The 144,179-nt window shown below is 33.8% G+C and overlaps 9 protein-coding genes and 1 long non-coding RNA gene across 10 annotated transcripts; 2 read left to right on the top strand and 8 right to left on the bottom strand.

Moving 5' to 3' along the window:
- Positions 1 to 25,923: 25,923 nt before the first annotated feature.
- On the top strand, positions 25,924 to 36,980 carry LOC130893005 (uncharacterized). The gene is made up of 3 exons (XR_009059138.1): positions 25,924 to 25,981; positions 33,769 to 34,036; positions 36,784 to 36,980. It is a non-coding gene; the product is annotated as an uncharacterized LOC130893005 (long non-coding RNA).
- A 2,234-nt stretch (positions 36,981 to 39,214) lies between these two features.
- LOC130901639 (uncharacterized) lies at positions 39,215 to 40,636 on the top strand. The gene has a single exon (XM_057813148.1). It carries the CDS (start codon positions 39,215 to 39,217, stop codon positions 40,634 to 40,636), a length of 1,422 nt encoding a protein of 473 aa, XP_057669131.1.
- A 5,835-nt stretch (positions 40,637 to 46,471) lies between these two features.
- Positions 46,472 to 54,993, bottom strand: LOC130901631 (uncharacterized). Its single transcript, XM_057813134.1, has 2 exons — positions 54,694 to 54,993; positions 46,472 to 47,073 (listed from the first exon to the last, which is right to left on the bottom strand). The coding sequence occupies exons 1-2, from the start codon at positions 54,991 to 54,993 to the stop codon at positions 46,747 to 46,749; spliced, it is 627 nt and encodes a 208-aa protein (XP_057669117.1). The 3' UTR covers positions 46,472 to 46,746.
- Positions 54,994 to 69,949: 14,956 nt separating this feature from the next.
- Positions 69,950 to 70,301, bottom strand: LOC130893470 (histone H4-like). Its single transcript, XM_057799686.1, is given in 2 exon segments — positions 69,950 to 70,107; positions 70,110 to 70,301. Coding segments are annotated over 2 exon segments (309 nt in total). The 5' UTR covers positions 70,261 to 70,301.
- A 5,447-nt stretch (positions 70,302 to 75,748) lies between these two features.
- Positions 75,749 to 81,888, bottom strand: LOC130901580 (uncharacterized). Its single transcript, XM_057813060.1, has 2 exons — positions 81,589 to 81,888; positions 75,749 to 76,096 (listed from the first exon to the last, which is right to left on the bottom strand). The coding sequence occupies exons 1-2, from the start codon at positions 81,886 to 81,888 to the stop codon at positions 75,770 to 75,772; spliced, it is 627 nt and encodes a 208-aa protein (XP_057669043.1). The 3' UTR covers positions 75,749 to 75,769.
- Positions 81,889 to 87,377: 5,489 nt separating this feature from the next.
- Positions 87,378 to 93,494, bottom strand: LOC130901571 (uncharacterized). Its single transcript, XM_057813048.1, has 2 exons — positions 93,195 to 93,494; positions 87,378 to 87,704 (listed from the first exon to the last, which is right to left on the bottom strand). Exons 1-2 carry the CDS (start codon positions 93,492 to 93,494, stop codon positions 87,378 to 87,380), a joined length of 627 nt encoding a protein of 208 aa, XP_057669031.1.
- Positions 93,495 to 99,004: 5,510 nt separating this feature from the next.
- LOC130901561 (uncharacterized) lies at positions 99,005 to 105,126 on the bottom strand. Its single transcript, XM_057813037.1, has 2 exons — positions 104,827 to 105,126; positions 99,005 to 99,331 (listed from the first exon to the last, which is right to left on the bottom strand). Exons 1-2 carry the CDS (start codon positions 105,124 to 105,126, stop codon positions 99,005 to 99,007), a joined length of 627 nt encoding a protein of 208 aa, XP_057669020.1.
- A 5,488-nt stretch (positions 105,127 to 110,614) lies between these two features.
- Positions 110,615 to 116,725, bottom strand: LOC130901536 (uncharacterized). Its single transcript, XM_057812991.1, has 2 exons — positions 116,426 to 116,725; positions 110,615 to 110,941 (listed from the first exon to the last, which is right to left on the bottom strand). The coding sequence occupies exons 1-2, from the start codon at positions 116,723 to 116,725 to the stop codon at positions 110,615 to 110,617; spliced, it is 627 nt and encodes a 208-aa protein (XP_057668974.1).
- Positions 116,726 to 122,223: 5,498 nt separating this feature from the next.
- On the bottom strand, positions 122,224 to 128,339 carry LOC130901527 (uncharacterized). The gene is made up of 2 exons (XM_057812978.1): positions 128,040 to 128,339; positions 122,224 to 122,550 (listed from the first exon to the last, which is right to left on the bottom strand). Exons 1-2 carry the CDS (start codon positions 128,337 to 128,339, stop codon positions 122,224 to 122,226), a joined length of 627 nt encoding a protein of 208 aa, XP_057668961.1.
- Positions 128,340 to 136,465: 8,126 nt separating this feature from the next.
- Positions 136,466 to 142,598, bottom strand: LOC130898140 (uncharacterized). The gene is made up of 2 exons (XM_057807211.1): positions 142,243 to 142,598; positions 136,466 to 136,792 (listed from the first exon to the last, which is right to left on the bottom strand). Exons 1-2 carry the CDS (start codon positions 142,540 to 142,542, stop codon positions 136,466 to 136,468), a joined length of 627 nt encoding a protein of 208 aa, XP_057663194.1. The 5' UTR covers positions 142,543 to 142,598.
- Between the last annotated feature and the right edge of the window lie 1,581 nt (positions 142,599 to 144,179).

The following is a 144,179-nucleotide window of genomic DNA, read 5'->3' as shown; positions in this document are numbered from 1 at the left end:
GCAGAATACGAAACACCCAAAATGGAAAAAATCAATTTAGAAGACATTCAAGAAATAAGCAGGATGACGAATCAACTTATACCACTAAAAATCCCAATATCCAACCACTATCCCAAAATTTCTGGTAGCTTATCTTTACTAGCCATAATTTTATTTATACTGGGATGGATTTTTAAGAAGAAAATCAAGAAAACCCTGCAAAAATGCTGCAAAAACCAGAAAAAGAAAGAAAATTCAATAGAAGAGTACCCAGAAGAGTCCAAAATCGAACACCACTCCGTATTGTTCTCATCTTAGAGGGGAGGAGTTACATATGAAGTAACAGCTGATAACATATAATAAATGTGATGACTTCGCGGAAACGTGGAAGATAATAAAAACTGCATTTCTGTTAATAATTCATTCTCTGTTCTAACTTTACTTAATAAACATATATTGTAATTGTGATTTTTGTTTTTAAAAATCCAAATTCGAAGTTTTAACATATAATTTACTAGAATCTAGATTTTTTGATTAGAAGAATAGAGGAGAAATGATTTAAAAATTGACGAATGGTACGAATTAATAAAAATGTACCAATAATAACATGTAATCCAGGGAAACCTGTTGCTATAAAAAAAGAAGATCCGTAAACAGAATTTTCAATTGAGAAAGGGGCTTCAATGTATTCATACCCCTGTAGAATTGTAAAATAAATTCCTAAAATAACTGTAAAAATTAATTCCTGGAATCCTTGTGTAAAATTATTCTCTATTAACCTATGATGAGCTCATGTTACTGTTAATCCTGATGTTAGTAAAATTAAAGTATTTAGAAGGGGAATTTCAATTTGATTAAATGGAAATAACGAAATACTTCTGATGTAATAAATAAAATTATTCCTCAACGATGACCTTTTGTAACGAAGAAAGTATGTAATCCTCGATAGGTTTCTTCTCGAACGATGTCTCGTCATCATTGATATATAATAATTATTATAATTAATAAACCAATTATGAGTAGGTTATTGTTATATAAATGAAATCATTTAATTAATCCTATTATTGTTGTTATAGCTCCTAATGCTCCTGATAAAGGTCATGGACTAATATCAACTTAATGAAATGGGTGATTTTTATGTATCGAGATTAATTTACTTCTCTAAGATATAAAGTTCTTCAAATAGCAAAAACATGAGATTGAATAATTGCAACAATAATTAATCTTCTTCTTTTAATGCATATCCATTAATGGATGTTCGCGACCACATTTTTCATGGCTTCTCTATCTCTAGCGGTGTGGATCAATGTCTGAATATCTTATATACCCGTCCACTGCCTCACGTTCCGCAACCATGACATCCTCTTCCATCCCAATCCTCTCTTTCCTTCAATCTTGCCCTCAACTATCAGCTAAAGGAATTGATTTTTATGGCCTCGCTTTATATGGCCAAGGTATGCAATCTTTCGTTTCTTCACGATGTTAAAGAGTTCACGGTCTTTATTGATACGCCTGAGAATATCCTCAATCCTCACTTTTGCAGTCCATGGTATCTTCAGGATTCTACGATATACCCACATTTCGAATGTCTCTAATTTGCTGATGTTTTTTACCTTAAGGGTCCAACCCTCCATCCCGTAAAAAAGCACTAACCAAACGTAGCACCGCACAAGTCTCAGTCTAAGATCAAGATCAAAGTCGGTACATGTAAATACATTTTTAAATTTTATGAATGTACTTCGAGCTTGTTCAAGTCGGCATTTTATTTCACCGTCCGACGACCATTCTTCATAGAGCCATGTTTCTAGATATTTAAATTTTTCTACCCGTTCTATAAGTTTTCCATTATATGTTACTCTAGATTTTCTAAACGTATTCGCTTCTGTAATGATAATCATGAATTTAGTTTTTTTGATGTTGATATTTAATCCCATGTTTTGGCTATGTCCGCCTACTATATTAATTAGTTGTTGTAGGTCATCTGTATTATCAACACTGTGTCATCGGCGTAACGTATGTTGTTGACCCAGACTCCATTGACTTTGATCCCAATGTCTCTATCTTCAAGTGACTCTCGAAAGATGGTTTCAGAGTATATATTAAACAGGAGCGGCAACAATATACAACCTTGACGTACTCCTCTGCGAATCCGAACTTGCTCAGTTAGACCAAGATTTACTTTGACTTGAGCTTTTTGGTGCCAATACAGATTTTCGATACAACGAATGTCTTTTTCGTCTATGCTATGAAGCATAGACAAACAATTTTTTTTATTGGTCATAGCAGTTCTGTACAAGGACCTGTGATGCGACTATTGCCTCTCTTGTACCTAACCCCTGTCTAAATCCAAATTGCGAGTCGCTTATATTATTATCATATTTTCTACATAATCTCTGATGTATTATTCTTAGGAATATTTTTAGGGAGTGGCTCATAAGGCTAATTAGCCTATGATCTTCACATTTTCTTGCTTTCGATTTTTTTGGGATAGGAATAAAAACTGAAGATAGCCACTCTTCAGGTTAATGACCAGTATCATATATGTATCTTGTTGAACCGCTTGTGAAGCACTCTAGTGCCCCTTTCGTCCAGTAGTTTCAGTATTTCTGATGGTATTTCATCTGGACCAGCTGCTTTATTGTTTTTAGCGACTAGTACAGCCTTTTCTACCTCTTCTTTGGTAATAGAAGGTCCAGTTAGACATTCTTCTGCATCGAGTTCTCTGGTCTGGTCTGGTGTATTGACGTAAAAAATTTTTCTACATAGTCTTCCCATATCCTGTATTTCTCATGATCTTCCATAACTATCTGGTTGTCCTGGTTGGTTATTATACCTAGACTTCGTTTTTTAAATATACCAGCGACTTCCTTTAATCTTTTATGGAGGTTGAAATCATCGTGTCTTCGTTGCAGTTGTTCTATTTCGTTGCACTCGTTTTTAAGCCATTCATTTTTGTAACTCTAATTTTTGTTCTTATGAGTCTCTGTAAGTTCTGTACTTATTTATGTCCTTTAATAGTTTTCTACGCTCATCCATTAAGAGCAAAATTTCATCGGTCATCCATTTTTTGTTTTTTATTTCTAGATTTGAATCCTAGAACACTTTGTGAGGTATTTCTTAAAACACTTGCTATTTCTACCCATGATTTTGACGGGTCGCCCTCATCTGTATCTAAGAGTTTAATCGGTTGGTTAATACGGATTTAATGGTTGGACTAAACAGTTTACATAGTGCTATTGTACGTCTTGGTGCTTCCTTTTTAGCCTTTGAAAGGGATATTTTTATGACGGTCGATAGTAGTACATGGTCTGTGGGTATATCAGCTCCAGGATATGTGCATGTCGTTTTTACTGAAGAAGCAAATATGGAGTTTATAAGGATGTAATCTATCTGGTTACGGGTAACGTTCCTTGGTTGATTTTCAGGTATATAGGCGGCGAGGGTGATGTTGGAACCATGTGTTGGTTACTATCATATGTTCTTCTTGACAGAACTGCAAGAGACGATCCCCTCTTTCATTTCTTATTCCCAGACCAAAGGGCCCAACGATGTTTTCGTATTTGCCATTTCCTAGCTTGGCATTTAGGTCGCCCATGACTATATTAACTTCATGTTTTTTAGTTAATTTTAGAAGACCCTTCACATCATTGTAAAATTCTTCTATGTCTTGGTCATTTGAGTCGGCTGTTGGTGCATACAGCTGAATTATATTTAGGTCGACAGGTTTAGCTCTAAGTTTTATTAAAACAGTACGATCGGAGTAAGGGACGAAGTCTAAGACAGATTTTATCAGGTTTTTTGATATTATCATTCCTACCCCTTTTCTATGATTTCTGTCCTGGTTTCCTGAATAATAAAAGACACCATTTTCAACAGGACATATTCCAGAGTCGGGCCATCAAGTTTCTGCAACTCCTAGAATATCTATCTTGGGCCTGCTCATTTCCTGCACGAGATTTGCCAATTTCCAAGCTTCGAAAAGGCTTTGGGTGTTCCAAGTTTCAATTTTTAGAGTTATACGTAAGTTAAGTCTTTCTTCTGAAACATTCAAGTCAGTCCCCCCCGGAGATCCGATCGGGGGACTATTTAAAACTCCGGAAAATTTTGATTCGAATGTATCCATGTGGTTCTGTTGGGTTGTTTGCAGCCTCCCACTCTGGGTCAGACGCTGCGTGAGAATCTTCTTAGCTTAGCTTCACCTTCATCACTTCGAGACCTTACTGGCATGGGTGGCCCCACCGGTAGCTACGCTACCGCCGGCATCGCTCCCTGGATGTAAGGTTGCTGAGCCCTCTCACCAACGACAAGGTTTTGATTCCCCTAGAGAGAGAATAATTAATAAATTCACTAAAGTAATTGTTCTAATTGGTCCAGTATTTCCTAATAAGGTTATTAATAGATGACCAGCAATTATAATTGCTAATGTTCCGGGACGGATTATTTCTAATAATTTCAATATTATAAATCTTAGTCATAATTTATATATATATATATATATATATATATATATATATATATATATATATATATATATATAAATGGCAGACTATGGTCAATTGAAAGAAAAGGTAACACCAAAGAAGAATTCATTGATGAATTACCTCTTGAGCTACATCCAGATCAATCGCTTAGACACGCAAGAAAACGATATAACATATTCCAAAAGCCAACGCTACTAATAAAATTTTAGAAAGCTGAACAATTCCAAGGACGCAAAAGTAGATGCTTGGAAATATTATGAAAGGCAAACCTAAAATGGTACAAGAAAAAATGTATAATTCGATCACCTAAAAAAGGTGAGTTTCTACCGCTTTTGCAACCACTTCTTGCAGATTTCAACACCATACAAAGGATATGGTATGAAATTACCCGACACGGTAACTCTGCATTTCATAAGCAAATGTAGAGTTATACATCGGGGACAGCTATAGAGAAGGCGAAGGACCACTCGGATTAGATCTTTTCCTACCGGTAGGAGGTAGGAAGAGGTTTACCCGAGGCAGCGAAACACACACACACACACACACATGAAGACGTCTAGACCAAGAAGCCAAGAGTGTATAGCCAACAGGCTAATCTCTTAACAAAAAGATAAGACATCCCAGAATCTCCCATAGACCTCAGGGGAGAGGAAGGAGTCTACGCGCGAAACTGCGACGCGAAAGAGGATGAGGACCTGTCGAAATGACAGGGGGTGGTGGAATGTTCTTCTTCGCACTCACTCGTGGATTTATCCGGGGGTGGATGCCTAGAGTGACGGGCTCGTCTCACGGGAAAGTGTGTGTGTGTGTGTGTGTGTGTATAATATTGATTTTTGTTGAACGTAACTAAATCCCCCACAGAGTTTGGGAACACGTGAGAGACATTTGAGTGTTTCAATTCTTTAGGTAGGTAATCGACAATTGATTCTGAGGTTTTTGGAATATGTATATCGTCCAAATCCAACTTTTGTATTGTAGGTGCTAACGTTGATTTTCCTGTAGTCGTCACCGCCGCCGTAGTAATCAAAGTAGGTAATTTTTATTATTTTCTCTGCTTCCCATACAAAGCTATCATAGCGTTTTCATCGTTTTTATCCAGTATCTACTTGATAACAAGGATGCATGAGGGTTGTTTTGACACTGCTATGTCCCAAGCCGAGAGCATGTCCAATTTCATGAATTAAAACCATTAAAAAACAATAAAATATCAAAAGCATGTACCGTTTAGTGTAGGCTACTACGTAAAATATTCATATGATGATAATATATCGTACTTTAATAGCTATAGAAAAGATGGATTGGTGTGCTGATGAAATGGCTAAAATTTCTAAATTCATTCATTCTCAAATTAAAACGTATGTACCAATGGCTCAAAAGTCTTCTTCTTCTTCTTCTACTTGTGACAAAACAAAATGTCATATTTGTGAAAAAGACTTTTCAGCCACAAATGCATTTGTTAGAGATCATGATCATTTTACCGGTCATTTTAAAGGTTTTGCGCACCAAGCGTGCAATTTAAATTCCAATTCAAAATCTAAGTGGATACGACAGTCATTTTATGTTTGTTAATTTACTTCCCATTAATAAGGAAAAATAAATATATTTGACAGCGTTTCAATACTGGTGGATATATATCGAGAGTCAGTTTTATTCGAAACTAACGAACTATGAAATCATGTAGGCACTCTCTTCATACAGTAAATTACAAATTCATAGGTTCAGACGATAACGAATCTGATATTCTCATAATTTTAGGCTTGTACTACAATGTATGCATGAATTGAAAATTCTTTTCTTTCTTTAAATATTATAGAGATCCATTTTTTGCCTTAAGTTTTAATATCAAAAATATTGACGTAAATTTGCATATTCGCTTTAGCCAGTGTATTATCTGATACATTGAATTATCAATTGTAAAAAAATTTACAATTTAAATAAAAATGTTTAAATATTTCGGACCTCTTTTCTTTTCCATGTATTGTGCAAAAAGAAAACACATGAAAAATATTAATTTTTTTTAAATTTTTTTCCCAAATCATTACAACTCATGTTTTATAAAAGTAAATGATTCCCTTAAGAGCCGCATGTAAAAAATCATTCTGCACTATAGAACAAAAAGATTACAATATTTGCAATTGACTTTGACAATCATTAGTATTATTTATAAAAAAACCCTATAACACCATAATAATATTCACAATAATTTAAATTTCCTAAAGAGAAATTCGTTGAGATATTAAATCATTGTTCAATTTCAAAATTTGATAAACTTCTTTTCTTCAACCATATAATAGTTTTCATCGTGTTTGTTTATAAAAATAACTTTACTGCCTTGGAGAACATCTTGTTTAATGGTACAGTATTCATCGCGTGGAAACGATATGGGATAGGTAGGTAGATCTTAGTAAAAAAAAATCATCCTTCTTTTGTGTGAGTGTGGTAATAAGGATGGACCACTCATAGACATCGAATGATATTTTACCAGGTCTTAAGTGCTCCCTCAAAATCACTACGGGTAAAAATGATCTGGCTGGACTGATTCCACAACTAATGTTATAACTGCAAACTCTGTTCCTTTTTTTCGAATAAATAGTATAGTTAATTTTTCGCAGCCTTTTCATATAAGTTAACAGTACTGTCTATATTTAAATTGTACTCTTCAAGATGTAGATTGTGGATATTAGCATAAAGACCTGGCATGTCTAATCGGTAGGTCAAAAATTCATCCTTTTCACTGGAATCGATACTGCTATACCCGCTATCTGACGACATGTTGATAACAAATAAGAAGGAACTTGAACTGACTGAGAACATCGAATCGAAAAAACTTCAATTTATAAGACCTTTCGAAGAGAAATAACATTCTTATCGGTTTTTTGCGGTTTTTTTTCCAATAACATATTTGGAGCTACTTTTCAATAACAAAAACGCCTAGTTACACTACATCCACGTATTTTATCCCACTACTATGCTTTTTGTCTAACCCAAGTCATTTGACCCTTCCTTCTGAGTTCTTTTTCAACCAAGTAAATATCGGGGTTTGATGTTTTATGCAGCTCTTCTTTATACAAACCACCGCTGTTTTGTGAGCCTTGCATATCCTCTATTCGCCAAAGATCATCTAAACCTTCAATAATTGCCCGACGCCGTGTATAATTCTTATCTACAGGTATGTGGAGTTCGTTTATGAGCTGTTTCTTCTTCTTCTTCTCTTTGGAAGACATAATGATAGTTGTGTGTATCACACTGCACCACCGCTATTTATCTTCATGTCCAATTGATTAAGACGGTATATTCAAAGCTGCAATATTACCAACAATTCCTCTAACGTTTTTTTACAAATCAGCCATTTCATTAATTTTACAATTTCTTTTTTCAATTCGATTATATATTCGTAGAATCGGTAATTAGGCTTGAATTTTTATTCAACGCGTCATTCAATTTTGACAATCTTAATAGGTAATATGTATGAACATCATTCATATCTTCGTCTAATTGTAAAAACTGTAAAAAATTGTAAAATTGTAAAAATTGTAAAAAACCTGGAAATTATTTACAGAGTTGTAGGTCCACCGCCAGAGGGCGTAATTAAATACCAAAAATTATAAAATAAATAATTTACAAATATTGCCTAATTAAGATGCATTTAAACAATGATTATCGAATTGATCACGAAATCCAGCGTCTATTTGATTATACAAGTTTTAGTCTATCTCTTCAAATAAGAGGTGAGGGGAAGCGGGAACATTTTACTATGAAAAAAGGCTTGTAAGTCCAGTTCTACTTAACCTATCTATGCAAACTTAGTCTTTTTGAAGAGAGCTCCTTTCTACCAATGTAAGAGTTATAATTACGAAACAACCTAATGAGTAACGTATACGGTAGAGGGCGCTATATATTTATTTTTTTAAATCTAGCTATCCTTGAAAAATGTTAAATGGAAACATGCAGTTTTAATTAAGAATTATAAAAATATATAAAAGAAATTGATTAATATTAACAAATTCCTCATGCAAATCACTTACATCAAAATTAAATGGCATTCAAACCCAATTATATTTGAAAACACCGTCTGCAGGGAAATATCGATCAAAGTCTGCTATTAGTTTTTCTAAATGATTAATAATAATTTTCTGTATTTCAGAATCTTTGATATCAATATTATTGTTTTCAACAAGTAAATTAAGAGTCGGGAATGAAGCAAGTTTCTTTACTTCAAACTTATTTCTCCATAATTTGAGTTTATTTTTAAAACATGTAATTTTTTCAGTTCATTCAATAATAGTATGATTACGTCCTTGCATAGACGTATTTAGATTATTTATTTCAAATAAAATATCTGACAAATAAGCAGCTTGAGTAATCCACTTCAACTCGGAGAATTTAGATGCTAATGGGTGTTTCTTTTCTCTCAAAAAAAATTCGATTTCTGTCCGCAATGATTATACTCTTTGAACAACTTTGCCCCGGGACATCCATCTAACTTCAGAATAATATAATAAATGTTCGTATTCTGCACCAAATTCGAAACATAGTTCGCGGAAAATTCTACAGTTAAGAGCTCTTGATTTGATAAAATTGACTACCGCAACAGTTTCATCCCAAAACGATACATAATTCGGATGAAAATCGATGTAATTTGTAGATTCATTTGTTTTGCTCTTGTCGAAAATCCCTTTTGAGATACTGTCATGGCAGCTGTACCGTCGGCGCAAATACTGAAACACTAATTCCAATTTAATCCTTCTTCTTTAAAAAACGAATCGACCATAAGAAAAATATCTTCACCTCTAGTTGTTGTTGACATTGGTTTGCAAAATAAAATGTCCTCCTGTATATCTGTTAAACCTGGATACCGCGATAAACCATAAGTTGAGCATCTTTACTTACATCTGTCGTTTCATCCAGTTGAATACTAAATAAACCAGCAATTTTTATAGCAGTTGAATAAGTTGATTCTTACTATCAAATGAAATATCATTAATTCATAAACGAATTGTATCATTTGATAATGATATTTTTTGTAATTTCTTTGATCTCCGCACATGATACGTGCCATGTCAATGGCAACAGGTTTTTCAGCAATATTATTCTTTTCTTTCTTTTCTTCTTCTTCTTCTTTCTTTTGTCTTTCTGGGGTTTCCTTTGTCTTGCAATATGCCAAGCCACATAAAAAGAAGCAAGTATAGCTTGTTTGGCAGAATTTATAAAACCATTACTTCTTGGTGCATCCAAACGCTGTCTTTTTAAATGGGCTTCTTTTATTTCGAAAAAAGTACGATCTTTTCCCTCAAAGGAGAAATTTTTATGTTTTGCATCAAAATGTCTTTAAGTTTGTTCGGTTTCATCGATTCATTACTTAATATTTCACTGCACAACACGCATTGCAGCTTGTTCACTCCTCGATCATAAATGCAAGTAAAATCTAATTCTAAAAATGCTTGCTTGCGACCCAATTTTAAAGCTCGCGTCACCAACACCATCTTCACAACTATACCCCATATAATGTTGAAGCCCGCACGATACCAACGCCATCTTTCCGACTCCACCCTGTATCCCAGTCACCCGGGCTATCTTTCAGAATGTATAATGTCTACGGCCGCGGTGACGTCACACGATAAGGATACTACGACGATAAGCTCGTCCACGCCCGCCTATTGCAGCGCCACCAGTGGCAAAAACTGGAAGAAGTGTTCCAGGAGTGACATAGTATATCTGCGAAGATATCCCCGATGGCGCGCCTTTGCAAATTTCTAGCCATAAGTCACAGCAATAGAGTGAGCTTTATATTACTTCCGGATGGCGGCTACACAAAAAACCCTAGAGAAACGCTGAAATTCCAAAAGCGTATAGACCCATCATCCTTACCAGTTCACTACTGAAAACAATGGAGAAATTGTTGGATCGGTATTTGAAGGAAAATACCACCAGTGGCAAAAATTGGAATTAATGTGACATAGCACATCTACTCTCCAGCTCGGTCTCTTGGAATCCCTGAGAATTTTTTGTACTGTCTGAGCGTCGTTGAACGCCTACAAGTTACCTTGGAGTTCCAAACCCTCGGCGGGACGCAAGAGCCTGGATGATATTTTCCGTTGTTTCTCTGTAGAATGATCCCACCAAGAGTTCCGAGTATATTCAGGTTTCCGTATGATTGGACAGTTACCTCCGAATACCTCTGTGGTCACAAGTTGTGGTTTTGCAACGTCATCTCAATATGGACAGCGAGATCAAGTCTCGCTAACATATCCATAAGGTGGCCGATGAGCTCCTCTCGAAAAAAATTTGTCGGTGATCCCACATCGAGAACTCCATCGACACCCTCCACGAGCTGAACAGGCTCAATTTATTCATTGGGCATATGATGAGGTCAATCACAGACTTACCTCGATTGCAAAAGTATGTGGAGACACTCCCTCGATTGAGGACTTTCAAGCTTTAGGAACATAGGACGTCACTGAGAAAGCACCCCTTGGAGTTCTCATCCACAACCCATGAGAAAGGAAAGCCCCATCCTTTCATATTACCTTGCGACTGCAATTACGCCCTTAAGTGTGGATACAGTTTCCGTGGAAATTTACGCTAAGCAGACTATCAGGTTTTCCTACGCACTCTTCTCTCCTTGACCACTGCTAGGTCACTGATACAGACACCTGGAAATAAGAAGCACGATACGTTCCTGCTTATGATACAAGCGCGTGGATTATGTTACACAATGATGTAGCGTACCCCCAGCTAGAACCAGTCCACTTATCATGCTTCTGAAAATCCAGAGTTCTTAGATTAGACCTACGTTTGTGTTGAGTTCACTGAACCTGTTGCACATAACGGCAGCTGAAGCTTTTTCTTGCTGCAGATTCGTCTGTAAAAATTTTATAGGCACTGCAATATAAAGAGACTAGGACTTTCCGTGAGATGTCAGCGCCTGAGGTTTTTTGTTAGGGAGGGTTTAGTGCTTGGCTAACCTAACCTAGCCTCTTCAGACGGTCTAATACCTCCCTTGGGGTCCTACCTCCCTCTTTCTTCCCAATCATAGAGAAGGGGGCATTGGTAATGCCATAATAAAGCGAGCCTCCAGCCTCTTTCATAGCTTGGGCTGACTTGCTATCGACGTCCAGCTCTAGTGTGAGGCACTTGGCGTTATCGGACTGGTTTATTCTGCTGTCCGAGTGACTCTCTTCCGGGGCGAAATCTGGAACCCTCTATGTAGTCACTCAAACTGTTTTCGACTGTAATTGATGCGATTCATACCCAGCTGGAGAGGCAGAAACCGGATGGGGACCACATGATGGTTCCAGTCACCGCGTCAATGAAATCTAGGTGTTCTTTGCTTTTTGACGTGTTTTGTTTGAGCCTCCGGTCTGGAAGCCCTTGTTGGGGGGTTGGGGAGGTTATTGTAGAGGTTAGGGGATCACCTTGGAACCCTGAATCGTTAGGCCTGAGTGCCTCATAAGTCCTAGCGATCCTTCTCATTCTCTTCTTCGCACCAATAAGGTTGTGGGGGTGAGTCCTTTTTGCTGTTTTTATTATTATTGTCCATGATGTTCCCACGAGTGGCTAGAGAAAATCAACTGCAACAGAACTCCGCATGTCACAATAAGGCTAATGTACTGCCAAATTTCACCAGGTTGACACACAGACACTATGGAATACATGCCATTGTCTAGGCCTAGAAATTTTAAATGCTAACAAGATCGTTCAACTTAGTAGCATTAATCGTTGAAAAACTTATTAGATTATCACTGAAGATAAATAGTAGATTTGCGGCTTTGATCCAGGAACAAAACAATAGGTATGAAAGTCGGAGTAATATAAAAACAAGATTTTATTCAATTTCTAAAATATTCTATACCTCGAACATGATCCAAGAGATCGTATGATCACCAGAGATTATAGGAACAAATCAGCCGAACTCTCAACACATTACTTTGAAAAATCTTTAGCATTAATGGAATCATAATTTGAGATGTGGTGGAATCTTATTAATGTTCTTATTCATTTGAATAGTTTTGAAAAGGTGAGATGAATTTATACACATGGTTTATTATACTCTTGGAATTTATTTATACACTAACACCAAATACACTAAAATATTCACTATGGACTATACTATTCACAAAAAATAATTACTAAGCATTTATCTAGTTCTTAACACAATAATTTTCACTATTATGATACGATTGCTATGACATCAAATTATTAAATGCCTTTGTCTGCTAATCTATCGTTTAATCATATCCAACAACTTTCTAGAATATTTGTGTCTAAAGTGACGTAAACAAACAAAAGTCCGTCTCAGAAATTGTCTCTATAAAACTAGTCGGAACACGATTTAAATAGCCTATGAAAACTATAGAAAGATATGCTGCTTTTTAACATGCTGCACATTCACCAAACTTCAGTACCATTTAACATTATCGAACAAGACCGGCTTCATGGTCTATGTAGGTGAGCGAGTTCGTACCATTCCCCTTTTCTTAGAAGGGAGTTCCTTCTGGAACTCTTGTAAGGCTAGGACTGGATGTTTAAATCGCCAATGTAATATTTCTGCACTTTCCTGTCTTATGAAAATAACAGGGCGCCTACGGGAAGCATAACTGCAAATCTATGTGTGAACACCTTTATCATGTGAATTGTGTTTTAGTTTCAGTATCTGCCCGGTTTCAACAAATCATCTTCTGGCATCATCATCTTTTTGTTTTTTTTTTCAGTTTTGACTCCATATGTAGTTTTCCCGGTACCTCTGTAAACACCCATTAATTTTTCGAGGGCTGGTTTACTTCAGTTTTCCATTGGGGACCTTGCTCATGATTAAGTATGGACCTACCCAGATTTTTTTAATTTTGGAGAAAATCTTCCCGTCCATTTCGAGTTGAGTGAACATAAAGATACTGGTAAAACTGTTCCATAGGCTTCCCCTCTCTCCAAAATTCTGTTCTTATGACACAGTAGTTCTTTTCTGGTTTCGAGAGAAATTTACTGAAGTATCCCAGCACTCTTTTCTATCTCATTGCTTCAGTTTTCATACTAGTGGAGAGAAGCTGCGTCTCCAGTGAGTCAAGTATGTAATATCTCTATATAATTTCTTCTTGAACCTTCGATAATACATGCAATTTTCAAGAAAAGTCCTAGCTTGATGTTGATCAGTTGGTTGCGGCCATCGCTGAATGGGGGCAATTTTCTCTGGATCCACCGCAACTCATCCATTGCTCACTGTTTGACATATATATGAACTCGGTTTCAGAACAGCTGACACTTCTTCGAATTCAACATGAGCTGGGCGGCGTGAGTTGTTTGAATAGGTCTTCTGAAATCTTCAAATGTCTTCCAATATAACTTTCTCAAGACGTTTTCCGTCCTTCAAATATTCCGAGCGCATTACAGAGACCGAATGGCGTGATTTTGAATTGTCAAAGTGAAAGTAGTAGTCAAAGTGGTAAAAGTAGTCATTTGAACTATCATCAATTTGGGCTAGATTCTTCCTTCTTAACTTTGTTTCAGTTCACTGCTTTATCCTTATTGAATCAGTTATAAATTATAGCAGCTGCATTAAACTCTTAAATGTGATTTGCCCAAGACGTCCCACCGTCAAACGTTGAGGCTTTTAATAGGCTACTGCAAATGTCTTCTAACTTGTGTTTTATATTTATATGTTCGATCCTCTTTACTTTTGCAGAAATGTCTTCTGCTCTGGAATTTCACATCTTTTTTTTTCAATTCGTTGGTTTTTTTGTCCACAATTGTCATTTTACTTTTGATATCCGATTTCAGTGGAGAAATTCTATTTAACACGTCAGCCGTAACGTCAATTTTCAATAATAAAATGTCGGCAGAAGTATCATTCTTCATAGTCGTAATCTTCTCGTCTATATTAGCAGAAATCAATGAAATTAAGATGGAAGCCTTGTCTTTGAGAAGAAATATTTCTTAATTCTTAATTTAATATATATTTTACAAACACAATTTGATTTCTAACAACCTTATCCTTGGTCAGTTCGTAAAAGCATTTCTAACCTTCGGCGTGAATAACCTCCACAAGCCTCCGATTTCACAGTTGGAATCTATTAAATAGTGAGCGCTAAAAGAGGTACAAGCGAAGCGAAGCGAGTATTTCTAGAACGCCTAGATCTCTGCAGAGCTACGCAGCTCCTAGAGTTTCGACACTCGCGACTCAGTTTAGTTTCACCTTTTGTATATATTTTTGTGTATATTGTTTTATTGATATATGTATATAGTAAGTTTGAGAGTTTATCAATCTTTGTTTATTGTGCTACCTCCTTACCATATTCGACCCTAAGACTAGCGCCCATAACTGGTGACCCCAACATGATAAGCAAAAGACGAGAAAACAGTGAACATGGTCAGTGTACATACACAGTGTAATGCGAAGGGTTCAAGGGAAAAGCAGTGATAGTTTCTCTATTCGTTTCTCGTGACAGGAAAATCGCAACAGCACTCTGGTTCGTGATTCCGGACCAAAATCTCGTTGCTTACAAAATATTGGGCGATGAAGAAAAACTCACTCACTCAAGAATGCCACCGATCAAAGCACGTACCTTTAGAAATTTTTGTTTTACCTTCAACAAGCCTCGAGCACGTGAATATTGATATTATCATCATGCCTCTGTCAGTGAGAAAGAAGTACTGCTTGACCTGCGTAGATCGTTTTTGTCGTTGAACAGTAGCTATCTCAATGATCAGGAAGCCAAGACGGATGCCCGCGCCTTCTGGGAGGGTTGGGTTAGCAGTTCTGGGACATCGCTGACGTTAACAACGGATCAGGAAAGGCAACTCGAATCGGATTTATATTGGTTGACGGGCACTACCCAACTGCATACCACAGCATACCGTCCACAAGCCAATGGGATGATCGAATGTTTTCACGGGAGCTTCAAGGCAGCGATACGGTGCCATCAAAACCATCAATGTACAAAGATCGTACCATAGGTTGTTATGGGCATTCGCGCAACGAAATTCGAAGACGTTTTATTGTACGAAATGCTATTCAGACAACCCATGCATTTACCCGGGATAATCTTCGAGCCAGCGAACCCAGAAAGTGAACCAGCGGAGTGCATCGAGGAACTACGCTGGCATTTCGATCTTTTACGATCAATACCTATCAATGGCACACCGACATCGTTTATCTTTAAAGATCTGGTCACTGCAAAGTTTTTCTACACCACGACGGTGGTAAAAACTCATTACGCATGCCTTACGACAGACCTTATGAAGTGATTGAACGACGGGAGAAAACTTCCATTATCAAATTCCGCGGAAAAGAAAATACCATAACGATCGACTAAATGAAACTGGTGTACACGCTGTACGTGACATTACCAGACGACAATGGCGTTACTATCCAGCTATGAAGTCATCAGCTCAAAATCCGGAACAGCAGCCTGACGATAACCAACCACAGCCGATGAACTTCCCTCCAGAGAACGACGCACCAGCTCAACTACAGCATCAGCAAGAACTTTGGCGTTAAAAGCGACGGGTTCGCTTCGTAGAACGTTATAAAGATAGGCTTTCGTGAACACACAAATACTCATTCACAGGTAGACACATATACACAAGGACGCACACGTATACAAACACAATCTCGTGATTTCATCATTGGAAGTGGGGTTATGTGGTGACCATGCCATGTACTCTGAAAATTCCTAGCTTTTATAATCTCCTTATTGTCCAAATAGCATGCAACTAACTTAATATTCTCCGAAATACTTGGTCCACGTTTTACGAAAAACCAACACACTTCACGAACGCTCATATCTTCTTGTAAGTAGTTACCAAACTTTGGTCATTGTTCTTCACAATCCCGGACTAACGCCCATAATGTATTTTCATAGCACTCTAGGATTATTATACTCGTTTTCTCTCTTTAAGGCGTCACTGAATAACTTCGTTGTGTTTATATAAACAATAGGCTCTGTGTATTGTTTGTAAAGTTATACATTTGCTTCTCATACTCGTATATATTTTAGTCATACCACTGCATCCCATTATACTGCTTCCAGAATACGGGAACTTCTTCCTAAAGAAGCGAATTTTCTAGAGGTTTTTTGTCCTACTTCTGCTCTCTCTATGGTATTTGTCCTCTGCCACCGTCTATCGTCCTAAGGTAGTATTTGATATGGCAGTGACATCAGGCTATCAGTTTATGTCATTTCTGGACATTTCAAGAAGTTCGTCAGAGTTCTTTGTTGATGTGCTCATGAATCTTTTGAACTATCTTATGCTTGTAGTGGTTCTCCAGTAGTACTTCATCTATTTCTTCAGCCATCCATTATCATCGTTGTTGATGTGACAACTCATTAAGCCACAATAGGGCACTGGTTCAAAATATAAGTTGTTGCTCTTTTTTGACAAGGCTGTCTCCTTCCTCATTGCCTGGTTTACTCTGATAGCCTGTTAGCCACATTATATTTATTTTGATTCCATCTACTAGTGCTTTTGAAAATTGCTTATACTCCTACGGTAGCTTGAACGTCAAAAAATAGCTTTCACGGTTTTCAAGGCCACTTGGCTATCGAAGAGGATGTAAATGTGCTTTGTAGAGAGGTTTCTATTCAAACACTTCTGATATGTACACTGTTAGCATCTCTACTTGGAAATAGTGAGTAATTTTCTTAGTGGAGTTGAGAGCTTTGCATTTATCGACTATCTAATTTTCAGGTGACTTACCACATTCCTTGTCCTTAATTTTTTGCCTGAATTAATTTGCAGGCGCCACTAATACCTTTTCCCACTGGCGAAGGGTAAACAGCGTCTCAAAGGCTGTAGTGCAGCAAGTCGACATGCTCTTGTTATACCTAAACAAATGAGCCTTTGAGTTTTGTTCAATTTCCAGTATCAAACCAGTAATGCATGTGTGATCATGAGTTCGATAACCATTTGGTTTACCCAGTATATATTCCCCATGCTATGCCTACGACTTTGAGACAAGTCCTTATAGTCGCGGTTTCTTTGAATATTACCTTGTCCCAAGTAAGTTTTTCATCCATTATGACTCCTAGATTTTATTACTTCACTAAAAAGTATCAGTTAAGTTCCATGAAAGGTAGGTGCGTGTATATTTGTCTTTCTTCTTCTTTTAAAGAAGACTAGTGTTGATTTATCATGGTTGATTGAGATTTGCCTTCCGTCAATCCAATTTCAATTAGGCTTAGCACCATTTGTATTCTGACAGATTATGTCTTCATGCTTACCCTTTAGTACTACTATCAAATCATCGGCATGTCTTAGAACTGTGAAACTAGTCCTACTAAGTCCATTACTAGTGACCACACTAAGGGTGATACGAAAGTTCTTCATTGTGATAAACTTGGAAGTGTTGCCGTTAATTTTCTTCTTTTCTCGTCGCGTTTATGACCGTAAGTTTCATGCCTTTGTTAAAAATGTTTTTGGGGTTTGAATATTAAAAAAATACTATCCTCTTGCATTGTTATCGGTGCCCTCCTCCGTCGTCAGGAAAGTAGGCAGAGGCTATCAATATATGCCTGGCACCACCCACCATTGGCACTTCCGTAATAGTAGTAATGAATTCTGGGACAGGTGCAAATTTAAGGTTATTTGGAACAGAGAACTTGTTTGAAACTAATCCATATAGTTTCATGTAGAAGCCTTGAATACGGACACTATTTATCTATTGCTCTTGTCCTTTAATAGTACGCCTGATAACCATCCAGTTTCTAACATTAAGTTCTTTGTTTTGGCCTAATATTAATTTGGAATTTTTTCTATAGATCTTAAGAGAATCTCTTATCCAGGGTTTTGCAGTTTTGCAACCAGCTAGCCTGGTCTATTATGGACAATGATTAATTTGAGCTTTGTTTGTTCTAGAGCAAGCCGTGGTCATAATTTGTCTCATGCTGGCTTCTTTTGAGGCTTGAATCTACTACACTGTTGAAATTTTATCTGGAAAATTAGTGTGTAGTATTCCCACCTTCCCACCTTTTGCTGAAAGTAGGTTTGAGAGCTTTAACTACAGATGGGGCACCGCTACCTGTGTCTATTTCAAAGAAATAAAGAGTAATGCCTCTTTGTAGCTCTTTTTCTCTTTTGAGGTTCAAGGGCCGTTTCTTTCAATCGGAATATTTTGAATCCATTATTGAAAGGTTCTTTCCTGATTTTACATTAGGCAAAGTCTGTTTTCTGGTGTAAACTGGGTCAAAACCTCCTACTGGCCGCTTCGCTCAATTTGGTCTTCTTATCGAATTTCAGTTTTCTTCTCCAATCACATTCAAGAATGAGATTGGGTCGAATCCCCTTCTCCACGCTGTGCCCCTGATATGTTGAGCTCCTCTTAGCCATCACTTCTTATTGGTGATGGTTAGAACTAGAGCGGTTGCTCTAGTTCTCCATCAATGTGAAGATGTGCAGCATCCCGAGAGATTGTTGGACTTGAACACTTTCAATGTCACATTCTTCGGCTAGCGACATAAGAAAGCTATTAAGACTTTACCGTACAATCACTTCTACATGTACCTACATCTGATTACAAAATACCTACGTCACAGTAGGTGAGGGTCATCAGATATCTAGCAGCCAGTTGCAATAATCCAAAATAATATGGATCAAACCTACAAAATGAACAATATCCTTTTACAATTAGCATAACATAACATAGTAAATTTGACATATGAAATTATTCATTAAATCGTAAAGAAACGAATATGAAAAAATTACTGTTTAATAAGTTTACGTGATGTAATCGGATAAGATCATTCGTGAACGGACCAAATCTTAGAAAATCAGCTACGAGAAACCTCTCTGCAAACATTGTTCCGAAACACATTCGAGCAGAGCAAGATAACATAGAATATCTATCGCAGAAGACAGTTTAGAACCGGGACAAAGTGATCTTACACTGCTCGATCGCGGTGACGCACGGGTTTTTACAGTGCGATCCTGAAACGAAGAGACAGACTCAAAATTGGCTATCAACAAATGATCCAAAATTGAAAAAACGGCTAAAAACGTGCAGCTGCAAAGCCTGAAAGAATCTCTAGAGTCGTTGTATCATTAGGTACTAAAGGACATTACTTTGAAAGGGATCAGGTTGTCTACGAATAAAATTGCATAATAAACAATTTATACTATTTTAAAATCTTCCTATTGCCTACTACGTGATCTTATATCTTTGTACCTTAAATAATATGAGCATCGAAAGTAATTTAAATTATTATTAATTGGTAGGGCAAGTCAATTTTAATTAGTTCTTCTATCTCATACGCACCCAGATGTAATGGTCTAGAGTTCCATAATCTCTTACACTCCTAGAGAATGTGGATAGGGCCTCACGAGAGTTACTAATCGTAAATTGTCCACACTTATGTTGATACCTTTTATAGTTCTTTGATCATAGTTTCCAGAAGTATATTTGCTTATCTGAGTCCTTGTAGATTGTTTTATTAACTATTTTTTTCCTATACACTTTTTTGCAGATTTGATGAAACAGTTCAGACCCTACTAAGGGTTACCCATATAGTAATTTACGATGGGCCCAGTATAGGCCCAGACTTGGGCCAAGTATGTACAACTCTGGCCCTAGCTTGGAAGCCGTTATTGGCCCAGACTTGGTGGAAATCTGGGATGATAACAATGTCCCTCGCTTAGATTTGCAAGCCTGGACTAAGCCTGTCTGCCTAGATAAACCCAGGACTGGTCTGCATCCTTGGATCGCTGGTTGCTTGTAAAAATAGATTTTTAATATATTGTTAATAGGATAATATTTTTATCGCAAGTTTCTATTAATGTACATAAAAATATTAGTTGAATAATTAAACATATAAAAAAGTGATACTATTTTTTATTATTCTATTTTTCTGTCTTTTATGCAAAAAAGAAATTTATTCATAAAAAATTATTACTTTTAATGTTAAGATATCTATTATGGTAAGATATTAGAACAAAACTTTATATAGTTATTCAGAGTTCTGCCAAGACTCGCTGACTATAGGATGGCCGAGGTCGGTTTTCCCAAAGTTCAGCCAGGCTTGGATGAATATGGGATGGCCGAGGTAAGGTTACATTTGATTCGTCCAGAAACCTGATAATTGAAAGAATGCGTTGAACATCTAGACTGATTTTCAAATCTTTTTCTTCGGTTGTAGAGTATTTCATCAATCTCTCATGCATAATACCTTCCCTTTCTTGTTCATCAAATGTTTAAATTTTTTTCGCAAGAAGTTGAAAGAATAAATCAACTTCGTCAGGTTCCCTATTTGATTTTTGCGAAATATTTTTTAAGATATGAACTGCTTCATCCATTTGCTTTTTCGTATGTATTATTAACTCTGGTGCAGTTCGCTTTATGGAGGGAATGGTGGTTTTGGGTAGCAGGGTAATTACGTTCAATGTCATTTTCTTCTTCGAGTACCTACATTCTTAAGTACCTACAATTTGGTCAGAGGCTGCTCCAGTCTGAAACAAAATGCTTTTCTGTAATTTTATATTTAATGTTGCTTTTATTATTATTTCAGATGCCTACAACATGTGAAATTACAAGCTCCTATCAACAGCGACTCAGAATTTTTCAACCATAAACAAGACTTTAACATGATTTTGCTAGCATTAGCAGGTAGTGTCTATAATAGCTTACTATATCAAAAAATTAACGGAAATGATGAAGTTTTTCCGGAATCGATTCCAATGCCTGATAGAAATATGCCTTTGTCATATATTTTTGTACTGATGGTGCCTTCGCTTTATCAAAGAGACTAATGAAACCTTATCCTGGTGTACAAGCACAATGTGGCAGAAAACAGAGGTTCTTTTATCAGCAACTATCACGCGCACGAGTAGTACCTAATTGTACCTAATAGTACCTAACCTATGTTGCTACAACCGGAAAGTCCAACAATTATAACTCTTACTTGTGTATTCCTACACAACTCCTTAAAGAGAATTAGAGCCTCAAGGAATTTGTAGGTACATACCTGAAGGAATGATAAACCGCATTGTCTAAGAGCAACACAATGTTCTAGTGCCACTGGAGCAAATATTATGGCGACTAACAGAAAACGCAAGTTATTACGACGCGCACTCACCTTTCGCAGATTAAGCAAGTTAAAACGATTTATAACGCTCCAATATGTGGCCGAATAAACAAAAATTGGGACAAATTCCCTTTGATGTCTCGTCAAAAAACCGACACAAGACGGCCAACTCCCAACGTTCGAGCCAAGGTTGGCGCCAACGGGCACCAACACCATAAATCTCGATCTACACATAGGACGAGCGTAGTTGGCCAAAAGTAAAACATATTACTCCAATTAAAATCAAACAATAGGCTGTCCCTCCCACTCCTACCAATTAGACGTGTTGACGTCACTAGACCACATCCACTCAACGTTCGGACTAAAACTTATACTACCATTTTTTTAGTAGTACCCGTGCTTCCGAATGGAGAAGAAGTGTATAGGATGAGAAATTAAAGTTTGTACAGGAGTGTAATGGTAGTTTGAAATATGTGTTTTATATTTTTATTTTCCATTGATATTTTATTTTTAATGTAAATTGAAGCAGTTTTGCTTAATTTATACAATTACTGGAAAGAGGAAATTATCTTTTCTAACAGTCTCTTAACAAAAGTCAAAACAAATTGAAAACTAATATATTATTGAGTCAATATTTTTTAATGTACCTATTGTAAAATATATTAGGTTTTAATTTTCATTTAATTAGTATTGCAAACACCTATTTCAATATACCTTCACAAATATATCGTCGAGAATAATGTATTTTATTATCAAATATCAACATTTTATGAAAATATTTTTGACGTTATTATCTAATCAAAATCGGACATAGAAAACTTCAATACCTAATTTATTATACGAGTGATTATTTCGTTCATCTTAACACTCGCAGACATTTCAACAAAACCATATTATACGAGGTATTATGAAAAATTCATCGATAATTGGTGTATTTTTATTTTAATAAGAATGTTTTACTTCGACCGATAAAATACATTAGGATTCAAGACTATGTTATCTGCACAATAACCTATTTGTGCTTTTTATTAACTTACTTTAATACTATTGTGTGTTTGATGCTTTTTAGGTATTTTTTTTGTATTTGTTTTGAAGTTGTCCTCCTGGAAGTTTTTTTCTTAAAAATAATAATACTACCAACATTGCTAGTATCGTTGGATATTCTATAACCATTAGTAGGTAATTGAAATATGTCGAGTTTTTGTGATGTATTTTGATTTGTTCGAATGGTTTGTTCTATTTATATTCAGCAATGTTTTTCCAAAGACTTTATCTTTATCAGCTAACTGCTTACCGTCTATGTGAGGGGGACATTATATACTTGACGTAGATAATTGTTCGATTTGTTGTGCTACTTCTGTATACATGTCGAATTGATTTAATTCCAATCAGAACAGATTGTATATCCTGCTTTTGTACTACTTTTTACGCTGGTAGAAACACATTACAAATTTTCTTAGAACATTCCAACCAATTAGGTGTATCATTACTTATTTTCAAATAGCAAATACCTAGTGAAGCACGAAACTTTCTTCAAAGGTAATCAAACACAATCGTGATGATGAATAAAGTAAAGCGTAGCCAAAAGGTAAGAGGTTTCAACTTGACATTTACCTACTCGTTTAGCATAGCAGAGAAAACGCTTAAACTAAAGCCATTCATAGAAACAGTTATTACCATTTTCGGGTTGAAGTTACCCCTTCACACTTTTAATTGAAATGATCCTTCAAAAATCAAGTAAAAACTAAAACACTGCAATTATTCAAAAATAGTATGTGTGTTACAAACTAAAGTGTTTGTTTTATATTTTAATAACTATTTTTCAAACTTGTATAATTTTATTCAATTATTAAAAAATGGTATTATTTTTATTATTTGAATTTTATTCCACCTGCACTCACTAGATATTTATTTAACTATTGCAACTCTATTAATGCGTCCTGTTTTTAAACTAAATTGTCCTGGTTTTTTAAATTTGAGGCTGGCAATCCTATTATAGTATAATAGTAATATCTTCAAATATTAAATAAAGCATATCAAAAACCATTCCGATATTGAAGTTGTAGATGGCTTTGTTTTTGTATCTTCGGCATCTCTTTGTTATATATTATAGTTGGAAAAGATTAGAAATAAGACACAGATTTCAAATAAAAAGTTGTTTACAAATTCCAATTCCAAGTATTGGTCTGCTGTGCAAAAAAGTTCTGTCCCCTCTCATTAACAAGTCTCAAAATTTCTTGTTCATGTACATCATAGGTGCCGAATCCGAACTGTTACGAAATTTTCCGATTCGACTGAGTAGAAGGACACATATTTTAGTAGTGCCAATGTTCTTCATTATTAAAGATGTGTGAGATGTAAAGAGTAATTGTGGTTATATTTTACGTAAGTTTCAACAAATCTTTTTAATATTAATATTTGTTATTACAATAAAATTCTGCTCTGTATTCATAGGAAGAAATAATTGTTGAATATATACTTTTTTTGCTAAACTTCTTTTTTCTAAATGGTATTCAGATGCCAATGAGCCTATGAAAATAAATTAAATAGCAAAGTTGTGTGTTATAAAAAATTCTAAGTTTTTGGTTGTTCATCTATAAAAAAATATTTTTTACGAAATTGGGTTAAAAAGTTAATTCTGATTTCCTAGATATACTGTAATATTATATACATATATATATATATATATATATATATATATATATATATATATATATATATATATATATATATATATATATATATATATATATATATATATATATATATATATATATATACCGAAAAAGTATTTTAATTTTTAATCAAAAATTCCACGTCAAAATATCGGCTTTCTCGAAAAAAAGTCTGAGAGCTTTTTGTTCTTTGAAATCTTGATTTTTTATTATGTGAAGTATTATGCTTTGTTAGTATGGTCTTTAGAGTTTTAACACCCTCATGAACTTCTTGCACTAATTGATTTAATCAAATTTAATGAATTTTGTTTCCGGTTTTATCCAAATTGATGATTAAGATGGGTGGAAGGAGGAGTCGAGGTGGTTGTTCAAATTGTAGAACAACTTCTTTTATTAGCAAATAAGTAAATGTAAATACAAATTAATAATATTGAAAACTTTGGTATCGATCTATCATTTTGAATAATCATGAATTTCGATTAGATATAGATATCCGAGACATTTGATGAAAATACTCATCAATTCTTTGTGTACAGCTAAAGTGTTTCTTAAATAATAAATTTTGCAATATATTGTATATATTGATCTGCCATAACGTGGTATATTATCACGCAAATCTCTACTGAGCATCTTTATATTTTGAGTGTATGCTTTGATTTCTGGATCTACGAAATTATAACGGCAATAAACCGCTAAATGCATCCTTCGTTCTGGTCACAAATTATAGCGCAATCAAACATAATTGTTGCACCAGTATGTACTCGACGCATGATGACCTCTTGAAGAATTTGTGAAGATCTTGATGGAACTGGCTCGATAAATAAATATTTTGTCACCAGATCTATCCCTTCAAACACTCATGATCCGACCCTGATGATATTTTCGTCGACCAAGGGTTACTTCATCAATTTGGACTGTATTATTGGGCCCACCAATGCTTTGATGACGATTATTTACCCAAAATTGACAAATCTTCAATAAAAAATGAAGAAAATTATGATGCTATCATTCGGTAATGGAGACATGTGATGTTGAATTATGTTGTACTTATGTAATATTTTTCATGTTCTGGAACTTCAAAATAGAAAATGAAAAACTATGTGAAGTTCTGCTTTCCGCGCCCTATATATATTTTTGTTCAGCGTAATTTTCTTTATAACATACTGAAATTTTAGCAAAATCTGAGGGGTGTAACTCAATCTAAATACCTAATTACTGTTACTTTTAACAATTATTTTTTAAAAACCCAAGAAAAACCAATTCACTCGAATTATTTAAATAAAAATATTCACATTTTTTTAATTTAATAAAGTCTGATCAAATTATATTCAATTACCTATGTTATAAATTCAAAATAACTAAAATCAATTCTAAATCTTCAATTATCAGTATACAAATCTTATAACACATCTTCAATATATGTCTACAAATATTCAAAGGAAGCGAAGTATTGTAAAAAATTTGTCAATACATATATAAAAGTTATGAAAGCATTTGTTTTTGTATTGTCGGTATCTCTTTGTTACATGCTGTAGTTAAAAAAAATTAAAAGTAAGACGAAGGTTTCAAATAAATGGTTGTTTACAAAATCTTATTCTAGGAATTGGTTTTTATGTAAAAACTTTTCAGTTGGCCTCTCATTTAACATTACATTTTTTATTCAACAGACGAATACGATCAATCACGAATTGTTCCGATTCGCTGTACGAACAAACCTCACAAAATTGCTGGGTTAAAGGATGTACTGACGCAGATATATTAGTAGTGCTGATACTTTTGAACGTTAAACATGTGTGGAGGTGTCTGAAGTAATGATTGTTCGGGATTTATAAATTTAACTGTAAGTTTATGTTTTATTTAACGAATGTCCAACTTTTTAATATAGATGTTGTTTTCAATTTTGCCCGGTATTCATTGAACATATAATTTTTATTTACTTATTTTTTAGTTAAATGTCCATAGGTAAAAATTGTCTTATTTCTTTTTACGAGTACCCAAATAAGTATAATCCATCAAAAAACGTCACTCAAATTATCTATATATTTTTTTTAATTCATTGTGTAATACTTTGTTAGTTATTCATATTTATAGTATATATTTTCAATCAATATTCAAATTTAAAAAAGTATATACTCGTTTTTAAAAACTTTATTTTATACAAAAAACATAGTTTGCAGTTTCATAATTTCTTGAGTGAGTCAACTAACATTCATTGAAAGGTATTTTCAACAATCCTATTTATAATAGAATAAACACTGACACATATTTATGAAATATGATCTTACGTCTTAATTTCTAGAATAATGTAGATTTTTCTTCATATAACTGTCCAGATAAAAGTCGTGAAATATTTTTGTATCGCCGACATTTTTTTGTACTCATTATATACCTACTGTAGTTTGAAAAGAGATGCGAACTTGAAATAAAAAGTTGTTAACAAATTGGTCAGAGTATAAAATTTATAATGTAATGTTCTCATTATTTTGACCAATTTCGAAATGTTTATTAGCCATTTTTAAATTTCATTAATAAGATTCAGTAATGAAACCCTTATTCAGACGTCCTAAATGATTCAAATACTGATTTCAATGAAATGATCAGCGTTTAGAAAGTTAGGATACTAATTACCATTCGAAATGGGAAGAAGTGTAACTTTTGACTGACGTAGCATCCTAATTATGAACGATTTGAAGTCTAATAGGACTTAGATGTTTCAGTCGCATCCTCTAATGCTTAAGGTCTAATGCTAATTTCTAATTTGTCGATGGGAGTAGACACTATCGACGGCAAAATGTGAAGAATTTACGATTAAAATAATAATTTTATATACTTATAATTTTGGAAACAAAAAATATAACAATAACATGGCTAAAAATATCAGAAATAAGAGGTGGATTGAAATATTGAAGAATTGTATCTCAAATTTAGATATGAGTATCCTATAGCGAGAAATCGTAATTTTACGACCAATTTTGTTTTGCAATTGTTTAGTACAATAGAAACTTTATGTAGTGTACTGTGTTAACATTTAAACAATGTAGAATTCTTTCTCACATAATTTTTAAAGTCTGCTGGTTACTAGTAGTACATCGTGTTCTTGTTAACTAACTTTTCACGTGGCTGGATAGGTGTGATGCGAGGAGCGCACACTCAGTCACATTTAGAAAACATTTTGTGCATCTATCGTACACTATTATCATTAAGACAAAACAAAAAATCATCAGCAATAGCTAAGATTTTTCAAAATGAGCAAATGTTGTAATATTATATAAAATATCGAACGAAAGTTGATGAATTCATTTTTGGTATTAGGTTCAAAATCATTATTTGCGTAATTTGAATTGTCCACAAAAAAGCCTCTTAATTTAAGAATGGTTAGTTTAGGAGACTAAGACTATAATCGCATTGATGACGAAAGTATTAACTCTTTGTTTAACTGTTGTCAATTTTTTTTTATTTTTCTTCTTCTATTTACTGTAATAAACTTTTCAAGCTGAATGCAGAGATTGAAGATAGTGACTTTTTACCTGCAAATGTAACCTCGAACCACCACCGTGCACTCGAGGTTCTTGAAAATATCGATATTTTTATTACTTTCGTCTATTGACTGTTGCCATTAAGAAAACGTTCGAGCGAGTTCGGTGCGCGGTCGCTACGTGGTTAGTAACCAGAATAAGGAAAGTGTACCTAATTAGAAGCTCCTTATTAACTTTTATCTGGGCGAATGATGATAACTTGGTTAGGTCGTTTCAACAGTGTATTGGATAATATGGATATCGCCAACGGTTCGAAAAATGTCAACTTAATCATACCTCTCATCGCACGTAATAATTGTTCGTTATTCGAGTGCCTTCATTAAAATTTAACATTTTTTAACGCTGAAACATAAGCAGCAGGTGTTTGAGCGCAGGATTATCTTTTCAAAATGAAAGTAAAACATAATTATTCGACATAGGCATCGTTTTAATGAAAATATTGAAAATAGACAAAAAAATTTGTCAAGAGAAATCACAATATCTAAAATATATTAAACATCGCCCTCTTATCATTAACGATTCAAATTCTATCGTTTAGAATTCATCTACCATAAGATTTTGTGGAAACCGAACATAGGAAACACCACGCTGCAATTTGTACTATAAGTATGTTAAATTTGCATCAGCTATCGAGCAACCCCCGACTTTCGTCCTTTTTTTTATTAACAATTTCAAATTATTACAACAGTAAGTATAATAAATACTAATAGAAAAATCAAGAAAATACATTTTGAACCGGTTCAACGGGAATTAAACTTTATAATAAACATTAGAAATAGATGAAAAAAATATAAAATTTTAAAAAAGTAAAGATTTCATACATAAATTTTAATGTAAGCGGCCCACACGAACCGTCCATTACTCATCCCAGGTATAGTTTATTGCCATACCCAAATGGGCCTGCGGCTAATGCTAAGAATTTATATTATACATTTGTTGTGAACTAGAATTTCCAGATGTTGGTTTTCAGTATTGGTAGATATTTCAAACTTTATTAGTTTATTACAGTGGTGCTAATAAAAATGCCGACAAACGTACCGATTTTCATCTGAAATGTGCATTGCCGAGAAATTCCCATCCCATCTTTGTAGTTTTTACACTATCCACCCTTAGTGTAAGAATTTGATTATTGTAAAACGATTTTTTTAATCAGTGTCAAATCATCTTTGCGACAGCACATTTATAGAAAGTGGAAGTTTTAGTTAGTGAATAAGTGCCACACAAAACTATTGTATACATTAAAACCTTTATTACAAACAATGTAATAATAAGATTAATAAGTACTACTGTTAACGAAATATTCTATGCACGCTACCTACGAAGTCAAAGTGTCGATTAAAAAGTGTTAGTTTCAATTTCGCATATGTATATTTATGTAATAGTTGCATTTTTCTATAATCTTCAATCTAGTAAACTTGAAATGTAAGTATATTTCATTTTCATTATTAATCAAAAATGTCCGTTTTTCTTTCCTAGCAAATCTTTTATTTATAAAAATGAATGGCCACCACAACAATTATTTCAACCAGATGATTACGTGAAAGCTTGGTTAAGGTCTCATCGTTCAGCAGATGACAACAAAACAAGGAAAATTCAACCACAAGATCCTGAATATAATCATCCTATTTGGAATATTTTATAAAAACCATCGATGTTTTCATTAATTGTTAAAAATATTGTTTTAGTATCTACTATGCATATTTTATAATTTGTTAACTAATTTTTATTAAACGTTTCTATTATTGGAATGAATACATATATATATATATATATATATATATATATATATATATATATATATATATATAAATGAGAACGCACAGAGCAGCCGCCTACCCTTTCTATATAATTATGTACACGCGTTCCGGTAAAAAAAATTAGCAGAACATCACTGCAATACGGTGTTTTTCCTATGTTCGATTTTCTCAAAATCTCAGGTATATTGTATTATTGGACAAAATTTCTTTCAAACGATACCAAGTTTATAAAAATAAGCTAAGTAGAACTAGACATTTTTCATAACTCTCCCCTATCTCTTATTTAAAATGATAAAACTTCTGAATTAAAAAATAAACAAAATTCGTTGGAAAACTCTATTATCGTGTTCTATTCCACTTGATTCGGAGAATTTCAAAAACATTTACCTAAATTTTTATGTAATTTTTCCAAATACACCTTCTAATGAGTAATAAATCTGAAATTCTAAAAATAATTTTCAAGTGTTCTTTGAGGATAGTTTTGTTACAATTTTTTCTTTCTTGAGATATGGTTGACGGTTATTTTTAGTTGACCACCCGGTACAATTATTGACTGAATTAACTACCGATCACAACCTCACGAATCCCATAAATATAAAATATAGGCGTTGACATGACAGTGTTACCATGTAACAAAATATATGAGGACGTGTATATTTAAATTTAGTCGCCCCGTATACATTATTATTGTACGTGAAAAAACGCAATTGGAAAGTTAGAACACTTAATGAGAAAAATATAGTATTTGCACTAATAAATTTATTGTAAATTAGAGTGTAAAGAACGAGGATTTTTTTTTTAAATTTCAATCATAAAATAAGTTGGTTTAAGAATTGTAAATTCGTTTTTGTCTAATTGGCGTTTCTTAAAACGCACATCACTTAGTCCCTTAAAAAACCGGCATCAACTCTTTATAAAAACACTTATTATTTCCTTCAGTTGAAAAAGGTTGGAAATTGACGCCAGTTTCAAATAAAAACTTGTTTACATTCTCAAATTCAAGACGTTGGTCGGTTGTGTAAAAAAAGTGCCGGTTCATTTAACATTTCCAACATTTTTTGTTGAACATTAGTGTCGAACTTAGACGAACCAAGTTGGTCCGCTGTACGAAAAAACATCGTACCGACTGGTAGGGACGAATCAAAGCGATCGTAAATTTAATTTAGACATTCAGTAGTGCGGGTGCTCTCATTAGATAAAGATTTGTGTGGTCGGAGCTCTTAACAGATTGAGATACCTGATTATGTGTTTTAATTTTTGAATTTACCATTAGAGTTTTATTTTTAATGCGAGTGAATATTGCCTCAAATAGAAACAATTTTCAACCATTTTCAACAATATTATCATGAATAGAAACTGAGAGTTGGCAATTTTTTTTTGTGTTATTGTGATTTGGAATTCCGGTGGTCAGGTTTAGGTCAGTCAGTCAGTAGTCGAAGGGTCTTGTTTTATTAATAAAGTAATTCTGGGAAATAATAGAAAATGAAAGTTTTCCTATAACATATGGTTATGAATGCAGAATCGTCACATAAAATTTGAATGATTTATCGTATAAATATTTGTTTAATAATTTTAGTTTCATGTGACCTCAACTTTAAAACTATTTAAAATGGAATTTATATCGCCTTGACAGAATTTTTATTTATTAGATTGGGGGTATATCTAAAAACATAGAAATGGCATTCAATTTAGGAAATTCATTAATAAGTGATATTAGCGCATCGTATATACTAATCTAATTCTAATGGCCTAAATTATTTAAAAAAAAAACTTTTTTCTGCACACCAAACAAAAATTGAAATATTGCCATGGTACGTTACTTAATGAATACACGGTATATACAGAAAGTTTAAATTTTGTATTACAATTTTTTTAACGTGACTCTGATTAATATTGATGTTACATCACTAATTAGAAACATCTATTATTTTCATAATAATCATTTGTGCCGTTTTATATATTGAAATGACACAAGGTGTTCTCATTTGATATAACTGAACAGTTGATGTTTTAATTTACTCCACTTTTCTAAACTAAATAGATTAAAACAAATATTTCAAAACAAACAGATTAAGAGGTATATATATGGAACCTTTTCAACCTAGTTGATTCAAATATATAAGTTTTTTTCAATTAAATATGTTACATAATGTAAGTGTAGATTGATATTATGAGTGATGTTTGCAGGTAATTCCAAAATTATCGAAGTCCGTTTGCTGAAAACGGAATTAATACAAATGAATCACCCTCTTTGCACAATCCATCATACAAATGAAATTAATTTTAGTTACACATTAGGGTCGTATAGTTCTTCCAATATCAATTGAAGATTATAAGAGCTCTTGACGACAATTTTGTTTGATCTACTATAGGCGTAGATACCTCATTTTATAAATTTATTATTTTAATAAATACTTTTAGAAATCTGCCTATCTTACGCTAAAAGACAACCGAACCATTATAAATTGGATGGCATTAAACGACGTTATTTTGACAGATGCACTTGATTGTAGCCCTACTTAAAACTTGAGAAAACATTTTATTGTACCTCTTTGATTTGCTACAACTGAATGTTAAATTATAAAACGTAAATTGACGAGAAAATGTATACCTGCCTAGTTTAAACATGGTACCAGACGTGAACTGGGGCCTTTTTGTAACACATTCGTTTTTTTTTTATGGAAAACGAAGTGTCAAAGAAGAAACCAAAAAGGGAAAATGAATTCTTTGCAAATAAAGCAAAATAAAGAAAAACCATTCTAATTCCAAATTATCTTTAAATAATCAGAACATTTGATTGAATTATGAAGGGCTGTAAAGAGGGTGATACCACATACTCTTATCTTCTTTTTTAAGAACATGTTCAACACAGTTTTTCCAAAGCTCTTGGCAGTATTTTGCTTGAAGTTTCTTTACGGAGTTCTACAACCTCTTTACTCAGTTCTGAAAACTGATTACATTTTGGTAATTTTGATTTTACTCGTTTTTCGATTCTGTGAATGATCCACAGCAACCTTTTTCGTAACTACTCGATAAATGATTAATTCTTATTATGATAGCGTTTTCAGATCGCTAGATCTTTTTTTAAACATTCTAATATTTTTAAAATAACTTGCTGTATTTGTATAACTAAATCTTCATTATTAAATTCATACCTGAATTTATTCTCAATACACTGTGTAATTTTATTGTCCTTATTGGCTCATAGTCTAAAGAACGCAATTTTTCTATTTATTTAAAGAAAATTATGAATTAAATAAATCTCACCAAGCGGCGCTACAGGAATATTTCGACAGCTTTGATCAATAGAAATGCATCTATGTTTACGATTCGATGATTTTATTGTTAAAAAGTAGAGATGATGAGTCCACGTGGGCTGACGGTTTGTTAGATGTCAACTGAATTTTATACGGGGAGTTAACTTGATTTTTAATTTCCTATTTATATAATAATGATTGTTCTTCGTATAACTGTCTTCTGCAATTGATATGGGGGAAACTTGATATTTTTGAAACAATTTCCATTGCAAAGCAAAGTTTTGAAGAAACAAAATATATGCCGGTTCTATATATAAACAATAAAAAAATATTTCGATATCTAGATTTTTAGGTCCAACAAATGTAACTAATGATTAGTCTACAATTTCAATTTGAAAGAAACAAAAAAGTTTTATTAGTATACTGGTATGGGATAGAAAGTATGTTTTATTTTCAAATTTCATATATATTTTCGTGAAACTGTTTCCAAAAAGATTTGTTATGTTGTAATTTAATTTATGTGCGTGGAGTTGCCATCACATAAAAAATTCTCCTTATTTCTATCAAATCTAGTTGTGTGTAATGAAAATTGTGGATACCTAGAAAATTCTAAATTTACGATTTACTACAATTTATGATGTGGTGTGGAATTTCTCTAGTTCTCTATTAAAAAGCATACGTTATATATATGATATAAAATTTGATGAATATAAATTAAAACTTGAATCATAAAAATAATAGGTTCGTTCGTTAAAACAGACCTATCATGCGCGATATGAAAATAGTGTTCCAACAGCATCAAGTTCAAGTAATGAACAAAAAATTTCACTTTTTAGCAACACATTGAGCTTGTTCACTTGTTCATTGATTATTTTTGGATTTGCGCATGTCAACACATATTTTACATCGAATATCGTGCTATATTATGCCGTAAAATATGAAGATATAAATAGAAATATAGTATTTAGTCAATAGTAAAGATGAAATTGAATGGTTTAGTGAAACTTCATAACAAAAATTACTATTTTCTTCTTTTTCCCAACTTTTTTAAGTTACTATTCTAACAACAATTGTTAGGTAGGTACGTGTTCATAATAATTCAAGACATGCGTAGTGCATCCAAATTCGAAACATGGTCCAAGCATACTGTTGGAACAAATCTAAACACAATTGAAATCCGTTCATTAAACACCTTTACGGAAATTTAAAAAGGAACAAAATTTACGTATTATGTACATACATGTTTTTATTAGAGGTTTTAGTGCGCGATTCGACTCGAAAATTTCAACTCGTTAACGAGACGAAAAGTTTAAAGTGCGCGATCGATAATGCGGTTTGCCGAAAGGTAGGTGATTGTTGGATAAATAACAAAAATAAAAATATGTCTTATTATTACATAAAACTTTTTCAACCAGATATTTTCACGATTCTGAACCGAACTGCTAGTGTATATATGGGCACATTAATTGTTTTCTGCATTATTAAACCTCCAATAATTATGCCTGAAGAACTGAATTTTGTAAAATTGATTTTTTTCCAAATTTCAACTTTTATAATAAGAAAGCAGCACTGGAATTCGTTATACACACCTAATAAATAAAATTTTTGAGATGAATTTTCAAATGCGGTTTTAATTGAAATGTTTTTATTTTTGTTATGTAATGAGTGTGGTATGAAAATTAATTTTAGGATAATTTTTTTAGTGATTTACATTTATTACAGGATTCCCAGGAATATTTTAATCACATACGGGGGTTACTACTCAAGTTTTGAGTTAGACAAATAAAAACAAATGTTTATCATTGAGTACGACTATTGTTTTTCAAAATCTTCATTAAGATCGAGACACTTTTCCATGCATTTCCGATTAATGTACTTCCAAATCATATGATTTGAACGCTTCAATCGCTTCTTCAGTTGTACGGAAAACCTTGGCTCGCAAATTTAGTTTTGATCCGCGGGAATGGGAAGAAATCATTGGGTGCCAAACAAGAACTGTACGGGGAATGACGCATCAATTGATGGTTTGACTGTTTCAAAACCTTGTTTGAACTGATTTGTGAAGACTCATCCATACTCTTTTCCTTGCCCTTATTTTTAAGAAAACTTCTAACAAACAAATGCTGATGTACCATTCAAAATTGATCATTCTACGTTGCTCAATGAAACGGTGGCTGAAAAAACAGGTGCTTCGTGTACGAACAACAAAACTTCTTTTGAGCAATTGTAGTATTCAACGCGAACAAATGTTCATTTCATATTGGAGTGCTTCATTCTCACGATATGTCATATGTCGATCTTGCAATATCAGTTTACACATAGATTCGATGAAATTCACATCAACTGTATGCTGGTTATTGAGTTTATTATCGAAATCCGTCTTAATATAATTTTTGGTGTTAGTAATATTGTATAATAGGTCTTAAAATTTGATGAAGATCTTTCTGCGTTAAAAATGGACACTCTGCGATTATGTGTTTTATAATCAATTTGCAATTCCAGTTGTTACATTTAGGTTCAGGTTCAGTATGGAATAAGTAGCTATGGGTCAGTCGCGAATGCCCTAGACGGAGACGCGTTAGAAAATTTTCATCTCGACGATTTTTCAGTATCACTGACCATGGTTTCACGTAGTCCTTCACTTCACGAAGCTTGTATGTGGACTTTGATCATTTGTTCTCATTCTTTGAGCACTTCACATTTTAGGATTTATTTAATATCGACTCTAGTTGAAAAGTTCTCGCACTTCCTTAACTGCTATTGGTTTAATCTACATCGAAAATGTTCGCGATTCAATTCCATTTTTTGACCAAGATGAATGTTTCAAGTGTCTGTAAACAACTCAAATAGCATTCGTGTAACAACACGTTCTGAATACTTTCACCATTAAAAATGTCATACTTTATAATGGTTTTCAAATTTAACATATTCACTCTCAGTGTTGCTATATCTGAAAACTTGAGTAACAACCCTCGTACGTACGGAGAAATCGTTTCGAATTCGTTTACATAATTTTTCAAAAAAAAAAATTATTGAAAATATAAAAAAATATGTTTGGAATATCAGAAAAATTAAACGGGGGGACTAAATATAAAATACTATTTTCGAAAATTTCTTCTGAATACCAAGATTATTTTGAATCACTTTGATAAAAAAAACTGGTAGAGTAGATTGAAATATGTAAGCGAAGTCTATAGGGAACTAGCAAAAAAATTACATTAAAAGCATTTTAAAAATCGAGTTTTAATGTTAAATTTGTTAAGATTATTCGAAAATATTTTGAATAGGTTCAAATAAATGAAAAATTAATCTAGATAAATTGAAACTGAACATATATTTATATTTAGGTAGATACAAGGAAGAGTTGGGAGTATTTTGATATGTGGCATTTTCAAATTTGTTAATTTAGTTGTGGGGGTTAAACAAGCTTCAAAATTTGTTAACGATGTTTGAATAACGTTATGATAAAATGTGATCGCATGGTTATCCCCGGGTACAATAAGGACTTATAGTTTTTAGAAAATCTCCTTTCAATTCATAATTTACTCGTTTTAAGCAAACAACACTCGAAACCAGATTACTCAAAATATGTCGCAAATTTGGGGTACTCCATCATATAAGTTAAATTCAAAATCGAACGCGTATTATATATATCTGATCGTTACTATTTTAGACAAAACTGTCGATTGATCCATGATTTCTATCCTTTACTTTTATAAATCTGAATCTAGTAAATATTTGATGAATAATTATCCTAATATTAATTACATTTGACTTGCTTCCAAGGGGTAGCTAAAAATTTGTTAATTGATTGAATACTCTTTGTTATATTTATTATGTAACTTGTAGATGCGATTATCATTCAAATGACTTTCTGAGTAATCTGTTGAGATTTTCTTGAACTATGAGAACGAGGCTGTTGGGTAAAGCTAATTTTTTTCGGAAAATTAGTTCCCTATAAACAACAAGTACTGGCTTGAGGTCGCTCTAATGTAGTGGGCTGACAAGTCTGTACTATGGGGATGATTGTGTGATGTATGTGTTTGGAATTTGATCATAAATGAGGCAGGCAACCGCTGCGATATGAAAAAGTGATTAGTAAATTTCGGTATCGGTGGTTTCGGTGTGTCGCGAATCGATTTTAAAAGTGTTGGACAATATGGAAACTGGTATATGGGTATGGAATATGGATATGGAGATTCTGTTTCGTGGATAATAATAAGTGAGTACATTTTTTTACTTATCAAATTAGGTTAGGTAATTACGTTTTTTAATGAGAGTACGTTGATTATCACACAAGTATAAATTGAGCTTTTTTAAGTCAGTCGTTTGATATATTACTCTGTTGGAAATCTTTTCATTTGTTTATTTCCTAAGTGAATGATTGAATTTATGCAGATAAACAGTATCTTTCATAAAATGCACAGTTTCTTTCAAAATACATCATATGGAGAGTAAGCGCGTATAAAAATTTATTAAGTATTTGAAAATATAAATTACGTTTTTATAAGTGTGATTATAAGAAAAACTATACAGAATCAACCAAATTTGGTTAAAACTAGGCGGCCATTTTCATATAACCACACACTGTATTGCAAACTGGTACACGAATCAGTTGTCAAAAAGCTAAAAGTAACAGCCATTTTTTTTTTCAAGGTACTGTAAATGTAAAAATGTAAAATTTATTGTAAGAATATGTAGTTAATTAAATATTCTACACGTTGATTTACTGTGAAAAAACTTTTATGGAAAATTTATGCCGAATCAGAAGTTTCCCGAATTTTTTTGGTTCGTTACACGAACATACCTCGCGTCCGATAGAAGTGAGGACCATTAAAGCGAATGTTAATTTAGTAGCATAATAGTGGCGTTGCTGCTAAAGTAGCTGCTGCTGCTGCTGCTGCTGCTGGCTAAGTAGGTTTGCTGATCAAGCTAGTGGCTAAGTTTACGTCGAGACTTTATCGAGTAAACATCTGTGACAGTGAAGTGTAGTGAAAGCGAACTCTGATAAGACCCTTATAAAACTTTCTATTTCAGGTTGTGTCATTTAGGTACATCCTTTATTTTATATGTTTTAAGATTTTTAATTCGCATGAAGAGAGTTTGTTAATAAAGCAAGTTTGATTGTGCGGAGAATTCCATTATTTAAAATGGCCGTACACTTAGTTTGGCTCATTGTTTCAATGTTAGTTAAATGATAATTTGAGATCAATAAAAAAAGAGAAAGATCAAGATAAGAGTTAAAGGCATGGAGCCTGACAACTCCATAAGTAGGGAAAAACCCTACTATAGAGGAACGTCTTAAGGATAAAATAACGAAACTTCTTGAAGCCACAATAAAGAGAAGAAGATAACCAAAAAAAGAATGAGGAAATCAAGCTCCTGAGGAGAACAATTGAAACACAAACAGCTAGAATGCAGAACATTATGGATACAATAGACAAAACAAACGCCAAAGCAATAACACTTATCGAACAAAACTAAAAGTACCAAAAAAAAAGAACAAACCAAAATTGAAGACAAAAACTGGGAAAGGAGATGCGTAAACCCGACAATAAACATGGAAGAAACTAATAACGAAGACTGTCCAATGGAAGATGAGGAATTCACGCAAGTGAAAAATAGAAGGAAACGAAAAAAAGCGGAAAAGTAAAACCACAGATGAAAACACAAATGACGGAAATGAAAATGAAATACAAGAATTAAAAAAAAATAAAGAGAAGCGAGGAACAAAAACTGAAAAAAACAGAAAGGAAACCTCCAATTATACTGAAATCTCCACTGATGTAGACAGTTATCAGGAAACAGCTGATATAAAGAAAAATCAACGCGCAGTGCAAAATGGGCAATTTTACAGAAAACATCACCACGCAGTCAGTGGATGACTTCAATAAAATGAAATGATGCTCCTGATCGAGCACAAAAAAATAGAGTGGTATACGTACGCACTCAAAGAAGAAAAAGAAAGAAAGCTAGTGATAATAGGACTAGCTATGAACACCCCCGCATCGGAAGTAGAAATCGAGCTAAGGGAAAACGGACTGAAGCCCAAAAAAGTATGGCAACTCACCGGCTATACTCAGAAGAACGAAGACAATACAAGAAAATTGCTACCTATATACATGGTAGTTATCGAGCCTGCAGAAGAGCAGTCATACAAAAACTTAAAATATCTCTGTCACACGAAAATAAGTGTGGTAGAACAGAAGAAACAGGACGGACCTGTACAATGCTACAGGTGCCAAGGTTTCCATCATGGACAGAGCACGTGCAACATGGACGCGCGCTGTGTAAGATGAGCAGGGGCTCACAGGGCTGCGGATTGCACCCTGAGCAAAACCAAAAACCTAAATGCAGGAACTGCGAAGGAGACCACCCATCTAACTACAGGGGTTGTCTAAAAAATCGTAAAAAAGAAGAAATGGAATAACAAACCGTCAGCTTCAAAGAACACAAAGAACGAGTGAGGTATTGAGTATGCTGCAGAACATGCAGACACTAAAAGCCCAACAAGCATAATAAAATGACAAACAACCTTCCTAGTCAAATAAAGATCGGCTCGTGGAACACAGGAGGACTACGAACAAACCAAAACACTATGGGAGTGATCTTGGAGGAAGATTACGATATCTTCGCTCTACAAGAAACGAAATTGCCAGGTGACACACACAGATTCACCTGGCCAGGCTACAACGTTTATAGAGACGATATAAACGGACGCTCCGGAGGCACAGCGATCTTAGCGAAAAAAGAGTTGTGCCAACACCGAATAAACTCACCGGACGGACTACTTAGCATGGAGGCAACAATAGTAGTCATTATAACATCATACGGCGATATTAGAATGATATCAGCATACGTACGGCCTGAGACTACAATACACGAGGAAGACGTGCTAGCAGTACTCCCAGATGGTAAAAAAGGCATCATCATAGGAGATCTGAATGCCAAGTCCCCTGCGTGGTACAGCTCAAGAAGAAACAGACAAGGAAGAAACTTGGAGAAGATCATAGAAGATCACCCATCCTATCAAGCGATAGGACCAGTAAGACCGACACACTACCCACCAAATGGAGGAAGGCCCGAGGTTATAGACATCGCCGTGTTGAGAGACATGACGATGCCTGTAGAAATCCGGACCATAGACGGCGGCGACGCTCATTCACCAATCGTCGTCACCATCGGTAGCGGCAACAGACAAGCAGGAAGAACCGTGAGAAAAACCAACTGGGAGAAATTCAGAAGGCTAACAGGACAGCTGTTAGGACCAATCACGGAAATAAGAAACAAAGAGAAGCTAGAAGAACAGGTCTGTTTCTCCGAAGAAGCACTATCAGAAGCGATAGAACGAAGTACCACAATGACTATAGCAGACAAATACGGCAGATTCAAAAATATAAGCGACGATCTGAGAAATCTGATTAGGAAGAAAAATCGAATAGCTAGAAGAGCCCAAGAGACACGAACGCCAGAAGAAAGGAAAGGCAGGGAAATGAAACAGGAAATTCAAGAAAAATTACAGGAACACAGAAGCGAGGAATGGAACAGAAGGATAAAAGAATTAGATCCGCAAAAACCCGTATTATGGAACATATCTAAAGTGCTAAGAGAAGAAAGAAAACCAATGCCGCCAATACACGGAAGCAACGGGATGGCGTATACAGACAAAGAGAAAGCAGAAGAGCTGAAAAACACGATGGAACTTCAGTTTACACTGAACGAGCATCCCGACGAAGACATGGACTTCTCAGACATGATAGAAGAAAATATCAACGAATATCTAGAAGACGAGGAGGATCAAGAAACCCTAGGATTCGCAACACCGATGGAAGTGAAGGAATTACTCAAGTTCGCATCAGCAAGGAAGACTCCGGTAATAGACGGAATCTCAAACAGAGCGCTGAAAAACATGCCAAAAAACGTATGGCATACCTTTCGAACATAATAAGTGGCATGCTGAAGACGTAACACTTCCCATCGAGATGGAAACAAGCAGACATTATCATGCTGAGAAAACCCGGTAAAGCTCCCACTTTTCCCCAAAACTACAGACCGATAAGTTTGCTACCTGCCATGAGTAAAATCGCAGAGATAGTGATACTGAGGATTCTGAACGAACAAACAAGGACATTAAACACAATACCAGAGGAACAATTCGGCTTCAGGAAAAACCACAACACCGAACAACAAATCTTGAGACTAGTAGAATATACTACTCAAGGTTTCAACCAGAAAAGCGAACGACACCGTAATAGCAACGAGGTGCGTTAAAGTGAAAAACATCACGAAAAGGCTGCAAAACGCTGCAAAAGAGATTGACGAATGGTGCAAAACATGGAAAATACAACTGTGAGAAAACCAAGCAGTTCTCTTCAAGAAAAAAGAGGGGATCTCTTAACAAAAAGATAGACATCTTAGAATCTCCCATAGAACTCAGGGAAGAGGAAGAAATCTACGCGCGAATGAGGATGAGGACCTGTCGAAATGACAGGGGGGTGGTGGAATGTCCTTCGCACCCACTCGTAGATTTATCTGGGGGTGGATGCTTAGAGGAACGGGCTTTCTTATGCGCGTGTGTGTGTAGCGAGTAAATAGTATTTGTTAAGCGGTGCTCTTGACAAGTGAAAGTGTGTTGAAGGCTTAAAGCAATTGTAGTTTTTGATTTATAAATTTTACTGTATTCAGAATATGACATACGCAATAATGTAAGTTTTTTTCCACTTTTTTTTTCCACTTTTTTTTTCCACTTTTTTTTTCCACTTTTTTTTTCCACTTTTTTTTTCCACTTTTTTTTTCCACTTTTTTTTTCCACTTTTTTTTTCCACTTTTTTTTTCCACTTTTTTTTTCCACTTTTTTTTTCCACTTTTTTTTTCCACTTTTTTTTTCCACTTTTTTTTTCCACTTTTTTTTTCCACTTTTTTTTTCCACTTTTTTTTTCCACTTTTTTTTTCCACTTTTTTTTTCCACTTTTTTTTTCCACTTTTTTTTTCCACTTTTTTTTTCCACTTTTTTTTTCCACTTTTTTTTTCCACTTTTTTTTTCCACTTTTTTTTTCCACTTTTTTTTTCCACTTTTTTTTTCCACTTTTTTTTTCCACTTTTTTTTTCCACTTTTTTTTTCCACTTTTTTTTTCCACTTTTTTTTCCACTTTTTTTTTCCACTTTTTTTTTCCACTTTTTTTTTCCACTTTTTTTTTCCACTTTTTTTTTCCACTTTTTTTTTCCACTTTTTTTTTCCACTTTTTTTTTCCACTTTTTTTTTCCACTTTTTTTTTCCACTTTTTTTTTCCACTTTTTTTTTCCACTTTTTTTTCCACTTTTTTTTTCCACTTTTTTTTTCCACTTTTTTTTTCCACTTTTTTTTTCCACTTTTTTTTTCCACTTATTTTTGGGTTTTTATAGCTAATTTTTGGGTTTTTATAGCTAATTGTGCGTGCTGTAAATTCTAATTTTATCCACTTTTCGATAAATACGGTACGTTATCCAAGTGTTTCTATTATTTTTTTTTTTTAAAGAGAAATAATGCCACCAAAAGCTAGCGGAAAGGCAGCGAAAAAAGCCGGAAAGGCTCAAAAGAATATTTCGAAAGCCGACAAAAAGAAAAAAAGAAGGAGGAAGGAAAGTTATGCTATTTACATTTACAAAGTACTTAAGCAAGTTCATCCTGACACCGGTATATCGAGTAAAGCTATGAGTATAATGAATAGTTTTGTTAATGATATATTCGAACGTATCGCCGCCGAAGCATCCAGATTGGCTCATTATAATAAACGTTCAACAATTACAAGTAGAGAAATTCAAACTGCAGTGAGATTATTGCTTCCCGGAGAATTAGCAAAACACGCAGTCAGTGAAGGAACTAAAGCCGTTACCAAATATACCAGTTCTAAATAATAAATATAACACATCTACTATATTGACCGAAAATTTTTTATTTTATTTACTTAAATAATATCATCGACCAAAAAAAAAAAACGGTTCTTTTCAGAACCACAATACTATTTTTGTTATTTATATATGATAACAACGAACGAACGAACGACTTTAATTCAATTGAATTCTATTAAATATGAATAAAGATGATATTCCACTTAACTGAAAATTATATATATATATATATATATTCTTCGTTTTAATTTCGGATGATGCGGCACTGGCTGTATTGGAGGCGGCGGCGGCGGCGGCGACTCCTCCTTTGGCCGAAGATTTTTTGTCCGTTTTTTTGGCAACTTTAACGCCTTTCTTATCAGTAATCGGTGTTGTTGTTGTCGTCGAAGTTTTTAAGGATGCCGCCGCTGCTGTACCTGTCGTTTTTTTGCCTTTATTAGATTTCTTAATACTTTTCGATTTATCTACTCCTCCTCCAATAATAGCATTTCGTTTTGCTGCTGTTACAATTTTCTTGGATTTAGTTACGCCTGTAGTAGAAGCGGCTGTTTTCTTTTTCTTTTTGTCAATAGCATTCGTTTTAGCCGAAGTACCACCAGTTGAAGTTGCCGAAGCTAACTTGAATGATCCCGAAGCTCCTTTACCTTTAGTTTGTACCAAAGATCCCGATACTACAGATGCTTTCAAATATTTTTTGATGAATGGCGCTACTTTTTCTGCATCAACTTTGTAATTGGCAGCAATGTATTTTTTAATTGCTTGTAAAGATGAGCCTCCGCGTTCCTTTAAACCTTTGATCGCATTGTTTACCATTTCCGAAGTCGGTGGATGAGATGGTTTGGTCCTAGGATTTTTAGCTTTTTTTTCCTTTTTATTTATTGGAGACGACGAAACCTGCGGTGAATTAGACGCAGACGTTGCGGTTACAACCGAAGTTTGATTTTCTATATCCGCCATAACTACTAACAACCTTGTGTGTTATTATATCGTCGATAAACTACACTAAACTGATATAAAGAAAAAAAGAAAAAAAAATATTGGATGTAGTTTTATATTTCGTTATATAAAATTTCACCTCTATATATACACTTAGTAGTATAAAAGACTTTTAATTTTCCGCGTGTAATGAGTTACAAGAGTAGTCATTCAAATGAAGCGGACGGAAGACTGAACGAACGAATAGAACTAAGTTAAAAAACGAACCTCATAAACCAAACCAACCTCAAAAACCTTGGTTTCCTCGAGATTTTCGAATCGAATGTAATGAAAAAAATTGACGAAGAACTAACTAAGGTATACTTCGAACTTTCGCCGAGGTTTTACTATAATTTAATAACGGCTAATAACGTTTGTTATTAAAAAAAAGTACCACTTAAAAATGGTTAAAAATTTATTTCCGACGATGCTTAGCACTTTAGATATAATTTCGAAATTAAATAAAAGTCCTTCTTAAAATACAATGAACGTAAATAGAAACGTGTCTATTCACAATAATGACCAATATTTAAAAATATGAAAACCAATTGAAATAATACCGCAATTATCATTTGAATGGTGACATGTCTACCCTGACTTGCGCTACACGTTTCTACTATATGTTCGTAACTAATATATATTATTATGAGTATTTTTCAATAAAAATCTTCCGACATACTAAATATAAGAAAAAAATATCAAATTTCAATATTGGAATCCGCGTATATTTCATTTTAGATATTGAATGATGGTAGTAGCAAATTATAATTATTACAATAGATTGATTGACTGATTAAATTTTCTTTAAACGAACTTTGCTCTATTCGCAAAATATGTCTGTCTATTACAATATTATTTAATATTTTATCCGACAATTTTTTTTACATTGTATAATATATTATTTTAGGAAATGAACATATTTTATTTAAAATTTCAAACCAATTTAGAAAGAACAAAAAAGAGTGTTTTTACTTTTAACAAAACTTCAAAGAAGCCACAAAAACTACTTTAACCAACGATAACCGACACCAACCGCTTTGTATGCTTTATTTTACCGACGGTCGAGTTTTTTTTTCCTTTAGCCGACAATGAATTAGTATATGAGACTTTTTAAAACAAAAGCGACGTTAGAAAGTTTTTTTATATAATATATATATATATATATATATATATATATATATATATATATATATATATAATTTTCAGTTAAGTGGAATATCATCTTTATTCATATTTAATAGAATTCAATTGAATTAAAGTCGTTCGTTCGTTCGTTGTTATCATATATAAATAACAAAAATAGTATTGTGGTTCTGAAAAGAACCGTTTTTTTTTTTTGGTCGATGATATTATTTAAGTAAATAAAATAAAAAATTTTCGGTCAATATAGTAGATGTGTTATATTTATTATTTAGAACTGGTATATTTGGTAACGGCTTTAGTTCCTTCACTGACTGCGTGTTTTGCTAATTCTCCGGGAAGCAATAATCTCACTGCAGTTTGAATTTCTCTACTTGTAATTGTTGAACGTTTATTATAATGAGCCAATCTGGATGCTTCGGCGGCGATACGTTCGAATATATCATTAACAAAACTATTCATTATACTCATAGCTTTACTCGATATACCGGTGTCAGGATGAACTTGCTTAAGTACTTTGTAAATGTAAATAGCATAACTTTCCTTCCTCCTTCTTTTTTTCTTTTTGTCGGCTTTCGAAATATTCTTTTGAGCCTTTCCGGCTTTTTTCGCTGCCTTTCCGCTAGCTTTTGGTGGCATTATTTCTCTTTAAAAAAAAAAAATAATAGAAACACTTGGATAACGTACCGTATTTATCGAAAAGTGGATAAAATTAGAATTTACAGCACGCACAATTTTCCTCTCTTTTATATCAACGTACGTAATTGTAATAGGCTCCGCCCTTCTACGTTTGCGCGTTTGCTATAATTTCATTGGTAGGGCATGTTAATATAAATAGATAGGTCGAGTTTTAAATTTTTTGTTTAACAGTTAGTTTCGTCGCATCGGTTGCTTCATAGTTATCAATTGACTGAGTTCTATTTTTTTTTTTTTTGGAAAAAGAAAATATAAAAAAAATATGTCTGGACGTGGTAAAGGTGGTAAAGTAAAGGGAAAGGCAAAGTCTCGCTCAAACCGAGCTGGATTACAATTTCCTGTAGGACGTATACATCGTTTGTTGAGAAAAGGCAATTATGCAGAACGAGTCGGTGCCGGAGCTCCAGTATATTTGGCAGCTGTTATGGAATATTTGGCAGCCGAAGTACTCGAATTAGCAGGAAATGCTGCTAGAGATAACAAAAAGACCCGTATAATTCCAAGGCATTTACAATTAGCTATCAGAAACGATGAAGAATTGAATAAATTGTTGTCTGGAGTAACCATCGCACAAGGTGGTGTTCTTCCCAATATTCAAGCTGTACTTTTACCGAAAAAGACAGAAAAGAAAGCTTAATTCTTTATTCATTATATTATTTTTCTTTATTTTATCGAAATACATACATATGCATAAACCGGCCCTTTTAAGGGCCACAATTATTTTTTTTTATATATATATATAGAAAGAGATTATAATATAGATATATCATTTTATATATATATATATATATATATATATATATATATATATATATATATATATATATATATATATATATATAGATTTATTGATTCGTTGATTTCTCTATTTTTTTTTTTGGTTGAGATAGAAGAGATTCTCGTGTAACGTGTACTGTTAGATAAAAAAAAAAGAAGAAAAAAATGCCCTGATATATAAGAAAACTTATCATCTGTAATAATAACTGAAATTGTGGTTATGTGACTATTTTTAACATCGTTAATAGAAACGTTCGTACTAGAAACAAAAATTGTAAATAATGAGATAAAAATAAATAAAAGTTCCTCTACTCGCTTATTTTCTTATCTATTATGTATACATGTATGTAGTATGTATGTGCGTATCAATAAATGCGAGGTTGTTCTTATATATAAGAGAACAAACTAATGTGTAAGTTCTTTTTTTACTTACTTATTTATTTATTTTTTTTTTTAAATTTTCATATTCAAGCAAATTATGTTGTGGTTCTGAAAAGAACCGTTTTTTTTTATATATACATATGCTATGGAAATGCAATAGAGGACATATTCTTCTACTTCACATATGAAAAATGAAAATTAACCACCAAAACCATATAAAGTACGACCTTGACGTTTTAAAGCATAAACAACATCCATAGCCGTTACCGTTTTTCTTTTAGCATGTTCAGTGTATGTTACGGCATCTCTAATAACATTTTCCAAAAACACTTTCAAAACTCCACGAGTTTCTTCGTAAATTAATCCCGATATACGTTTTACTCCTCCACGTCTAGCTAATCTTCTAATAGCAGGTTTGGTAATTCCTTGGATATTATCACGTAAAACTTTTCGGTGTCGTTTTGCACCCCCTTTTCCAAGTCCTTTACCACCTTTTCCACGACCGGTCATTATTTTTCTTTTGTTTTGTTTTTTCTATATACCTACTAAAACAATCCGATGATAACTTCGAAAAGACTTCAAAATACTGACCTAAGAATTTTCCCTAATCTCTTTATAATACCTATCGGCTCCGCCCATTAGAAAAAGTACGCACCAATCCCAGATTAGTACTCCGTAATGTTGGGCAAAGCTATAAAAGAAGGTCATAAATAAATTTATCTCATTCATTAAAAATTAAATTAAATAGCAGTAGACTCCGAGATTTCGACGAGTACACAGGTGTGACAGTGAAGTGAAGTGAAAGCGGACTCAGGTAGTCAGGTGAGACACTGATAAAACTTTCCTTTTTCTTTTCAGCAGGTAGCTGTGCTTTGACACAGCCTTATTTATAATGAATTAAAACACTTCTGCACGAAAGAATTGTGTTTATCAACACAAATTTAATTGTGCGGAATTTCTCCGTTTTAAAAACAGCCGTACTTCTCAGTACGGCTTAACATTTCATTCTTAGATAATCCCAGGTACTCCAGAAAAATTGGAAAACCAAAACAGAAATTAACAGGCATGGAGCCTGAGAACTCCAAGAATAGGGAAAAACCCTACGACAGAGGATCGTCTGCCGAAAAACCGAGACAAAGCAAAGACACCAAAATTAAACGACTAGAAGAAGAGAAAATCATTGAGTGTTCAAAAATGATAACTGAATATCAATTATTGACAAAGACGTTGACACAACAAATTAAATCCCTCGAAGAGAGAATTAAAGACTATGAAGAGAGAGAGTCTAAAAAAAATCAGCTTATTGTGAACTTAAAGGATTATACTTACGAACTGAAAGTCGAGAACGAAACATTTGCAAAAAAAATAGAAGAGATGGAAAGGAACCAAACTACAGGAGGAGTAGATACGGAAACTCAGAAGAAATTAATCGAAGAACCACAAAATGAAGACTGCCCCATGGAAGGAGACTTCATGGAAGTGAAACAAAACAAAAAAAAAAGGAAAAAAGCAGATAAACAATCCTCAGATGAGGAAGAAGAAACATCAACGGACAAACAAGTCCAGGAAGAATTGAAAAAAATAAAACGTGATGAACAAAGAAAACAAGCAAAACCGGAGAGAAGACCACCTCCGATTATTCTAAAATCCCCACTGATGTGGACAGCACTACGCAAACAGCTAGTGCAAAGAAAAATCGATGCCCAGTGTAAAATGGGAATACACACGGGCAAAATAACGACGTCGAATAAAGATGATTTTAACAAGATGAAGATGCTCCTGAGCGAGCACAAGGAAATCGAGTGGTACACCTACCTACTCAATGAAGAAAAGGAGAGGAAGCTAGTCATAAAAGGACTGGCTGTCAACACCCCAGTGTCGGAGGTAGAGGAGGAATTGAAGGAAAATGGACTTAGACCGAAGAAAGTATGGCAGTTAACAAGCCGTACACAGAGAAATCAGAACAACACACGAAAACTACTACCTATATACATGGTAGTAATAGAACCTACAGAAGAACCAACTTATAAAAAGTTGAGATACCTCTGCCACACAAAAATAAGTGTGGTAGAACAAAAAAGGCACGACGGACCTGTACAATGTTACAGGTGCCAAGGATTTCATCACGGACAAAGCACGTGCAACATGGACGTGCGCTGTGTAAGATGCGCAGGAGAACACAGGGCCGCGGACTGCACCCTGAGCAAGACCGAGAAACCGAATTGCAGGAACTGCGGAGGAGAACACCCCGCAAACTACAAGGGGTGCCCGAAACACCCTAAAAAGACGGAAAACAACCAAGCCAAGAATACAGGACGTACTTACGCACAAGTTGCGAAGAAAACAACAAAGACAGAAGAAAAAACACCAGAGCTACTGAGTATGTTGCAAAATATGCAGATACTCATAGCAACACTTATCGCCCAACAAAAGTAAACCACAAGAGGACACCCCCCGACACGGTAATTCTGCATTTCACAAGGAAATGTAGAGTTATACATCGGGGACAGCTATAGAGAAGGCGAAGGACCACTCGGATTAAATCTTTTTCTACGGTAGGAGGTAGGAAGAGGTTTACCCGAGGCCGCGAAACACACACACACACGAAGACGTCCAGAACAAGAAGCCAAGAGTGTATAGCCAGCAGGCTAATCTCTTAATAAAAAGATAAGACATCCCGGAATCTCCCATAGACCTAAGGGGAGAGGAGGGATTCTACACGCGAAACTGCGACGTGAAAGAGGATGAGGACCTGTCGGAATTGACAGGGGGTGGTTGGAATGTTCTTCTTCGCACCCACTCGTGGATTTATCCGGGGGTGGATGCCTAGAGGGACGGGCTCGTCTCAAGGGAAATGTGTGTGTGTGTTTATCTCATTCATTGTGTGTGTATCAAGCTGCTATAGCGGTTTAGTATATTGAAATTTCTTGTATACTTACAAAAAAAAAAAAAAAATAAGATGGCTCGTACTAAACAAACGGCTAGAAAATCGACTGGAGGGAAAGCTCCTCGTAAACAATTAGCGACGAAAGCCGCTCGTAAAAGCGCACCAGCTACTGGAGGAGTAAAAAAACCTCATCGTTATAGGCCAGGTACAGTAGCTCTTCGTGAGATAAGACGTTATCAAAAGAGTACCGAATTACTTATTAGAAAATTGCCATTTCAACGATTAGTTCGTGAAATAGCACAAGATTTTAAAACAGATTTACGTTTTCAAAGTTCAGCGGTTATGGCTCTCCAGGAAGCTAGTGAGGCTTATTTGGTAGGTCTATTCGAAGATACTAATCTGTGTGCCATTCATGCTAAAAGAGTCACCATTATGCCCAAGGATATCCAATTGGCTAGAAGAATTCGCGGAGAACGAGCATAAATACAAAAAAAATTTTTTTTTTTTTTTTATAGAATTACATTTTATCTATTTGATAATAGATTTTTTGTTTTATATATATATATATAGTAAGTAAAAACGGTTCTTTTCAGAACCACAAATAATTTAACATTTATGATAGTAGTATAATATCTTAATATAAACATAGGTGTTCGTTTGAAAACATTGAAATATAAAAGGAAGATGTGATTGTTGATTGGATAAAGAAGACACACGCACGCACGCACGCACGCACGCACACACACACACACACACACACACACACACACACACACACACACACACACACACACACACACACACACACACACACACACGAAATAGAGAAAAATTATTATTTTTAACTAACAAATTTTAGACAATATCGACATATAATAATTGAATGTTTATAAAACACATTATATCTACTATATCCTAGGTAGGTCGAGACAAATCTAGAAGGTAACAACCTACAATTACATCGATCGATGAAAATATTTTATATAATATAACATATCAATTATTGAAACGAAATTCAAAAAATTCTTGTTTCATCAAAACAAACACATTTGTTTTTCATTTTCTTCATAAATAAATGAAAAAATTGTGGCCCTGATAAGGGCCATTTGTTATTATTGTCGATTGTCGTCGTACCCATCATCAGTCCGATAATACTTCTCGATTGTTGTACTATCTTTCTGTCAGAAAAAAAATATTCTTTTTATTTCTTCTTTTTAGGAGCGGCGGCGGCTTTTCTTGCTTTAGGAGAGGAACTGCTAGCAGCTGCTTTCGCAGTTTTCGGTTTTGGTGCTTTCGGCTTTTTCGTGGGACTGCCTTTATTGGATTTTTTTGCTTTAGTAGGATTCTTCGTTTTAATTTCGGATGATGCGGCACTGGCTGTATTGGAGGCGGCGGCGGCGGCGGCGACTCCTCCTTTGGCCGAAGATTTTTTGTCCGTTTTTTTGGCAACTTTAACGCCTTTCTTATCAGTAATCGGTGTTGTTGTTGTCGTCGAAGTTTTTAAGGATGCCGCCGCTGCTGTACCTGTCGTTTTTTTGCCTTTATTAGATTTCTTAATACTTTTCGATTTATCTACTCCTCCTCCAATAATAGCATTTCGTTTTGCTGCTGTTACAATTTTCTTGGATTTAGTTACGCCTGTAGTAGAAGCGGCTGTTTTCTTTTTCTTTTTGTCAATAGCATTCGTTTTAGCCGAAGTACCACCAGTTGAAGTTGCCGAAGCTAACTTGAATGATCCCGAAGCTCCTTTACCTTTAGTTTGTACCAAAGATCCCGATACTACAGATGCTTTCAAATATTTTTTGATGAATGGCGCTACTTTTTCTGCATCAACTTTGTAATTGGCAGCAATGTATTTTTTAATTGCTTGTAAAGATGAGCCTCCGCGTTCCTTTAAACCTTTGATCGCATTGTTTACCATTTCCGAAGTCGGTGGATGAGATGGTTTGGTCCTAGGATTTTTAGCTTTTTTTTCCTTTTTATTTATTGGAGACGACGAAACCTGCGGTGAATTAGACGCAGACGTTGCGGTTACAACCGAAGTTTGATTTTCTATATCCGCCATAACTACTAACAACCTTGTGTGTTATTATATCGTCGATAAACTACACTAAACTGATATAAAGAAAAAAAGAAAAAAAAATATTGGATGTAGTTTTATATTTCGTTATATAAAATTTCACCTCTATATATACACTTAGTAGTATAAAAGACTTTTAATTTTCCGCGTGTAATGAGTTACAAGAGTAGTCATTCAAATGAAGCGGACGGAAGACTGAACGAACGAATAGAACTAAGTTAAAAAACGAACCTCATAAACCAAACCAACCTCAAAAACCTTGGTTTCCTCGAGATTTTCGAATCGAATGTAATGAAAAAAATTGACGAAGAACTAACTAAGGTATACTTCGAACTTTCGCCGAGGTTTTACTATAATTTAATAACGGCTAATAACGTTTGTTATTAAAAAAAAGTACCACTTAAAAATGGTTAAAAATTTATTTCCGACGATGCTTAGCACTTTAGATATAATTTCGAAATTAAATAAAAGTCCTTCTTAAAATACAATGAACGTAAATAGAAACGTGTCTATTCACAATAATGACCAATATTTAAAAATATGAAAACCAATTGAAATAATACCGCAATTATCATTTGAATGGTGACATGTCTACCCTGACTTGCGCTACACGTTTCTACTATATGTTCGTAACTAATATATATTATTATGAGTATTTTTCAATAAAAATCTTCCGACATACTAAATATAAGAAAAAAATATCAAATTTCAATATTGGAATCCGCGTATATTTCATTTTAGATATTGAATGATGGTAGTAGCAAATTATAATTATTACAATAGATTGATTGACTGATTAAATTTTCTTTAAACGAACTTTGCTCTATTCGCAAAATATGTCTGTCTATTACAATATTATTTAATATTTTATCCGACAATTTTTTTTACATTGTATAATATATTATTTTAGGAAATGAACATATTTTATTTAAAATTTCAAACCAATTTAGAAAGAACAAAAAAGAGTGTTTTTACTTTTAACAAAACTTCAAAGAAGCCACAAAAACTACTTTAACCAACGATAACCGACACCAACCGCTTTGTATGCTTTATTTTACCGACGGTCGAGTTTTTTTTTCCTTTAGCCGACAATGAATTAGTATATGAGACTTTTTAAAACAAAAGCGACGTTAGAAAGTTTTTTTATATAATATATATATATATATATATATATATATATATATATATATATATATATAATTTTCAGTTAAGTGGAATATCATCTTTATTCATATTTAATAGAATTCAATTGAATTAAAGTCGTTCGTTCGTTCGTTGTTATCATATATAAATAACAAAAATAGTATTGTGGTTCTGAAAAGAACCGTTTTTTTTTTTTGGTCGATGATATTATTTAAGTAAATAAAATAAAAAATTTTCGGTCAATATAGTAGATGTGTTATATTTATTATTTAGAACTGGTATATTTGGTAACGGCTTTAGTTCCTTCACTGACTGCGTGTTTTGCTAATTCTCCGGGAAGCAATAATCTCACTGCAGTTTGAATTTCTCTACTTGTAATTGTTGAACGTTTATTATAATGAGCCAATCTGGATGCTTCGGCGGCGATACGTTCGAATATATCATTAACAAAACTATTCATTATACTCATAGCTTTACTCGATATACCGGTGTCAGGATGAACTTGCTTAAGTACTTTGTAAATGTAAATAGCATAACTTTCCTTCCTCCTTCTTTTTTTCTTTTTGTCGGCTTTCGAAATATTCTTTTGAGCCTTTCCGGCTTTTTTCGCTGCCTTTCCGCTAGCTTTTGGTGGCATTATTTCTCTTTAAAAAAAAAAAATAATAGAAACACTTGGATAACGTACCGTATTTATCGAAAAGTGGATAAAATTAGAATTTACAGCACGCACAATTTTCCTCTCTTTTATATCAACGTACGTAATTGTAATAGGCTCCGCCCTTCTACGTTTGCGCGTTTGCTATAATTTCATTGGTAGGGCATGTTAATATAAATAGATAGGTCGAGTTTTAAATTTTTTGTTTAACAGTTAGTTTCGTCGCATCGGTTGCTTCATAGTTATCAATTGACTGAGTTCTATTTTTTTTTTTTTTGGAAAAAGAAAATATAAAAAAAATATGTCTGGACGTGGTAAAGGTGGTAAAGTAAAGGGAAAGGCAAAGTCTCGCTCAAACCGAGCTGGATTACAATTTCCTGTAGGACGTATACATCGTTTGTTGAGAAAAGGCAATTATGCAGAACGAGTCGGTGCCGGAGCTCCAGTATATTTGGCAGCTGTTATGGAATATTTGGCAGCCGAAGTACTCGAATTAGCAGGAAATGCTGCTAGAGATAACAAAAAGACCCGTATAATTCCAAGGCATTTACAATTAGCTATCAGAAACGATGAAGAATTGAATAAATTGTTGTCTGGAGTAACCATCGCACAAGGTGGTGTTCTTCCCAATATTCAAGCTGTACTTTTACCGAAAAAGACAGAAAAGAAAGCTTAATTCTTTATTCATTATATTATTTTTCTTTATTTTATCGAAATACATACATATGCATAAACCGGCCCTTTTAAGGGCCACAATTATTTTTTTTTATATATATATATAGAAAGAGATTATAATATAGATATATCATTTATATATATATATATATATATATATATATATATATATATATAGATTTATTGATTCGTTGATTTCTCTATTTTTTTTTTTGGTTGAGATAGAAGAGATTCTCGTGTAACGTGTACTGTTAGATAAAAAAAAAAAGAAGAAAAAAATGCCCTGATATATAAGAAAACTTATCATCTGTAATAATAACTGAAATTGTGGTTATGTGACTATTTTTAACATCGTTAATAGAAACGTTCGTACTAGAAACAAAAATTGTAAATAATGAGATAAAAATAAATAAAAGTTCCTCTACTCGCTTATTTTCTTATCTATTATGTATACATGTATGTAGTATGTATGTGCGTATCAATAAATGCGAGGTTGTTCTTATATATAAGAGAACAAACTAATGTGTAAGTTCTTTTTTTACTTACTTATTTATTTATTTTTTTTTTTAAATTTTCATATTCAAGCAAATTATGTTGTGGTTCTGAAAAGAACCGTTTTTTTTTTATATATACATATGCTATGGAAATGCAATAGAGGACATATTCTTCTACTTCACATATGAAAAATGAAAATTAACCACCAAAACCATATAAAGTACGACCTTGACGTTTTAAAGCATAAACAACATCCATAGCCGTTACCGTTTTTCTTTTAGCATGTTCAGTGTATGTTACGGCATCTCTAATAACATTTTCCAAAAACACTTTCAAAACTCCACGAGTTTCTTCGTAAATTAATCCCGATATACGTTTTACTCCTCCACGTCTAGCTAATCTTCTAATAGCAGGTTTGGTAATTCCTTGGATATTATCACGTAAAACTTTTCGGTGTCGTTTTGCACCCCCTTTTCCAAGTCCTTTACCACCTTTTCCACGACCGGTCATTATTTTTCTTTTGTTTTGTTTTTTCTATATACCTACTAAAACAATCCGATGATAACTTCGAAAAGACTTCAAAATACTGACCTAAGAATTTTCCCTAATCTCTTTATAATACCTATCGGCTCCGCCCATTAGAAAAAGTACGCACCAATCCCAGATTAGTACTCCGTAATGTTGGGCAAAGCTATAAAAGAAGGTCATAAATAAATTTATCTCAGTTGCTTTCTTAGAGCGCTACGAGAAGGTCGCACGTACGGATACAAGGACTTCTGTATAATCGGTCACTGTTTTATTTAGAAAACACACCGGTAAACGCAGGGTCGCCTACTGCGATTCAAACTCTCGCTGACAAAGAAAGTATTTAACGTTACAGCTTCGTCACATATAGCGTGAACAGAAACAGTTGCAAAACTGCCCCTTTCGGGGCTTTGTTGCTTCACCTATCTGCCCTTTTCGGGGCTATTTTTTATAATGAAATAAACCCTTCTCAGGGCAAGTGTTTCAAGAACCAACGTGAGTCCTAGGATCAGGTGAATATTATTTTCATTTTTTTTAAAAAAACACTAACAGGCAATCAAAAGGGTCAGGAATTCTTTAACCGGGGAGGAAACTCCCTCCGGCAGTGAGTCCGCTGTCGGCTTTGATAGCCAACTCTTGTTAGGTACTAACAAAGGATTTCAATTTTCGAAATCCTTATTCCTTTATCTCACTTGATTTGACTCTTTCGATCTTTTAAATTTTACCAATTTCACCTTTGAAAATGCCCCGAGTAGCCCGTTCCCCTATACAAACCAGAAGTAAACCAGTATCCACCGTCGATGAATTCCCACCACTCCCAACCAACCCCAATTCTCCTTCGGAGGAGAAAACCTTCGCAGAAACGATCGCAGAAGTCTCGCGTCGCTATCCAAATGAATTTAGCCAACTTAGCAATGCCCTAGATCATATACAACGTAAATCACTGGAGAATAGCAGGAGCTCATCACCAGCACCATCTGTGGATTCCTATGCATCCAGGGTCTCACAGAAATCAGCCAGCTATAAACCCAAACAGGATGATTACTCCCGACTAGGCGCTATTCCCAAAAAAAATATTCTCCCCCTAATTTCAAAATCAATTCCCTCAACAAAAAGCCAGAAGTCAAAACAACATACCCAAAATTCTATCAAACCCCAAACACCAACTCAAACTCAGATCCCCAGAACCCACCAACAATCCCAAACCAACACCCAACAACAACCTCACACCACAGCTCAATCTCCTCCACTTCAAACCCTCAATCTTAGAAACCTCCCAACCAAATATACCTCACAGAGAGAGCTCTACAATCTCCTCAATACGCAAGAGCTATTGAGGGGACAAATGCGCTTTCTCAAAGCCAACCCCAATGGAACCGCTCTCCTCAAAATTCCTTCCACGTTTAATCACGAAACGTTGGCAAGGAAAATCCGTTACGCCATAGGCGACGAGAAAATCGTCGTTATCCCTATAAACTCTCCCCAACGAGTCCAAAAACCTCTAACCACTAAAACGAAAAAAACCACCTTTTCTCTGGTCTGCAAGAATGTAGACCAATCTTACACCGAAGAAGAGTTCCTTGAGATCCTTTCTATCCTGAAATTTCCTGTCCTTAAAACTTGGAGGATCATAGCTAGATCCACAAATAAACCCACATCCATGTTTCGAATCATTACAGATTCCGAAACTGCCTACCACCACGCCCTAACCAAGGGTATAAACTTCCACGGGCTTTCGCACTACTGCGAAGCCTCAAATTCAAACACTATACCAGCAGTCCCCAAATATTGCAACCGATGTTCATCTACCGGCCACTCCGCAGACACCTGCAACGCCAAACCTATTTGCCCAACCTGTGGTGCTTCTGGTCACAAGCCAGATAAATGCCCAAAAGCTAACTCCCCTACCTGTAAAAATTGCGGTGGACCTCACCCCGCCTTCCATCCCCGCTGCCCGAAAAGGATTGAAACTCCGAAAGCCCCCCAGGATACAGCCCCAGTCACCCTGGAAAAACCTCAAACTCCTTACGACATGTCTACCGACACCAAAATCCTGATTGAAATCCTGGCAACAACAATAATGAATGCCATCCCCACTTCTCGGGCGCTAGTAGCCGAAACGCTACAACGCCTCATTCCCTCTTTTTACGGTTATAATTGTACCGTAACCAGCGGCGTGGGTAACCGCATTCATTTCGCATTCACCCAAAAACCAAACACTTCCCACTAAAAAATGAAGTCCCATGGACTTTACAATAGGGACCGTTAATTGCCAAGGTTTAGCCAGAAAACGACATCTACTGAAGCACTTATTAAGCTCTCACAATATCCAAATCTTATCTATAACCGACACTCTTTCCAAATTACCTCCAAGTTTCACTGGCTATACCACTTTCCACTTGGACAGAAATCCCTACTGTCACGGCAACGGACTTCTCGTCCGTAACGGACTCCCTTCGACACCCCATCCTCTACCCCCATTTCTGTCTCAACAGAACCTGGATTGCATAGCCATCGATATCTCGTGTAATAACGAGACTATCACTTTCATCTCTTATTACAAACACCCACAACAATCACTTTCTCTCGACCTCTTCGAATATGCATCCACTCTTCCTAAAGCCATCATTATGGGTGACCTCAACTCCAGGAATACCCTTTTTGGTGATACCACAACCAACCTAGCTGGCAGAATTCTCGCCGACTCTCTAATTTCTCTTCCCCTTTCTCGGATTAAAAACCGAAACCCAACACTCGTAAGTCACCTGGGCTCTTCCATCGTCGACCACATAATCTGCACGGACAGATTAATCACTCTTATCGAGGACGAATGCTCTATAGGCGACCCAATCACCTCAGACCACGTTCCTTTATTGGTCAACACATCTTTTTTCAACCCAATAAAACCCCCTCCAACTAGCTTCACCTATCGGGACTTCAAAAAAGCCGACTGGATCTCCTTCGCAAACCATATCAATACCAATTTACCCCAACCCACTATTCTTCGAACTACCGAAGAACTAGACAAATACGCGGAGGATTTCCAATCCCTCATTATCGATGCGCAAGACATCGCCGTCCCTCTTACCACCGTTCATACCAACTATATATCAATCTCTCAAAATATCCGATCCAAAATTCGTCAGAAAAGACAGTTATATAGGCTGTACGTTAGAACTAGAGATCCAGCAGTCAAAACGCAATGGAACCGTCTCAACGCCCAAGTCAGGCTGGAAATCAATGCTGAAAAGCGGAGAAAGTGGGAGGCCGCCACTGCCGACTTGGACTATAGACGGGGTCGTGCGTTTTGGCAACAATTCTACAGACTAACTGGCCAACGAAAGCATGTAGAATCACACCTTGAAGTACAAGGACAAAAGTATTTCTCACCCGAAGACAAAGCTACCGTCTTCAAAAACAGCTTACAAACTGTCTTTACTCCAACTGACAACCCCCATTTCTCAAGGGACTTTGCCGATGAAACCCACTTCTTCACCCAAAACATTACCTTGAGCCCCCACTGGATTACCCAACTAAATGAGAACATCCCACTTCTCGCACCATTTACCGTGGATGTTGTTAGATCGGCTTGCCGAGCTGGGAAGAACTCCGCTCCCGGGCGGGACGGAATCTCAAGACAGGCATTAAAAAACCTGCCTGAGACAGCTCTCCCTAAGCTCTGCGGTCTATTTGACGCATGCCTGGCATTTTCTTACTTTCCTCAATGTTGGAAATCCGCCAACACGGTTCTCATTCCCAAACCCGGCAAAGACCCTTCCAACCCTGAATCTTACCGCCCTATTTCGCTCATCAGCGTCTTGGGTAAAGTCTTTGAACGTTTGATTAAAGACAGAATCTGGGACTTCTGTACAGAGCTTAATATTATTCCAAAACTTCAATTCGGATTCAGGCCCAAACACTCCACCCAAAACGCCATCACCAATCTTCAAACCATCTTGACCAAAGCGATGAACCAACACCAGTGTGCCTCCGCCATTTTCATGGATGTTCAAAAAGCTTTCGATCAGGTCTGGCATGCCGGACTGATTAGGAAGCTTCTGACTATCCGCATGCCACCTCCTACTATAAAATTGATATATTCATATCTCACCAACCGCTCCATCAAAGTCAAAGTTGGTCATTGCCTTTCCGAATCTTTCACCCCACTTACTGGCGTTCCACAAGGCTCAATTCTGTCCCCACTACTCTATATTATCTATACGTATGACACCCCAGTCCTACTGGACCCAACAGTGAAAATCCAAATGTACGCGGATGACACCGCACTCATCGCCTACGCTCAAAACATGCGCTCCCTCAATATCAAATCCCAAAATATTCTGAATCAATTTTCGGATTGGTGCAGAAAATGGAGGGTTACTCTCAATTCTCAAAAAACTCAAGCCATCGCCTTCATACATCCCCAATCCGTGCGCAAACATCAACCTCAAAACCTCCACTTGAGACTTTGGGGAGAGGGGCTCGAAATCCGCAGAGAAGCCGTCTATCTGGGTGTGAAATTCACTCACACTCTCAATTGGACGGCCGATCTGAATGACACTCTGAACAGAGTACGGAAACGAGTCAGGCTCATCAAAGCTCTTGGTGGAAATTTCGGACGAACCCACCCCCTGACCCTACTTCATACGTATAAAACATACATCCGCCCCATTATCGAATATAGAGCAAACGTCTTCAGCACCTTACCCGAATATCTGATCAAAAGACTCTTGACCTGCGAGCAGTCCATTCTTAGGTACTGCCAATACAAGTGTAGGTTTAGCCCTAGCAACACCGTTTATGTCAATACTGACATAACCCCCATTCCAAGCCGCCTAAATGACCTCCAAGCCCGATATGTGATTCGAACCATCGAATCAGATAATTCCGCTGCCAAAGAGACCCTCCTCATCCCCTGGACCAACAATATGCGGCCACTAGGCTCAAAACCCAAAAAAAAGCTCCCTTATCCGCCTCTTCGACTGCTTGCAACAGCATACGAGGATCTCCCGGAAATCTACCTTAATTTCCTCGATAGTTCCCCTATATCAGTGAGATAAATTCCGAACCCCAACACCCTTCCCACCGTCATCGATCGTCGGAGTTGCAGGTTTTCTGCGGTTTCCCTGCAACCTGGAGAACCGATTCTCCAGACAAATGTCCGACGATAGGGAATAATACAGCCGCAGCTGTACCCGCCCACCCCCAATTAGATTAAGAAAAAACAAAAAATAAACAAAAAAAATATATAAAAAAAAAAACCAAAAAAAAAAAAAAAAAAATATAAAAAGAAAAAAAAATCTTGAACTAAAAAAATGTAACTACACCGCTAGAAGCAGCCTGCAAACACTTCCCAACCAAATATCCCCACACCCAGCCCTGCAGAGGAAAAAATTCCTATATCAGGGCCTAAACAAATCTTAACCAAATTACCAAAAAAAAAAACCTTCCTTCCTAAATTTTCACAACGAATCTCTCTCTCTCTCTCTAAATTTATCTCATTCATTGTGTGTGTATCAAGCTGCTATAGCGGTTTAGTATATTGAAATTTCTTGTATACTTACAAAAAAAAAAAAAAAAAAATAAGATGGCTCGTACTAAACAAACGGCTAGAAAATCGACTGGAGGGAAAGCTCCTCGTAAACAATTAGCGACGAAAGCCGCTCGTAAAAGCGCACCAGCTACTGGAGGAGTAAAAAAACCTCATCGTTATAGGCCAGGTACAGTAGCTCTTCGTGAGATAAGACGTTATCAAAAGAGTACCGAATTACTTATTAGAAAATTGCCATTTCAACGATTAGTTCGTGAAATAGCACAAGATTTTAAAACAGATTTACGTTTTCAAAGTTCAGCGGTTATGGCTCTCCAGGAAGCTAGTGAGGCTTATTTGGTAGGTCTATTCGAAGATACTAATCTGTGTGCCATTCATGCTAAAAGAGTCACCATTATGCCCAAGGATATCCAATTGGCTAGAAGAATTCGCGGAGAACGAGCATAAATACAAAAAAATTTTTTTTTTTTTTTTATAGAATTACATTTTATCTATTTGATAATAGATTTTTTGTTTTATATATATATATATAGTAAGTAAAAACGGTTCTTTTCAGAACCACAAATAATTTAACATTTATGATAGTAGTATAATATCTTAATATAAACATAGGTGTTCGTTTGAAAACATTGAAATATAAAAGGAAGATGTGATTGTTGATTGGATAAAGAAGACACACGCACGCACGCACGCACGCACGCACGCACACACACACACACACACACACACACACACACACACACACACACACACACACACACACACACACACACACACACACACACACACACGAAATAGAGAAAAATTATTATTTTTAACTAACAAATTTTAGACAATATCGACATATAATAATTGAATGTTTATAAAACACATTATATCTACTATATCCTAGGTAGGTCGAGACAAATCTAGAAGGTAACAACCTACAATTACATCGATCGATGAAAATATTTTATATAATATAACATATCAATTATTGAAACGAAATTCAAAAAATTCTTGTTTCATCAAAACAAACACATTTGTTTTTCATTTTCTTCATAAATAAATGAAAAAATTGTGGCCCTGATAAGGGCCATTTGTTATTATTGTCGATTGTCGTCGTACCCATCATCAGTCCGATAATACTTCTCGATTGTTGTACTATCTTTCTGTCAGAAAAAAAATATTCTTTTTATTTCTTCTTTTTAGGAGCGGCGGCGGCTTTTCTTGCTTTAGGAGAGGAACTGCTAGCAGCTGCTTTCGCAGTTTTCGGTTTTGGTGCTTTCGGCTTTTTAATGTAATTTGTAATGAGTTACAAGAGTAGTCATTCAAATGAAGCGGACGGAAGACTGAACGAACGAATAGAACTAAGTTAAAAAACGAACCTCATAAACCAAACCAACCTCAAAAACCTTGGTTTCCTCGAGATTTTCGAATCGAATGTAATGAAAAAAATTGACGAAGAACTAACTAAGGTATACTTCGAACTTTCGCCGAGGTTTTACTATAATTTAATAACGGCTAATAACGTTTGTTATTAAAAAAAAGTACCACTTAAAAATGGTTAAAAATTTATTTCCGACGATGCTTAGCACTTTAGATATAATTTCGAAATTAAATAAAAGTCCTTCTTAAAATACAATGAACGTAAATAGAAACGTGTCTATTCACAATAATGACCAATATTTAAAAATATGAAAACCAATTGAAATAATACCGCAATTATCATTTGAATGGTGACATGTCTACCCTGACTTGCGCTACACGTTTCTACTATATGTTCGTAACTAATATATATTATTATGATTATTTTTCAATAAAAATCTTCCGACATACTAAATATAAGAAAAAAATATCAAATTTCAATATTGGAATCCGCGTATATTTCATTTTAGATATTGAATGATGGTAGTAGCAAATTATAATTATTACAATAGATTGATTGACTGATTAAATTTTCTTTAAACGAACTTTGCTCTATTCGCAAAATATGTCTGTCTATTACAATATTATTTAATATTTTATCCGACAATTTTTTTTACATTGTATAATATATTATTTTAGGAAATGAACATATTTTATTTAAAATTTCAAACCAATTTAGAAAGAACAAAAAAGAGTGTTTTTACTTTTAACAAAACTTCAAAGAAGCCACAAAAACTACTTTAACCAACGATAACCGACACCAACCGCTTTGTATGCTTTATTTTACCGACGGTCGAGTTTTTTTTTCCTTTAGCCGACAATGAATTAGTATATGAGACTTTTTAAAACAAAAGCGACGTTAGAAAGTTTTTTTATATAATATATATATATATATATATATATATATATATATATATATATATATATAATTTTCAGTTAAGTGGAATATCATCTTTATTCATATTTAATAGAATTCAATTGAATTAAAGTCGTTCGTTCGTTCGTTGTTATCATATATAAATAACAAAAATAGTATTGTGGTTCTGAAAAGAACCGTTTTTTTTTTTTGGTCGATGATATTATTTAAGTAAATAAAATAAAAAATTTTCGGTCAATATAGTAGATGTGTTATATTTATTATTTAGAACTGGTATATTTGGTAACGGCTTTAGTTCCTTCACTGACTGCGTGTTTTGCTAATTCTCCGGGAAGCAATAATCTCACTGCAGTTTGAATTTCTCTACTTGTAATTGTTGAACGTTTATTATAATGAGCCAATCTGGATGCTTCGGCGGCGATACGTTCGAATATATCATTAACAAAACTATTCATTATACTCATAGCTTTACTCGATATACCGGTGTCAGGATGAACTTGCTTAAGTACTTTGTAAATGTAAATAGCATAACTTTCCTTCCTCCTTCTTTTTTTCTTTTTGTCGGCTTTCGAAATATTCTTTTGAGCCTTTCCGGCTTTTTTCGCTGCCTTTCCGCTAGCTTTTGGTGGCATTATTTCTCTTTAAAAAAAAAAAAATAATAGAAACACTTGGATAACGTACCGTATTTATCGAAAAGTGGATAAAATTAGAATTTACAGCACACACACACACACACTTGCGCGTGAGAAATCCCGTCCCTCTAAGCATCCACTCCCGGATAAATCCGCGAGTGGGTGCGAAGAAGAACATTCCAACCACCCCCTGTCAATTCCGACAGGTCCTCATCCTCTTTCGCGTCGCAGTTTCGCGCGTAGAATCCTTCCTCTCCCCTTAGTTCTATGGGAGATTCTGGGATGTCTATCTTTTTTTGTTAAGAGATTAGCCTGTTGGCTATACTCTCTTGGCTTCATAGTCTGGACGTCATAATGTGTGTGTGTGTTTCGCGGCCTCGGGTAAACCTTTTCCGACCTACAACCGGTCGGAAAGATCTAATCCGAGTGGTCCTTCGCCTTCTCTATAGCTGTCCCCGATGTATAACTCTACACTTGCTTATGAAATGCGGAGTTACCGTGTCGGGGGGTGTCCTCTTGTGGGTTGTCTCTGAAAACCTAGGAATTTGGATAGATTTTTTTTTTTTTTTTTTTTTTGTTTTTTGTGTTTTTTTTTTTTTTTTTTTTTTGTTTTTTGTGTTTTTTTTTTTTTTTTTTTTTTTTTGGTTTTTTGTATTTTTTTTTTATACTAACCTAACCTATTGCTACTACTAACCTACCTTAACCTACGTTACCTATCCATCCAATTGTTTTCTGGGCCTCTTGTATTTCTTGTAGTCTTCTTTATTGTATTTTATGATTTCCCTTAATTCTTCGTTGGGGTGTGTTGCCAACTCCTCGAATAGCTTTATTGCCCTTTGGTCCATGATGTCTAATACTTTTTCGGGTCCCGTTTCTCCGTATATTTCCTCGCTACTTGTTGTCCAGTGAACATTTAGTGCTTGTCTCAGCGTTATGTTTTGTTGAGCCTGTAGTTTCTTTCTGTTTGTTTTGCAAGTATGTCCCCAGGCAACAGAGGCGTACGTAATAATCGGTATTATTATACTCCTGATAAATCTGAGTTTTGTTTCCGTCTTTAACTTGCTTTTTCTACCGATTAATCCGCATAGTCTTGCTCTCGCTTGTCTCACTTTGTCGACAGTGTTTTTCACGTGTTCGTTGAAAGTGAGACTTTGGTCTAGCGTTACGCCTAGGTATTTGGCCTTTTTTGTCCACTGGATTTCTTCGTTGTTAATTTTTATTTTCCGGTCGGGTTGGTGGCTTCTTTTTTTCTTGAAGAGAACTGCTTGGCTTTTCTCGCAGTTGACTTGTATTTTCCATGTTTTGCACCATTCGTCAATCTCTTTTGCAGCGTTTTGGAGTCTTTTCGTGATGTTTTTCACCTTGACGCATCTCGTTGCTATTGCAGTGTCGTCCGCATATAGCGCTGTCAAGGTGTTCTCAATTTTCGGGATGTCTGCTGTGTATATGTTGTACAGCATTGGTGATAGTACCGCTCCTTGCGGTACTCCCGCCTGCTGCTCTCCGACCTCCGATTTTTCGTTTGCGACCTTCACCTGAAACTTCCTGTCTTTGAGGTACGTGCTCAGGAGTTTTATGAGCGGTTTTGTGTATCCTGCCTCTTTCATCTTGTAAAGCAAGCCCTCGTGCCATACTCGGTCGAAGGCTTTGCTTACGTCTAGGAAGATTACCCCTGTGGATTCTTTCTGGTTGAAACCTTGAGTAGTATATTCTACTAGTCTCAAGATTTGTTGTTCGGTGCTGTGGTTTTTCCTGAAGCCGAATTGTTCCTCTGGTATTGTATTTAATGTCTTTGTTTGTTCGTTCAGAATCCTCAGTATCACTCTCTCTGCGATTTTACTCATGGCAGGTAGCAAACTTATCGGTCTGTAGTTTTGGGGGAAAGTGGGGTCTTTCCCGGGTTTTCTCAGCATGATAATGTCTGCTTGTTTCCATCTCGATGGAAAGTGTTTTGTCTTCAACATGCCACTTATTATGTTCGAAAGGTATGCCATACCTTTTTTTGGCATGTTTTTCAGCGCTCTGTTCGTGATTCCGTCTATTCCCGGAGCCTTCCTTGCTGATGCGAACCTGAGTAGTTCTTTCACTTCCATCGGTGTTGCGAATCCTAGGGTTTCTTGATCGTCCTCGTCTTCTAGGTATTCGTTGATGTTTTCTTCTATCGTGTCTGAGAGGTCCATATCTTCGTCGGGATGTTCGTTCAGTGTAAACTGAAGTTCCATCGTGTTTTTCAGCTCTTCTGCTTTCTCTTTGTCTGTATACGCCATCCCGTTGCTTCCGTGTATTGGGGGCATTGGTTTTCTTTCTTCTCTTAAGACTTTAGATATGTTCCATAATCCGGGTTTTTGCGGATCTAGTTCGTTTATCCTTCTGTTCCATTCCTCGCTTCTGTGCTCCTGTAGCTGTTCTTGAATTTCCTGTTTCATTTCCCTCACTCTCCTCCTTTCTTCTGGATTTTGCGTTCTTTGGGCTCTTCTAGCTATTCGGTTTTTCTCCCTAATCAGATTTCTCAGATCGTCGCTTATATTTTTGAATCTGCCGTATTTGTCTGGTACGGTCATTGTGGTACTTCGTTCTATCGCTTCTGATAGTGCTTCTTCGAAGAAACAGACCTGTTCTTCTAGCATCTCCTTGCTTTTTATTTCCGTGATTGGTCCTAACAGCTGTCCTGTTAGCCTTCTGAATTTCTCCCAGTTGGTTTTTCTCACGGTTCTTCCTGCTTGTCTGTTGCCGCTACCGATGGTGACGACGATTGGTGAATGAGCGTCGCCGCCGTCTATGGTCCGGATTTCTACAGGCATCGTCATGTCTCTCAACACGGCGATGTCTATAACCTCGGGCCTTCCTCCATTTGGTGGGTAGTGTGTCGGTCTTACTGGTCCTATCGCTTGATAGGATGGGTGATCTTCTATGATCTTCTCCAAGTTTCTTCCTTGTCTGTTTCTTCTTGTGCTGTACCATGCAGGGGACTTGGCATTTAGATCTCCTATGATTATGCCTTTTTTACCATCTGGGAGTACTGCTAGCACGTCTTCCTCGTGTATTGTAGTCTCAGGCCTTACGTATGCTGATATTATTCTAATATCGCCGTATGATGTTTTAATGACTACTATTGTCGCCTCCATGCTAAGTAGTCCGTCCGGTGAATTTATTCGGTGTTGGCACAACTCTTTTTTTACTAAGATCGCTGTGCCTCCGGAGCGTCCGTTTATATCGTCTCTATAAACGTTGTAGCCTGGCCAGGTGAATCTGTGTGTGTCACCTGGCAATTTTGTTTCTTGTAGAGCGAAGATATCGTAATCTTCTTCCTCCAAGATCACTCCCATGGTGTTTTGGTTTGTTCGTAGTCCTCCTGTGTTCCACGAGCCGATCTTTATTTGACTAGGAAGGTTGTTTGTCATTTTATTTGACTTGTTGGGCTATTAATGTCGCTATGAGTGCCTGCATATTTTGCAGCATACTCAATATCTCGCCCGTTCCTTGTTGTTTTTGAGGAATTGAGGCTGTCGGCGTTTTCTTGGCCGTTTGGGCGTAGCTGACTCCTGGGATCGTGGTTTTTATTGTTGGTTTTTTTGTTTCCTCTTTTTTGGGATTTTTCGGACACCCCCTGTAGTTGGCTGGGTGGTCACCTGCGCAGTTTCTGCATTTCGGCTTCTCGGTCTTGCTCAGGGTGCAGTCCGCGGCCCTGTGTTCTCCTGCGCATCGTACACAGCGCACGTCCATGTTGCACGTGCTCTGTCCGTGATGGAATCCTTGGCACCTGTAGCATTGTACAGGTCCGTCGTGTTTTTTCTGTTCTACCACACTTATTTTCGTGTGGCAGAGATATCTAAGATTTTTGTATGCCTGCTCTTCTGCAGGCTCGATAACTACCATGTATATTGGTAGTAATTTCCTGGTGTTATCTTGATTTTTTTGCGTATAGCTAGTCAATTGCCATACTTTTTTCGGTTTTAATCCTATTTCCCTCAGCTCGGTTTCTACTTCCGGTGCTGGGGTGTTGACTGCTAGTCCTTTAATCACTAGCTTTCTTTCTTTTTCCTCTTTGAGTGCGTACGTGTACCACTCTATTTCTTTGTGCTCGCTCAGGAGCATCTTCATTTTATTGAAATCATCCACTGATTGTGTGGTGATCTTTCCGGTGTGGCTGCCCATTTTGCATTGGGCGTTAATGCTTCTCTGTATCAGTTGTTTCCTGATAACAGTCCACATCAGTGGGGATTTCAATATGATTGGAGGTGGCCTCCTCTCCGGTTTTTTTTGTTTTTCCTCTTCGTCTCTCTTTATTTTTTTTAGTTCTTCTTCTATTTCCTTTCCGTTTTCGTTGTTGTCGGTTTTATTTTCTATCGTAAGTTTGCTTTTCGCATTCTTACGTTTTCTTTTATTTTTCACTTGCGTGAAATCCTCTTCTTCCATTGGGCAGTCTTCGCTGCTTGAGTCCTCCATTACTATTGTCTGGCTCTCGCATTTCTTTTCGCATGTTTTGTTTTCCGTTTGGGTTTGTCCTTTATTTTGGTTTTTTTCATTTTGTTCTAGCAGTTTTGTCAGTTTACTGCCTAGATTTTCTACCATTTCGGTCAAGCTATCGATTTTTGTAAGTTGCATTTCAATTGTTTTTCTTAGGAGCTTGTTTTCTTCCACCGTTTTTTTTTGTTCTTCGTTCATTCGTTTCAATTCTTCTTCCAGCTTCTTGTTTGTCGCTTCGAGAAGTTTCGTCTTCCTCTCTCTCGATGATCCCCTATCGTAGGGTTTTTCCCTACACTTAGGGTTTTCAGGCTCCATGCCTGTACTCACGTCTGTATTTCTCCTTTTTTTTTTTTATATATTCTCTAAAATTGCCTGAAATTTAAAAGTTAAATATTTGTCCGTACTAGTGTACGGAAACTTTAAATAGCGGAATTCTCCGCGCAATCAAATGCTTTATTATAAGACTTTCCTCATGCGAAGAAAATCTTAAAGCTTATAAAATAAATGTGCCTGACTGACACAACCTGCAATAAAAGTTTTATTTGGGTCTTACCCGCGTCCGCTTTCGTTTCACTGCACAGTCACAGATGTTCACTCACCGTAAACTCAACAGGACCGTAACCAGCCCTGAATACTACTAATATTTCCTATTTTATTTTAATATTTACAGCACGCACAATTTTCCTCTCTTTTATATCAACGTACGTAATTGTAATAGGCTCCGCCCTTCTACGTTTGCGCGTTTGCTATAATTTCATTGGTAGGGCATGTTAATATAAATAGATAGGTCGAGTTTTAAATTTTTTGTTTAACAGTTAGTTTCGTCGCATCGGTTGCTTCATAGTTATCAATTGACTGAGTTCTATTTTTTTTTTTTTTGGAAAAAGAAAATATAAAAAAAATATGTCTGGACGTGGTAAAGGTGGTAAAGTAAAGGGAAAGGCAAAGTCTCGCTCAAACCGAGCTGGATTACAATTTCCTGTAGGACGTATACATCGTTTGTTGAGAAAAGGCAATTATGCAGAACGAGTCGGTGCCGGAGCTCCAGTATATTTGGCAGCTGTTATGGAATATTTGGCAGCCGAAGTACTCGAATTAGCAGGAAATGCTGCTAGAGATAACAAAAAGACCCGTATAATTCCAAGGCATTTACAATTAGCTATCAGAAACGATGAAGAATTGAATAAATTGTTGTCTGGAGTAACCATCGCACAAGGTGGTGTTCTTCCCAATATTCAAGCTGTACTTTTACCGAAAAAGACAGAAAAGAAAGCTTAATTCTTTATTCATTATATTATTTTTCTTTATTTTATCGAAATACATACATATGCATAAACCGGCCCTTTTAAGGGCCACAATTATTTTTTTTTATATATATATATAGAAAGAGATTATAATATAGATATATCATTTTATATATATATATATATATATATATATATATATATATATATATATATATATATATATATATATATATATATATATATAGATTTATTGATTCGTTGATTTCTCTATTTTTTTTTTTGGTTGAGATAGAAGAGATTCTCGTGTAACGTGTACTGTTAGATAAAAAAAAAAAGAAGAAAAAAATGCCCTGATATATAAGAAAACTTATCATCTGTAATAATAACTGAAATTGTGGTTATGTGACTATTTTTAACATCGTTAATAGAAACGTTCGTACTAGAAACAAAAATTGTAAATAATGAGATAAAAATAAATAAAAGTTCCTCTACTCGCTTATTTTCTTATCTATTATGTATACATGTATGTAGTATGTATGTGCGTATCAATAAATGCGAGGTTGTTCTTATATATAAGAGAACAAACTAATGTGTAAGTTCTTTTTTTACTTACTTATTTATTTATTTTTTTTTTTAAATTTTCATATTCAAGCAAATTATGTTGTGGTTCTGAAAAGAACCGTTTTTTTTTTATATATACATATGCTATGGAAATGCAATAGAGGACATATTCTTCTACTTCACATATGAAAAATGAAAATTAACCACCAAAACCATATAAAGTACGACCTTGACGTTTTAAAGCATAAACAACATCCATAGCCGTTACCGTTTTTCTTTTAGCATGTTCAGTGTATGTTACGGCATCTCTAATAACATTTTCCAAAAACACTTTCAAAACTCCACGAGTTTCTTCTAAATTAATCCCGATATACGTTTTACTCCTCCACGTCTAGCTAATCTTCTAATAGCAGGTTTGGTAATTCCTTGGATATTATCACGTAAAACTTTTCGGTGTCGTTTTGCACCCCCTTTTCCAAGTCCTTTACCACCTTTTCCACGACCGGTCATTATTTTTCTTTTGTTTTGTTTTTTCTATATACCTACTAAAACAATCCGATGATAACTTCGAAAAGACTTCAAAATACTGACCTAAGAATTTTCCCTAATCTCTTTATAATACCTATCGGCTCCGCCCATTAGAAAAAGTACGCACCAATCCCAGATTAGTACTCCGTAATGTTGGGCAAAGCTATAAAAGAAGGTCATAAATAAATTTATCTCATTCATTGTGTGTGTATCAAGCTGCTATAGCGGTTTAGTATATTGAAATTTCTTGTATACTTACAAAAAAAAAAAAAAAAAAATAAGATGGCTCGTACTAAACAAACGGCTAGAAAATCGACTGGAGGGAAAGCTCCTCGTAAACAATTAGCGACGAAAGCCGCTCGTAAAAGCGCACCAGCTACTGGAGGAGTAAAAAAACCTCATCGTTATAGGCCAGGTACAGTAGCTCTTCGTGAGATAAGACGTTATCAAAAGAGTACCGAATTACTTATTAGAAAATTGCCATTTCAACGATTAGTTCGTGAAATAGCACAAGATTTTAAAACAGATTTACGTTTTCAAAGTTCAGCGGTTATGGCTCTCCAGGAAGCTAGTGAGGCTTATTTGGTAGGTCTATTCGAAGATACTAATCTGTGTGCCATTCATGCTAAAAGAGTCACCATTATGCCCAAGGATATCCAATTGGCTAGAAGAATTCGCGGAGAACGAGCATAAATACAAAAAAAATTTTTTTTTTTTTTTTATAGAATTACATTTTATCTATTTGATAATAGATTTTTTGTTTTATATATATATATATAGTAAGTAAAAACGGTTCTTTTCAGAACCACAAATAATTTAACATTTATGATAGTAGTATAATATCTTAATATAAACATAGGTGTTCGTTTGAAAACATTGAAATATAAAAGGAAGATGTGATTGTTGATTGGATAAAGAAGACACACGCACGCACGCACGCACGCACGCACGACACACACACACACACACACACACACACACACACACACACACACACACACACACACACACACACACACACGAAATAGAGAAAAATTATTATTTTTAACTAACAAATTTTAGACAATATCGACATATAATAATTGAATGTTTATAAAACACATTATATCTACTATATCCTAGGTAGGTCGAGACAAATCTAGAAGGTAACAACCTACAATTACATCGATCGATGAAAATATTTTATATAATATAACATATCAATTATTGAAACGAAATTCAAAAAATTCTTGTTTCATCAAAACAAACACATTTGTTTTTCATTTTCTTCATAAATAAATGAAAAAATTGTGGCCCTGATAAGGGCCATTTGTTATTATTGTCGATTGTCGTCGTACCCATCATCAGTCCGATAATACTTCTCGATTGTTGTACTATCTTTCTGTCAGAAAAAAAATATTCTTTTTATTTCTTCTTTTTAGGAGCGGCGGCGGCTTTTCTTGCTTTAGGAGAGGAACTGCTAGCAGCTGCTTTCGCAGTTTTCGGTTTTGGTGCTTTCGGCTTTTTCGTGGGACTGCCTTTATTGGATTTTTTTGCTTTAGTAGGATTCTTCGTTTTAATTTCGGATGATGCGGCACTGGCTGTATTGGAGGCGGCGGCGGCGGCGGCGACTCCTCCTTTGGCCGAAGATTTTTTGTCCGTTTTTTTGGCAACTTTAACGCCTTTCTTATCAGTAATCGGTGTTGTTGTTGTCGTCGAAGTTTTTAAGGATGCCGCCGCTGCTGTACCTGTCGTTTTTTTGCCTTTATTAGATTTCTTAATACTTTTCGATTTATCTACTCCTCCTCCAATAATAGCATTTCGTTTTGCTGCTGTTACAATTTTCTTGGATTTAGTTACGCCTGTAGTAGAAACGGCTGTTTTCTTTTTCTTTTTGTCAATAGCATTCGTTTTAGCCGAAGTACCACCAGTTGAAGTTGCCGAAGCTAACTTGAATGATCCCGAAGCTCCTTTACCTTTAGTTTGTACCAAAGATCCCGATACTACAGATGCTTTCAAATATTTTTTGATGAATGGCGCTACTTTTTCTGCATCAACTTTGTAATTGGCAGCAATGTATTTTTTAATTGCTTGTAAAGATGAGCCTCCGCGTTCCTTTAAACCTTTGATCGCATTGTTTACCATTTCCGAAGTCGGTGGATGAGATGGTTTGGTCCTAGGATTTTTAGCTTTTTTTTCCTTTTTATTTATTGGAGACGACGAAACCTGCGGTGAATTAGACGCAGACGTTGCGGTTACAACCGAAGTTTGATTTTCTATATCCGCCATAACTACTAACAACCTTGTGTGTTATTATATCGTCGATAAACTACACTAAACTGATATAAAGAAAAAAAGAAAAAAAAATATTGGATGTAGTTTTATATTTCGTTATATAAAATTTCACCTCTATATATACACTTAGTAGTATAAAAGACTTTTAATTTTCCGCGTGTAATGAGTTACAAGAGTAGTCATTCAAATGAAGCGGACGGAAGACTGAACGAACGAATAGAACTAAGTTAAAAAACGAACCTCATAAACCAAACCAACCTCAAAAACCTTGGTTTCCTCGAGATTTTCGAATCGAATGTAATGAAAAAAATTGACGAAGAACTAACTAAGGTATACTTCGAACTTTCGCCGAGGTTTTACTATAATTTAATAACGGCTAATAACGTTTGTTATTAAAAAAAAGTACCACTTAAAAATGGTTAAAAATTTATTTCCGACGATGCTTAGCACTTTAGATATAATTTCGAAATTAAATAAAAGTCCTTCTTAAAATACAATGAACGTAAATAGAAACGTGTCTATTCACAATAATGACCAATATTTAAAAATATGAAAACCAATTGAAATAATACCGCAATTATCATTTGAATGGTGACATGTCTACCCTGACTTGCGCTACACGTTTCTACTATATGTTCGTAACTAATATATATTATTATGATTATTTTTCAATAAAAATCTTCCGACATACTAAATATAAGAAAAAAATATCAAATTTCAATATTGGAATCCGCGTATATTTCATTTTAGATATTGAATGATGGTAGTAGCAAATTATAATTATTACAATAGATTGATTGACTGATTAAATTTTCTTTAAACGAACTTTGCTCTATTCGCAAAATATGTCTGTCTATTACAATATTATTTAATATTTTATCCGACAATTTTTTTTACATTGTATAATATATTATTTTAGGAAATGAACATATTTTATTTAAAATTTCAAACCAATTTAGAAAGAACAAAAAAGAGTGTTTTTACTTTTAACAAAACTTCAAAGAAGCCACAAAAACTACTTTAACCAACGATAACCGACACCAACCGCTTTGTATGCTTTATTTTACCGACGGTCGAGTTTTTTTTTCCTTTAGCCGACAATGAATTAGTATATGAGACTTTTTAAAACAAAAGCGACGTTAGAAAGTTTTTTTATATATATATATATATATATATATATATATATATATATATATATATATATATATAATTTTCAGTTAAGTGGAATATCATCTTTATTCATATTTAATAGAATTCAATTGAATTAAAGTCGTTCGTTCGTTCGTTGTTATCATATATAAATAACAAAAATAGTATTGTGGTTCTGAAAAGAACCGTTTTTTTTTTTTGGTCGATGATATTATTTAAGTAAATAAAATAAAAAATTTTCGGTCAATATAGTAGATGTGTTATATTTATTATTTAGAACTGGTATATTTGGTAACGGCTTTAGTTCCTTCACTGACTGCGTGTTTTGCTAATTCTCCGGGAAGCAATAATCTCACTGCAGTTTGAATTTCTCTACTTGTAATTGTTGAACGTTTATTATAATGAGCCAATCTGGATGCTTCGGCGGCGATACGTTCGAATATATCATTAACAAAACTATTCATTATACTCATAGCTTTACTCGATATACCGGTGTCAGGATGAACTTGCTTAAGTACTTTGTAAATGTAAATAGCATAACTTTCCTTCCTCCTTCTTTTTTTCTTTTTGTCGGCTTTCGAAATATTCTTTTGAGCCTTTCCGGCTTTTTTCGCTGCCTTTCCGCTAGCTTTTGGTGGCATTATTTCTCTTTAAAAAAAAAAAAATAATAGAAACACTTGGATAACGTACCGTATTTATCGAAAAGTGGATAAAATTAGAATTTACAGCACGCACAATTTTCCTCTCTTTTATATCAACGTACGTAATTGTAATAGGCTCCGCCCTTCTACGTTTGCGCGTTTGCTATAATTTCATTGGTAGGGCATGTTAATATAAATAGATAGGTCGAGTTTTAAATTTTTTGTTTAACAGTTAGTTTCGTCGCATCGGTTGCTTCATAGTTATCAATTGACTGAGTTCTATTTTTTTTTTTTTTGGAAAAAGAAAATATAAAAAAAATATGTCTGGACGTGGTAAAGGTGGTAAAGTAAAGGGAAAGGCAAAGTCTCGCTCAAACCGAGCTGGATTACAATTTCCTGTAGGACGTATACATCGTTTGTTGAGAAAAGGCAATTATGCAGAACGAGTCGGTGCCGGAGCTCCAGTATATTTGGCAGCTGTTATGGAATATTTGGCAGCCGAAGTACTCGAATTAGCAGGAAATGCTGCTAGAGATAACAAAAAGACCCGTATAATTCCAAGGCATTTACAATTAGCTATCAGAAACGATGAAGAATTGAATAAATTGTTGTCTGGAGTAACCATCGCACAAGGTGGTGTTCTTCCCAATATTCAAGCTGTACTTTTACCGAAAAAGACAGAAAAGAAAGCTTAATTCTTTATTCATTATATTATTTTTCTTTATTTTATCGAAATACATACATATGCATAAACCGGCCCTTTTAAGGGCCACAATTATTTTTTTTTATATATATATATAGAAAGAGATTATAATATAGATATATCATTTTATATATATATATATATATATATATATATATATATATATATATATATATATATATATATATATATATATATATATATATATAGATTTATTGATTCGTTGATTTCTCTATTTTTTTTTTTGGTTGAGATAGAAGAGATTCTCGTGTAACGTGTACTGTTAGATAAAAAAAAAAAGAAGAAAAAAATGCCCTGATATATAAGAAAACTTATCATCTGTAATAATAACTGAAATTGTGGTTATGTGACTATTTTTAACATCGTTAATAGAAACGTTCGTACTAGAAACAAAAATTGTAAATAATGAGATAAAAATAAATAAAAGTTCCTCTACTCGCTTATTTTCTTATCTATTATGTATACATGTATGTAGTATGTATGTGCGTATCAATAAATGCGAGGTTGTTCTTATATATAAGAGAACAAACTAATGTGTAAGTTCTTTTTTTACTTACTTATTTATTTATTTTTTTTTTTAAATTTTCATATTCAAGCAAATTATGTTGTGGTTCTGAAAAGAACCGTTTTTTTTTTATATATACATATGCTATGGAAATGCAATAGAGGACATATTCTCTACTTCACATATGAAAAATGAAAATTAACCACCAAAACCATATAAAGTACGACCTTGACGTTTTAAAGCATAAACAACATCCATAGCCGTTACCGTTTTTCTTTTAGCATGTTCAGTGTATGTTACGGCATCTCTAATAACATTTTCCAAAAACACTTTCAAAACTCCACGAGTTTCTTCGTAAATTAATCCCGATATACGTTTTACTCCTCCACGTCTAGCTAATCTTCTAATAGCAGGTTTGGTAATTCCTTGGATATTATCACGTAAAACTTTTCGGTGTCGTTTTGCACCCCCTTTTCCAAGTCCTTTACCACCTTTTCCACGACCGGTCATTATTTTTCTTTTGTTTTGTTTTTTCTATATACCTACTAAAACAATCCGATGATAACTTCGAAAAGACTTCAAAATACTGACCTAAGAATTTTCCCTAATCTCTTTATAATACCTATCGGCTCCGCCCATTAGAAAAAGTACGCACCAATCCCAGATTAGTACTCCGTAATGTTGGGCAAAGCTATAAAAGAAGGTCATAAATAAATTTATCTCATTCATTGTGTGTGTATCAAGCTGCTATAGCGGTTTAGTATATTGAAATTTCTTGTATACTTACAAAAAAAAAAAAAAAAAAATAAGATGGCTCGTACTAAACAAACGGCTAGAAAATCGACTGGAGGGAAAGCTCCTCGTAAACAATTAGCGACGAAAGCCGCTCGTAAAAGCGCACCAGCTACTGGAGGAGTAAAAAAACCTCATCGTTATAGGCCAGGTACAGTAGCTCTTCGTGAGATAAGACGTTATCAAAAGAGTACCGAATTACTTATTAGAAAATTGCCATTTCAACGATTAGTTCGTGAAATAGCACAAGATTTTAAAACAGATTTACGTTTTCAAAGTTCAGCGGTTATGGCTCTCCAGGAAGCTAGTGAGGCTTATTTGGTAGGTCTATTCGAAGATACTAATCTGTGTGCCATTCATGCTAAAAGAGTCACCATTATGCCCAAGGATATCCAATTGGCTAGAAGAATTCGCGGAGAACGAGCATAAATACAAAAAAAATTTTTTTTTTTTTTTTATAGAATTACATTTTATCTATTTGATAATAGATTTTTTGTTTTATATATATATATATAGTAAGTAAAAACGGTTCTTTTCAGAACCACAAATAATTTAACATTTATGATAGTAGTATAATATCTTAATATAAACATAGGTGTTCGTTTGAAAACATTGAAATATAAAAGGAAGATGTGATTGTTGATTGGATAAAGAAGACACACGCACGCACGCACGCACGCACGCACGCACACACACACACACACACACACACACACACACACACACACACACACACACACACACACACACACGAAATAGAGAAAAATTATTATTTTTAACTAACAAATTTTAGACAATATCGACATATAATAATTGAATGTTTATAAAACACATTATATCTACTATATCCTAGGTAGGTCGAGACAAATCTAGAAGGTAACAACCTACAATTACATCGATCGATGAAAATATTTTATATAATATAACATATCAATTATTGAAACGAAATTCAAAAAATTCTTGTTTCATCAAAACAAACACATTTGTTTTTCATTTTCTTCATAAATAAATGAAAAAATTGTGGCCCTGATAAGGGCCATTTGTTATTATTGTCGATTGTCGTCGTACCCATCATCAGTCCGATAATACTTCTCGATTGTTGTACTATCTTTCTGTCAGAAAAAAAATATTCTTTTTATTTCTTCTTTTTAGGAGCGGCGGCGGCTTTTCTTGCTTTAGGAGAGGAACTGCTAGCAGCTGCTTTCGCAGTTTTCGGTTTTGGTGCTTTCGGCTTTTTCGTGGGACTGCCTTTATTGGATTTTTTTGCTTTAGTAGGATTCTTCGTTTTAATTTCGGATGATGCGGCACTGGCTGTATTGGAGGCGGCGGCGGCGGCGGCGGCGACTCCTCCTTTGGCCGAAGATTTTTTGTCCGTTTTTTTGGCAACTTTAACGCCTTTCTTATCAGTAATCGGTGTTGTTGTTGTCGTCGAAGTTTTTAAGGATGCCGCCGCTGCTGTACCTGTCGTTTTTTTGCCTTTATTAGATTTCTTAATACTTTTCGATTTATCTACTCCTCCTCCAATAATAGCATTTCGTTTTGCTGCTGTTACAATTTTCTTGGATTTAGTTACGCCTGTAGTAGAAACGGCTGTTTTCTTTTTCTTTTCGTCAATAGCATTCGTTTTAGCCGAAGTACCACCAGTTGAAGTTGCCGAAGCTAACTTGAATGATCCCGAAGCTCCTTTACCTTTAGTTTGTACCAAAGATCCCGATACTACAGATGCTTTCAAATATTTTTTGATGAATGGCGCTACTTTTTCTGCATCAACTTTGTAATTGGCAGCAATGTATTTTTTAATTGCTTGTAAAGATGAGCCTCCGCGTTCCTTTAAACCTTTGATCGCATTGTTTACCATTTCCGAAGTCGGTGGATGAGATGGTTTGGTCCTAGGATTTTTAGCTTTTTTTTCCTTTTTATTTATTGGAGACGACGAAACCTGCGGTGAATTAGACGCAGACGTTGCGGTTACAACCGAAGTTTGATTTTCTATATCCGCCATAACTACTAACAACCTTGTGTGTTATTATATCGTCGATAAACTACACTAAACTGATATAAAGAAAAAAAGAAAAAAAAATATTGGATGTAGTTTTATATTTCGTTATATAAAATTTCACCTCTATATATACACTTAGTAGTATAAAAGACTTTTAATTTTCCGCGTGTAATGAGTTACAAGAGTAGTCATTCAAATGAAGCGGACGGAAGACTGAACGAACGAATAGAACTAAGTTAAAAAACGAACCTCATAAACCAAACCAACCTCAAAAACCTTGGTTTCCTCGAGATTTTCGAATCGAATGTAATGAAAAAAATTGACGAAGAACTAACTAAGGTATACTTCGAACTTTCGCCGAGGTTTTACTATAATTTAATAACGGCTAATAACGTTTGTTATTAAAAAAAAGTACCACTTAAAAATGGTTAAAAATTTATTTCCGACGATGCTTAGCACTTTAGATATAATTTCGAAATTAAATAAAAGTCCTTCTTAAAATACAATGAACGTAAATAGAAACGTGTCTATTCACAATAATGACCAATATTTAAAAATATGAAAACCAATTGAAATAATACCGCAATTATCATTTGAATGGTGACATGTCTACCCTGACTTGCGCTACACGTTTCTACTATATGTTCGTAACTAATATATATTATTATGATTATTTTTCAATAAAAATCTTCCGACATACTAAATATAAGAAAAAAATATCAAATTTCAATATTGGAATCCGCGTATATTTCATTTTAGATATTGAATGATGGTAGTAGCAAATTATAATTATTACAATAGATTGATTGACTGATTAAATTTTCTTTAAACGAACTTTGCTCTATTCGCAAAATATGTCTGTCTATTACAATATTATTTAATATTTTATCCGACAATTTTTTTTACATTGTATAATATATTATTTTAGGAAATGAACATATTTTATTTAAAATTTCAAACCAATTTAGAAAGAACAAAAAAGAGTGTTTTTACTTTTAACAAAACTTCAAAGAAGCCACAAAAACTACTTTAACCAACGATAACCGACACCAACCGCTTTGTATGCTTTATTTTACCGACGGTCGAGTTTTTTTTTCCTTTAGCCGACAATGAATTAGTATATGAGACTTTTTAAAACAAAAGCGACGTTAGAAAGTTTTTTTATATAATATATATATATATATATATATATATATATATATATATATATATATATATATAATTTTCAGTTAAGTGGAATATCATCTTTATTCATATTTAATAGAATTCAATTGAATTAAAGTCGTTCGTTCGTTCGTTGTTATCATATATAAATAACAAAAATAGTATTGTGGTTCTGAAAAGAACCGTTTTTTTTTTTTGGTCGATGATATTATTTAAGTAAATAAAATAAAAAATTTTCGGTCAATATAGTAGATGTGTTATATTTATTATTTAGAACTGGTATATTTGGTAACGGCTTTAGTTCCTTCACTGACTGCGTGTTTTGCTAATTCTCCGGGAAGCAATAATCTCACTGCAGTTTGAATTTCTCTACTTGTAATTGTTGAACGTTTATTATAATGAGCCAATCTGGATGCTTCGGCGGCGATACGTTCGAATATATCATTAACAAAACTATTCATTATACTCATAGCTTTACTCGATATACCGGTGTCAGGATGAACTTGCTTAAGTACTTTGTAAATGTAAATAGCATAACTTTCCTTCCTCCTTCTTTTTTTCTTTTTGTCGGCTTTCGAAATATTCTTTTGAGCCTTTCCGGCTTTTTTCGCTGCCTTTCCGCTAGCTTTTGGTGGCATTATTTCTCTTTAAAAAAAAAAAAATAATAGAAACACTTGGATAACGTACCGTATTTATCGAAAAGTGGATAAAATTAGAATTTACAGCACGCACAATTTTCCTCTCTTTTATATCAACGTACGTAATTGTAATAGGCTCCGCCCTTCTACGTTTGCGCGTTTGCTATAATTTCATTGGTAGGGCATGTTAATATAAATAGATAGGTCGAGTTTTAAATTTTTTGTTTAACAGTTAGTTTCGTCGCATCGGTTGCTTCATAGTTATCAATTGACTGAGTTCTATTTTTTTTTTTTTTGGAAAAAGAAAATATAAAAAAAATATGTCTGGACGTGGTAAAGGTGGTAAAGTAAAGGGAAAGGCAAAGTCTCGCTCAAACCGAGCTGGATTACAATTTCCTGTAGGACGTATACATCGTTTGTTGAGAAAAGGCAATTATGCAGAACGAGTCGGTGCCGGAGCTCCAGTATATTTGGCAGCTGTTATGGAATATTTGGCAGCCGAAGTACTCGAATTAGCAGGAAATGCTGCTAGAGATAACAAAAAGACCCGTATAATTCCAAGGCATTTACAATTAGCTATCAGAAACGATGAAGAATTGAATAAATTGTTGTCTGGAGTAACCATCGCACAAGGTGGTGTTCTTCCCAATATTCAAGCTGTACTTTTACCGAAAAAGACAGAAAAGAAAGCTTAATTCTTTATTCATTATATTATTTTTCTTTATTTTATCGAAATACATACATATGCATAAACCGGCCCTTTTAAGGGCCACAATTATTTTTTTTTATATATATATATAGAAAGAGATTATAATATAGATATATCATTTTATATATATATATATATATATATATATATATATATATATATATATATATATATATATATATATATAGATTTATTGATTCGTTGATTTCTCTATTTTTTTTTTTGGTTGAGATAGAAGAGATTCTCGTGTAACGTGTACTGTTAGATAAAAAAAAAAAGAAGAAAAAAATGCCCTGATATATAAGAAAACTTATCATCTGTAATAATAACTGAAATTGTGGTTATGTGACTATTTTTAACATCGTTAATAGAAACGTTCGTACTAGAAACAAAAATTGTAAATAATGAGATAAAAATAAATAAAAGTTCCTCTACTCGCTTATTTTCTTATCTATTATGTATACATGTATGTAGTATGTATGTGCGTATCAATAAATGCGAGGTTGTTCTTATATATAAGAGAACAAACTAATGTGTAAGTTCTTTTTTTACTTACTTATTTATTTATTTTTTTTTTTAAATTTTCATATTCAAGCAAATTATGTTGTGGTTCTGAAAAGAACCGTTTTTTTTTTATATATACATATGCTATGGAAATGCAATAGAGGACATATTCTTCTACTTCACATATGAAAAATGAAAATTAACCACCAAAACCATATAAAGTACGACCTTGACGTTTTAAAGCATAAACAACATCCATAGCCGTTACCGTTTTTCTTTTAGCATGTTCAGTGTATGTTACGGCATCTCTAATAACATTTTCCAAAAACACTTTCAAAACTCCACGAGTTTCTTCGTAAATTAATCCCGATATACGTTTTACTCCTCCACGTCTAGCTAATCTTCTAATAGCAGGTTTGGTAATTCCTTGGATATTATCACGTAAAACTTTTCGGTGTCGTTTTGCACCCCCTTTTCCAAGTCCTTTACCACCTTTTCCACGACCGGTCATTATTTTTCTTTTGTTTTGTTTTTTCTATATACCTACTAAAACAATCCGATGATAACTTCGAAAAGACTTCAAAATACTGACCTAAGAATTTTCCCTAATCTCTTTATAATACCTATCGGCTCCGCCCATTAGAAAAAGTACGCACCAATCCCAGATTAGTACTCCGTAATGTTGGGCAAAGCTATAAAAGAAGGTCATAAATAAATTTATCTCATTCATTGTGTGTGTATCAAGCTGCTATAGCGGTTTAGTATATTGAAATTTCTTGTATACTTACAAAAAAAAAAAAAAAAAAATAAGATGGCTCGTACTAAACAAACGGCTAGAAAATCGACTGGAGGGAAAGCTCCTCGTAAACAATTAGCGACGAAAGCCGCTCGTAAAAGCGCACCAGCTACTGGAGGAGTAAAAAAACCTCATCGTTATAGGCCAGGTACAGTAGCTCTTCGTGAGATAAGACGTTATCAAAAGAGTACCGAATTACTTATTAGAAAATTGCCATTTCAACGATTAGTTCGTGAAATAGCACAAGATTTTAAAACAGATTTACGTTTTCAAAGTTCAGCGGTTATGGCTCTCCAGGAAGCTAGTGAGGCTTATTTGGTAGGTCTATTCGAAGATACTAATCTGTGTGCCATTCATGCTAAAAGAGTCACCATTATGCCCAAGGATATCCAATTGGCTAGAAGAATTCGCGGAGAACGAGCATAAATACAAAAAAAATTTTTTTTTTTTTTTTATAGAATTACATTTTATCTATTTGATAATAGATTTTTTGTTTTATATATATATATATAGTAAGTAAAAACGGTTCTTTTCAGAACCACAAATAATTTAACATTTATGATAGTAGTATAATATCTTAATATAAACATAGGTGTTCGTTTGAAAACATTGAAATATAAAAGGAAGATGTGATTGTTGATTGGATAAAGAAGACACACGCACGCACACACACACACACACACACACACACACACACACACACACACACACACACACACACACACACACACACACACGAAATAGAGAAAAATTATTATTTTTAACTAACAAATTTTAGACAATATCGACATATAATAATTGAATGTTTATAAAACACATTATATCTACTATATCCTAGGTAGGTCGAGACAAATCTAGAAGGTAACAACCTACAATTACATCGATCGATGAAAATATTTTATATAATATAACATATCAATTATTGAAACGAAATTCAAAAAATTCTTGTTTCATCAAAACAAACACATTTGTTTTTCATTTTCTTCATAAATAAATGAAAAAATTGTGGCCCTGATAAGGGCCATTTGTTATTATTGTCGATTGTCGTCGTACCCATCATCAGTCCGATAATACTTCTCGATTGTTGTACTATCTTTCTGTCAGAAAAAAAATATTCTTTTTATTTCTTCTTTTTAGGAGCGGCGGCGGCTTTTCTTGCTTTAGGAGAGGAACTGCTAGCAGCTGCTTTCGCAGTTTTCGGTTTTGGTGCTTTCGGCTTTTTCGTGGGACTGCCTTTATTGGATTTTTTTGCTTTAGTAGGATTCTTCGTTTTAATTTCGGATGATGCGGCACTGGCTGTATTGGAGGCGGCGGCGGCGGCGGCGGCGACTCCTCCTTTGGCCGAAGATTTTTTGTCCGTTTTTTTGGCAACTTTAACGCCTTTCTTATCAGTAATCGGTGTTGTTGTTGTCGTCGAAGTTTTTAAGGATGCCGCCGCTGCTGTACCTGTCGTTTTTTTGCCTTTATTAGATTTCTTAATACTTTTCGATTTATCTACTCCTCCTCCAATAATAGCATTTCGTTTTGCTGCTGTTACAATTTTCTTGGATTTAGTTACGCCTGTAGTAGAAACGGCTGTTTTCTTTTTCTTTTTGTCAATAGCATTCGTTTTAGCCGAAGTACCACCAGTTGAAGTTGCCGAAGCTAACTTGAATGATCCCGAAGCTCCTTTACCTTTAGTTTGTACCAAAGATCCCGATACTACAGATGCTTTCAAATATTTTTTGATGAATGGCGCTACTTTTTCTGCATCAACTTTGTAATTGGCAGCAATGTATTTTTTAATTGCTTGTAAAGATGAGCCTCCGCGTTCCTTTAAACCTTTGATCGCATTGTTTACCATTTCCGAAGTCGGTGGATGAGATGGTTTGGTCCTAGGATTTTTAGCTTTTTTTTCCTTTTTATTTATTGGAGACGACGAAACCTGCGGTGAATTAGACGCAGACGTTGCGGTTACAACCGAAGTTTGATTTTCTATATCCGCCATAACTACTAACAACCTTGTGTGTTATTATATCGTCGATAAACTACACTAAACTGATATAAAGAAAAAAAGAAAAAAAAATATTGGATGTAGTTTTATATTTCGTTATATAAAATTTCACCTCTATATATACACTTAGTAGTATAAAAGACTTTTAATTTTCCGCGTGTAATGAGTTACAAGAGTAGTCATTCAAATGAAGCGGACGGAAGACTGAACGAACGAATAGAACTAAGTTAAAAAACGAACCTCATAAACCAAACCAACCTCAAAAACCTTGGTTTCCTCGAGATTTTCGAATCGAATGTAATGAAAAAAATTGACGAAGAACTAACTAAGGTATACTTCGAACTTTCGCCGAGGTTTTACTATAATTTAATAACGGCTAATAACGTTTGTTATTAAAAAAAAGTACCACTTAAAAATGGTTAAAAATTTATTTCCGACGATGCTTAGCACTTTAGATATAATTTCGAAATTAAATAAAAGTCCTTCTTAAAATACAATGAACGTAAATAGAAACGTGTCTATTCACAATAATGACCAATATTTAAAAATATGAAAACCAATTGAAATAATACCGCAATTATCATTTGAATGGTGACATGTCTACCCTGACTTGCGCTACACGTTTCTACTATATGTTCGTAACTAATATATATTATTATGATTATTTTTCAATAAAAATCTTCCGACATACTAAATATAAGAAAAAAATATCAAATTTCAATATTGGAATCCGCGTATATTTCATTTTAGATATTGAATGATGGTAGTAGCAAATTATAATTATTACAATAGATTGATTGACTGATTAAATTTTCTTTAAACGAACTTTGCTCTATTCGCAAAATATGTCTGTCTATTACAATATTATTTAATATTTTATCCGACAATTTTTTTTACATTGTATAATATATTATTTTAGGAAATGAACATATTTTATTTAAAATTTCAAACCAATTTAGAAAGAACAAAAAAGAGTGTTTTTACTTTTAACAAAACTTCAAAGAAGCCACAAAAACTACTTTAACCAACGATAACCGACACCAACCGCTTTGTATGCTTTATTTTACCGACGGTCGAGTTTTTTTTTCCTTTAGCCGACAATGAATTAGTATATGAGACTTTTTAAAACAAAAGCGACGTTAGAAAGTTTTTTTATATAATATATATATATATATATATATATATATATATATATATATATATATATATATATATATAATTTTCAGTTAAGTGGAATATCATCTTTATTCATATTTAATAGAATTCAATTGAATTAAAGTCGTTCGTTCGTTCGTTGTTATCATATATAAATAACAAAAATAGTATTGTGGTTCTGAAAAGAACCGTTTTTTTTTTTTGGTCGATGATATTATTTAAGTAAATAAAATAAAAAATTTTCGGTCAATATAGTAGATGTGTTATATTTATTATTTAGAACTGGTATATTTGGTAACGGCTTTAGTTCCTTCACTGACTGCGTGTTTTGCTAATTCTCCGGGAAGCAATAATCTCACTGCAGTTTGAATTTCTCTACTTGTAATTGTTGAACGTTTATTATAATGAGCCAATCTGGATGCTTCGGCGGCGATACGTTCGAATATATCATTAACAAAACTATTCATTATACTCATAGCTTTACTCGATATACCGGTGTCAGGATGAACTTGCTTAAGTACTTTGTAAATGTAAATAGCATAACTTTCCTTCCTCCTTCTTTTTTTCTTTTTGTCGGCTTTCGAAATATTCTTTTGAGCCTTTCCGGCTTTTTTCGCTGCCTTTCCGCTAGCTTTTGGTGGCATTATTTCTCTTTAAAAAAAAAAAAATAATAGAAACACTTGGATAACGTACCGTATTTATCGAAAAGTGGATAAAATTAGAATTTACAGCACGCACAATTTTCCTCTCTTTTATATCAACGTACGTAATTGTAATAGGCTCCGCCCTTCTACGTTTGCGCGTTTGCTATAATTTCATTGGTAGGGCATGTTAATATAAATAGATAGGTCGAGTTTTAAATTTTTTGTTTAACAGTTAGTTTCGTCGCATCGGTTGCTTCATAGTTATCAATTGACTGAGTTCTATTTTTTTTTTTTTTGGAAAAAGAAAATATAAAAAAAATATGTCTGGACGTGGTAAAGGTGGTAAAGTAAAGGGAAAGGCAAAGTCTCGCTCAAACCGAGCTGGATTACAATTTCCTGTAGGACGTATACATCGTTTGTTGAGAAAAGGCAATTATGCAGAACGAGTCGGTGCCGGAGCTCCAGTATATTTGGCAGCTGTTATGGAATATTTGGCAGCCGAAGTACTCGAATTAGCAGGAAATGCTGCTAGAGATAACAAAAAGACCCGTATAATTCCAAGGCATTTACAATTAGCTATCAGAAACGATGAAGAATTGAATAAATTGTTGTCTGGAGTAACCATCGCACAAGGTGGTGTTCTTCCCAATATTCAAGCTGTACTTTTACCGAAAAAGACAGAAAAGAAAGCTTAATTCTTTATTCATTATATTATTTTTCTTTATTTTATCGAAATACATACATATGCATAAACCGGCCCTTTTAAGGGCCACAATTATTTTTTTTTATATATATATATAGAAAGAGATTATAATATAGATATATCATTTTATATATATATATATATATATATATATATATATATATATATATATATATATATATATATATATATAGATTTATTGATTCGTTGATTTCTCTATTTTTTTTTTTGGTTGAGATAGAAGAGATTCTCGTGTAACGTGTACTGTTAGATAAAAAAAAAAAGAAGAAAAAAATGCCCTGATATATAAGAAAACTTATCATCTGTAATAATAACTGAAATTGTGGTTATGTGACTATTTTTAACATCGTTAATAGAAACGTTCGTACTAGAAACAAAAATTGTAAATAATGAGATAAAAATAAATAAAAGTTCCTCTACTCGCTTATTTTCTTATCTATTATGTATACATGTATGTAGTATGTATGTGCGTATCAATAAATGCGAGGTTGTTCTTATATATAAGAGAACAAACTAATGTGTAAGTTCTTTTTTTACTTACTTATTTATTTATTTTTTTTTTTAAATTTTCATATTCAAGCAAATTATGTTGTGGTTCTGAAAAGAACCGTTTTTTTTTTATATATACATATGCTATGGAAATGCAATAGAGGACATATTCTTCTACTTCACATATGAAAAATGAAAATTAACCACCAAAACCATATAAAGTACGACCTTGACGTTTTAAAGCATAAACAACATCCATAGCCGTTACCGTTTTTCTTTTAGCATGTTCAGTGTATGTTACGGCATCTCTAATAACATTTTCCAAAAACACTTTCAAAACTCCACGAGTTTCTTCGTAAATTAATCCCGATATACGTTTTACTCCTCCACGTCTAGCTAATCTTCTAATAGCAGGTTTGGTAATTCCTTGGATATTATCACGTAAAACTTTTCGGTGTCGTTTTGCACCCCCTTTTCCAAGTCCTTTACCACCTTTTCCACGACCGGTCATTATTTTTCTTTTGTTTTGTTTTTTCTATATACCTACTAAAACAATCCGATGATAACTTCGAAAAGACTTCAAAATACTGACCTAAGAATTTTCCCTAATCTCTTTATAATACCTATCGGCTCCGCCCATTAGAAAAAGTACGCACCAATCCCAGATTAGTACTCCGTAATGTTGGGCAAAGCTATAAAAGAAGGTCATAAATAAATTTATCTCATTCATTGTGTGTGTATCAAGCTGCTATAGCGGTTTAGTATATTGAAATTTCTTGTATACTTACAAAAAAAAAAAAAAAAAAATAAGATGGCTCGTACTAAACAAACGGCTAGAAAATCGACTGGAGGGAAAGCTCCTCGTAAACAATTAGCGACGAAAGCCGCTCGTAAAAGCGCACCAGCTACTGGAGGAGTAAAAAAACCTCATCGTTATAGGCCAGGTACAGTAGCTCTTCGTGAGATAAGACGTTATCAAAAGAGTACCGAATTACTTATTAGAAAATTGCCATTTCAACGATTAGTTCGTGAAATAGCACAAGATTTTAAAACAGATTTACGTTTTCAAAGTTCAGCGGTTATGGCTCTCCAGGAAGCTAGTGAGGCTTATTTGGTAGGTCTATTCGAAGATACTAATCTGTGTGCCATTCATGCTAAAAGAGTCACCATTATGCCCAAGGATATCCAATTGGCTAGAAGAATTCGCGGAGAACGAGCATAAATACAAAAAAAATTTTTTTTTTTTTTTTATAGAATTACATTTTATCTATTTGATAATAGATTTTTTGTTTTATATATATATATATAGTAAGTAAAAACGGTTCTTTTCAGAACCACAAATAATTTAACATTTATGATAGTAGTATAATATCTTAATATAAACATAGGTGTTCGTTTGAAAACATTGAAATATAAAAGGAAGATGTGATTGTTGATTGGATAAAGAAGACACACGCACGCACGCACGCACGCACGCACGCACGCACACACACACACACACACACACACACACACACACACACACACACACACACACACACACACACACACACACACACACACACACACGAAATAGAGAAAAATTATTATTTTTAACTAACAAATTTTAGACAATATCGACATATAATAATTGAATGTTTATAAAACACATTATATCTACTATATCCTAGGTAGGTCGAGACAAATCTAGAAGGTAACAACCTACAATTACATCGATCGATGAAAATATTTTATATAATATAACATATCAATTATTGAAACGAAATTCAAAAAATTCTTGTTTCATCAAAACAAACACATTTGTTTTTCATTTTCTTCATAAATAAATGAAAAAATTGTGGCCCTGATAAGGGCCATTTGTTATTATTGTCGATTGTCGTCGTACCCATCATCAGTCCGATAATACTTCTCGATTGTTGTACTATCTTTCTGTCAGAAAAAAAATATTCTTTTTATTTCTTCTTTTTAGGAGCGGCGGCGGCTTTTCTTGCTTTAGGAGAGGAACTGCTAGCAGCTGCTTTCGCAGTTTTCGGTTTTGGTGCTTTCGGCTTTTTCGTGGGACTGCCTTTATTGGATTTTTTTGCTTTAGTAGGATTCTTCGTTTTAATTTCGGATGATGCGGCACTGGCTGTATTGGAGGCGGCGGCGGCGGCGGCGGCGACTCCTCCTTTGGCCGAAGATTTTTTGTCCGTTTTTTTGGCAACTTTAACGCCTTTCTTATCAGTAATCGGTGTTGTTGTTGTCGTCGAAGTTTTTAAGGATGCCGCCGCTGCTGTACCTGTCGTTTTTTTGCCTTTATTAGATTTCTTAATACTTTTCGATTTATCTACTCCTCCTCCAATAATAGCATTTCGTTTTGCTGCTGTTACAATTTTCTTGGATTTAGTTACGCCTGTAGTAGAAACGGCTGTTTTCTTTTTCTTTTTGTCAATAGCATTCGTTTTAGCCGAAGTACCACCAGTTGAAGTTGCCGAAGCTAACTTGAATGATCCCGAAGCTCCTTTACCTTTAGTTTGTACCAAAGATCCCGATACTACAGATGCTTTCAAATATTTTTTGATGAATGGCGCTACTTTTTCTGCATCAACTTTGTAATTGGCAGCAATGTATTTTTTAATTGCTTGTAAAGATGAGCCTCCGCGTTCCTTTAAACCTTTGATCGCATTGTTTACCATTTCCGAAGTCGGTGGATGAGATGGTTTGGTCCTAGGATTTTTAGCTTTTTTTTCCTTTTTATTTATTGGAGACGACGAAACCTGCGGTGAATTAGACGCAGACGTTGCGGTTACAACCGAAGTTTGATTTTCTATATCCGCCATAACTACTAACAACCTTGTGTGTTATTATATCGTCGATAAACTACACTAAACTGATATAAAGAAAAAAAGAAAAAAAAATATTGGATGTAGTTTTATATTTCGTTATATAAAATTTCACCTCTATATATACACTTAGTAGTATAAAAGACTTTTAATTTTCCGCGTGTAATGAGTTACAAGAGTAGTCATTCAAATGAAGCGGACGGAAGACTGAACGAACGAATAGAACTAAGTTAAAAAACGAACCTCATAAACCAAACCAACCTCAAAAACCTTGGTTTCCTCGAGATTTTCGAATCGAATGTAATGAAAAAAATTGACGAAGAACTAACTAAGGTATACTTCGAACTTTCGCCGAGGTTTTACTATAATTTAATAACGGCTAATAACGTTTGTTATTAAAAAAAAGTACCACTTAAAAATGGTTAAAAATTTATTTCCGACGATGCTTAGCACTTTAGATATAATTTCGAAATTAAATAAAAGTCCTTCTTAAAATACAATGAACGTAAATAGAAACGTGTCTATTCACAATAATGACCAATATTTAAAAATATGAAAACCAATTGAAATAATACCGCAATTATCATTTGAATGGTGACATGTCTACCCTGACTTGCGCTACACGTTTCTACTATATGTTCGTAACTAATATATATTATTATGATTATTTTTCAATAAAAATCTTCCGACATACTAAATATAAGAAAAAAATATCAAATTTCAATATTGGAATCCGCGTATATTTCATTTTAGATATTGAATGATGGTAGTAGCAAATTATAATTATTACAATAGATTGATTGACTGATTAAATTTTCTTTAAACGAACTTTGCTCTATTCGCAAAATATGTCTGTCTATTACAATATTATTTAATATTTTATCCGACAATTTTTTTTACATTGTATAATATATTATTTTAGGAAATGAACATATTTTATTTAAAATTTCAAACCAATTTAGAAAGAACAAAAAAGAGTGTTTTTACTTTTAACAAAACTTCAAAGAAGCCACAAAAACTACTTTAACCAACGATAACCGACACCAACCGCTTTGTATGCTTTATTTTACCGACGGTCGAGTTTTTTTTTCCTTTAGCCGACAATGAATTAGTATATGAGACTTTTTAAAACAAAAGCGACGTTAGAAAGTTTTTTTATATAATATATATATATATATATATATATATATATATATATATATATATATATATATATATATATATATATATATATATATAATTTTCAGTTAAGTGGAATATCATCTTTATTCATATTTAATAGAATTCAATTGAATTAAAGTCGTTCGTTCGTTCGTTGTTATCATATATAAATAACAAAAATAGTATTGTGGTTCTGAAAAGAACCGTTTTTTTTTTTTGGTCGATGATATTATTTAAGTAAATAAAATAAAAAATTTTCGGTCAATATAGTAGATGTGTTATATTTATTATTTAGAACTGGTACTGACTGCGTGTTTTGCTAATTCTCCGGGAAGCAATAATCTCACTGCAGTTTGAATTTCTCTACTTGTAATTGTTGAACGTTTATTATAATGAGCCAATCTGGATGCTTCGGCGGCGATACGTTCGAATATATCATTAACAAAACTATTCATTATACTCATAGCTTTACTCGATATACCGGTGTCAGGATGAACTTGCTTAAGTACTTTGTAAATGTAAATAGCATAACTTTCCTTCCTCCTTCTTTTTTTCTTTTTGTCGGCTTTCGAAATATTCTTTTGAGCCTTTCCGGCTTTTTTCGCTGCCTTTCCGCTAGCTTTTGGTGGCATTATTTCTCTTTAAAAAAAAAAAATAATAGAAACACTTGGATAACGTACCGTATTTATCGAAAAGTGGATAAAATTAGAATTTACAGCACGCACAATTTTCCTCTCTTTTATATCAACGTACGTAATTGTAATAGGCTCCGCCCTTCTACGTTTGCGCGTTTGCTATAATTTCATTGGTAGGGCATGTTAATATAAATAGATAGGTCGAGTTTTAAATTTTTTGTTTAACAGTTAGTTTCGTCGCATCGGTTGCTTCATAGTTATCAATTGACTGAGTTCTATTTTTTTTTTTTTTGGAAAAAGAAAATATAAAAAAAATATGTCTGGACGTGGTAAAGGTGGTAAAGTAAAGGGAAAGGCAAAGTCTCGCTCAAACCGAGCTGGATTACAATTTCCTGTAGGACGTATACATCGTTTGTTGAGAAAAGGCAATTATGCAGAACGAGTCGGTGCCGGAGCTCCAGTATATTTGGCAGCTGTTATGGAATATTTGGCAGCCGAAGTACTCGAATTAGCAGGAAATGCTGCTAGAGATAACAAAAAGACCCGTATAATTCCAAGGCATTTACAATTAGCTATCAGAAACGATGAAGAATTGAATAAATTGTTGTCTGGAGTAACCATCGCACAAGGTGGTGTTCTTCCCAATATTCAAGCTGTACTTTTACCGAAAAAGACAGAAAAGAAAGCTTAATTCTTTATTCATTATATTATTTTTCTTTATTTTATCGAAATACATACATATGCATAAACCGGCCCTTTTAAGGGCCACAATTATTTTTTTTTATATATATATATAGAAAGAGATTATAATATAGATATATCATTTTATATATATATATATATATATATATATATATATATATATATATAGATTTATTGATTCGTTGATTTCTCTATTTTTTTTTTTGGTTGAGATAGAAGAGATTCTCGTGTAACGTGTACTGTTAGATAAAAAAAAAAGAAGAAAAAAATGCCCTGATATATAAGAAAACTTATCATCTGTAATAATAACTGAAATTGTGGTTATGTGACTATTTTTAACATCGTTAATAGAAACGTTCGTACTAGAAACAAAAATTGTAAATAATGAGATAAAAATAAATAAAAGTTCCTCTACTCGCTTATTTTCTTATCTATTATGTATACATGTATGTAGTATGTATGTGCGTATCAATAAATGCGAGGTTGTTCTTATATATAAGAGAACAAACTAATGTGTAAGTTCTTTTTTTACTTACTTATTTATTTATTTTTTTTTTTAAATTTTCATATTCAAGCAAATTATGTTGTGGTTCTGAAAAGAACCGTTTTTTTTTTATATATACATATGCTATGGAAATGCAATAGAGGACATTATTCTTCTACTTCACATATGAAAAATGAAAATTAACCACCAAAACCATATAAAGTACGACCTTGACGTTTTAAAGCATAAACAACATCCATAGCCGTTACCGTTTTTCTTTTAGCATGTTCAGTGTATGTTACGGCATCTCTAATAACATTTTCCAAAAACACTTTCAAAACTCCACGAGTTTCTTCGTAAATTAATCCCGATATACGTTTTACTCCTCCACGTCTAGCTAATCTTCTAATAGCAGGTTTGGTAATTCCTTGGATATTATCACGTAAAACTTTTCGGTGTCGTTTTGCACCCCCTTTTCCAAGTCCTTTACCACCTTTTCCACGACCGGTCATTATTTTTCTTTTGTTTTGTTTTTTCTATATACCTACTAAAACAATCCGATGATAACTTCGAAAAGACTTCAAAATACTGACCTAAGAATTTTCCCTAATCTCTTTATAATACCTATCGGCTCCGCCCATTAGAAAAAGTACGCACCAATCCCAGATTAGTACTCCGTAATGTTGGGCAAAGCTATAAAAGAAGGTCATAAATAAATTTATCTCATTCATTGTGTGTGTATCAAGCTGCTATAGCGGTTTAGTATATTGAAATTTCTTGTATACTTACAAAAAAAAAAAAAAAAAAATAAGATGGCTCGTACTAAACAAACGGCTAGAAAATCGACTGGAGGGAAAGCTCCTCGTAAACAATTAGCGACGAAAGCCGCTCGTAAAAGCGCACCAGCTACTGGAGGAGTAAAAAAACCTCATCGTTATAGGCCAGGTACAGTAGCTCTTCGTGAGATAAGACGTTATCAAAAGAGTACCGAATTACTTATTAGAAAATTGCCATTTCAACGATTAGTTCGTGAAATAGCACAAGATTTTAAAACAGATTTACGTTTTCAAAGTTCAGCGGTTATGGCTCTCCAGGAAGCTAGTGAGGCTTATTTGGTAGGTCTATTCGAAGATACTAATCTGTGTGCCATTCATGCTAAAAGAGTCACCATTATGCCCAAGGATATCCAATTGGCTAGAAGAATTCGCGGAGAACGAGCATAAATACAAAAAAAATTTTTTTTTTTTTTTTATAGAATTACATTTTATCTATTTGATAATAGATTTTTTGTTTTATATATATATATATAGTAAGTAAAAACGGTTCTTTTCAGAACCACAAATAATTTAACATTTATGATAGTAGTATAATATCTTAATATAAACATAGGTGTTCGTTTGAAAACATTGAAATATAAAAGGAAGATGTGATTGTTGATTGGATAAAGAAGACACACGCACGCACGCACGCACGCACGCACGCACACACACACACACACACACACACACACACACACACACACACACACACACACACACACACACACACACACACACACGAAATAGAGAAAAATTATTATTTTTAACTAACAAATTTTAGACAATATCGACATATAATAATTGAATGTTTATAAAACACATTATATCTACTATATCCTAGGTAGGTCGAGACAAATCTAGAAGGTAACAACCTACAATTACATCGATCGATGAAAATATTTTATATAATATAACATATCAATTATTGAAACGAAATTCAAAAAATTCTTGTTTCATCAAAACAAACACATTTGTTTTTCATTTTCTTCATAAATAAATGAAAAAATTGTGGCCCTGATAAGGGCCATTTGTTATTATTGTCGATTGTCGTCGTACCCATCATCAGTCCGATAATACTTCTCGATTGTTGTACTATCTTTCTGTCAGAAAAAAAATATTCTTTTTATTTCTTCTTTTTAGGAGCGGCGGCGGCTTTTCTTGCTTTAGGAGAGGAACTGCTAGCAGCTGCTTTCGCAGTTTTCGGTTTTGGTGCTTTCGGCTTTTTCGTGGGACTGCCTTTATTGGATTTTTTTGCTTTAGTAGGATTCTTCGTTTTAATTTCGGATGATGCGGCACTGGCTGTATTGGAGGCGGCGGCGGCGGCGGCGGCGACTCCTCCTTTGGCCGAAGATTTTTTGTCCGTTTTTTTGGCAACTTTAACGCCTTTCTTATCAGTAATCGGTGTTGTTGTTGTCGTCGAAGTTTTTAAGGATGCCGCCGCTGCTGTACCTGTCGTTTTTTTGCCTTTATTAGATTTCTTAATACTTTTCGATTTATCTACTCCTCCTCCAATAATAGCATTTCGTTTTGCTGCTGTTACAATTTTCTTGGATTTAGTTACGCCTGTAGTAGAAACGGCTGTTTTCTTTTTCTTTTTGTCAATAGCATTCGTTTTAGCCGAAGTACCACCAGTTGAAGTTGCCGAAGCTAACTTGAATGATCCCGAAGCTCCTTTACCTTTAGTTTGTACCAAAGATCCCGATACTACAGATGCTTTCAAATATTTTTTGATGAATGGCGCTACTTTTTCTGCATCAACTTTGTAATTGGCAGCAATGTATTTTTTAATTGCTTGTAAAGATGAGCCTCCGCGTTCCTTTAAACCTTTGATCGCATTGTTTACCATTTCCGAAGTCGGTGGATGAGATGGTTTGGTCCTAGGATTTTTAGCTTTTTTTTCCTTTTTATTTATTGGAGACGACGAAACCTGCGGTGAATTAGACGCAGACGTTGCGGTTACAACCGAAGTTTGATTTTCTATATCCGCCATAACTACTAACAACCTTGTGTGTTATTATATCGTCGATAAACTACACTAAACTGATATAAAGAAAAAAAGAAAAAAAAATATTGGATGTAGTTTTATATTTCGTTATATAAAATTTCACCTCTATATATACACTTAGTAGTATAAAAGACTTTTAATTTTCCGCGTGTAATGAGTTACAAGAGTAGTCATTCAAATGAAGCGGACGGAAGACTGAACGAACGAATAGAACTAAGTTAAAAAACGAACCTCATAAACCAAACCAACCTCAAAAACCTTGGTTTCCTCGAGATTTTCGAATCGAATGTAATGAAAAAAATTGACGAAGAACTAACTAAGGTATACTTCGAACTTTCGCCGAGGTTTTACTATAATTTAATAACGGCTAATAACGTTTGTTATTAAAAAAAAGTACCACTTAAAAATGGTTAAAAATTTATTTCCGACGATGCTTAGCACTTTAGATATAATTTCGAAATTAAATAAAAGTCCTTCTTAAAATACAATGAACGTAAATAGAAACGTGTCTATTCACAATAATGACCAATATTTAAAAATATGAAAACCAATTGAAATAATACCGCAATTATCATTTGAATGGTGACATGTCTACCCTGACTTGCGCTACACGTTTCTACTATATGTTCGTAACTAATATATATTATTATGATTATTTTTCAATAAAAATCTTCCGACATACTAAATATAAGAAAAAAATATCAAATTTCAATATTGGAATCCGCGTATATTTCATTTTAGATATTGAATGATGGTAGTAGCAAATTATAATTATTACAATAGATTGATTGACTGATTAAATTTTCTTTAAACGAACTTTGCTCTATTCGCAAAATATGTCTGTCTATTACAATATTATTTAATATTTTATCCGACAATTTTTTTTACATTGTATAATATATTATTTTAGGAAATGAACATATTTTATTTAAAATTTCAAACCAATTTAGAAAGAACAAAAAAGAGTGTTTTTACTTTTAACAAAACTTCAAAGAAGCCACAAAAACTACTTTAACCAACGATAACCGACACCAACCGCTTTGTATGCTTTATTTTACCGACGGTCGAGTTTTTTTTTCCTTTAGCCGACAATGAATTAGTATATGAGACTTTTTAAAACAAAAGCGACGTTAGAAAGTTTTTTTATATATATATATATATATATATATATATATATATATATATATATATATATATATAATTTTCAGTTAAGTGGAATATCATCTTTATTCATATTTAATAGAATTCAATTGAATTAAAGTCGTTCGTTCGTTCGTTGTTATCATATATAAATAACAAAAATAGTATTGTGGTTCTGAAAAGAACCGTTTTTTTTTTTTGGTCGATGATATTATTTAAGTAAATAAAATAAAAAATTTTCGGTCAATATAGTAGATGTGTTATATTTATTATTTAGAACTGGTATATTTGGTAACGGCTTTAGTTCCTTCACTGACTGCGTGTTTTGCTAATTCTCCGGGAAGCAATAATCTCACTGCAGTTTGAATTTCTCTACTTGTAATTGTTGAACGTTTATTATAATGAGCCAATCTGGATGCTTCGGCGGCGATACGTTCGAATATATCATTAACAAAACTATTCATTATACTCATAGCTTTACTCGATATACCGGTGTCAGGATGAACTTGCTTAAGTACTTTGTAAATGTAAATAGCATAACTTTCCTTCCTCCTTCTTTTTTTCTTTTTGTCGGCTTTCGAAATATTCTTTTGAGCCTTTCCGGCTTTTTTCGCTGCCTTTCCGCTAGCTTTTGGTGGCATTATTTCTCTTTAAAAAAAAAAAAATAATAGAAACACTTGGATAACGTACCGTATTTATCGAAAAGTGGATAAAATTAGAATTTACAGCACGCACAATTTTCCTCTCTTTTATATCAACGTACGTAATTGTAATAGGCTCCGCCCTTCTACGTTTGCGCGTTTGCTATAATTTCATTGGTAGGGCATGTTAATATAAATAGATAGGTCGAGTTTTAAATTTTTTGTTTAACAGTTAGTTTCGTCGCATCGGTTGCTTCATAGTTATCAATTGACTGAGTTCTATTTTTTTTTTTTTTGGAAAAAGAAAATATAAAAAAAATATGTCTGGACGTGGTAAAGGTGGTAAAGTAAAGGGAAAGGCAAAGTCTCGCTCAAACCGAGCTGGATTACAATTTCCTGTAGGACGTATACATCGTTTGTTGAGAAAAGGCAATTATGCAGAACGAGTCGGTGCCGGAGCTCCAGTATATTTGGCAGCTGTTATGGAATATTTGGCAGCCGAAGTACTCGAATTAGCAGGAAATGCTGCTAGAGATAACAAAAAGACCCGTATAATTCCAAGGCATTTACAATTAGCTATCAGAAACGATGAAGAATTGAATAAATTGTTGTCTGGAGTAACCATCGCACAAGGTGGTGTTCTTCCCAATATTCAAGCTGTACTTTTACCGAAAAAGACAGAAAAGAAAGCTTAATTCTTTATTCATTATATTATTTTTCTTTATTTTATCGAAATACATACATATGCATAAACCGGCCCTTTTAAGGGCCACAATTATTTTTTTTTATATATATATATAGAAAGAGATTATAATATAGATATATCATTTTATATATATATATATATATATATATATATATATATATATATATATATATATATATATATATATATATATATAGATTTATTGATTCGTTGATTTCTCTATTTTTTTTTTTGGTTGAGATAGAAGAGATTCTCGTGTAACGTGTACTGTTAGATAAAAAAAAAAAGAAGAAAAAAATGCCCTGATATATAAGAAAACTTATCATCTGTAATAATAACTGAAATTGTGGTTATGTGACTATTTTTAACATCGTTAATAGAAACGTTCGTACTAGAAACAAAAATTGTAAATAATGAGATAAAAATAAATAAAAGTTCCTCTACTCGCTTATTTTCTTATCTATTATGTATACATGTATGTAGTATGTATGTGCGTATCAATAAATGCGAGGTTGTTCTTATATATAAGAGAACAAACTAATGTGTAAGTTCTTTTTTTACTTACTTATTTATTTATTTTTTTTTTTAAATTTTCATATTCAAGCAAATTATGTTGTGGTTCTGAAAAGAACCGTTTTTTTTTTATATATACATATGCTATGGAAATGCAATAGAGGACATATTCTTCTACTTCACATATGAAAAATGAAAATTAACCACCAAAACCATATAAAGTACGACCTTGACGTTTTAAAGCATAAACAACATCCATAGCCGTTACCGTTTTTCTTTTAGCATGTTCAGTGTATGTTACGGCATCTCTAATAACATTTTCCAAAAACACTTTCAAAACTCCACGAGTTTCTTCGTAAATTAATCCCGATATACGTTTTACTCCTCCACGTCTAGCTAATCTTCTAATAGCAGGTTTGGTAATTCCTTGGATATTATCACGTAAAACTTTTCGGTGTCGTTTTGCACCCCCTTTTCCAAGTCCTTTACCACCTTTTCCACGACCGGTCATTATTTTTCTTTTGTTTTGTTTTTTCTATATACCTACTAAAACAATCCGATGATAACTTCGAAAAGACTTCAAAATACTGACCTAAGAATTTTCCCTAATCTCTTTATAATACCTATCGGCTCCGCCCATTAGAAAAAGTACGCACCAATCCCAGATTAGTACTCCGTAATGTTGGGCAAAGCTATAAAAGAAGGTCATAAATAAATTTATCTCATTCATTGTGTGTGTATCAAGCTGCTATAGCGGTTTAGTATATTGAAATTTCTTGTATACTTACAAAAAAAAAAAAAAAAAAATAAGATGGCTCGTACTAAACAAACGGCTAGAAAATCGACTGGAGGGAAAGCTCCTCGTAAACAATTAGCGACGAAAGCCGCTCGTAAAAGCGCACCAGCTACTGGAGGAGTAAAAAAACCTCATCGTTATAGGCCAGGTACAGTAGCTCTTCGTGAGATAAGACGTTATCAAAAGAGTACCGAATTACTTATTAGAAAATTGCCATTTCAACGATTAGTTCGTGAAATAGCACAAGATTTTAAAACAGATTTACGTTTTCAAAGTTCAGCGGTTATGGCTCTCCAGGAAGCTAGTGAGGCTTATTTGGTAGGTCTATTCGAAGATACTAATCTGTGTGCCATTCATGCTAAAAGAGTCACCATTATGCCCAAGGATATCCAATTGGCTAGAAGAATTCGCGGAGAACGAGCATAAATACAAAAAAAATTTTTTTTTTTTTTTTATAGAATTACATTTTATCTATTTGATAATAGATTTTTTGTTTTATATATATATATATAGTAAGTAAAAACGGTTCTTTTCAGAACCACAAATAATTTAACATTTATGATAGTAGTATAATATCTTAATATAAACATAGGTGTTCGTTTGAAAACATTGAAATATAAAAGGAAGATGTGATTGTTGATTGGATAAAGAAGACACACGCACGCACGCACGCACGCACGCACGCACACACACACACACACACACACACACACACACACACACACACACACACACACACACACACACACACACACACACGAAATAGAGAAAAATTATTATTTTTAACTAACAAATTTTAGACAATATCGACATATAATAATTGAATGTTTATAAAACACATTATATCTACTATATCCTAGGTAGGTCGAGACAAATCTAGAAGGTAACAACCTACAATTACATCGATCGATGAAAATATTTTATATAATATAACATATCAATTATTGAAACGAAATTCAAAAAATTCTTGTTTCATCAAAACAAACACATTTGTTTTTCATTTTCTTCATAAATAAATGAAAAAATTGTGGCCCTGATAAGGGCCATTTGTTATTATTGTCGATTGTCGTCGTACCCATCATCAGTCCGATAATACTTCTCGATTGTTGTACTATCTTTCTGTCAGAAAAAAAATATTCTTTTTATTTCTTCTTTTTAGGAGCGGCGGCGGCTTTTCTTGCTTTAGGAGAGGAACTGCTAGCAGCTGCTTTCGCAGTTTTCGGTTTTGGTGCTTTCGGCTTTTTCGTGGGACTGCCTTTATTGGATTTTTTTGCTTTAGTAGGATTCTTCGTTTTAATTTCGGATGATGCGGCACTGGCTGTATTGGAGGCGGCGGCGGCGGCGGCGGCGACTCCTCCTTTGGCCGAAGATTTTTTGTCCGTTTTTTTGGCAACTTTAACGCCTTTCTTATCAGTAATCGGTGTTGTTGTTGTCGTCGAAGTTTTTAAGGATGCCGCCGCTGCTGTACCTGTCGTTTTTTTGCCTTTATTAGATTTCTTAATACTTTTCGATTTATCTACTCCTCCTCCAATAATAGCATTTCGTTTTGCTGCTGTTACAATTTTCTTGGATTTAGTTAGTTACGCCTGTAGTAGAAATTTCTTTTTCTTTTTGTCAATAGCATTCGTTTTAGCCGAAGTACCACCAGTTGAAGTTGCCGAAGCTAACTTGAATGATCCCGAAGCTCCTTTACCTTTAGTTTGTACCAAAGATCCCGATACTACAGATGCTTTCAAATATTTTTTGATGAATGGCGCTACTTTTTCTGCATCAACTTTGTAATTGGCAGCAATGTATTTTTTAATTGCTTGTAAAGATGAGCCTCCGCGTTCCTTTAAACCTTTGATCGCATTGTTTACCATTTCCGAAGTCGGTGGATGAGATGGTTTGGTCCTAGGATTTTTAGCTTTTTTTTCCTTTTTATTTATTGGAGACGACGAAACCTGCGGTGAATTAGACGCAGACGTTGCGGTTACAACCGAAGTTTGATTTTCTATATCCGCCATAACTACTAACAACCTTGTGTGTTATTATATCGTCGATAAACTACACTAAACTGATATAAAGAAAAAAAGAAAAAAAAATATTGGATGTAGTTTTATATTTCGTTATATAAAATTTCACCTCTATATATACACTTAGTAGTATAAAAGACTTTTAATTTTCCGCGTGTAATGAGTTACAAGAGTAGTCATTCAAATGAAGCGGACGGAAGACTGAACGAACGAATAGAACTAAGTTAAAAAACGAACCTCATAAACCAAACCAACCTCAAAAACCTTGGTTTCCTCGAGATTTTCGAATCGAATGTAATGAAAAAAATTGACGAAGAACTAACTAAGGTATACTTCGAACTTTCGCCGAGGTTTTACTATAATTTAATAACGGCTAATAACGTTTGTTATTAAAAAAAAGTACCACTTAAAAATGGTTAAAAATTTATTTCCGACGATGCTTAGCACTTTAGATATAATTTCGAAATTAAATAAAAGTCCTTCTTAAAATACAATGAACGTAAATAGAAACGTGTCTATTCACAATAATGACCAATATTTAAAAATATGAAAACCAATTGAAATAATACCGCAATTATCATTTGAATGGTGACATGTCTACCCTGACTTGCGCTACACGTTTCTACTATATGTTCGTAACTAATATATATTATTATGATTATTTTTCAATAAAAATCTTCCGACATACTAAATATAAGAAAAAAATATCAAATTTCAATATTGGAATCCGCGTATATTTCATTTTAGATATTGAATGATGGTAGTAGCAAATTATAATTATTACAATAGATTGATTGACTGATTAAATTTTCTTTAAACGAACTTTGCTCTATTCGCAAAATATGTCTGTCTATTACAATATTATTTAATATTTTATCCGACAATTTTTTTTACATTGTATAATATATTATTTTAGGAAATGAACATATTTTATTTAAAATTTCAAACCAATTTAGAAAGAACAAAAAAGAGTGTTTTTACTTTTAACAAAACTTCAAAGAAGCCACAAAAACTACTTTAACCAACGATAACCGACACCAACCGCTTTGTATGCTTTATTTTACCGACGGTCGAGTTTTTTTTTCCTTTAGCCGACAATGAATTAGTATATGAGACTTTTTAAAACAAAAGCGACGTTAGAAAGTTTTTTTATATAATATATATATATATATAGTATATATATATATATATATATATATATATATATAATTTTCAGTTAAGTGGAATATCATCTTTATTCATATTTAATAGAATTCAATTGAATTAAAGTCGTTCGTTCGTTCGTTGTTATCATATATAAATAACAAAAATAGTATTGTGGTTCTGAAAAGAACCGTTTTTTTTTTTTGGTCGATGATATTATTTAAGTAAATAAAATAAAAAATTTTCGGTCAATATAGTAGATGTGTTATATTTATTATTTAGAACTGGTATATTTGGTAACGGCTTTAGTTCCTTCACTGACTGCGTGTTTTGCTAATTCTCCGGGAAGCAATAATCTCACTGCAGTTTGAATTTCTCTACTTGTAATTGTTGAACGTTTATTATAATGAGCCAATCTGGATGCTTCGGCGGCGATACGTTCGAATATATCATTAACAAAACTATTCATTATACTCATAGCTTTACTCGATATACCGGTGTCAGGATGAACTTGCTTAAGTACTTTGTAAATGTAAATAGCATAACTTTCCTTCCTCCTTCTTTTTTTCTTTTTGTCGGCTTTCGAAATATTCTTTTGAGCCTTTCCGGCTTTTTTCGCTGCCTTTCCGCTAGCTTTTGGTGGCATTATTTCTCTTTAAAAAAAAAAAAATAATAGAAACACTTGGATAACGTACCGTATTTATCGAAAAGTGGATAAAATTAGAATTTACAGCACGCACAATTTTCCTCTCTTTTATATCAACGTACGTAATTGTAATAGGCTCCGCCCTTCTACGTTTGCGCGTTTGCTATAATTTCATTGGTAGGGCATGTTAATATAAATAGATAGGTCGAGTTTTAAATTTTTTGTTTAACAGTTAGTTTCGTCGCATCGGTTGCTTCATAGTTATCAATTGACTGAGTTCTATTTTTTTTTTTTTTGGAAAAAGAAAATATAAAAAAAATATGTCTGGACGTGGTAAAGGTGGTAAAGTAAAGGGAAAGGCAAAGTCTCGCTCAAACCGAGCTGGATTACAATTTCCTGTAGGACGTATACATCGTTTGTTGAGAAAAGGCAATTATGCAGAACGAGTCGGTGCCGGAGCTCCAGTATATTTGGCAGCTGTTATGGAATATTTGGCAGCCGAAGTACTCGAATTAGCAGGAAATGCTGCTAGAGATAACAAAAAGACCCGTATAATTCCAAGGCATTTACAATTAGCTATCAGAAACGATGAAGAATTGAATAAATTGTTGTCTGGAGTAACCATCGCACAAGGTGGTGTTCTTCCCAATATTCAAGCTGTACTTTTACCGAAAAAGACAGAAAAGAAAGCTTAATTCTTTATTCATTATATTATTTTTCTTTATTTTATCGAAATACATACATATGCATAAACCGGCCCTTTTAAGGGCCACAATTATTTTTTTTTATATATATATATAGAAAGAGATTATAATATAGATATATCATTTTATATATATATATATATATATATATATATATATATATATATATATATATATATATATATATATGATTTATTGATTCGTTGATTTCTCTATTTTTTTTTTTGGTTGAGATAGAAGAGATTCTCGTGTAACGTGTACTGTTAGATAAAAAAAAAAAGAAGAAAAAAATGCCCTGATATATAAGAAAACTTATCATCTGTAATAATAACTGAAATTGTGGTTATGTGACTATTTTTAACATCGTTAATAGAAACGTTCGTACTAGAAACAAAAATTGTAAATAATGAGATAAAAATAAATAAAAGTTCCTCTACTCGCTTATTTTCTTATCTATTATGTATACATGTATGTAGTATGTATGTGCGTATCAATAAATGCGAGGTTGTTCTTATATATAAGAGAACAAACTAATGTGTAAGTTCTTTTTTTACTTACTTATTTATTTATTTTTTTTTTTAAATTTTCATATTCAAGCAAATTATGTTGTGGTTCTGAAAAGAACCGTTTTTTTTTTATATATACATATGCTATGGAAATGCAATAGAGGACATATTCTTCTACTTCACATATGAAAAATGAAAATTAACCACCAAAACCATATAAAGTACGACCTTGACGTTTTAAAGCATAAACAACATCCATAGCCGTTACCGTTTTTCTTTTAGCATGTTCAGTGTATGTTACGGCATCTCTAATAACATTTTCCAAAAACACTTTCAAAACTCCACGAGTTTCTTCGTAAATTAATCCCGATATACGTTTTACTCCTCCACGTCTAGCTAATCTTCTAATAGCAGGTTTGGTAATTCCTTGGATATTATCACGTAAAACTTTTCGGTGTCGTTTTGCACCCCCTTTTCCAAGTCCTTTACCACCTTTTCCACGACCGGTCATTATTTTTCTTTTGTTTTGTTTTTTCTATATACCTACTAAAACAATCCGATGATAACTTCGAAAAGACTTCAAAATACTGACCTAAGAATTTTCCCTAATCTCTTTATAATACCTATCGGCTCCGCCCATTAGAAAAAGTACGCACCAATCCCAGATTAGTACTCCGTAATGTTGGGCAAAGCTATAAAAGAAGGTCATAAATAAATTTATCTCATTCATTGTGTGTGTATCAAGCTGCTATAGCGGTTTAGTATATTGAAATTTCTTGTATACTTACAAAAAAAAAAAAAAAAAATAAGATGGCTCGTACTAAACAAACGGCTAGAAAATCGACTGGAGGGAAAGCTCCTCGTAAACAATTAGCGACGAAAGCCGCTCGTAAAAGCGCACCAGCTACTGGAGGAGTAAAAAAACCTCATCGTTATAGGCCAGGTACAGTAGCTCTTCGTGAGATAAGACGTTATCAAAAGAGTACCGAATTACTTATTAGAAAATTGCCATTTCAACGATTAGTTCGTGAAATAGCACAAGATTTTAAAACAGATTTACGTTTTCAAAGTTCAGCGGTTATGGCTCTCCAGGAAGCTAGTGAGGCTTATTTGGTAGGTCTATTCGAAGATACTAATCTGTGTGCCATTCATGCTAAAAGAGTCACCATTATGCCCAAGGATATCCAATTGGCTAGAAGAATTCGCGGAGAACGAGCATAAATACAAAAAAAATTTTTTTTTTTTTTTTATAGAATTACATTTTATCTATTTGATAATAGATTTTTTGTTTTATATATATATATATAGTAAGTAAAAACGGTTCTTTTCAGAACCACAAATAATTTAACTATCTTAATATAAACATAGGTGTTCGTTTGAAAACATTGAAATATAAAAGGAAGATGTGATTGTTGATTGGATAAAGAAGACACACGCACGCACGCACGCACGCACGCACACACACACACACACACACACACACACACACACACACACACACACACACACACACACACACACACACACACACACACACACACACGAAATAGAGAAAAATTATTATTTTTAACTAACAAATTTTAGACAATATCGACATATAATAATTGAATGTTTATAAAACACATTATATCTACTATATCCTAGGTAGGTCGAGACAAATCTAGAAGGTAACAACCTACAATTACATCGATCGATGAAAATATTTTATATAATATAACATATCAATTATTGAAACGAAATTCAAAAAATTCTTGTTTCATCAAAACAAACACATTTGTTTTTCATTTTCTTCATAAATAAATGAAAAAATTGTGGCCCTGATAAGGGCCATTTGTTATTATTGTCGATTGTCGTCGTACCCATCATCAGTCCGATAATACTTCTCGATTGTTGTACTATCTTTCTGTCAGAAAAAAAATATTCTTTTTATTTCTTCTTTTTAGGAGCGGCGGCGGCTTTTCTTGCTTTAGGAGAGGAACTGCTAGCAGCTGCTTTCGCAGTTTTCGGTTTTGGTGCTTTCGGCTTTTTCGTGGGACTGCCTTTATTGGATTTTTTTGCTTTAGTAGGATTCTTCGTTTTAATTTCGGATGATGCGGCACTGGCTGTATTGGAGGCGGCGGCGGCGGCGGCGGCGACTCCTCCTTTGGCCGAAGATTTTTTGTCCGTTTTTTTGGCAACTTTAACGCCTTTCTTATCAGTAATCGGTGTTGTTGTTGTCGTCGAAGTTTTTAAGGATGCCGCCGCTGCTGTACCTGTCGTTTTTTTGCCTTTATTAGATTTCTTAATACTTTTCGATTTATCTACTCCTCCTCCAATAATAGCATTTCGTTTTGCTGCTGTTACAATTTTCTTGGATTTAGTTACGCCTGTAGTAGAAACGGCTGTTTTCTTTTTCTTTTTGTCAATAGCATTCGTTTTAGCCGAAGTACCACCAGTTGAAGTTGCCGAAGCTAACTTGAATGATCCCGAAGCTCCTTTACCTTTAGTTTGTACCAAAGATCCCGATACTACAGATGCTTTCAAATATTTTTTGATGAATGGCGCTACTTTTTCTGCATCAACTTTGTAATTGGCAGCAATGTATTTTTTAATTGCTTGTAAAGATGAGCCTCCGCGTTCCTTTAAACCTTTGATCGCATTGTTTACCATTTCCGAAGTCGGTGGATGAGATGGTTTGGTCCTAGGATTTTTAGCTTTTTTTTCCTTTTTATTTATTGGAGACGACGAAACCTGCGGTGAATTAGACGCAGACGTTGCGGTTACAACCGAAGTTTGATTTTCTATATCCGCCATAACTACTAACAACCTTGTGTGTTATTATATCGTCGATAAACTACACTAAACTGATATAAAGAAAAAAAGAAAAAAAAATATTGGATGTAGTTTTATATTTCGTTATATAAAATTTCACCTCTATATATACACTTAGTAGTATAAAAGACTTTTAATTTTCCGCGTGTAATGAGTTACAAGAGTAGTCATTCAAATGAAGCGGACGGAAGACTGAACGAACGAATAGAACTAAGTTAAAAAACGAACCTCATAAACCAAACCAACCTCAAAAACCTTGGTTTCCTCGAGATTTTCGAATCGAATGTAATGAAAAAAATTGACGAAGAACTAACTAAGGTATACTTCGAACTTTCGCCGAGGTTTTACTATAATTTAATAACGGCTAATAACGTTTGTTATTAAAAAAAAGTACCACTTAAAAATGGTTAAAAATTTATTTCCGACGATGCTTAGCACTTTAGATATAATTTCGAAATTAAATAAAAGTCCTTCTTAAAATACAATGAACGTAAATAGAAACGTGTCTATTCACAATAATGACCAATATTTAAAAATATGAAAACCAATTGAAATAATACCGCAATTATCATTTGAATGGTGACATGTCTACCCTGACTTGCGCTACACGTTTCTACTATATGTTCGTAACTAATATATATTATTATGATTATTTTTCAATAAAAATCTTCCGACATACTAAATATAAGAAAAAAATATCAAATTTCAATATTGGAATCCGCGTATATTTCATTTTAGATATTGAATGATGGTAGTAGCAAATTATAATTATTACAATAGATTGATTGACTGATTAAATTTTCTTTAAACGAACTTTGCTCTATTCGCAAAATATGTCTGTCTATTACAATATTATTTAATATTTTATCCGACAATTTTTTTTACATTGTATAATATATTATTTTAGGAAATGAACATATTTTATTTAAAATTTCAAACCAATTTAGAAAGAACAAAAAAGAGTGTTTTTACTTTTAACAAAACTTCAAAGAAGCCACAAAAACTACTTTAACCAACGATAACCGACACCAACCGCTTTGTATGCTTTATTTTACCGACGGTCGAGTTTTTTTTTCCTTTAGCCGACAATGAATTAGTATATGAGACTTTTTAAAACAAAAGCGACGTTAGAAAGTTTTTTTATATATATATATATATATATATATATATATATATATATATATATATATATATAATTTTCAGTTAAGTGGAATATCATCTTTATTCATATTTAATAGAATTCAATTGAATTAAAGTCGTTCGTTCGTTCGTTGTTATCATATATAAATAACAAAAATAGTATTGTGGTTCTGAAAAGAACCGTTTTTTTTTTTTGGTCGATGATATTATTTAAGTAAATAAAATAAAAAATTTTCGGTCAATATAGTAGATGTGTTATATTTATTATTTAGAACTGGTATATTTGGTAACGGCTTTAGTTCCTTCACTGACTGCGTGTTTTGCTAATTCTCCGGGAAGCAATAATCTCACTGCAGTTTGAATTTCTCTACTTGTAATTGTTGAACGTTTATTATAATGAGCCAATCTGGATGCTTCGGCGGCGATACGTTCGAATATATCATTAACAAAACTATTCATTATACTCATAGCTTTACTCGATATACCGGTGTCAGGATGAACTTGCTTAAGTACTTTGTAAATGTAAATAGCATAACTTTCCTTCCTCCTTCTTTTTTTCTTTTTGTCGGCTTTCGAAATATTCTTTTGAGCCTTTCCGGCTTTTTTCGCTGCCTTTCCGCTAGCTTTTGGTGGCATTATTTCTCTTTAAAAAAAAAAAAATAATAGAAACACTTGGATAACGTACCGTATTTATCGAAAAGTGGATAAAATTAGAATTTACAGCACGCACAATTTTCCTCTCTTTTATATCAACGTACGTAATTGTAATAGGCTCCGCCCTTCTACGTTTGCGCGTTTGCTATAATTTCATTGGTAGGGCATGTTAATATAAATAGATAGGTCGAGTTTTAAATTTTTTGTTTAACAGTTAGTTTCGTCGCATCGGTTGCTTCATAGTTATCAATTGACTGAGTTCTATTTTTTTTTTTTTTGGAAAAAGAAAATATAAAAAAAATATGTCTGGACGTGGTAAAGGTGGTAAAGTAAAGGGAAAGGCAAAGTCTCGCTCAAACCGAGCTGGATTACAATTTCCTGTAGGACGTATACATCGTTTGTTGAGAAAAGGCAATTATGCAGAACGAGTCGGTGCCGGAGCTCCAGTATATTTGGCAGCTGTTATGGAATATTTGGCAGCCGAAGTACTCGAATTAGCAGGAAATGCTGCTAGAGATAACAAAAAGACCCGTATAATTCCAAGGCATTTACAATTAGCTATCAGAAACGATGAAGAATTGAATAAATTGTTGTCTGGAGTAACCATCGCACAAGGTGGTGTTCTTCCCAATATTCAAGCTGTACTTTTACCGAAAAAGACAGAAAAGAAAGCTTAATTCTTTATTCATTATATTATTTTTCTTTATTTTATCGAAATACATACATATGCATAAACCGGCCCTTTTAAGGGCCACAATTATTTTTTTTTATATATATATATAGAAAGAGATTATAATATAGATATATCATTATATATATATATATATATATATATATATATATATATATATATATATATATATATATATATATATATAGATTTATTGATTCGTTGATTTCTCTATTTTTTTTTTTGGTTGAGATAGAAGAGATTCTCGTGTAACGTGTACTGTTAGATAAAAAAAAAAAGAAGAAAAAAATGCCCTGATATATAAGAAAACTTATCATCTGTAATAATAACTGAAATTGTGGTTATGTGACTATTTTTAACATCGTTAATAGAAACGTTCGTACTAGAAACAAAAATTGTAAATAATGAGATAAAAATAAATAAAAGTTCCTCTACTCGCTTATTTTCTTATCTATTATGTATACATGTATGTAGTATGTATGTGCGTATCAATAAATGCGAGGTTGTTCTTATATATAAGAGAACAAACTAATGTGTAAGTTCTTTTTTTACTTACTTATTTATTTATTTTTTTTTTTAAATTTTCATATTCAAGCAAATTATGTTGTGGTTCTGAAAAGAACCGTTTTTTTTTTATATATACATATGCTATGGAAATGCAATAGAGGACATATTCTTCTACTTCACATATGAAAAATGAAAATTAACCACCAAAACCATATAAAGTACGACCTTGACGTTTTAAAGCATAAACAACATCCATAGCCGTTACCGTTTTTCTTTTAGCATGTTCAGTGTATGTTACGGCATCTCTAATAACATTTTCCAAAAACACTTTCAAAACTCCACGAGTTTCTTCGTAAATTAATCCCGATATACGTTTTACTCCTCCACGTCTAGCTAATCTTCTAATAGCAGGTTTGGTAATTCCTTGGATATTATCACGTAAAACTTTTCGGTGTCGTTTTGCACCCCCTTTTCCAAGTCCTTTACCACCTTTTCCACGACCGGTCATTATTTTTCTTTTGTTTTGTTTTTTCTATATACCTATCCGATGATAACTTCGAAAAGACTTCAAAATACTGACCTAAGAATTTTCCCTAATCTCTTTATAATACCTATCGGCTCCGCCCATTAGAAAAAGTACGCACCAATCCCAGATTAGTACTCCGTAATGTTGGGCAAAGCTATAAAAGAAGGTCATAAATAAATTTATCTCATTCATTGTGTGTGTATCAAGCTGCTATAGCGGTTTAGTATATTGAAATTTCTTGTATACTTACAAAAAAAAAAAAAAAAAAATAAGATGGCTCGTACTAAACAAACGGCTAGAAAATCGACTGGAGGGAAAGCTCCTCGTAAACAATTAGCGACGAAAGCCGCTCGTAAAAGCGCACCAGCTACTGGAGGAGTAAAAAAACCTCATCGTTATAGGCCAGGTACAGTAGCTCTTCGTGAGATAAGACGTTATCAAAAGAGTACCGAATTACTTATTAGAAAATTGCCATTTCAACGATTAGTTCGTGAAATAGCACAAGATTTTAAAACAGATTTACGTTTTCAAAGTTCAGCGGTTATGGCTCTCCAGGAAGCTAGTGAGGCTTATTTGGTAGGTCTATTCGAAGATACTAATCTGTGTGCCATTCATGCTAAAAGAGTCACCATTATGCCCAAGGATATCCAATTGGCTAGAAGAATTCGCGGAGAACGAGCATAAATACAAAAAAAATTTTTTTTTTTTTTTTATAGAATTACATTTTATCTATTTGATAATAGATTTTTTGTTTTATATATATATATATAGTAAGTAAAAACGGTTCTTTTCAGAACCACAAATAATTTAACATTTATGATAGTAGTATAATATCTTAATATAAACATAGGTGTTCGTTTGAAAACATTGAAATATAAAAGGAAGATGTGATTGTTGATTGGATAAAGAAGACACACGCACGCACGCACGCACGCACGCACGCACACACACACACACACACACACACACACACACACACACACACACACACACACACACACACACACACACACACACACGAAATAGAGAAAAATTATTATTTTTAACTAACAAATTTTAGACAATATCGACATATAATAATTGAATGTTTATAAAACACATTATATCTACTATATCCTAGGTAGGTCGAGACAAATCTAGAAGGTAACAACCTACAATTACATCGATCGATGAAAATATTTTATATAATATAACATATCAATTATTGAAACGAAATTCAAAAAAAAACAAACACATTTGTTTTTCATTTTCTTCATAAATAAATGAAAAAATTGTGGCCCTGATAAGGGCCATTTGTTATTATTGTCGATTGTCGTCGTACCCATCATCAGTCCGATAATACTTCTCGATTGTTGTACTATCTTTCTGTCAGAAAAAAAATATTCTTTTTATTTCTTCTTTTTAGGAGCGGCGGCGGCTTTTCTTGCTTTAGGAGAGGAACTGCTAGCAGCTGCTTTCGCAGTTTTCGGTTTTGGTGCTTTCGGCTTTTTCGTGGGACTGCCTTTATTGGATTTTTTTGCTTTAGTAGGATTCTTCGTTTTAATTTCGGATGATGCGGCACTGGCTGTATTGGAGGCGGCGGCGGCGGCGGCGGCGACTCCTCCTTTGGCCGAAGATTTTTTGTCCGTTTTTTTGGCAACTTTAACGCCTTTCTTATCAGTAATCGGTGTTGTTGTTGTCGTCGAAGTTTTTAAGGATGCCGCCGCTGCTGTACCTGTCGTTTTTTTGCCTTTATTAGATTTCTTAATACTTTTCGATTTATCTACTCCTCCTCCAATAATAGCATTTCGTTTTGCTGCTGTTACAATTTTCTTGGATTTAGTTACGCCTGTAGTAGAAACGGCTGTTTTCTTTTTCTTTTTGTCAATAGCATTCGTTTTAGCCGAAGTACCACCAGTTGAAGTTGCCGAAGCTAACTTGAATGATCCCGAAGCTCCTTTACCTTTAGTTTGTACCAAAGATCCCGATACTACAGATGCTTTCAAATATTTTTTGATGAATGGCGCTACTTTTTCTGCATCAACTTTGTAATTGGCAGCAATGTATTTTTTAATTGCTTGTAAAGATGAGCCTCCGCGTTCCTTTAAACCTTTGATCGCATTGTTTACCATTTCCGAAGTCGGTGGATGAGATGGTTTGGTCCTAGGATTTTTAGCTTTTTTTTCCTTTTTATTTATTGGAGACGACGAAACCTGCGGTGAATTAGACGCAGACGTTGCGGTTACAACCGAAGTTTGATTTTCTATATCCGCCATAACTACTAACAACCTTGTGTGTTATTATATCGTCGATAAACTACACTAAACTGATATAAAGAAAAAAAGAAAAAAAAATATTGGATGTAGTTTTATATTTCGTTATATAAAATTTCACCTCTATATATACACTTAGTAGTATAAAAGACTTTTAATTTTCCGCGTGTAATGAGTTACAAGAGTAGTCATTCAAATGAAGCGGACGGAAGACTGAACGAACGAATAGAACTAAGTTAAAAAACGAACCTCATAAACCAAACCAACCTCAAAAACCTTGGTTTCCTCGAGATTTTCGAATCGAATGTAATGAAAAAAATTGACGAAGAACTAACTAAGGTATACTTCGAACTTTCGCCGAGGTTTTACTATAATTTAATAACGGCTAATAACGTTTGTTATTAAAAAAAAGTACCACTTAAAAATGGTTAAAAATTTATTTCCGACGATGCTTAGCACTTTAGATATAATTTCGAAATTAAATAAAAGTCCTTCTTAAAATACAATGAACGTAAATAGAAACGTGTCTATTCACAATAATGACCAATATTTAAAAATATGAAAACCAATTGAAATAATACCGCAATTATCATTTGAATGGTGACATGTCTACCCTGACTTGCGCTACACGTTTCTACTATATGTTCGTAACTAATATATATTATTATGATTATTTTTCAATAAAAATCTTCCGACATACTAAATATAAGAAAAAAATATCAAATTTCAATATTGGAATCCGCGTATATTTCATTTTAGATATTGAATGATGGTAGTAGCAAATTATAATTATTACAATAGATTGATTGACTGATTAAATTTTCTTTAAACGAACTTTGCTCTATTCGCAAAATATGTCTGTCTATTACAATATTATTTAATATTTTATCCGACAATTTTTTTTACATTGTATAATATATTATTTTAGGAAATGAACATATTTTATTTAAAATTTCAAACCAATTTAGAAAGAACAAAAAAGAGTGTTTTTACTTTTAACAAAACTTCAAAGAAGCCACAAAAACTACTTTAACCAACGATAACCGACACCAACCGCTTTGTATGCTTTATTTTACCGACGGTCGAGTTTTTTTTTCCTTTAGCCGACAATGAATTAGTATATGAGACTTTTTAAAACAAAAGCGACGTTAGAAAGTTTTTTATATATATATATATATATATATATATATATATATATATATATATATATATATATATAATTTTCAGTTAAGTGGAATATCATCTTTATTCATATTTAATAGAATTCAATTGAATTAAAGTCGTTCGTTCGTTCGTTGTTATCATATATAAATAACAAAAATAGTATTGTGGTTCTGAAAAGAACCGTTTTTTTTTTTTGGTCGATGATATTATTTAAGTAAATAAAATAAAAAATTTTCGGTCAATATAGTAGATGTGTTATATTTATTATTTAGAACTGGTATATTTGGTAACGGCTTTAGTTCCTTCACTGACTGCGTGTTTTGCTAATTCTCCGGGAAGCAATAATCTCACTGCAGTTTGAATTTCTCTACTTGTAATTGTTGAACGTTTATTATAATGAGCCAATCTGGATGCTTCGGCGGCGATACGTTCGAATATATCATTAACAAAACTATTCATTATACTCATAGCTTTACTCGATATACCGGTGTCAGGATGAACTTGCTTAAGTACTTTGTAAATGTAAATAGCATAACTTTCCTTCCTCCTTCTTTTTTTCTTTTTGTCGGCTTTCGAAATATTCTTTTGAGCCTTTCCGGCTTTTTTCGCTGCCTTTCCGCTAGCTTTTGGTGGCATTATTTCTCTTTAAAAAAAAAAAAATAATAGAAACACTTGGATAACGTACCGTATTTATCGAAAAGTGGATAAAATTAGAATTTACAGCACGCACAATTTTCCTCTCTTTTATATCAACGTACGTAATTGTAATAGGCTCCGCCCTTCTACGTTTGCGCGTTTGCTATAATTTCATTGGTAGGGCATGTTAATATAAATAGATAGGTCGAGTTTTAAATTTTTTGTTTAACAGTTAGTTTCGTCGCATCGGTTGCTTCATAGTTATCAATTGACTGAGTTCTATTTTTTTTTTTTTTGGAAAAAGAAAATATAAAAAAAATATGTCTGGACGTGGTAAAGGTGGTAAAGTAAAGGGAAAGGCAAAGTCTCGCTCAAACCGAGCTGGATTACAATTTCCTGTAGGACGTATACATCGTTTGTTGAGAAAAGGCAATTATGCAGAACGAGTCGGTGCCGGAGCTCCAGTATATTTGGCAGCTGTTATGGAATATTTGGCGCCGAAGTACTCGAATTAGCAGGAAATGCTGCTAGAGATAACAAAAAGACCCGTATAATTCCAAGGCATTTACAATTAGCTATCAGAAACGATGAAGAATTGAATAAATTGTTGTCTGGAGTAACCATCGCACAAGGTGGTGTTCTTCCCAATATTCAAGCTGTACTTTTACCGAAAAAGACAGAAAAGAAAGCTTAATTCTTTATTCATTATATTATTTTTCTTTATTTTATCGAAATACATACATATGCATAAACCGGCCCTTTTAAGGGCCACAATTATTTTTTTTTATATATATATATAGAAAGAGATTATAATATAGATATATCATTTTATATATATATATATATATATATATATATATATATATATATATATATATATATATATATATATATATATATAGATTTATTGATTCGTTGATTTCTCTATTTTTTTTTTTGGTTGAGATAGAAGAGATTCTCGTGTAACGTGTACTGTTAGATAAAAAAAAAAAGAAGAAAAAAATGCCCTGATATATAAGAAAACTTATCATCTGTAATAATAACTGAAATTGTGGTTATGTGACTATTTTTAACATCGTTAATAGAAACGTTCGTACTAGAAACAAAAATTGTAAATAATGAGATAAAAATAAATAAAAGTTCCTCTACTCGCTTATTTTCTTATCTATTATGTATACATGTATGTAGTATGTATGTGCGTATCAATAAATGCGAGGTTGTTCTTATATATAAGAGAACAAACTAATGTGTAAGTTCTTTTTTTACTTACTTATTTATTTATTTTTTTTTTTAAATTTTCATATTCAAGCAAATTATGTTGTGGTTCTGAAAAGAACCGTTTTTTTTTTATATATACATATGCTATGGAAATGCAATAGAGGACATATTCTTCTACTTCACATATGAAAAATGAAAATTAACCACCAAAACCATATAAAGTACGACCTTGACGTTTTAAAGCATAAACAACATCCATAGCCGTTACCGTTTTTCTTTTAGCATGTTCAGTGTATGTTACGGCATCTCTAATAACATTTTCCAAAAACACTTTCAAAACTCCACGAGTTTCTTCGTAAATTAATCCCGATATACGTTTTACTCCTCCACGTCTAGCTAATCTTCTAATAGCAGGTTTGGTAATTCCTTGGATATTATCACGTAAAACTTTTCGGTGTCGTTTTGCACCCCCTTTTCCAAGTCCTTTACCACCTTTTCCACGACCGGTCATTATTTTTCTTTTGTTTTGTTTTTTCTATATACCTACTAAAACAATCCGATGATAACTTCGAAAAGACTTCAAAATACTGACCTAAGAATTTTCCCTAATCTCTTTATAATACCTATCGGCTCCGCCCATTAGAAAAAGTACGCACCAATCCCAGATTAGTACTCCGTAATGTTGGGCAAAGCTATAAAAGAAGGTCATAAATAAATTTATCTCATTCATTGTGTGTGTATCAAGCTGCTATAGCGGTTTAGTATATTGAAATTTCTTGTATACTTACAAAAAAAAAAAAAAAAAAATAAGATGGCTCGTACTAAACAAACGGCTAGAAAATCGACTGGAGGGAAAGCTCCTCGTAAACAATTAGCGACGAAAGCCGCTCGTAAAAGCGCACCAGCTACTGGAGGAGTAAAAAAACCTCATCGTTATAGGCCAGGTACAGTAGCTCTTCGTGAGATAAGACGTTATCAAAAGAGTACCGAATTACTTATTAGAAAATTGCCATTTCAACGATTAGTTCGTGAAATAGCACAAGATTTTAAAACAGATTTACGTTTTCAAAGTTCAGCGGTTATGGCTCTCCAGGAAGCTAGTGAGGCTTATTTGGTAGGTCTATTCGAAGATACTAATCTGTGTGCCATTCATGCTAAAAGAGTCACCATTATGCCCAAGGATATCCAATTGGCTAGAAGAATTCGCGGAGAACGAGCATAAATACAAAAAAAATTTTTTTTTTTTTTTTATAGAATTACATTTTATCTATTTGATAATAGATTTTTTGTTTTATATATATATATATAGTAAGTAAAAACGGTTCTTTTCAGAACCACAAATAATTTAACATTTATGATAGTAGTATAATATCTTAATATAAACATAGGTGTTCGTTTGAAAACATTGAAATATAAAAGGAAGATGTGATTGTTGATTGGATAAAGAAGACACACGCACGCACGCACGCACGCACGCACGCACACACACACACACACACACACACACACACACACACACACACACACACACACACACACACACACACACACACACGAAATAGAGAAAAATTATTATTTTTAACTAACAAATTTTAGACAATATCGACATATAATAATTGAATGTTTATAAAACACATTATATCTACTATATCCTAGGTAGGTCGAGACAAATCTAGAAGGTAACAACCTACAATTACATCGATCGATGAAAATATTTTATATAATATAACATATCAATTATTGAAACGAAATTCAAAAAATTCTTGTTTCATCAAAACAAACACATTTGTTTTTCATTTTCTTCATAAATAAATGAAAAAATTGTGGCCCTGATAAGGGCCATTTGTTATTATTGTCGATTGTCGTCGTACCCATCATCAGTCCGATAATACTTCTCGATTGTTGTACTATCTTTCTGTCAGAAAAAAAATATTCTTTTTATTTCTTCTTTTTAGGAGCGGCGGCGGCTTTTCTTGCTTTAGGAGAGGAACTGCTAGCAGCTGCTTTCGCAGTTTTCGGTTTTGGTGCTTTCGGCTTTTTCGTGGGACTGCCTTTATTGGATTTTTTTGCTTTAGTAGGATTCTTCGTTTTAATTTCGGATGATGCGGCACTGGCTGTATTGGAGGCGGCGGCGGCGGCGGCGGCGACTCCTCCTTTGGCCGAAGATTTTTTGTCCGTTTTTTTGGCAACTTTAACGCCTTTCTTATCAGTAATCGGTGTTGTTGTTGTCGTCGAAGTTTTTAAGGATGCCGCCGCTGCTGTACCTGTCGTTTTTTTGCCTTTATTAGATTTCTTAATACTTTTCGATTTATCTACTCCTCCTCCAATAATAGCATTTCGTTTTGCTGCTGTTACAATTTTCTTGGATTTAGTTAGTTACGCCTGTAGTAGAAATTTCTTTTTCTTTTTGTCAATAGCATTCGTTTTAGCCGAAGTACCACCAGTTGAAGTTGCCGAAGCTAACTTGAATGATCCCGAAGCTCCTTTACCTTTAGTTTGTACCAAAGATCCCGATACTACAGATGCTTTCAAATATTTTTTGATGAATGGCGCTACTTTTTCTGCATCAACTTTGTAATTGGCAGCAATGTATTTTTTAATTGCTTGTAAAGATGAGCCTCCGCGTTCCTTTAAACCTTTGATCGCATTGTTTACCATTTCCGAAGTCGGTGGATGAGATGGTTTGGTCCTAGGATTTTTAGCTTTTTTTTCCTTTTTATTTATTGGAGACGACGAAACCTGCGGTGAATTAGACGCAGACGTTGCGGTTACAACCGAAGTTTGATTTTCTATATCCGCCATAACTACTAACAACCTTGTGTGTTATTATATCGTCGATAAACTACACTAAACTGATATAAAGAAAAAAAGAAAAAAAAATATTGGATGTAGTTTTATATTTCGTTATATAAAATTTCACCTCTATATATACACTTAGTAGTATAAAAGACTTTTAATTTTCCGCGTGTAATGAGTTACAAGAGTAGTCATTCAAATGAAGCGGACGGAAGACTGAACGAACGAATAGAACTAAGTTAAAAAACGAACCTCATAAACCAAACCAACCTCAAAAACCTTGGTTTCCTCGAGATTTTCGAATCGAATGTAATGAAAAAAATTGACGAAGAACTAACTAAGGTATACTTCGAACTTTCGCCGAGGTTTTACTATAATTTAATAACGGCTAATAACGTTTGTTATTAAAAAAAAGTACCACTTAAAAATGGTTAAAAATTTATTTCCGACGATGCTTAGCACTTTAGATATAATTTCGAAATTAAATAAAAGTCCTTCTTAAAATACAATGAACGTAAATAGAAACGTGTCTATTCACAATAATGACCAATATTTAAAAATATGAAAACCAATTGAAATAATACCGCAATTATCATTTGAATGGTGACATGTCTACCCTGACTTGCGCTACACGTTTCTACTATATGTTCGTAACTAATATATATTATTATGATTATTTTTCAATAAAAATCTTCCGACATACTAAATATAAGAAAAAAATATCAAATTTCAATATTGGAATCCGCGTATATTTCATTTTAGATATTGAATGATGGTAGTAGCAAATTATAATTATTACAATAGATTGATTGACTGATTAAATTTTCTTTAAACGAACTTTGCTCTATTCGCAAAATATGTCTGTCTATTACAATATTATTTAATATTTTATCCGACAATTTTTTTTACATTGTATAATATATTATTTTAGGAAATGAACATATTTTATTTAAAATTTCAAACCAATTTAGAAAGAACAAAAAAGAGTGTTTTTACTTTTAACAAAACTTCAAAGAAGCCACAAAAACTACTTTAACCAACGATAACCGACACCAACCGCTTTGTATGCTTTATTTTACCGACGGTCGAGTTTTTTTTTCCTTTAGCCGACAATGAATTAGTATATGAGACTTTTTAAAACAAAAGCGACGTTAGAAAGTTTTTTTATATAATATATATATATATATAGTATATATATATATATATATATATATATATATATAATTTTCAGTTAAGTGGAATATCATCTTTATTCATATTTAATAGAATTCAATTGAATTAAAGTCGTTCGTTCGTTCGTTGTTATCATATATAAATAACAAAAATAGTATTGTGGTTCTGAAAAGAACCGTTTTTTTTTTTTGGTCGATGATATTATTTAAGTAAATAAAATAAAAAATTTTCGGTCAATATAGTAGATGTGTTATATTTATTATTTAGAACTGGTATATTTGGTAACGGCTTTAGTTCCTTCACTGACTGCGTGTTTTGCTAATTCTCCGGGAAGCAATAATCTCACTGCAGTTTGAATTTCTCTACTTGTAATTGTTGAACGTTTATTATAATGAGCCAATCTGGATGCTTCGGCGGCGATACGTTCGAATATATCATTAACAAAACTATTCATTATACTCATAGCTTTACTCGATATACCGGTGTCAGGATGAACTTGCTTAAGTACTTTGTAAATGTAAATAGCATAACTTTCCTTCCTCCTTCTTTTTTTCTTTTTGTCGGCTTTCGAAATATTCTTTTGAGCCTTTCCGGCTTTTTTCGCTGCCTTTCCGCTAGCTTTTGGTGGCATTATTTCTCTTTAAAAAAAAAAAAATAATAGAAACACTTGGATAACGTACCGTATTTATCGAAAAGTGGATAAAATTAGAATTTACAGCACGCACAATTTTCCTCTCTTTTATATCAACGTACGTAATTGTAATAGGCTCCGCCCTTCTACGTTTGCGCGTTTGCTATAATTTCATTGGTAGGGCATGTTAATATAAATAGATAGGTCGAGTTTTAAATTTTTTGTTTAACAGTTAGTTTCGTCGCATCGGTTGCTTCATAGTTATCAATTGACTGAGTTCTATTTTTTTTTTTTTTGGAAAAAGAAAATATAAAAAAAATATGTCTGGACGTGGTAAAGGTGGTAAAGTAAAGGGAAAGGCAAAGTCTCGCTCAAACCGAGCTGGATTACAATTTCCTGTAGGACGTATACATCGTTTGTTGAGAAAAGGCAATTATGCAGAACGAGTCGGTGCCGGAGCTCCAGTATATTTGGCAGCTGTTATGGAATATTTGGCAGCCGAAGTACTCGAATTAGCAGGAAATGCTGCTAGAGATAACAAAAAGACCCGTATAATTCCAAGGCATTTACAATTAGCTATCAGAAACGATGAAGAATTGAATAAATTGTTGTCTGGAGTAACCATCGCACAAGGTGGTGTTCTTCCCAATATTCAAGCTGTACTTTTACCGAAAAAGACAGAAAAGAAAGCTTAATTCTTTATTCATTATATTATTTTTCTTTATTTTATCGAAATACATACATATGCATAAACCGGCCCTTTTAAGGGCCACAATTATTTTTTTTTATATATATATATAGAAAGAGATTATAATATAGATATATCATTTTATATATATATATATATATATATATATATATATATATATATATATATATATATATATATATATGATTTATTGATTCGTTGATTTCTCTATTTTTTTTTTTGGTTGAGATAGAAGAGATTCTCGTGTAACGTGTACTGTTAGATAAAAAAAAAAAGAAGAAAAAAATGCCCTGATATATAAGAAAACTTATCATCTGTAATAATAACTGAAATTGTGGTTATGTGACTATTTTTAACATCGTTAATAGAAACGTTCGTACTAGAAACAAAAATTGTAAATAATGAGATAAAAATAAATAAAAGTTCCTCTACTCGCTTATTTTCTTATCTATTATGTATACATGTATGTAGTATGTATGTGCGTATCAATAAATGCGAGGTTGTTCTTATATATAAGAGAACAAACTAATGTGTAAGTTCTTTTTTTACTTACTTATTTATTTATTTTTTTTTTTAAATTTTCATATTCAAGCAAATTATGTTGTGGTTCTGAAAAGAACCGTTTTTTTTTTATATATACATATGCTATGGAAATGCAATAGAGGACATATTCTTCTACTTCACATATGAAAAATGAAAATTAACCACCAAAACCATATAAAGTACGACCTTGACGTTTTAAAGCATAAACAACATCCATAGCCGTTACCGTTTTTCTTTTAGCATGTTCAGTGTATGTTACGGCATCTCTAATAACATTTTCCAAAAACACTTTCAAAACTCCACGAGTTTCTTCGTAAATTAATCCCGATATACGTTTTACTCCTCCACGTCTAGCTAATCTTCTAATAGCAGGTTTGGTAATTCCTTGGATATTATCACGTAAAACTTTTCGGTGTCGTTTTGCACCCCCTTTTCCAAGTCCTTTACCACCTTTTCCACGACCGGTCATTATTTTTCTTTTGTTTTGTTTTTTCTATATACCTACTAAAACAATCCGATGATAACTTCGAAAAGACTTCAAAATACTGACCTAAGAATTTTCCCTAATCTCTTTATAATACCTATCGGCTCCGCCCATTAGAAAAAGTACGCACCAATCCCAGATTAGTACTCCGTAATGTTGGGCAAAGCTATAAAAGAAGGTCATAAATAAATTTATCTCATTCATTGTGTGTGTATCAAGCTGCTATAGCGGTTTAGTATATTGAAATTTCTTGTATACTTACAAAAAAAAAAAAAAAAAATAAGATGGCTCGTACTAAACAAACGGCTAGAAAATCGACTGGAGGGAAAGCTCCTCGTAAACAATTAGCGACGAAAGCCGCTCGTAAAAGCGCACCAGCTACTGGAGGAGTAAAAAAACCTCATCGTTATAGGCCAGGTACAGTAGCTCTTCGTGAGATAAGACGTTATCAAAAGAGTACCGAATTACTTATTAGAAAATTGCCATTTCAACGATTAGTTCGTGAAATAGCACAAGATTTTAAAACAGATTTACGTTTTCAAAGTTCAGCGGTTATGGCTCTCCAGGAAGCTAGTGAGGCTTATTTGGTAGGTCTATTCGAAGATACTAATCTGTGTGCCATTCATGCTAAAAGAGTCACCATTATGCCCAAGGATATCCAATTGGCTAGAAGAATTCGCGGAGAACGAGCATAAATACAAAAAAAATTTTTTTTTTTTTTTTATAGAATTACATTTTATCTATTTGATAATAGATTTTTTGTTTTATATATATATATATAGTAAGTAAAAACGGTTCTTTTCAGAACCACAAATAATTTAACTATCTTAATATAAACATAGGTGTTCGTTTGAAAACATTGAAATATAAAAGGAAGATGTGATTGTTGATTGGATAAAGAAGACACACGCACGCACGCACGCACGCACGCACACACACACACACACACACACACACACACACACACACACACACACACACACACACACACACACACACACACACACACACACACACGAAATAGAGAAAAATTATTATTTTTAACTAACAAATTTTAGACAATATCGACATATAATAATTGAATGTTTATAAAACACATTATATCTACTATATCCTAGGTAGGTCGAGACAAATCTAGAAGGTAACAACCTACAATTACATCGATCGATGAAAATATTTTATATAATATAACATATCAATTATTGAAACGAAATTCAAAAAATTCTTGTTTCATCAAAACAAACACATTTGTTTTTCATTTTCTTCATAAATAAATGAAAAAATTGTGGCCCTGATAAGGGCCATTTGTTATTATTGTCGATTGTCGTCGTACCCATCATCAGTCCGATAATACTTCTCGATTGTTGTACTATCTTTCTGTCAGAAAAAAAATATTCTTTTTATTTCTTCTTTTTAGGAGCGGCGGCGGCTTTTCTTGCTTTAGGAGAGGAACTGCTAGCAGCTGCTTTCGCAGTTTTCGGTTTTGGTGCTTTCGGCTTTTTCGTGGGACTGCCTTTATTGGATTTTTTTGCTTTAGTAGGATTCTTCGTTTTAATTTCGGATGATGCGGCACTGGCTGTATTGGAGGCGGCGGCGGCGGCGGCGGCGACTCCTCCTTTGGCCGAAGATTTTTTGTCCGTTTTTTTGGCAACTTTAACGCCTTTCTTATCAATCAGTAATCGGTGTTGTTGTTGTCGTCGAAGTTTTTAAGGATGCCGCCGCTGCTGTACCTGTCGTTTTTTTGCCTTTATTAGATTTCTTAATACTTTTCGATTTATCTACTCCTCCTCCAATAATAGCATTTCGTTTTGCTGCTGTTACAATTTTCTTGGATTTAGTTACGCCTGTAGTAGAAACGGCTGTTTTCTTTTTCTTTTTGTCAATAGCATTCGTTTTAGCCGAAGTACCACCAGTTGAAGTTGCCGAAGCTAACTTGAATGATCCCGAAGCTCCTTTACCTTTAGTTTGTACCAAAGATCCCGATACTACAGATGCTTTCAAATATTTTTTGATGAATGGCGCTACTTTTTCTGCATCAACTTTGTAATTGGCAGCAATGTATTTTTTAATTGCTTGTAAAGATGAGCCTCCGCGTTCCTTTAAACCTTTGATCGCATTGTTTACCATTTCCGAAGTCGGTGGATGAGATGGTTTGGTCCTAGGATTTTTAGCTTTTTTTTCCTTTTTATTTATTGGAGACGACGAAACCTGCGGTGAATTAGACGCAGACGTTGCGGTTACAACCGAAGTTTGATTTTCTATATCCGCCATAACTACTAACAACCTTGTGTGTTATTATATCGTCGATAAACTACACTAAACTGATATAAAGAAAAAAAGAAAAAAAAATATTGGATGTAGTTTTATATTTCGTTATATAAAATTTCACCTCTATATATACACTTAGTAGTATAAAAGACTTTTAATTTTCCGCGTGTAATGAGTTACAAGAGTAGTCATTCAAATGAAGCGGACGGAAGACTGAACGAACGAATAGAACTAAGTTAAAAAACGAACCTCATAAACCAAACCAACCTCAAAAACCTTGGTTTCCTCGAGATTTTCGAATCGAATGTAATGAAAAAAATTGACGAAGAACTAACTAAGGTATACTTCGAACTTTCGCCGAGGTTTTACTATAATTTAATAACGGCTAATAACGTTTGTTATTAAAAAAAAGTACCACTTAAAAATGGTTAAAAATTTATTTCCGACGATGCTTAGCACTTTAGATATAATTTCGAAATTAAATAAAAGTCCTTCTTAAAATACAATGAACGTAAATAGAAACGTGTCTATTCACAATAATGACCAATATTTAAAAATATGAAAACCAATTGAAATAATACCGCAATTATCATTTGAATGGTGACATGTCTACCCTGACTTGCGCTACACGTTTCTACTATATGTTCGTAACTAATATATATTATTATGATTATTTTTCAATAAAAATCTTCCGACATACTAAATATAAGAAAAAAATATCAAATTTCAATATTGGAATCCGCGTATATTTCATTTTAGATATTGAATGATGGTAGTAGCAAATTATAATTATTACAATAGATTGATTGACTGATTAAATTTTCTTTAAACGAACTTTGCTCTATTCGCAAAATATGTCTGTCTATTACAATATTATTTAATATTTTATCCGACAATTTTTTTTACATTGTATAATATATTATTTTAGGAAATGAACATATTTTATTTAAAATTTCAAACCAATTTAGAAAGAACAAAAAAGAGTGTTTTTACTTTTAACAAAACTTCAAAGAAGCCACAAAAACTACTTTAACCAACGATAACCGACACCAACCGCTTTGTATGCTTTATTTTACCGACGGTCGAGTTTTTTTTTCCTTTAGCCGACAATGAATTAGTATATGAGACTTTTTAAAACAAAAGCGACGTTAGAAAGTTTTTTTATATAATATATATATATATATATATATATATATATATATATATATATATAATTTTCAGTTAAGTGGAATATCATCTTTATTCATATTTAATAGAATTCAATTGAATTAAAGTCGTTCGTTCGTTCGTTGTTATCATATATAAATAACAAAAATAGTATTGTGGTTCTGAAAAGAACCGTTTTTTTTTTTTGGTCGATGATATTATTTAAGTAAATAAAATAAAAAATTTTCGGTCAATATAGTAGATGTGTTATATTTATTATTTAGAACTGGTATATTTGGTAACGGCTTTAGTTCCTTCACTGACTGCGTGTTTTGCTAATTCTCCGGGAAGCAATAATCTCACTGCAGTTTGAATTTCTCTACTTGTAATTGTTGAACGTTTATTATAATGAGCCAATCTGGATGCTTCGGCGGCGATACGTTCGAATATATCATTAACAAAACTATTCATTATACTCATAGCTTTACTCGATATACCGGTGTCAGGATGAACTTGCTTAAGTACTTTGTAAATGTAAATAGCATAACTTTCCTTCCTCCTTCTTTTTTTCTTTTTGTCGGCTTTCGAAATATTCTTTTGAGCCTTTCCGGCTTTTTTCGCTGCCTTTCCGCTAGCTTTTGGTGGCATTATTTCTCTTTAAAAAAAAAAAAATAATAGAAACACTTGGATAACGTACCGTATTTATCGAAAAGTGGATAAAATTAGAATTTACAGCACGCACAATTTTCCTCTCTTTTATATCAACGTACGTAATTGTAATAGGCTCCGCCCTTCTACGTTTGCGCGTTTGCTATAATTTCATTGGTAGGGCATGTTAATATAAATAGATAGGTCGAGTTTTAAATTTTTTGTTTAACAGTTAGTTTCGTCGCATCGGTTGCTTCATAGTTATCAATTGACTGAGTTCTATTTTTTTTTTTTTTGGAAAAAGAAAATATAAAAAAAATATGTCTGGACGTGGTAAAGGTGGTAAAGTAAAGGGAAAGGCAAAGTCTCGCTCAAACCGAGCTGGATTACAATTTCCTGTAGGACGTATACATCGTTTGTTGAGAAAAGGCAATTATGCAGAACGAGTCGGTGCCGGAGCTCCAGTATATTTGGCAGCTGTTATGGAATATTTGGCAGCCGAAGTACTCGAATTAGCAGGAAATGCTGCTAGAGATAACAAAAAGACCCGTATAATTCCAAGGCATTTACAATTAGCTATCAGAAACGATGAAGAATTGAATAAATTGTTGTCTGGAGTAACCATCGCACAAGGTGGTGTTCTTCCCAATATTCAAGCTGTACTTTTACCGAAAAAGACAGAAAAGAAAGCTTAATTCTTTATTCATTATATTATTTTTCTTTATTTTATCGAAATACATACATATGCATAAACCGGCCCTTTTAAGGGCCACAATTATTTTTTTTTATATATATATATAGAAAGAGATTATAATATAGATATATCATTTATATATATATATATATATATATATATATATATATATATATATATATATATATATATATATATATATATAGATTTATTGATTCGTTGATTTCTCTATTTTTTTTTTTGGTTGAGATAGAAGAGATTCTCGTGTAACGTGTACTGTTAGATAAAAAAAAAAAGAAGAAAAAAATGCCCTGATATATAAGAAAACTTATCATCTGTAATAATAACTGAAATTGTGGTTATGTGACTATTTTTAACATCGTTAATAGAAACGTTCGTACTAGAAACAAAAATTGTAAATAATGAGATAAAAATAAATAAAAGTTCCTCTACTCGCTTATTTTCTTATCTATTATGTATACATGTATGTAGTATGTATGTGCGTATCAATAAATGCGAGGTTGTTCTTATATATAAGAGAACAAACTAATGTGTAAGTTCTTTTTTTACTTACTTATTTATTTATTTTTTTTTTTAAATTTTCATATTCAAGCAAATTATGTTGTGGTTCTGAAAAGAACCGTTTTTTTTTTATATATACATATGCTATGGAAATGCAATAGAGGACATATTCTTCTACTTCACATATGAAAAATGAAAATTAACCACCAAAACCATATAAAGTACGACCTTGACGTTTTAAAGCATAAACAACATCCATAGCCGTTACCGTTTTTCTTTTAGCATGTTCAGTGTATGTTACGGCATCTCTAATAACATTTTCCAAAAACACTTTCAAAACTCCACGAGTTTCTTCGTAAATTAATCCCGATATACGTTTTACTCCTCCACGTCTAGCTAATCTTCTAATAGCAGGTTTGGTAATTCCTTGGATATTATCACGTAAAACTTTTCGGTGTCGTTTTGCACCCCCTTTTCCAAGTCCTTTACCACCTTTTCCACGACCGGTCATTATTTTTCTTTTGTTTTGTTTTTTCTATATACCTACTAAAACAATCCGATGATAACTTCGAAAAGACTTCAAAATACTGACCTAAGAATTTTCCCTAATCTCTTTATAATACCTATCGGCTCCGCCCATTAGAAAAAGTACGCACCAATCCCAGATTAGTACTCCGTAATGTTGGGCAAAGCTATAAAAGAAGGTCATAAATAAATTTATCTCCGCTACGAGAAGGTCGCACGTACGGATACAAGGACTTCTGTATAATCGGTCACTGTTTTATTTAGAAAACACACCGGTAAACGCAGGGTCGCCTACTGCGATTCAAACTCTCGCTGACAAAGAAAGTCGTTATATTAGTGTACCGTTGCAAAAAATGCCCCTTTCGGGGCTTTGTTGCTCCACCTACCTGCCCTTTTCGGGGCTTTTTTTTATAATGAAATAAACCCTTTCGGGGGCAAGTATTTCAAGAACCAACGTGAGTCCTAGGATCAGGTGAATATTATTTTCATTTTCTTAAAACACTAACAGGCAATCAAAAGGGTCAGGAATTCTTTAACCGGGGAGGAAACTCCCTCCGGCAGTGAGTCCGCTGTCGGCTTTGATAGCCATCCCTTGTAAGGTACTAACAAAGGATTTCAATTTTCGAAATCCTTCACCCTTATTCTCACTCTCTCTCTCTAATTTTACCCATTTTCTTCTCGAAAATGCCCCGAGTACGCCGCTCCCCTATACAAACCCGAAGCAAACCCGCCGATGAATTCCCACCACTCCCAACCAACCCCAATTCTCCTTCGGAGGAGAAAACCTTCGCAGAAACGATCGCAGAAGTCTCGCGTCGCTATCCAAATGAATTTAGCCAAATTCGCATTGCCCTAGATCATATACAACGTAAATCACTGGAGAATAGCAGGAGCTCATCACCAGCACCATCTGTGGATTCCTATGCATCTAGGGTCTCACAGAAATCAGCCAGCTATAAACCCAAACAGGTTGATTACTCCCGACTAGGCGCTATTCCCAAAAAAAATATTCCCCCTCTAATTTCAAAATCAATTCCCTTAACAAAAAGCCAAAAGTCAAAACAAAATACCCAAAATTCTATCAAACCCCAAACACCAACTCAAACTCAGATCCCCAGAACCCACCAACAACCCCAGACCCCCAGAACCCACCAACAATCCCAAACCATCACCCAACAACAACCTCAATCTCGCTCCTCCTCTCAAGGTCCTCCAATTCAAACACTCAATCTGAGAAACCTCCCAACCAAATATTCCTCACAGAGAGAGCTCTACAATCTCCTCAACACGCAAGAGCTGTTGAGGGGACAAATGAGCTTTCTCAAAGCTAACCCCAATGGAACCGCCCTCCTCAAAATTCCTTCCACGTTTAATCACGAAACGTTGGCAAGGAAAATCCGTTACGCCATAGGCGACGAGAAAATCGTCGTAATCCCAATAAACTCTCCCCAACGGGTCCAAAAACCCCTAACCAGTAAAACTAAAAAAACTACCTTTTCTCTGGTCTGCAAGAATGTAGACCAATCTTACACCGAAGAAGAGTTCCTTGAGATCCTTTCTATCCTGAAATTCCCTGTCCTTAAAACTTGGAGGATCATAGCTAGATCCACAAATAAACCCACATCCATGTTCCGAATTATTACAGATTCCGAAATTGCCTACCATCACGCCCTAACCAAGGGTATCAACTTCCACGGGCTTTCGCACTACTGCGAAGCCTCAAATTCAAACACCATACCCGCAGTCCCCAAATATTGCAACCGTTGCTCATCTACCGGCCACTCCGCAGACACCTGCAATGCCAAACCTATTTGCCCAACCTGTGGTGGTTCTGGTCACAAGCCAGAAAAATGCCCAAAAGCTAACTCCCCTACCTGTAAAAATTGCGGTGGACCTCACCCCGCCTTCCACCCCCGCTGTCCGAAAAGGATTGAAACTCCGAAAGCCCCCCAGGATACAGCCCCAGTCACCCTAGAAAAACCTCAAACCCCTTATGACCTGTCTACTGACACTAAAATCCTAATTGAAATCCTGGCAACAACAATAATGAATGCCATCCCTACTTCTCGGGCGCTAGTAGCCGAAACGCTACAACGCCTCATTCCCCCTTTTTACGGTTATAATTGTACCGTAACCAGCGGCGTGGGTAACCGCATTCATTTCGCTTTCACCCAAAAACCAAACACGTCCCACTGAAAAAGTGTAGGTTTAGCCCTACCAACACCATTTATGTCAATACTGACATAACCCCCGTTTCAAGCCCCTTCTAATTGATTCGATCCATCGAATCAAGAATTCCGTAGCGAAAGAGTCCCTCCTCATCCTTCCTCAATTTCCTCAATAGTAGCTCCCACATCAATCAGATAAATTCCTACCCCCAACACACACCCACATAGTCATCCATCGTCGGAGTTGCAGGTTTTCTGCGGTTTCCCTGCAACCTGGAGAACCGATTCTCCAGACAAATGTCCGACGATAGGGAATAATACAGCCGCAGCTGTACCCGCCCACCCCCAATTAGATTAAGAAAAAACAAAAAATAAACAAAAAAAATATATAAAAAAAAAACCAAAAAAAAAAAAATATAAAAAGAAAAAAAAATCTTGAACTAAAAAAAAATGTAACTACACCGCTAGAAGCAGCCTGCAAACACTTCCCAACTAAATATCCCCACACCCAGCCCTGCAGAGGAAAAAATTCCTATATCAGGGCCTAAACAAATCTTAACCAAATTACCAAAAAAAAAAAAAAAACCTTCCTTCCTAAATTTTCACAACGAATCTCTCTCTCTCTTTTTAAATTTATCTCATTCATTGTGTGTGTATCAAGCTGCTATAGCGGTTTAGTATATTGAAATTTCTTGTATACTTACAAAAAAAAAAAAAAAAAAATAAGATGGCTCGTACTAAACAAACGGCTAGAAAATCGACTGGAGGGAAAGCTCCTCGTAAACAATTAGCGACGAAAGCCGCTCGTAAAAGCGCACCAGCTACTGGAGGAGTAAAAAAACCTCATCGTTATAGGCCAGGTACAGTAGCTCTTCGTGAGATAAGACGTTATCAAAAGAGTACCGAATTACTTATTAGAAAATTGCCATTTCAACGATTAGTTCGTGAAATAGCACAAGATTTTAAAACAGATTTACGTTTTCAAAGTTCAGCGGTTATGGCTCTCCAGGAAGCTAGTGAGGCTTATTTGGTAGGTCTATTCGAAGATACTAATCTGTGTGCCATTCATGCTAAAAGAGTCACCATTATGCCCAAGGATATCCAATTGGCTAGAAGAATTCGCGGAGAACGAGCATAAATACAAAAAAAATTTTTTTTTTTTTTTTATAGAATTACATTTTATCTATTTGATAATAGATTTTTTGTTTTATATATATATATATAGTAAGTAAAAACGGTTCTTTTCAGAACCACAAATAATTTAACATTTATGATAGTAGTATAATATCTTAATATAAACATAGGTGTTCGTTTGAAAACATTGAAATATAAAAGGAAGATGTGATTGTTGATTGGATAAAGAAGACACACGCACGCACGCACGCACGCACGCACGCACACACACACACACACACACACACACACACACACACACACACACACACACACACACACACACACACACACACACACACACACACACACACACACGAAATAGAGAAAAATTATTATTTTTAACTAACAAATTTTAGACAATATCGACATATAATAATTGAATGTTTATAAAACACATTATATCTACTATATCCTAGGTAGGTCGAGACAAATCTAGAAGGTAACAACCTACAATTACATCGATCGATGAAAATATTTTATATAATATAACATATCAATTATTGAAACGAAATTCAAAAAATTCTTGTTTCATCAAAACAAACACATTTGTTTTTCATTTTCTTCATAAATAAATGAAAAAATTGTGGCCCTGATAAGGGCCATTTGTTATTATTGTCGATTGTCGTCGTACCCATCATCAGTCCGATAATACTTCTCGATTGTTGTACTATCTTTCTGTCAGAAAAAAAATATTCTTTTTATTTCTTCTTTTTAGGAGCGGCGGCGGCTTTTCTTGCTTTAGGAGAGGAACTGCTAGCAGCTGCTTTCGCAGTTTTCGGTTTTGGTGCTTTCGGCTTTTTCGTGGGACTGCCTTTATTGGATTTTTTTGCTTTAGTAGGATTCTTCGTTTTAATTTCGGATGATGCGGCACTGGCTGTATTGGAGGCGGCGGCGGCGGCGGCGGCGACTCCTCCTTTGGCCGAAGATTTTTTGTCCGTTTTTTTGGCAACTTTAACGCCTTTCTTATCAGTAATCGGTGTTGTTGTTGTCGTCGAAGTTTTTAAGGATGCCGCCGCTGCTGTACCTGTCGTTTTTTTGCCTTTATTAGATTTCTTAATACTTTTCGATTTATCTACTCCTCCTCCAATAATAGCATTTCGTTTTGCTGCTGTTACAATTTTCTTGGATTTAGTTACGCCTGTAGTAGAAACGGCTGTTTTCTTTTTCTTTTTGTCAATAGCATTCGTTTTAGCCGAAGTACCACCAGTTGAAGTTGCCGAAGCTAACTTGAATGATCCCGAAGCTCCTTTACCTTTAGTTTGTACCAAAGATCCCGATACTACAGATGCTTTCAAATATTTTTTGATGAATGGCGCTACTTTTTCTGCATCAACTTTGTAATTGGCAGCAATGTATTTTTTAATTGCTTGTAAAGATGAGCCTCCGCGTTCCTTTAAACCTTTGATCGCATTGTTTACCATTTCCGAAGTCGGTGGATGAGATGGTTTGGTCCTAGGATTTTTAGCTTTTTTTTCCTTTTTATTTATTGGAGACGACGAAACCTGCGGTGAATTAGACGCAGACGTTGCGGTTACAACCGAAGTTTGATTTTCTATATCCGCCATAACTACTAACAACCTTGTGTGTTATTATATCGTCGATAAACTACACTAAACTGATATAAAGAAAAAAAGAAAAAAAAATATTGGATGTAGTTTTATATTTCGTTATATAAAATTTCACCTCTATATATACACTTAGTAGTATAAAAGACTTTTAATTTTCCGCGTGTAATGAGTTACAAGAGTAGTCATTCAAATGAAGCGGACGGAAGACTGAACGAACGAATAGAACTAAGTTAAAAAACGAACCTCATAAACCAAACCAACCTCAAAAACCTTGGTTTCCTCGAGATTTTCGAATCGAATGTAATGAAAAAAATTGACGAAGAACTAACTAAGGTATACTTCGAACTTTCGCCGAGGTTTTACTATAATTTAATAACGGCTAATAACGTTTGTTATTAAAAAAAAGTACCACTTAAAAATGGTTAAAAATTTATTTCCGACGATGCTTAGCACTTTAGATATAATTTCGAAATTAAATAAAAGTCCTTCTTAAAATACAATGAACGTAAATAGAAACGTGTCTATTCACAATAATGACCAATATTTAAAAATATGAAAACCAATTGAAATAATACCGCAATTATCATTTGAATGGTGACATGTCTACCCTGACTTGCGCTACACGTTTCTACTATATGTTCGTAACTAATATATATTATTATGATTATTTTTCAATAAAAATCTTCCGACATACTAAATATAAGAAAAAAATATCAAATTTCAATATTGGAATCCGCGTATATTTCATTTTAGATATTGAATGATGGTAGTAGCAAATTATAATTATTACAATAGATTGATTGACTGATTAAATTTTCTTTAAACGAACTTTGCTCTATTCGCAAAATATGTCTGTCTATTACAATATTATTTAATATTTTATCCGACAATTTTTTTTACATTGTATAATATATTATTTTAGGAAATGAACATATTTTATTTAAAATTTCAAACCAATTTAGAAAGAACAAAAAAGAGTGTTTTTACTTTTAACAAAACTTCAAAGAAGCCACAAAAACTACTTTAACCAACGATAACCGACACCAACCGCTTTGTATGCTTTATTTTACCGACGGTCGAGTTTTTTTTTCCTTTAGCCGACAATGAATTAGTATATGAGACTTTTTAAAACAAAAGCGACGTTAGAAAGTTTTTTTATATAATATATATATATATATATATATATATATATATATATATATATATATATATAATTTTCAGTTAAGTGGAATATCATCTTTATTCATATTTAATAGAATTCAATTGAATTAAAGTCGTTCGTTCGTTCGTTGTTATCATATATAAATAACAAAAATAGTATTGTGGTTCTGAAAAGAACCGTTTTTTTTTTTTGGTCGATGATATTATTTAAGTAAATAAAATAAAAAATTTTCGGTCAATATAGTAGATGTGTTATATTTATTATTTAGAACTGGTATATTTGGTAACGGCTTTAGTTCCTTCACTGACTGCGTGTTTTGCTAATTCTCCGGGAAGCAATAATCTCACTGCAGTTTGAATTTCTCTACTTGTAATTGTTGAACGTTTATTATAATGAGCCAATCTGGATGCTTCGGCGGCGATACGTTCGAATATATCATTAACAAAACTATTCATTATACTCATAGCTTTACTCGATATACCGGTGTCAGGATGAACTTGCTTAAGTACTTTGTAAATGTAAATAGCATAACTTTCCTTCCTCCTTCTTTTTTTCTTTTTGTCGGCTTTCGAAATATTCTTTTGAGCCTTTCCGGCTTTTTTCGCTGCCTTTCCGCTAGCTTTTGGTGGCATTATTTCTCTTTAAAAAAAAAAAAATAATAGAAACACTTGGATAACGTACCGTATTTATCGAAAAGTGGATAAAATTAGAATTTACAGCACGCACAATTTTCCTCTCTTTTATATCAACGTACGTAATTGTAATAGGCTCCGCCCTTCTACGTTTGCGCGTTTGCTATAATTTCATTGGTAGGGCATGTTAATATAAATAGATAGGTCGAGTTTTAAATTTTTTGTTTAACAGTTAGTTTCGTCGCATCGGTTGCTTCATAGTTATCAATTGACTGAGTTCTATTTTTTTTTTTTTTGGAAAAAGAAAATATAAAAAAAATATGTCTGGACGTGGTAAAGGTGGTAAAGTAAAGGGAAAGGCAAAGTCTCGCTCAAACCGAGCTGGATTACAATTTCCTGTAGGACGTATACATCGTTTGTTGAGAAAAGGCAATTATGCAGAACGAGTCGGTGCCGGAGCTCCAGTATATTTGGCAGCTGTTATGGAATATTTGGCAGCCGAAGTACTCGAATTAGCAGGAAATGCTGCTAGAGATAACAAAAAGACCCGTATAATTCCAAGGCATTTACAATTAGCTATCAGAAACGATGAAGAATTGAATAAATTGTTGTCTGGAGTAACCATCGCACAAGGTGGTGTTCTTCCCAATATTCAAGCTGTACTTTTACCGAAAAAGACAGAAAAGAAAGCTTAATTCTTTATTCATTATATTATTTTTCTTTATTTTATCGAAATACATACATATGCATAAACCGGCCCTTTTAAGGGCCACAATTATTTTTTTTTATATATATATATAGAAAGAGATTATAATATAGATATATCATTTTATATATATATATATATATATATATATATATATATATATATATATATATATATATATATAGATTTATTGATTCGTTGATTTCTCTATTTTTTTTTTTGGTTGAGATAGAAGAGATTCTCGTGTAACGTGTACTGTTAGATAAAAAAAAAAAGAAGAAAAAAATGCCCTGATATATAAGAAAACTTATCATCTGTAATAATAACTGAAATTGTGGTTATGTGACTATTTTTAACATCGTTAATAGAAACGTTCGTACTAGAAACAAAAATTGTAAATAATGAGATAAAAATAAATAAAAGTTCCTCTACTCGCTTATTTTCTTATCTATTATGTATACATGTATGTAGTATGTATGTGCGTATCAATAAATGCGAGGTTGTTCTTATATATAAGAGAACAAACTAATGTGTAAGTTCTTTTTTTACTTACTTATTTATTTATTTTTTTTTTTAAATTTTCATATTCAAGCAAATTATGTTGTGGTTCTGAAAAGAACCGTTTTTTTTTTATATATACATATGCTATGGAAATGCAATAGAGGACATATTCTTCTACTTCACATATGAAAAATGAAAATTAACCACCAAAACCATATAAAGTACGACCTTGACGTTTTAAAGCATAAACAACATCCATAGCCGTTACCGTTTTTCTTTTAGCATGTTCAGTGTATGTTACGGCATCTCTAATAACATTTTCCAAAAACACTTTCAAAACTCCACGAGTTTCTTCGTAAATTAATCCCGATATACGTTTTACTCCTCCACGTCTAGCTAATCTTCTAATAGCAGGTTTGGTAATTCCTTGGATATTATCACGTAAAACTTTTCGGTGTCGTTTTGCACCCCCTTTTCCAAGTCCTTTACCACCTTTTCCACGACCGGTCATTATTTTTCTTTTGTTTTGTTTTTTCTATATACCTACTAAAACAATCCGATGATAACTTCGAAAAGACTTCAAAATACTGACCTAAGAATTTTCCCTAATCTCTTTATAATACCTATCGGCTCCGCCCATTAGAAAAAGTACGCACCAATCCCAGATTAGTACTCCGTAATGTTGGGCAAAGCTATAAAAGAAGGTCATAAATAAATTTATCTCATTCATTGTGTGTGTATCAAGCTGCTATAGCGGTTTAGTATATTGAAATTTCTTGTATACTTACAAAAAAAAAAAAAAAAAAATAAGATGGCTCGTACTAAACAAACGGCTAGAAAATCGACTGGAGGGAAAGCTCCTCGTAAACAATTAGCGACGAAAGCCGCTCGTAAAAGCGCACCAGCTACTGGAGGAGTAAAAAAACCTCATCGTTATAGGCCAGGTACAGTAGCTCTTCGTGAGATAAGACGTTATCAAAAGAGTACCGAATTACTTATTAGAAAATTGCCATTTCAACGATTAGTTCGTGAAATAGCACAAGATTTTAAAACAGATTTACGTTTTCAAAGTTCAGCGGTTATGGCTCTCCAGGAAGCTAGTGAGGCTTATTTGGTAGGTCTATTCGAAGATACTAATCTGTGTGCCATTCATGCTAAAAGAGTCACCATTATGCCCAAGGATATCCAATTGGCTAGAAGAATTCGCGGAGAACGAGCATAAATACAAAAAAAATTTTTTTTTTTTTTTTATAGAATTACATTTTATCTATTTGATAATAGATTTTTTGTTTTATATATATATATATAGTAAGTAAAAACGGTTCTTTTCAGAACCACAAATAATTTAACATTTATGATAGTAGTATAATATCTTAATATAAACATAGGTGTTCGTTTGAAAACATTGAAATATAAAAGGAAGATGTGATTGTTGATTGGATAAAGAAGACACACGCACGCACGCACACACACACACACACACACACACACACACACACACACACACACACACACACACACACACACACACACACACACACACACACGAAATAGAGAAAAATTATTATTTTTAACTAACAAATTTTAGACAATATCGACATATAATAATTGAATGTTTATAAAACACATTATATCTACTATATCCTAGGTAGGTCGAGACAAATCTAGAAGGTAACAACCTACAATTACATCGATCGATGAAAATATTTTATATAATATAACATATCAATTATTGAAACGAAATTCAAAAAATTCTTGTTTCATCAAAACAAACACATTTGTTTTTCATTTTCTTCATAAATAAATGAAAAAATTGTGGCCCTGATCGATTGTCGTCGTACCCATCATCAGTCCGATAATACTTCTCGATTGTTGTACTATCTTTCTGTCAGAAAAAAAATATTCTTTTTATTTCTTCTTTTTAGGAGCGGCGGCGGCTTTTCTTGCTTTAGGAGAGGAACTGCTAGCAGCTGCTTTCGCAGTTTTCGGTTTTGGTGCTTTCGGCTTTTTCGTGGGACTGCCTTTATTGGATTTTTTTGCTTTAGTAGGATTCTTCGTTTTAATTTCGGATGATGCGGCACTGGCTGTATTGGAGGCGGCGGCGGCGGCGGCGGCGACTCCTCCTTTGGCCGAAGATTTTTTGTCCGTTTTTTTGGCAACTTTAACGCCTTTCTTATCAGTAATCGGTGTTGTTGTTGTCGTCGAAGTTTTTAAGGATGCCGCCGCTGCTGTACCTGTCGTTTTTTTGCCTTTATTAGATTTCTTAATACTTTTCGATTTATCTACTCCTCCTCCAATAATAGCATTTCGTTTTGCTGCTGTTACAATTTTCTTGGATTTAGTTACGCCTGTAGTAGAAACGGCTGTTTTCTTTTTCTTTTTGTCAATAGCATTCGTTTTAGCCGAAGTACCACCAGTTGAAGTTGCCGAAGCTAACTTGAATGATCCCGAAGCTCCTTTACCTTTAGTTTGTACCAAAGATCCCGATACTACAGATGCTTTCAAATATTTTTTGATGAATGGCGCTACTTTTTCTGCATCAACTTTGTAATTGGCAGCAATGTATTTTTTAATTGCTTGTAAAGATGAGCCTCCGCGTTCCTTTAAACCTTTGATCGCATTGTTTACCATTTCCGAAGTCGGTGGATGAGATGGTTTGGTCCTAGGATTTTTAGCTTTTTTTTCCTTTTTATTTATTGGAGACGACGAAACCTGCGGTGAATTAGACGCAGACGTTGCGGTTACAACCGAAGTTTGATTTTCTATATCCGCCATAACTACTAACAACCTTGTGTGTTATTATATCGTCGATAAACTACACTAAACTGATATAAAGAAAAAAAGAAAAAAAAATATTGGATGTAGTTTTATATTTCGTTATATAAAATTTCACCTCTATATATACACTTAGTAGTATAAAAGACTTTTAATTTTCCGCGTGTAATGAGTTACAAGAGTAGTCATTCAAATGAAGCGGACGGAAGACTGAACGAACGAATAGAACTAAGTTAAAAAACGAACCTCATAAACCAAACCAACCTCAAAAACCTTGGTTTCCTCGAGATTTTCGAATCGAATGTAATGAAAAAAATTGACGAAGAACTAACTAAGGTATACTTCGAACTTTCGCCGAGGTTTTACTATAATTTAATAACGGCTAATAACGTTTGTTATTAAAAAAAAGTACCACTTAAAAATGGTTAAAAATTTATTTCCGACGATGCTTAGCACTTTAGATATAATTTCGAAATTAAATAAAAGTCCTTCTTAAAATACAATGAACGTAAATAGAAACGTGTCTATTCACAATAATGACCAATATTTAAAAATATGAAAACCAATTGAAATAATACCGCAATTATCATTTGAATGGTGACATGTCTACCCTGACTTGCGCTACACGTTTCTACTATATGTTCGTAACTAATATATATTATTATGATTATTTTTCAATAAAAATCTTCCGACATACTAAATATAAGAAAAAAATATCAAATTTCAATATTGGAATCCGCGTATATTTCATTTTAGATATTGAATGATGGTAGTAGCAAATTATAATTATTACAATAGATTGATTGACTGATTAAATTTTCTTTAAACGAACTTTGCTCTATTCGCAAAATATGTCTGTCTATTACAATATTATTTAATATTTTATCCGACAATTTTTTTTACATTGTATAATATATTATTTTAGGAAATGAACATATTTTATTTAAAATTTCAAACCAATTTAGAAAGAACAAAAAAGAGTGTTTTTACTTTTAACAAAACTTCAAAGAAGCCACAAAAACTACTTTAACCAACGATAACCGACACCAACCGCTTTGTATGCTTTATTTTACCGACGGTCGAGTTTTTTTTTCCTTTAGCCGACAATGAATTAGTATATGAGACTTTTTAAAACAAAAGCGACGTTAGAAAGTTTTTTTATATAATATATATATATATATATATATATATATATATATATATATATATATAATTTTCAGTTAAGTGGAATATCATCTTTATTCATATTTAATAGAATTCAATTGAATTAAAGTCGTTCGTTCGTTCGTTGTTATCATATATAAATAACAAAAATAGTATTGTGGTTCTGAAAAGAACCGTTTTTTTTTTTTGGTCGATGATATTATTTAAGTAAATAAAATAAAAAATTTTCGGTCAATATAGTAGATGTGTTATATTTATTATTTAGAACTGGTATATTTGGTAACGGCTTTAGTTCCTTCACTGACTGCGTGTTTTGCTAATTCTCCGGGAAGCAATAATCTCACTGCAGTTTGAATTTCTCTACTTGTAATTGTTGAACGTTTATTATAATGAGCCAATCTGGATGCTTCGGCGGCGATACGTTCGAATATATCATTAACAAAACTATTCATTATACTCATAGCTTTACTCGATATACCGGTGTCAGGATGAACTTGCTTAAGTACTTTGTAAATGTAAATAGCATAACTTTCCTTCCTCCTTCTTTTTTTCTTTTTGTCGGCTTTCGAAATATTCTTTTGAGCCTTTCCGGCTTTTTTCGCTGCCTTTCCGCTAGCTTTTGGTGGCATTATTTCTCTTTAAAAAAAAAAAAATAATAGAAACACTTGGATAACGTACCGTATTTATCGAAAAGTGGATAAAATTAGAATTTACAGCACGCACAATTTTCCTCTCTTTTATATCAACGTACGTAATTGTAATAGGCTCCGCCCTTCTACGTTTGCGCGTTTGCTATAATTTCATTGGTAGGGCATGTTAATATAAATAGATAGGTCGAGTTTTAAATTTTTTGTTTAACAGTTAGTTTCGTCGCATCGGTTGCTTCATAGTTATCAATTGACTGAGTTCTATTTTTTTTTTTTTTGGAAAAAGAAAATATAAAAAAAATATGTCTGGACGTGGTAAAGGTGGTAAAGTAAAGGGAAAGGCAAAGTCTCGCTCAAACCGAGCTGGATTACAATTTCCTGTAGGACGTATACATCGTTTGTTGAGAAAAGGCAATTATGCAGAACGAGTCGGTGCCGGAGCTCCAGTATATTTGGCAGCTGTTATGGAATATTTGGCAGCCGAAGTACTCGAATTAGCAGGAAATGCTGCTAGAGATAACAAAAAGACCCGTATAATTCCAAGGCATTTACAATTAGCTATCAGAAACGATGAAGAATTGAATAAATTGTTGTCTGGAGTAACCATCGCACAAGGTGGTGTTCTTCCCAATATTCAAGCTGTACTTTTACCGAAAAAGACAGAAAAGAAAGCTTAATTCTTTATTCATTATATTATTTTTCTTTATTTTATCGAAATACATACATATGCATAAACCGGCCCTTTTAAGGGCCACAATTATTTTTTTTTATATATATATATAGAAAGAGATTATAATATAGATATATCATTTTATATATATATATATATATATATATATATATATATATATATATATATATAGATTTATTGATTCGTTGATTTCTCTATTTTTTTTTTTGGTTGAGATAGAAGAGATTCTCGTGTAACGTGTACTGTTAGATAAAAAAAAAAAGAAGAAAAAAATGCCCTGATATATAAGAAAACTTATCATCTGTAATAATAACTGAAATTGTGGTTATGTGACTATTTTTAACATCGTTAATAGAAACGTTCGTACTAGAAACAAAAATTGTAAATAATGAGATAAAAATAAATAAAAGTTCCTCTACTCGCTTATTTTCTTATCTATTATGTATACATGTATGTAGTATGTATGTGCGTATCAATAAATGCGAGGTTGTTCTTATATATAAGAGAACAAACTAATGTGTAAGTTCTTTTTTTACTTACTTATTTATTTATTTTTTTTTTTAAATTTTCATATTCAAGCAAATTATGTTGTGGTTCTGAAAAGAACCGTTTTTTTTTTATATATACATATGCTATGGAAATGCAATAGAGGACATATTCTTCTACTTCACATATGAAAAATGAAAATTAACCACCAAAACCATATAAAGTACGACCTTGACGTTTTAAAGCATAAACAACATCCATAGCCGTTACCGTTTTTCTTTTAGCATGTTCAGTGTATGTTACGGCATCTCTAATAACATTTTCCAAAAACACTTTCAAAACTCCACGAGTTTCTTCGTAAATTAATCCCGATATACGTTTTACTCCTCCACGTCTAGCTAATCTTCTAATAGCAGGTTTGGTAATTCCTTGGATATTATCACGTAAAACTTTTCGGTGTCGTTTTGCACCCCCTTTTCCAAGTCCTTTACCACCTTTTCCACGACCGGTCATTATTTTTCTTTTGTTTTGTTTTTTCTATATACCTACTAAAACAATCCGATGATAACTTCGAAAAGACTTCAAAATACTGACCTAAGAATTTTCCCTAATCTCTTTATAATACCTATCGGCTCCGCCCATTAGAAAAAGTACGCACCAATCCCAGATTAGTACTCCGTAATGTTGGGCAAAGCTATAAAAGAAGGTCATAAATAAATTTATCTCAAGGACAAAAGTATTTCTCACCCGAAGACAAAGCTACCGTCTTCAAAAACAGCTTACAAACTGTCTTTACTCCAACTGACAACCCCCATTTCTCAAGGGACTTTGCCGATGAAACCCACTTCTTCACCCAAAACATTACCTTGAGCCCCCACTGGATTACCCAACTAAATGAGAACATCCCACTTCTCGCACCATTTACCGTGGATGTTGTTAGATCGGCTTGCCGAGCTGGGAAGAACTCCGCTCCCGGACGGGACGGAATCTCAAGACAGGCATTAAAAAACCTGCCTGAGACAGCTCTCCCTAAGCTCTGCGGTCTATTTGACGCATGCCTGGCATTTTCTTACTTTCCTCAATGTTGGAAATCCGCCAACACGGTTCTCATTCCCAAACCCGGCAAAGACCCTTCCAACCCTGAATCTTACCGCCCTATTTCGCTCATCAGCGTCTTGGGTAAAGTCTTTGAACGTTTGATTAAAGACAGAATCTGGGACTTCTGTACAGAGCTTAATATTATTCCAAAACTCCAATTCGGATTCAGGCCCAAACACTCCACCCAAAACGCCATCACCAATCTTCAAACCATCTTGACCAAAGCGATGAACCAACACCAGTGTGCCTCCGCCATTTTCATGGATGTTCAAAAAGCTTTCGATCAGGTCTGGCATGCCGGACTGATTAGGAAGCTTCTGACTATCCGCATGCCACCTCCTACTATAAAATTGATATATTCATATCTCACCAACCGCTCCATCAAAGTCAAAGTTGGTCATTGCCTTTCCGAATCTTTCACCCCACTTACTGGCGTTCCACAAGGCTCAATTCTGTCCCCACTACTCTATATTATCTATACGTATGACACCCCAGTCCCACTGGACCCAACAGTGAAAATCCAAATGTATGCGGATGACACCGCACTCATCGCCTACGCTCAAAACATGCGCTCCCTCAATATCAAATCCCAAAATATTCTGAATCAATTTTCGGATTGGTGCAGAAAATGGAGGGTTACTCTCAATTCTCAAAAAACTCAAGCCATCGCCTTCATACATCCCCAATCCGTGCGCAAACATCAACCTCAAAACCTCCACTTGAGACTTTGGGGAGAGGGGCTCGAAATCCGCAGAGAAGCCGTCTATCTGGGTGTGAAATTCACTCACACTCTCAATTGGACGGCCGATCTGAATGACACTCTGAACAGAGTACGGAAACGAGTCAGGCTCATCAAGGCTCTTGGTGGAAATTTCGGACGAACCCACCCCCTGACCCTACTTCATACGTATAAAACATACATCCGCCCCATTATCGAATATAGAGCAAACGTCTTCAGCACCTTACCCGAATATCTGATCAAAAGACTCTTGACCTGCGAGCAGTCCATTCTTAGGTACTGCCAATACAAGTGTAGGTTTAGCCCTAGCAAC

The sequence above is a fragment of the Diorhabda carinulata genome, chromosome 1, assembly GCF_026250575.1.
Source record: "Diorhabda carinulata isolate Delta chromosome 1, icDioCari1.1, whole genome shotgun sequence".
Lineage (NCBI taxonomy): Eukaryota > Metazoa > Arthropoda > Insecta > Coleoptera > Chrysomelidae > Diorhabda > Diorhabda carinulata.
Note: the sequence above shows the minus strand (reverse complement) of the source record. Positions and strands in the feature narration are given on the sequence as shown.

Bases quoted from the DNA above. Each gene is read 5' to 3' on its own strand.
- LOC130901580 (XM_057813060.1), bottom strand. From the start codon at position 81,888: ATGACCGGTCGTGGAAAAGGTGGTAAAGGACTTGGAAAAGGGGGTGCA. The intron at 76,097-81,588 runs TTTGGTGGTTAA...TAGAAAAAACAA, and splicing joins AAGGTCGTACTTTATATGGT to AACAAAAGAAAAATAATGAC.
- LOC130901561 (XM_057813037.1), bottom strand. From the start codon at position 105,126: ATGACCGGTCGTGGAAAAGGTGGTAAAGGACTTGGAAAAGGGGGTGCA. The intron at 99,332-104,826 runs TTTGGTGGTTAA...TAGAAAAAACAA, and splicing joins AAGGTCGTACTTTATATGGT to AACAAAAGAAAAATAATGAC.
- LOC130901631 (XM_057813134.1), bottom strand. From the start codon at position 54,993: ATGACCGGTCGTGGAAAAGGTGGTAAAGGACTTGGAAAAGGGGGTGCA. The intron at 47,074-54,693 runs TTTGGTGGTTAA...TAGAAAAAACAA, and splicing joins AAGGTCGTACTTTATATGGT to AACAAAAGAAAAATAATGAC.
- LOC130901536 (XM_057812991.1), bottom strand. From the start codon at position 116,725: ATGACCGGTCGTGGAAAAGGTGGTAAAGGACTTGGAAAAGGGGGTGCA. The intron at 110,942-116,425 runs TTTGGTGGTTAA...TAGAAAAAACAA, and splicing joins AAGGTCGTACTTTATATGGT to AACAAAAGAAAAATAATGAC.
- LOC130901527 (XM_057812978.1), bottom strand. From the start codon at position 128,339: ATGACCGGTCGTGGAAAAGGTGGTAAAGGACTTGGAAAAGGGGGTGCA. The intron at 122,551-128,039 runs TTTGGTGGTTAA...TAGAAAAAACAA, and splicing joins AAGGTCGTACTTTATATGGT to AACAAAAGAAAAATAATGAC.
- LOC130901639 (XM_057813148.1), top strand. From the start codon at position 39,215: ATGACAAACAACCTTCCTAGTCAAATAAAGATCGGCTCGTGGAACACA.
- LOC130901571 (XM_057813048.1), bottom strand. From the start codon at position 93,494: ATGACCGGTCGTGGAAAAGGTGGTAAAGGACTTGGAAAAGGGGGTGCA. The intron at 87,705-93,194 runs TTTGGTGGTTAA...TAGAAAAAACAA, and splicing joins AAGGTCGTACTTTATATGGT to AACAAAAGAAAAATAATGAC.
- LOC130898140 (XM_057807211.1), bottom strand. From the start codon at position 142,542: ATGACCGGTCGTGGAAAAGGTGGTAAAGGACTTGGAAAAGGGGGTGCA. The intron at 136,793-142,242 runs TTTGGTGGTTAA...TAGAAAAAACAA, and splicing joins AAGGTCGTACTTTATATGGT to AACAAAAGAAAAATAATGAC.